The sequence below is a fragment of the Typopeltis vanoorti genome, chromosome 1 (genome assembly GCF_054136105.1).
Source record: "Typopeltis vanoorti isolate ZY-2024b chromosome 1, IOZ_Tvanoo_1.0, whole genome shotgun sequence".
Classification (NCBI taxonomy): domain Eukaryota; kingdom Metazoa; phylum Arthropoda; class Arachnida; order Uropygi; family Thelyphonidae; genus Typopeltis; species Typopeltis vanoorti.
Window position 1 is genome coordinate 36,125,910 of NC_143549.1, and position 121,896 is coordinate 36,247,805.

A 121,896-nucleotide genomic window follows, 5' to 3' on the forward strand; every position below is an offset into this window, starting at 1 on the left:
AGGTTTACTTGTCATGAGATGACAACAGCTAAGATAGCATGAATATTCTAATAAAACTCCTCCAGAATTAAAATATAAACAGTCCTAATGACTCAATTGCTTGAGATCTGTGTTCATGCATCAAAACACAGTACAGAAAAATCAACATATTGCCTTTCACCAGACATTTATGCTGATTTTTAGGTACATCAATGACCAATACAAGAGGCTGAATAATGAATTCAAATTCCCTTAAAAAATCCAAATTTTTGATTTTTTAAGCAACACCACCAGTGCCTGAAGCAACTTGAAAACGTTTGTGTTGGGTTTCTCAATTTCACATAAGGGCTTACTGATTAACCTAACCCTTAGCACTTGAGGTTTGGAACCCTTCATGGTTGGAATAAACAATGAAAAATCATAGAGTGTTTCTTTTTACCCATATGAATAAATCAACAAAATTAAGAAAGTCATTGAAAAGAAAGTATCACAAAAAGATCCACTCGAAGAATGAAAAAAGTGCAATAATTAACACATGTAACTAGCAATATCCAAAAGGATTTACACTCATTCTTTAAAAAAAAATCACACAAAAATGAAACAATGATGAAAGCAACTTGCATTAATGATCATCAATATTCATCTCACAATCAGGTTAATCAATCATATTTGATTGATTAACTTGAAGAATTTTGTGGAGAATGCCACTGCATTAGGATTCTTAGTACCAGATTGTTAATACCACTGTATTAACAGTCTGGCATATATTCAATGTCACAATATAGTCCCCCCCCCCTTTTATTTTTTAAGAATCTGGAAAATAAAGGAGCAATATGAACATTGTAGACAAATGATATAGGTTATTTGTTGATTAATTTTAATGGTATAGATGAGAACACAGACTGATAAGAAAATAACTATTTGTTAACTTATTGCTGATATTTTGTTGGTATTCTATCCAAAATTTTCAGAGCACAAAAACAGTTTGTCACAGTATTCGATATCCCATTGTTATACCAGATAACCACAATCTGGTATAACAATGGGACTAGTTTGACCAATTGTAATATACAACACAAAGACTAAAGTCCTAATTAGATGCCATCTATGTTGAGAAAAAAGAAAACAAAACCAGAGAGACATCAGGTATTAATTTAGTCTTAAGATGACTGTCTCCCAAATCTTTGGTAAATTTATACAGCCATACTTGTTGAGGTTTGGAGTATGTTTCAAGGCTTCTGTTGATTTCAGGAACAACTTCTCTGACTTATAAAAGCTACCGCGCAGCACATTTTTTTTTTTTTTTCAATTGATCCTGTGTGCAGGGGTATCTAAAGCACGGTCTGCTAGACCTGACTTGCATAGCGATAGTGTCAGATTTACTTTTTATGTTCGCTGATGAGGATGTCCACAGTTCTTCCTGTCTGTCCATAGTAAGTTCAATTACACGAACAGGGCACTTCATAGACTCCTTGATGTATAAAGGAGAGATTCTGTCTTTGGGTGAATGGATGAGAGTTTCAAATTTTACATATGGTTTAAATATGGTGCATAGTTGATGTTTATTAAACTCTAGATATCTTTTTTAGATGTGTGCCTTTAATGTATGGAATGGAATGGACAGTTTCATTGTAGTCTTCTGCAGTAGATGGTGGGAGGGAGATTTCTGGAGAGCATTTAGTATTTTGTCTATTTTATGGGAATTATAGGCAATGGCCAAGAAGGTGTGACATGAGGATACCATATTGAGATGGGTGATTGTGTAAATATTTATGTATAATGTTTTCTATAAACTGAGAATGAATTTAATAAACATTTCTTATGTCATTAAATTACATAGGTCTTCATGAATGACCTCCAAGGTCTCTCAGGATTATCTTAACAGGATTTTTCTATGGGAAATATTTTTTGGCAGACACCATGAATAATTAGTAATCTAACTGACAGACTGCCAGGCAGTGTTGGTGAATAAGCTACTCTAAATGTGTGCTCCCCATTTTATTGTTTTTGTGAGTGTTTCTCATCGAAATTAATCATCAAATGGAAACATTAACAACAGCAGGTAATGAGGAGCGAAATACTTCTGCACAACCTGTAAGTACTCATAGTGCATTAAACCAGCTATTTTTCCAATTCTAAATCTGCCACAAGCAAGCACTCACTATTGCTTACTATATGCAATAAAGATGGCAGCAACAAAAGAACAATGGTGAACGAGTACCCTGGGTCTTTCCAGCACAGTGCTGTCAATCGCTGCTCACAAACCTATTACGTGCTGCAGCTGCAAAACTGGTGTTATAGATAAAAGGTATATTCTGCAAGTTCTGTTGCCACTAGCTGCATGCGTCCTGCACCAAAATGGACGAATCTGCACAAAAGTTACTTATTAAACTTAACCAGCTGTTCTTCTGTTCGCTGTGCCTCCCTTCGGTAAAACAACTTCTAAATATAGGCAAATGCGTTGAAAACCTCAAACAGCACATAAATGCTTTAAATAAAATTTTTACCTCCAAAATATGTGCAGTGGAAGCTAAGCTCGAACAAATTGATGACCAGCGCAACGCAAGCTCAACTTTGCCTGCGAATGAACTCCGCGATCTAATTGCATCAATGGTGAACAACTTGATGGAGGCCAAAAACAGAAAATTCAATGCTGTCATTTTGAACTTTCTGATGGAAAATCATTAAAAGAGGACATCAACAAACTAGCTGAAGAATGCAACATCGATTCTAAGAATATCGTCAGGTGCCATTGTTTCAGGATTTAAATAAAAGAAAGGACGGAATGAACTTTACACGCAAGTGATTTGCGACATGCCAACAAGCACATCAAAACTAATAACAGTGATCGACAACAAGTTCAAAGACACTTGTCCCCAATCGTGCATGTGCTCGACAGATTTATCATTTGCACAAAGAGAACAAAGACGCCAGCTTCGAAGACAACTCAAAGAAAAATGTCAAAATGCTGACAATAGTTGGATCATCGACTACAGACAAGTTAAACTGGTGCAAAAACCAAGTGATGCCACTAGCAGCTGCCATGGAGCCTAGTATGCAGGCACTGCATAGGAAATGCGCAAGACCCCTGCAGTCAAACATATGACTCACAAAATCCTACACATCCACTTCACCAACATCTGCAACCTAAACTCCAACCTTAATAGTGTCCACTAAACCCCACCTACTCTTTCTGTTAGAAACTCAAATCTCACCCCCCCCCAGCATTATTTATCTCAACCTTCCAAACTACTCGCTCTTTAACAACTTTCATTCCAAGGGTGGTGTCTGCACATACATTTGCTCAGACATACTTTGCCAGAGAGCACCCAACCTAGAATCACCCAACTTTGACCTTCTTTGGCTGAAAATATCCCTTCCCAATCAGTCAAATTCATTTGCCGTCTCTATCTCTCCCCCAACACAACCAACCACTCTGAGCTGTTTAATTTACTCTCCTTAAAAACTGACTTTCTCCAATTCCACTTTCCCAACAGCAAAATTATCCTCCTAGGAGATTTTAATGTCAACAACACTAGCTAGCATTCATCCTCAAGTTGTACAGATCTTGCAGGCAGAGATGCTGAAACATTTGTCACCATTAACGACTTTACACAACTTGTTCAGATTCCAACAGAATACAAGATAACCCAAACCACTCCCCAAACACCCTAGATCTCTTCCTTACCAATGACCTCTTCAAATACACAGTGCAAGTAGTGAGCCCCCCCCCCCCCTTCCTGGGTAATTCCGACCACAATCTAGTGCTCATCTCCTCTCACCATGCAACAACGATTGCACAAACACTCCCATACAAGAGTAGTTTGGCATTATAACAGTGCAAAGTGGGATAGCCTATTTATTTTCCAAACAGTACTGAACTGCCATTCCCTAAATAAACCCTGGTTCTCCAAAAGATGTGCCAAGGCTGAACAGATGAAACACCAGACATACCATAAATGGCTGAAATCAAGATCCTCATCCTCCTTTAGACTTAAACCGAATACTTCCAAAACAGAGTTTGAAAGAGCAAAAAACAGGAAACTAGCAGCCTGTCCAAATGGCAGCTGAGCCTTTTGCTCTCTCACAAAGCAATTGGCTGTAACTTCAGCCCAAAACTATTCCCATCCTTATCATACCCAGATGGCACTATTGCATCAACACCCATAGAAAAAGCCAATCTCTGGATTCACACTTTGTTTCCAATGCATGCTGACAGTTTGCACACCACGAACTGACTCCTATCCTATGTTGCATATATATATATATACTCTCTTACTCCACTGGAATCATCCCACAAATTGGAAATTGGATTATATTCAGCCCATTCCCAAGAAGGGTGACAAGTCACTGCTGTCCAACTACCGCCCTACCTTGCTTACCTCAGCCCTGTCAAAAGTAATGAAAAAATCATCAATTCATAACTCCTACGCTACCTTGAAGAAACCCACCTAATAAACGACCACCAGTATGGATTCTGTTGCTGCTGATCAACAGAAGATCTGCTGCCACCCATCTCAGGACAAATGCCATGGAAAAGTTTTGCGAATCAAAAGTGGTTGCACTTCATATCTCCAAAGCCTCTGATCAGGTCTGGCACAAAGGCTTACTAAGCAAACTACCATCATTCGGTCATATCTAGGACTTTTGTAGTTGGATTGCCAGCTTTCTGTCTGGATGCACACTGTGTGTGATGGTGGATTGCTTCCTATCCTCTCGCCATTCAATTAATGCTGGGGTTCCACAAGGTTCTGTCCTCTCACCAACCCTCTTCCTGCTATATATCAACAACCTGCTTCAGTTGACCTCCAACCCAATACACAGTTTTGCAGACAACAGCATACTACTCTCCTCGCTGTCATTTGATAAACCTTACCCTACACAACTAACCTTAACCTAAAGAACATCAGCCGCCACCACCACCAATTCCGATCTCCATGCCACACTACAATGGGGTTCGGATAACCTCTTCAATGCTAATAAAACCCAGTTCTGTCCTATCTCCCATAAATAAAGGACCATTTTTTCCTAGTATCCTTTTTAATGATACCCAAATTTCCAGACAGTTTGAGATCTCACTTCTTGGAATTACCCTCAAATCAAATCTCTCCTGGTATAAACACATTACAACCATTCATTGCATCCTCAGCTTCAAAAAAACTAGAATTACTCTTTTGCTCAAGATGTTACTTCACCACTGAACAGCTGTCAACATTATACAAATCACAAATCTGCCTAGCTATTGAATACTATTCCCACATATGAGGTGGGGCCCCTAAAAGCTCTCTCAAAATGCTTAAGTCAATACAGAAGGGAGGAATTAGACTTATTAATGACCCATCTCTTACCAACTCCATCCCCCACTTTCGCACAGACATTTGGTTTCTGAGTATGTATATTCTACAAATATTTCCATGGGAAATGCTCATCTGAAATAACATCAATAATTCCTCGACTCAGTACTAAGATCGTTGGAACACATGCAGCTCCCTTCACAGTACACCTAGAAACAAACAGAACAAGTTTCTTTAACTTCTCCTTCATCCCTGCAACTACTGCACTATGGAACAGTCTCCCACCTGCTGTTTTCCCAAGGAATACAATTTACAGTCATTTAAATCAAATGTAAACAAGTTCTTCCTTTTCCAACCCACTACCCATACATGGTACTAATGTACTATAGGCTGATCAACCAACCTCTTGTGTATGGATATAACATAAAAAAAATAAAAAAAAATCTATAAAGATTTTGTAATTACAACTATCAATCATTCATGTTTGGTGTGAGACAATGCTGGCTGTCATCAACTTGCTGCTGCACATATTCATGTGTAGACTTAGTATACTTAGAATGAAAAATGTCATTTAGAAAATTTAACAGCTGGCTTCCAGAGTCAACATAAGAAGCCTGAATGGCAAGGAAATGGAGCTAGCTGAGGAATTAATAAATTTAGTTTAATCCATTATCCAAGTGTGAGCAAACAAAGTTTGCGCCTCAAAGTATCTTCAGGACTGGGGTAAGGTGGTGCAACACCAGGGAAACTCCTTGCAAAGGTGTCGCCTGGTGTTGAACCACCTTACACCAGTCCTGAAGATACTTTCAGGCACAAACTTTGTTTGCTCACACTTGGATAAAGGATTAAACTAAATTTATTATATTCTAACCAAATGAAAAATAAACTTTCAACAGCTGAGGAATTAGATAAGTACCAGATCAACATAATAGGGGTGACTGAAACTAAAAAAAGACAAAACTGGTGAGATCTTTCTGAGCAATAAATACAAAATGTTATATTCAGGCAATGACAATCAAGGAAAAGGAGTAGCCATAGTATTCAAATACTATAAATGGTATGAATTGAATGGTAGGCAGTCTCAAGCAGAGTGATGTGGGCAAATATCAGAATGGGGAACTGGACAATGAGACTTATTTGTACCTATGGTCTCAAAGAAGGTTCTACTAAGGTAGAAGTGGAGGAATATTTTTGAGGCTTTATAGAAAGCAGCTGACACAATGAAAAAGGAAAAAGTTGGTCCTTGTTTTAGATCTAAATAGCAGAGTAGGAAATGATTATCAGACATACAAAAATATTTTGGGAAAATTTGGAGAAAAGAGCAAAGCTAATAATAATGGCAAATACCTGTTGGATTTCTGCTTAGACATGGACTGGTTATTACCAACACAATATTCCAACAGAAAAATGTGCACAAATTCACATGGAGAGAAGAGGCAAGGAATAAGAAAAGTCACATTGACTATGTTATTGTTGATAGCGATGTTTTCTCACTGGTGTGCAGGACACCGAGTGTACAGAGGATTTGAAATTTGAAGTGATCATCATTTAGTCTTGAGCAAGATAAAATTAAATTTCAAAAGAAGAAGATATAGGAAAGTTTTAAAGTGAATAAAAGTTGAGCAGCTCTCAGATATGAACTGTAGACTAAAATACACAAACATTATTGAAGGAAAAATGAAAGTTTGAGAACAGGAACCAAACCTTGGAGATTCAGTGGCAAACTCTGAAGAAAACATTGATTCTGCCAGATAGGCATGTGGTGAGGTTGTCTGCAAGGATAGAAAAATCATTACTCCATGGTGGACACAGGAAGTTAAAGAGGCTGTGAAGGAAAAGAATGAAGCATATCAAAAGTTCCTGGCAAATAAGTCAGCTTGTGTTCTTAGAGAATACAGAGACAAATGTAAGAAAGCTAAACACTGTGTAAAACTAGCTAAACAAAAGGAATGGAAAGACTTTGGTAAGAACATAGAAAATAAATATCAAGAAGGTGGCAAGATATTCTGGAGATTATTGAAGCAGCTCAGAAATGGAGGAAAAAGTGCTGTAAAAGAAATTAGAGATGATAAATGTGACATGAAAACTGGAGAAAAAGATATCCTTGAAGTATGGAGTAATTACTTAGAAAAATTGCTAAATGAAGCAAGTAGTGATGACAGCACAGTCGTAAAAATCACTCAACAGATATGTAATCAGGAATACATATCCATATTTGAAGTAGAAAAAGCTATCAAAGGCCTGCAATGTGGAAAGGCAGCAGGAATAGATGATATTAGACCAGAAATGCTCAAATATGAAAGTATAAAAGTCTTACAGTGGTTACACTACATAGTTCGGAAGGCTTGGACAGAGGGATGAATTCCAGATGACTGGAGTAGAGCTCTCATAATTTCCATATATAAAAAAGGGAAATAAAACTGAATGTGAGAATTAGAGGTATTTCTCTACTGAGTGTTCCTGGTAAGATTTACACAAGTATACTTCAGAAATGGTTGAGAAGAATTGTGGAAGAAAAGCTTGGTGAAGAACAAGCTGGATTTAGGCCAAATTGAGGCTGTCAGGATCAGATCTTCACATTACGACAAAAGTTGAGAAATCATGGGAATATAACAAAGATCTGTATTTAAGTTTTGTATATCTAGAAAAAGAATATGACAAGGTGCCAAGAGAGAAGCTATTCAAAATGCTACAGTTATATGGTGTCAATGGGCATTATATCAAGCAATACTTAGTCTTTGAGTTGTAAGTCAGCAGTTAGAATTGAAGGAAGTACAGGAAGATGGTTTAATGTTAAATCTGGTGTCAGACAAGGATGCACATAATGAATGAAAGTGGTATTAAACCTGATATCAAAACTGGAGATGTTAGTGTCAGCTGATGATGAGAGTTTATTTTTCACTTGGTTAGACTATAATAAGTTTAGTTTAATCCTTTATCCAAGTGTGAGCAAACAAAGTTTGCTCCTGAAAGTATCTTCAGGACTGAGCTAAGGTGGTGCAACACTAAGGCAAATCGTGGCAAAGGTGGAGAAAGCTATCATCACTCCTATCTCAATATCTCCCATAATGCAAAGCACATCTCCTTGCAGATATGTGTAATCTCATGCATTAAGGCAACGGGCACTACCCATACTGGTCTCGACCTTTATTGAGGTCTTGTCAGCGGAAGCCAAGCCCAGTAGTGGAAACCTCTCATTGCTTCTGCCTTAGTGTCTCCGCTACTGGGCCTGGCTCCAACTGATGAAACCTCAATAAAGGTCGAAACCGGTATGGATAGTTGACCTTGCCTTAATGCATAGCATTACACATATCTGCAAGGAGATGTGCTTTGCATTATGGGAGATACTGAGATAGGAGTGATGATAACTTTCTCCACCTTTGCCACGAGTTGCACCACCTTAGCAAGATACTTTCATGCGCAAACTTTGTTTGCTCATACTTGGATAAAGGATTAAACTAAACTTATTATAGTCTAACCAAGTGAAAAATAAACTCTCAACAACTTTCTCTGAATCCAGAGTAATTTAATAATAAGGTTGTGCACCTTTTGGCAACTCCTATAGGTGGGGATGACCTCTCATTGCTTCTGCCTTGGTGTCTCCACTACTGGGTCTGGCTTCCACTGACGAGACCTCAATAAAGGTCGAAACTGGTATGGGTAGTGCCCTTTGCCTTAATACAGCGCATTACACATATCCACAAGGAGATGTGCTTTGCATTATGGGAGATACTGAGATAGGAGTGATGATAGTTTTCTGCACCTTTGCCACGAGTTGCACCACCTTAGCTCAGTCCTGAAGATACTTTCAGGCGCAAACTTTGTTTGCTCACACTTGGATAAAGGATTAAACTAAACTTATTATGTTAGTGTCAGTTCTTTGCTTTATGAGGATGATGTTATGCTTCTAAATAAATCCACTACAAGTCTGCAAGATTCTCTGACTAAATTGAATAACTGTTGTAATAGATATGGTATGAAGTTTAACAATGAAAATAGGTAGAACCATTGAAAATATCAACTGCATTGTGAATGAAGAACCTATAAATCAAGTTAAACATTTCAGCTATTTAAATAGGCACGATTTTTAGGGAAGATGGTAAATTGAATATCGAAATAGATAACAGAATCAAGAAAGCTGGTATGGTGGGAAGTCAACTGAATAAATCTATATTCAGTTGACTTCCCATAATAAGAGAGAAATTAGTCAAAACACTAAATTAGCTGTATACAAGAGGTATTCAAACCAATTTTAACTTATGGATCTGAGAGCTGGGTCAGAAGTAAAACGCTTGACCAAAGACTAGAATAGGGGGCATGAACAGATGGCATCAATGGCAATATCATATTAAAAACAACGATATTAGGAAAGAACTAAAGTGGTACGATCATTTAAACAGAATGGGCAAGGAAAGATTAGCAAAGCAAGTATTGCCATTGGCAGGAAAAAGACCCAGAGAGGAAGACCAAGCTATAGGTGGATTGATATGGTAAAAAGTGCCTTAGAAGATAGAAATATAAGATCTGATAATGTTGGAGTCTTGACAGGTAACAAACTGATTTGGAGGAAAATTGTAGATAGGAAGTTAGCAATGATGTAAGTTCTTCATGTAGTACTATCATATCCTGTACACCCCTTGAGGGTACATGTCAGTAATTTGATGATGGCTGGCTAAGGATTAAGATAATCCAGAAAGTCTGTTTCAAACAGCAAGTGTGATACTTTTCAGTGTACTTCAGGTTTCTAATAAGAAAAATGATAATCTCACACCAATCAATATAAATTATCTGTCCACCTTAAAAAAAAAAAAAGCATTCACAAACATCCACGTTGCAGTGAGATTTGGATCCAGAGTCTGCAGATATACTGCTATCAACTTGGCCAAGCAGACTGGCTTTTGGTTGGTTTTACATTCTTATTACTTTTATATATTTTTTTTTTTTTTGAAATTGTGTATATTTTTTTGGACTACTCTGTGCAAAATAAATGTAATAAAACTGTCCAGATTCAAATTAATTATAAATTATGGAACCAACCCATTAAATTTGTTTTTAGATGAATGTGCATAAATTTAATATGTATACAATTAGGAAAATAAAAATGATCTGAAGATTATACAAACATTTAATGAATAACTTTTAGGAAAATAAAGCAGCCACAGCTACTAATTATCTTGTTAACGTTTAATCTTTTTATATATTGGGACACAAGTTACGTTGCCCATTACAATATACTACAGGCATTACTAATCTTGCCAACCACTATTGGCAAGATTAATATCGAAAATTATACTGGACTTCGTCTAGTATAATTTTCGATAATGGATGCTAAGCACCATGTAACAATAAAAGAGCGGAATGCAAAGCAAATGTACTTTCTTTATAAAGTGAAATTAAGATCACTGAAAAAATATATATTTGATTTTATACATCTATTAGTTCATTATAAATTTTATATCAAAAACAAACTAAATCAATACTTCATATTACTGAAAACCATGATGCTCCTGAAATTATTACAAAATGAAAGAAAAAGCTAAGCTATTTTTGGAAATGGCGCAGACACTTTTTACTTTTATCTTCACATATTTTCTACACTTGTCATCTTGTACCCACCAGTTTAAATTGCATATAGTCTCGATTCCAATTAAGTCTTTAGTCGAGTTTTCACTATCCTCACTTTTAAGATATAGGTTCGTTAATTAATATCCTTTTGCAACCTTATTAAATTCAACTGTTTAAACCTAGTCATTAAAAAAAAGGGTTTGTGCCATTGCCAAACATAGCTTAGCTTTTTCTTTCATGTTTTAAACTAAATAGTTTTTTAATATCAATTGCTTAGCATTTTTTGATTTGATGAATGTCATTAAAATAATATTACACAATCATACTTTGTTTTTACTCAGTCCAGCTTTCTCATAGATAAAATTATAAAGTAATGACAGAATTTACAATGAAGGTTAAGCATGTGAAATTAATCGAACTGAATGCAAACATATAAAAATAAACTATTACAAATTTGTCTCTCAAAGACTGTTTTGGCTATAAATTGGTAATTTGGTACTATTAGAAGCAATGGAGTAATAAAAGTGGAATTAAAGAATTTATTAAATCTAATGCAAATAAAAATATACATAGTCTATAATAATATTATTGTCAGAATGGGTTTAATTACAAATGTACTTATATATATATATAAAACTTTTGATAAAAGCAGATAAATAGTTCCCAAATTTTGAGCATTTCATTAATATGGAATATTTATTTACTCATGATAACAATACTGTTTTTTCTTAACTACTTTTCTGTTGTAACCATTGGACATTGGGTTAAATTTTTAAAAGGGTATAATATTATGTCTTTTAGAGCTTTTAATACTGTAGGTTTAAATATAAGAGAAAAGATCAGCAGTAATGCTCCTTTCTCTTTAAAAGTTATAGTGATTATATATTTTCGTTTTATGTAACAACTACAGCAGTTATTAGATTTCTTCTGATATTAAAAAATGGAGTTAAGGCATACTAAAAATCTAATTAATATATAATTTTTTATTTTTTAAATGCACTGCTAGCATGAGTGAATATAAATTCCAGATTGATGCAATGTGCTTGTGGGTCAGAAAACATTTACTTGTTTCAACTTCAGAACACACATGCAATTTACAGACAAATAAATTAATTAAAAATAATGTTGGTGGGTGGTAGATGGTACTGATGGTAATCGTGTAGTAGGAAAATTAAGTAGAAGAGATGGTCAGATGTGTGTAGTGGGGTGGAGTGCCATCCTGTGATGAATCCTTGGGACTCCTTGGAGATGTCACATAATAACTTCTCAAAATTTGATTGGGATTTAAATAAGATGTTTACTCTAATTCATCTATAATCCTTATCATATTATGTAAATACTGATTAGCCAAAGTAACGTGCATAATGATATCGGCCTGAAGGTATTTCTAGCAAATGTTGCATTATTATTTCATATCTTTAATAATATGTTAATTGATTAAGTTATAATTGACAAACTGCAATCTATTTGTTTGAAAGTTGATAAAGCCATAGAATTAAAACACCATACGTTACATTGATTGCATTATGCTTAATCAAATGTGAAATCTAATTACAAAAAAAAAAAAAAAAAATTCCATATATGATTCATCCAATTCATTGTGCTAAATAATAAAGTGTATTGTAAGAGTATTACTGTTTTTCTTAACTTCTTTTCTTTTGTAACCATTGGACATTGGGTTAAATTTTTAAAATGGTATAATATTATGTCTCTTAAAGCTTTTAATACTGTAGGTTTAAATATAAGAGAAGAGATCAGCAGTAATTCTCCTTTCTCTTTAAAAGTTATAGTGATTATATATTTTCGTTTTATGTAACAACTACAGCAGTTATTAGATTTCAATAGCAAAAAGATAAAGAAAAATTTTTCATTTAATCATACTTTATTTTTAATATGAACTAAGCCTATTAAAATTAATTACACAGTCATAATACTCTGCTTATGCAAAAAATAAAAACTTATTAAAAAAAAGTCTTAAAGTCTTCACTTTGTTAAACGTTATCCCATTATAAGGGATTGATGCCATTTATAAATACAATATTTGTTTGAAAGTTTGTTGCTATGTGCTCTCAGAAGATTTCATGTAAAAGCATATATTTACATCTTATAGATATATTAAATTGCAACAAAGAAATGTAAATCACAGAACATTTAGTAAATATAATTTAACTATGAAATAGTGTCTGCAATTCATCCCATTGGTAATGAGATGAATTGCATCATTAAGTATACTGTTTATTATGCAACCAACAATCTAAATAAATAAAGCATGATTCATCAAATATCACTGAGAAGGATTATTTAGAGGGATCAGCCGGCAAATGGGCAAACATAATGTAATTCTATTAATGACAAACAATACAATGCGTCATATCTTTTTTTTTTCACTATATCATATTTCATGACTGTCATGTGTTTAAATTCAACATTACTTCAAAACAGATTTTATTTACAGCTTCAACATTTGAAATTATATAAAGAAGATTGGCTACCAAGAAATATACAAAGCAGTATTTATATATATATAAAACAATTCCCATAAACTAGTAAAATATCACTTATTTACATATATTTGATATTAACTGTAAGTACACTATGGCCTATCAAATATTAACTGTTTTCATTTGCTGGCATCATTACGTTAACATTTTGAATTCCTGAGATCATGTCTTCTGCTTCTTCTTGCAGGGCTTCTGCTTTTTCCAACAAAAGCATTTTTGCTGAAGACACAATTTGGCAAGCAACACGGTGAGGCATATGATCTATCTTCTTAACAAGTTCTTTAGGATCAGCTTGGCTAATATCTACTAAGGTTTTGAATCCTGAGTTATACAGTTGTTGAGCTCTACCTCTTTTTACTGCAGGAAGTTCCATGAGGGGAATCAGTTCCATTTTAACACAATATGACAGCTGTTTGGCAAAATTAGGAAGAAGTTCACGATATGCCCAGAATTCTTCTAATTCTTCACAAAAATGAGTGACACAAGCAGCAAAAGTTGCAGCATTAGTGAGCAAATTCTGAACAGCTCCTCGATGAAGACGAAATTTTTTGGCAACATCCCAAAATGAGTGTTGATTCCAAAGATCATACAATATTAAGGTCACATAAAAACGATGCAAGAGAATTGTGCTGTCATTCTGAATTCTTCTTCCACTTGCTAGACGCACAACAAGAGATTCTGTGATCCCAATATATTCAGCCACCATTTGTTCTGTTGGATCAAGAGCCATATAAATCTGGAAATACACATTTGGATCTATAGAAATATCTATACCACCATATGGAGTCACTAAATACAAAAGATGAAGGTGAGAACAAAGCACTAAATGATTCAATCCTGCTTCCAAATTTTTATGTAGTATTTTGGCATCATCTAAATCAATACAGGATTTGAAAACAGCTTTTCCAAACTTTGTTACTTTTAAATATCGCTTATGCAACTTCTGCACATAAAATATAAATTTTCTGTCTATGAGTGACTGAAGTACATCTTCAAGAATTTCAAGATAGTTTTTCTCTTCTTGTTTCAGCTGCAAGACAAAAAGAGTGTGACTAATAAAATTCTGTATGTCAGTTTCTGTAATGGCAATTTCCAGACCAATTAAACTAAGAATCAATTCACTGAGGCCTTTGTTTCCATTACAAAACAGACTACTTGTACAGGTATCCCATTCTGTATCTAAAATTTCTTTAACTTTCTGTTCTTCTCCAGGTTTGATAATCAGAATGCTCTCTCCAGAAGTATCTATGCCTGCTCGACCTGCCCTTCCCACCATCTGTTTGTATCTGCTGAAGGTTAAAAATTCTCTTCCTACATAGGGTGCTCTCAAGATAACTCTTTTAGCAGGAAGATTAACACCTGCAGCTAAAGTTGATGTACATGCAAGGCAGCACAGTGTGCTAGTAGCATAGGCCTCCTCAATTAATTTTCTTTCACCAGCTGTCAATCCACTATGATGGTAAGCAACACCAAATGGTAATGTTCTAGCTAACACCGGACACACTGAGCCGTTTGATTCTTGAGCAAGTGCATTGTATAATGATTTCTTTTCTTCCAATCTGTTTTCTATAATAGTTTTAGGCATCAGACGACATAAAAGATTAGCTAAATTTTCACAGTGTTTTTTAGTAGGGCAGAAAATTAAGCACGAGTTGAGAGGTACAACTTCCATTACAAAACCTAATAAGAAGTCTGGATCTTGACGAAGCATTTCCTGATTATAACCAAAATTTAGAAGACGTTTCAGGTGTATCTTATCTTCAGCATCATTCTTGGAGTTAACTTCAAACAGTTGATCACCAATCTTAAGATACTCTGTTAATTGTACAGGTCTGAAATTACCAGTATAAACTTCAGCACAAAGAAATTTTTGAAGATCACTGATGTTCCCTAGTGTAGCACTCATTCCAATTATCTGAATTTGTTTAGAAATAAACTTTATTTTAGCAAGCATACTCTCTAGAACTGCTCCACGACTTCCATCACCCAGCATGTGAAGTTCATCAACTACAACTATACCAATTTCATCAATCCTCTGCATTTCAATCAATGAATTTACAAGTGAATGACCTTTCTCTATTGTACAAATATAAATTGAGTTTCTTCTCCTTCGTCTTCTTGGAGGAAATGTTCCTTTACCTCCAGCATATTCTTCTACCAAAAAGTTTAACTCAACTGCAAAAGGAGCAAGCGCTCTTACTTTTTCTTGAACTATAGCAACATAAGGCAAAATCAGTATGGCATTTTGGTGTTTGCATAACAGTTCACGAAAAATAAGAATCTCAGCTACAAGAGTTTTTCCTCCACTTGTTGGAAGAGAATATATTAGGTTTTGCCTTTTTCTGATGGCTGGAAGGGTAAGGCATTCCTCTTGCCATGGATATAGGTTTTCAATTCCTCTATGCTGTTTTAAGAGTAGTTGAACTCTAGATGGAAGACCAAAAAATGGACCTAAAGCATAATCTTCCAATTTTAAATTAATTTCATGTACTTTTTCAAAAGCATCTACTATAGCAATATCTTTAACTATGATATCAGAAGATTTATGTGCAGAACTTTGTGCATTAGTTTTAAATGCTTTTATAATTTGGGTTGCTAATCCACAACCGTGTTTTCCAGTACCAGGCAAATATTCTTCTGAATTGTGTTCACCAGATGAAGTATAATAATTACTATCTCCAGAAGGAGTAAAATTTCTGCTAATATTTTCATTTAATGTTAACTGTTCTGAACTAGCATACTCTTCTGTTAAACTAATTTGTACTGAGTGATTTGCTTCATTAATGCAATGATTTCTATCTGGATGAGAAGTATTTTTTTCTGATTGTCTTTGAATATTTGATATGTCTTTCAACTGTTTATCTTTTAAAATAGTTGCTACTATGCTAGTTTTTTGTTGTCTACTTATGTGGCTGCTGCTACTGCCACTTTCATTGCTTAAGTGCTCATTTTCTAATCTCTCTAAATCATCTATAATTCCCTCCACAAAAGAATTATCTAAGAATTGAAAACTTTTGTCATGCTTTGTACTCTTATATGAATTGAAAATTTCCTCAGGAAGAGAAGTATTTGTTTTTGCTTTCTTTTTTCTTCTTGTAGCTTCTTTCATTTGACTGAACTCATCTCTAGCAGAAGTCTGGCTTACAGATGAAGAGAGAAAACTAGAACAAACAGATGGGTATGAACGATTTGTTCTCTCGTGAGATCTTTTCCGTGTTAACATGCTTCAAATGCTAAAGAATGGCGTAAAAAATTTTAAATAATTTCAAATATACAATGATTTAGAGCCATGGCATTTTTCTTTATACTCAGTTCAGAAAAAAAATCTGAAAATATTTTACATGAATGTGCTTAATTATACCATCCATTTGCAAATGTTATTGCTTCTTGAGTGCTGTTTCCAATCTTGCTAGGCTGCAGAATCAAGACTGAATCCTTTCCTCTTCAAATATGTCATACCTAACATTATTTCAGAAATCATGTTAAGAATATGATTAGATTGATGCTTTAAGTTATGACAATTAACTGCATATTTGGCTACTTTTTTTTTTTTTTGGATAACTTGAATAAATATACAGAAGCAAACTTAGCAGATTGTAAATAAGCTTCAATATGCTTTAAATACAATATATGATCAGTCATTAATTACTCCATAAGCTATAACATTCAAATTCTAGTTGCCAGTAAATTAGTTGAACTACAGAATGTCATCCATAATAATGCTTTATGATATAAATAACACCAAGACTTATTATTTTAAAAACCAATTAAGTTAAAATATGTTTATTTGTAGAATTTTTGCCTAAGTTTATATGCATGTAATTCTGTACTGAAGACAGCTATGAAATAGTCAAAAATTCTACAAAGTTTTAATATGAGTTTTCCTCAGTTTTTACGGTTTGTTATCGTGCCAAATCACAGTATTCCAATACTGAAACAGATCGATAGACTATGAAGAGCCACTTCTAAACAACTTACTAGATACAGCAGACTTTTAGTGAAGAAGGCAAAATTACATTAAGAGAATAATATTTCTAAACCATTGTAAGATGGCTCAGGTTATTCTTTCACGTTGTCAAATAAAATAAATTTATCAGTCTCTAAAAGACTATCAGATTTACATTAGGACTTTTAATTTATCAGCTTAATGAAGCTAAAAACTCTTTAGCCCTCTTCAATAAGAAAATCAATTCTATAAAGACTGCCATACAATATGTTTTAACAGCTGAATTTATTAATATTATTCTTCATATTTCATCAACTTCTAACCAGCATGTTTTTAATTCTACTTGTGAAATTTAAAGCACTAGTCTGATTCACTCAAGCCAAGTTATGACCAGTATTCATGATGGTCATGGATCGGATAAACTTGCCATTCACTAACAGAAGACTAGCTTTTTGTTTTATTAAATGACTTGGCCAGTCGCTCTTATGTATTTTTAGAGAGAGAGATCTTCAATCCATATCATAGTATGCATGGGATATAGTTAAGGGTCATATAGAGGAAGCAGTATCAAACTGTATACCTCGGGTAAGGAGTGTTAATCGGGTAGGAGTTAGATGGATGAGCAATATCATTAAGCATGAGCTGCAGAAGAAGAAAATGCCGTGGAAGGTATATAAAGAGAAAGGTGACTAGCAAAATCATATGAGGCTCAGGCAAGAAAGGTGACAAGCATGGCAAGGAAGGCAAAATCAGATTATGAGAAGAATTTAGCTGAGCAGGCCAAAAGAAATTCCAAAGGGCATTTTCATTATGTTGCAAGTAAGAGGAAGAATGACTGTGGAATATTAACCTTAATGAGTGATGATGATGGTCACGAGGAGACGGAAGCGAAGAAAATAGTTGAGTTACTGGGTGACCACTTTGCAAGCATATATCTTCCTAGTGAGATTACTGCTTTAACCTGTGTGACAGACACTAATGTGGAGACAGAAGTGGATGAATTGGAGGTCCTTGCGATATTGCAGAATCTCAGTGTAAATACGTTCTCGCAAAACTGCGTTTTTGCGAGAATGTGCAAGAGAACTGGCACTGCCTTGGACTAAGATGTTTACGTCAGCTCTGGTAGAGTTCTAAGGGAGTGGAAAGAAGGCAAAATTATTCCTTTGCATAAGAAAGGTTCTAAGACTACAGTAGCAAATTATAGAAGAATTGGTAAAAAAGAAAATTCAAGAATGGGTAGATAAAAATATGATACTGTATGAGGGTCAACACGGCTTTGTGAAGGATTGATCATGCCTTAGTAATTTACTAACTTTTTATAATAGAGTAACAGCTGAGTTGGATAAAGGAAATGGCTACATGATGATGTTGCTGGATTTTTCAAAGGGATTTGAAAAAATAATCAGAATACCACATGAAACACTGTTACACAAATTAGAACAAATGGGGATGGATATGACACTAGTTAAGTGGATAAGAGGATAGCTGCTGGACAGATATCAAAAAGTGATATATGGAAGGGCAGAATTGAGGCGAAAGCAGGTGACTAGTAGTGTGCCACAAGGTTAAGTGCTGGGGCCATTGCATTTAATTTATACAGAAATGATATAAGAAACAACCTGAAAGGAAATATTGAGTTTGCTGATGGTGCAAATTTAGGTAGATAATAGTTAATAGGCGATGTGGAGAGCTTGCAGGATGATTTAAATAGGCTGTCAGTATGGGCAAAAGAAAATGGGTATCAGTTTTACGTCGAGAAATGAAAAGTTATGCACTTTGGGATAAATAGATTACAAGTTATTTATCACACTGATGGCACTGTACTCTAGGAAATAGATGAAGCTAGATATTTACAGGTGGTGGTAGATAGAGCTAAAGTTCAGAGGACATTGCTAAGGTTGCTAAATTAGCCCATAAGATTATTTGGCTACTGAAGAACATATTAACAAGTAGAAATAAGGAAGTTGTAATTGCTTTTTATAAGGAGTTGATAAGCACACATCTGGATTACTGTGCTCAAGTCTGGTGCTCTGGGTTTTTTTCGAGATGAGGAAGCGGCGGAGAGAATTCAGAGGCGAGTGGCCTGTGGAATATTCCCTATGAGGATAAATTGAAGGTGTGTAGATTGCAGAAGCTGGTTGATAGGAGAAAAAGAGGGGATATGACAGAAACATTTAAGTTGCTTAAAGGATTTTATAAGATGCAGGGAAAATGTTTCAGAACTTAGCTAGAGGGACCAGAACAAGGGGTTATCCCTGGAAGTTGAATAAAGGTGTGGTCAATAGGGGTGTGAGGACTAGATTTTTTTTTGCTTAGAAAGTGGTGAATGAGTGGAAAGGGTTGCCAGAATTCAGCTGTGTGTACTTTTTCTGTTAATGGGTTCAAGGAGAGGTGTGATAGATTGTGTGGATAGATTGGGTCTCTCGCGATGAGTCTTTGGACTCCATGGAAGTGCCCATATTATAATAATGATTGTAATAATAATAATAATATCTATTATAACAGCTAACAAGATTTAGTTCATATGTGCAAAAATTCTCTTCGGTGCTAAGCCTCCTTGTTCCAATCTTCCTTTTCCTAAATTTTATTAAAGCGTTGAAGTTTTTGAAAGAATAACAACAATTTTATTATTACTGAAGCACACAAAGGAAAGGCTGTTGTTTAAGACAAAAAAGAATATGACAGAAAAATATCATGACTTCAAGACTATTGTACTTACAGGCCCTTCACATCTAATCCTACTGGTAGCTAGATAAATAGGATTAATTCTTTTATTGATAATGTTTCTATTCGAGATGAAGAACAAAAGAAAAAGGCTAACTTTCTATGTTCATCCACCAAGATTATATGATTTATGAACTCTGAGTTTGAACCGGTCTTCTATGTAATATCGATGTCTTCTTTCACTTAGTCCTGTGTTAAAGTGTATCCAGAGTCCGGTCTGCTAGTCCTGACTTGCTATACAGGTAATCTTGGATGCAATTTTTGTGTTCTTCAAGGTGGATGTTAACTGATTTATCAGTCTGTCCAAAGTAGGCTGAATTGTAGGCACTAGGAACTTTATACACTCCAGTGCAAGAGGGTGAAGTTAATCTTTAGGCTAACTGATAAACTCTCCCTCTTTTATTAAAAATTTCCTGCACTTTAAAACATCTTGACAGCTTCTGATATCATGGTCAGTTTTGACATTACTTCACTGTTAATTCGAATTGTGGCTCATTAAGCCACAGTTCCAATCTGATATAACTAAATTATGCAAATTCACCCTTTATTATAGTTAATTTTTATGGAAAAGAAACAGCTGGTTTCTTTTCCATAAAACAGTGATTTATATGGGTTCCCCTTTTCTTTCCCCCCTCCCCTACACTTCTACATGGAACATTTTTGAAAATCAAGCACCAACACAACTACCCTCAAATCATTTGCTTCGATATTGGAATACCATGAGTTGGCATATAATAACAAACTCTAAAAACAGTGGGGAAACTCACTTTGGAAACTTATTTATTTGTGGAATTGCTGCCTCAATTTTATAGGTATCTTCTGTTACTGTTTAATTTCTGTTCAGAGAACAGAAATCAAACAGTAACAGAAAGTTCTAAAAAATGCTACCTTAGTAGCTAATGTAAGATAACTAAAATAGTCAATTTTCTAACAAAGTATATATATATATATATATATATATATATATAACAGTTGATACTTTTTAAATCTGCTAATCTTTCCTATCTCCCATAGAAGTCATAGACCATCAGATCTGTTTAAGTTAGGAGAGTGAAGTAATGTTTCACACTTTTCTTTATAAAGATGTTCTATGAGGGAACAACTTTTAAGGAGGGTTTGTCTTGTTCTAGTGAATTGTATGTTGCAGATAGCATGCTCAGCAAGTCCAGAATATTCAGGCTCATGATATTAAATGTCATGAGCCTGAATATAAAACAATCTTCATCTAGAAGAACATAAGTCTTATGTTCTTCTAGGTGAATAAAAGCAGATCTTCCTGTTTTGTCCATAATAAGACAAGTCACAAGAGCAAGGAATCTAGTAGATACCTGGACAACCTAGAGATGGAAGCTTATCCTTAAGATGCAGCTAGAAAGGTGGGGATTTTTCTGATTTCAGAAAAGGCTCAAAATTTTTCACTGTTTTAAACTTTTTTTTGCTATTCATTCAGAAATGCCTTACACATAAGGGGATAGGAATGTTATTTATTCTGCATTAGAAGAGGCAGTGATTCTATAATTGTTTAAAATTTTTGATGAAGGAATCATTTGATAAGAAGGTGGATTTAATATGTTGTAATTCTTTTTTGTAAAAGTTTGTCAGAAAAACATAAAGAATGAGTATGATGTAATAAGATTTTAAAAGTCCCAGTGTTTTGATACTGAGACTTTTAGAGAAGCAGAGAAAAAATTAGAAGCTTTCGAAATTCGAAATGTGGACCATCAGAAGAATGTTGAAAATATTATGGGCAGAGAAAATGAAAAACAGATGTTTTAAAGAAAGCAAAAATGAAAATCATTAAAGAACGGAAACTTAAACATTTTGGACATCTAACTAGACAAGAAGGCATTTAGAAATTAATATTAGAAGGGAAACTGGATGGAAAAAGAGGGAGAGGTAAACTCAGGAGTTTGAGAGAGAGACAATTTTTAGGATTGGCATTCACTATGAAGCACTTCCCCATCCTTAACAGGTATGATTGCTTTAATTTGCCAAAAGATCTGGGAGACGGTGGGTTCGGAGACCAGATAGCCTGACTTTTTCAAAATTAACTTACGGTTATCTGTCCCACAAAGGGTACCATGCTAAGACATTTTTGCTTCCATTACAATCAGAATCATTTCCAAGTTGTAATGCTCTGCAGATGCTGGGTAGAAAACTAGTGAAATATTAGTAAATTCAATAATTTATGTTTTCCTCTCTTGGTGTTGCTTATACTGTGAAGCATTATTATGAAGAATCAATAACACCTAAACCTTTATATACATACACACCTATATATATACATACATACATATACAGAATATCATTTAAATCACTAAATTTACATTACTGATAACTGTGCTATATGACCTGGTCGACCAAGTGGTTAATATATTTACTCTCCAACCAATAGGCTGTGAGTTAAAATCCTACCATTATTATCTTCAGGTAGAAGATAAATTTTATCACCTGTTGTGAAACCATTGCAATGCTTACTGGACACCTGCAAAAAGTTCTGTGTTTGGTCTCTAGAGCAGGTTTTCATTACAAATACATAAAAATACAACAAAATATATAAGAAATAATTTTTAAAATATCCTTAATATTCACAATACTATAGGCTTACAACATTTTTTGTGAGTGGGAGTCATAATAATAAATAAAATAAATAATAATGAATAGATAAATAAAATGACTGAGAAACAAAATAGTTATAATTAAACAATTTTAGAAGCTTGTTAAAGATTCTGTGTAGATAAAGTGATTATCACAAAAAAAAAATTTTTTTTTTAAAGCACTTTATCCACACAGAATATTTAACATAATAAACCTCAAAAAAAAAGAACAATTTAATTGAAAGCACCTGATATGTGTAATATCGGCTGCAGAAGAATAACTCCATCTGCATTAATAGATAATCAAAATAAATTACAATAAATTGATTGTTAATTATTTTTAAATTATAAACAATAGTTATTTACAATTATGGAACATATGAATGGCGAGTATTGCTTAACATAATATCCCAAAACTGAAAGTTTAGGCAATTGTTTTTGTTTAGATTTAGGTTGTGAAGGTGTGCTTCACAGCTTTCTTTTTTCTAGAAGAAACTAAGTGTTTCTTTCTGGTATTAATATTTTAATATTTATTTTAGGGAGTATCAATGTTATAAATTTTACTATGAAAGAATGAATTTTAACTCCCTTCCCCCACCACTTGAAAAGAGAACTGTTAGATCTAAAATTCTTCAATGACTTTCAAATTTATCTGACAAACATTACAGCAGATACCACTTTTGTTATTTAATAAACTTGTGCTTGAGTGTGAAAAAGGGGGGGGGGGATTTTTTTTTTTTTTTTTTTTACTGTGCTAATGTATGTTGGGCATGAAATTAGTTAATTTTAACAATTGAGATTTAAGAGTTGATTCATGCATAATACACATGGATGCATATTTTCATTATATTTTTATAATCTCCATATTTCATTTTTTTTTTATTTGGTGTTAAAAAAAAGGTATGCCACTTTAGATAATACCAAAAACAATTGCATTTTTCAGTTTCTATAAACACATTCCTATTCACAAAAGAATCCAAGAAACTCAAATTTTCAAGCTAATACAAGTTCCATATTAACAATACAGTATACACATACAATACCATATAGTTTCTCACCGATAATTTGTATTATTTTCCATAATTTCATTCACTAGATCATGATCATATGTATCCAGAGACATACCTGACAACAGATACAGTGGTGAACTGCTTTACAAGGATGTGAAGATGATAAATCTGTACATTCATTTTGAGCAGGTAAATGGACATCATTCTTGGCAATATCCACAATATGTATGTGCATGAATGTTTAACATACTATATAATTATCTAAGCTGTGTGACAATTTTGTGCATGTAAATTCTTGTAATTTACTTTGGAAATCACGATGCAGTTTTTTTTTTAATTATGGAAGTACACTCGTGTAATGAAAATCACTTCCATATGATGCTAGCTATTGACTACACAACAAGCAGTCCCACACATTAAATGAATAAATTTTCCAAGTCACTGAAAACGTTTTAGCTGAGTGCTAAGTTTCAACCTATGTTTATCATCTGATATTCATTTCTAATAGAATTTGTGGTTAGTAAAAGTGAGCAGAATAGGTTCTTTGCTTGGAGAGTGGTGAATGAGTGGAATGGCTTGCCAGAAGTAGTAGTGAGTGCCCTAACATTGGGTGAATAAGTTTAAGAAGAGTATAATAAGTAATGTGTGAATAATAGTTAATGCAGGTCTCCAGTGATGTCTTCTGATCCCCCATGGAGACACCCATATAATAATAATTTGAACTCTCCTTTTCAATACTACAAATGCTTTCTCTACTGCATGTAATATCACACTGAAATTCAGGATTATGTGTAATTCCTGTTTGCTATGGTATGATATGTTAAAAAAAAAAAAGTGACTTTCATAAGTTAGGATCAATTGTGATACAGTAATTGATATGGTCTCTGATCTTTAAGTAGTAGATTCTTAGATCAAACAAGTATTTAAGGTTTGGAGCTGATGGAATAATTACAGTACAAAGAGAAATAATTAAACAGTGAGTTTAAATCCTCTCAATATTCATCTGTCACAGAGACTGTAATAACACATACAACAAACAATAAGTAGAAGAAATGAAAATTAGAATATATGAAGACTACAGTCTTATGAGGGGCACCCTCTATGGGTGCTGTTGGCTATCCTTAGATGTTGGGCAGGAGGCCTAAGAATTAGTTTCCCAAATCTTGGGAAATTTAATTTAAACATATTTATTAAGATTAGGCTGGTTTTTTTAATCTGTTAATGATTCTAAACGAATATGAACTAGATGAACAAAAAAAAATACGTCTGCCACCACAACTATGGTCAGTCAGATCTCAAAGAACAAGCCTTGGATACCTTGCACAGAATCAGATGGAAGAAAAATATTATGCTCCATAACAGTAAATAGAAACTTGAATGACTCTTTAGAATAAGTAGCAGGTTTAACAAACCAGCTTAATCTTAAAGTTTCACAAATCTTCCCAAGATCTGTGAAACTAATTCGTAGGCCTCCCACCTTAATTCCTAAGGCTTGCCATCAGCACCTATAGAGTGTTCATAAGATTTTAGTCTTCATATATGTTAATTTAATTTCTTTCGCTTATTGTTTCTTGTACACTATTACAATGAAGACGTCTCTGTGCCAGAGACGAAATATTGAAATAATTAAACCTGCTGTTTAATTTTTTCTTTGTCCTGTAATTATTTCACTAAATTGCATCATGAGGTTCTTACTTTATAAACCAGTTATTCTCTGCTACTTGTTATACTAATAAACTAGCAGCTGGTATCTATTCCACTGAGTGACCAGTTGTCTGCGATAAGTCTGTGGTATGAGCATAATGTTAAATATGCAACTGAGCAGCACAATGGATAGCATTAGTTGTTGTATTATGAACTAACAATAACAAACATTTACTGGCTGATCACATCTAGTCCTGCTTTGATATTCATTCATTTCATATGGTGATTCAACGGCCGTGAGCTCCTTTTATGGTGAGGTACAGCACCACTTCAATCCCCCTATTTTTATCCGGGCTCAGGACTGCATAAACAATTCAGACCTATGGTTGGAAGGATTGTCTTAAGTATTCCTGACTGTATCAGTGTGTGTTCGGGGGGGGGGGGGGTTGCTTGCTTGCTTGCAGGATGAAAAACCCCAGATAAACTGGGGGGGGGGGGGGAGATCCTGCTGTTCACGTCCAAGACTGGCTAACTTGGCTATGGCTAAGGAAGATCTTTAAGCTCCTAAGGTTGTCGACGGGAATCGAACCTAGGGGGACTCCTTCCCCAGGTATATGGTTGCGAAGCGCATAGCCACTAGGCTCACCATGCAGATTTGCTTTGATATCGCAAAAAAAAAGGTTAAAAATATATATTTTTGCTTGAAATTTGCTAATGCCTATAAAAATGAAACATAATTGCCATGTTTGTTTATATATGCAGAAAAGCTGATAAGCAAACATGTGCCCAATCAGTATATCAAAGCAAGAAGTGTTGCTATATGAACATCAACTAGTAACAATCAAATGTCATGACATACTTTTTGTTAAAGAAGTAACATAACTACATGTTATCTTTATTCTTATTTTTCTTTGCTTAGCTCAACAGCCAACTGCAGCTAAATAACACAACCTTATAAACTTTATTTAGGTTAGCACTTCTGCTTTGCAACCAATAGGCCACAAGTTCAAATCCTTCTATGGGCATGAATGTTTGCAATTGTCTCTAGATGGGAGATGAATCTCATCATTCAGTGTGAGACCACCACTCTCTTTACTGACAGTCTGAAGTGGTTAAAAAAAAAAAAAAAGCTCCATGGCTGGTCTCGAGAAGGATTTCTGAAATTATGTAAAAATAAAAAATCCTTAACACATTCAGTTACTATGTACTACAGGTTTACAGCTGTAGTATATAGTAACTGAATGTGTTAAGTTTACTCTTTCTTTCTTTACTTTCTCTCTCCTTTATTTTCTCTCTCTCTTCTTTTCTGAGAAAAAAATACTTTTTTTACTCTCAGAAAACCCTTTAAAAGGTTTTGTATCCTAAATGGGATGCACAACCTAGATCTTTCCAATCAAAATTCTGAGAGATTGTCCATTTGAAATTAGTACTCTTATTCAGGTATCTTCACAGAGTCCTGGGCCTCTAACTCAAACATAACAATCATATCTAAAATTTCATTTCTAACATGCAATTTAAGACATGCTGCTTGCAATTTTGAGTGCAACACAATTAAATCTTCTAATACCTTTTAATTTAATGGTAGGTACCAGTTTTCAGATTGTCCTAAACAACTAATTATTGTCTAAAATAATGAATTCTGGTTTATTTTTCTTGAGTTGTAAGATTAAAAGTTCAAGTTTATGAGATACAAAGAACTACCTGTGTATGCAAAAGAACAACTAACTTAGGAATCTGCTAAAACCTCTAGTTAATGACTAGAATTGAATCTATTTTGCTTATTGTGACCTTGCATTATGGACACAGAAAGGTTAAAACACAGGCACCAATAAAAAAAATCTTTTTTTTTTTTTTTTAAAATCAGTTATACAGTATCTTTCCAGGTAAAGACATAATATGAGGGTGGTCTGAAAAGTTCTCAGCCTAACAATGAACAAATGAAATTATAATTTCAAAATTATTTTTATTTTTCAACATAATCTCCCCTAAGACTAATACATCTATTCCAGCGATGCTCCGGCACCATTATCCCATCCCTGTGGTGGTTCTCACTAAGATCTGTAAAATACTCCTCTACAGCTGCAATTACCTCTTGATTCAAAAAAAACGCTGACTAGCAAGGAAGAGTTTTAGTTTGGGGAACAGATAGAAGTCAGAGAGAGTCAAATATGGGGAATAGGGTGGATGTTCCAACAATTCATAATGCAGATCCCTTAATTTTCCCATTGCCAAAACACCTTTGTGAGCAGGTGCATTGTACTGATGAAAGATGATTTTTTTCTTCTGCAAACTGGGTCTTTTCTCATGAATTTTTTTGTCTAGTCTGGTTAAAAGATCGGAATAACATTCCCCAGAACTACTTGATAGAATGACTTGCAATTTCACATGGATGCTTATGGCAGATGTACCAACTTAGAATAAAAACATCTTGCCAATAGTGTTGCCATCTATGGTTGAGGCCGAGAACTTTTCTGACCACCTTCATAGCTATTTTAAATTTACAGAGCAACATTTGAAACAAATTATTACAAAATTGTGCTTAAAAAAACTTCTTGATTGGAAAGCAGTTTCAAATAGAGTTATGTGAGCAAAGTTCAAAATGGGGAAATATTCACTTGATGACAAACAGTTCAGAAATTATGGGAATATGACAAGGATTTGTACTTAAGTTTTGTGGATGTGGATAAAGCATATGACAAGGTGCCTAGAGAAAAAAGCTCTTCAAAACACTACAGTTATATGAAGTAAATGGAACATCATACAGGAAGATGGTTTGATGTAAAATCAGGTAAGAAAAGGTTGCACATTATCTCCACACTTATTCATCGTCTATATGTATCATATTATTGAAAGAAAGTGGCATTAAACCTGATGTTAGAATTGGAGATATCAAATTAGTTCTTTGCTTTATGAAGGTGATGTACTCTTAAAAAAATTAAGTACAAGTCTCCAGGAGTCTCTAACTAAAGTGAATGACAGCTATAACAAATCTGGCATGAAAATCAGCAATAAAAAAATTCAAACTATGAAAACAGGCAGATACATAGAGACTGTTGTTGAATAAATTTATATGGAATAAGCGAGAAGTTAGCCAAAACACTAAACTAGAAGTATACAAGACAGTGTTCAAACCAACTTTAAGTTATTGATCTGAGAGTTGGGTTAGAAATAACATATCGTATACTGTTTAAGGAAATTAAACTTTTTTTTTTTTCGAATTTCCCTAAATGTTTGAAATGAACTTGCTACGGTGGAGTAGGTGGATTTTTTTTTCCAATAGAAAAAAGGTGCTCTGATATATGGATGTTGGCTGTCCTACCTGTTTGTCCATGATAAGAAAGGTTGCAGCTGCAGGGTACCTGATAAACTCCAGAGGTTGTATTTGGTCTTTGGGGCTGCTAGCTTTTTGTGTGGTTTATAGGTGGTTGCAAGATTGCGCTTTTTTTAATATCTTGGCAACCTTGGATATAAGGGATGGTGATGGATTTGTTGTAATCTATATTTGGGAAGGGAGGAAGGAACAGTGTGGGTACATGGTGCTAAAATTCTTTGTATTTGGTGGGAGGTGTAGCAGCCCATGGCCAATTTTTTTTTTTTTTTTTTTTTTTTTTTTTTTTTTTTTTTTTTTTATATGTGGGCAAGTTGTGTGTTGAGTGCATTGTTATTTGAGCAAATTAATTTTGCCTGGTGGACTAAGATTTTTATAGTCCCAAATTGTTAGGGGAGTGGATGATGTGATTATCGATGGATGTATCCACCTGTGTGTGTATTGGGGGGGGTCTGTAGACTGTGAAGATCAGGAATTCATTTGGTTGTCTTGTAACCAGGGTGTTTAGGAATGGCAGACTGTTGTTACTTTCTATATCTGTTGTGAATTGGATCCTTGGATGTTAACTGTTCAAATTGGAAAGGAACATGTGTAAGGTGTTTGGTCATGTGGCCAAATAGCAAACACATTGTCCACATAGCACAGCCAAACAGTGGGTTTAAGGGGGGGGGGGGTTAGGGCATTCAGGTTTGAGAGGCTTTTCTTCGAATCAGCTGCCTCTTACCAACTATCCCAACCTAAACAAATATGTTTGGCTGTATTAGACCCCCCCTCATATGGGAAACCCTCATCCACAGTCAGCCAGCCCAATGACCAAGACCCAACTGGTGTATAAAATATGGCTTAACTGGTGGTTTTCTACAGATGAATTTGGTGCTGCTTTCTTTTCACATGTAAGTGTATCAATATAACCAAGGTACTAAAAACCTTTTACTTCAAGGTCATTTAGCATAATATTTCCTTCTCTTCTGTTTTTAATACTGTTGAATGCCAACAAAATGAATGCTGCATTTTTACATATTGGAATGTTAGTCAATTACCACAACATCATCTGCAAAGCAAAGTCTGCTTATGTGAGTTTGTCAAGGGTAATGATATGATGATGAATCTCCCTGAAAAATTTCAGTGGAATAGGAAAGCTGTGTCATTTCCTGCTCCTATTAACCCTTACTCTTGTATAGCAATGATAAATATGCTTTCAGTTATTATTGTCATCATTAATTTCCTGATATGTATCCTCAAGGTGTAGCGTTCAGGCTGCTATGACAGCAGTACTTGATTTTAGTTTACATCATTAATAACTCCAATCAACAATTTTCCTCCAAATTTTAATCTATTGTCAGCACTCCAATACTTTCATGTCTAATATTTCGTTCTTCTAAGGCACTTCTGCCTGAATCATTTGACCTCAACACTAGTCTTTCTCTGGGTCTTTTTATTGCCATTTTGACATCCAATACCTGATATGGTTCTGCTATGAATTATTTTCAAGGTTATAAGTGAGTAATTTGAACATCCTTTTGTAATGAGTGAATTATAAGGCTTCTGAGAAATTATGAAATTTAAGAATAAAGGAAGATTTTTATCTCTTGCTTCATCTAAAGCAGTAGAGGTATTTCATAATACTTGTTTTTCAAAAAATAAGCTTGATTTCTGAGCAGAAGAGGTGTTACATATGGTTCAGTTTAGAAGTATTTTGTTACAAATGTTTTGGTGTGGTAGAAACCAGCATGATTCCTCTAATTCTCTGGGTTGTTCGGATTGCCTTTTTTGGGTATTGGTATCATTTTAGCCTTCTCTCCATTGCAATGAAGTGCTGCATGTAGTTGGAACTATACTGAAGATATTTAATAGTTTTTTTTTTTTTTTTCCTCCAGAGCTCCTTTTCACCAATTTGTTTAACAGCCTCTCTGCTATTAGACCATCTGAGTACAGGTGTTTTCTTATTCTTTTGGGTTTTTAACACAGTTTCAAATTCTTGCATTGTAAAATTGTTACACATAACAGGAATTTCTTTTGTATCATTATTTCTGGCAAAGAATCTATAGTGAAGATTAACAATGAATTATTTAACAGTTTTCCAAAGTAGTTCTTTCACTTTAAGAATTCTTTATTTTTGTCTTTTAAGTATCTTGCTCTTTTAATCTTTCATTCTTAGTTTTTTGCATTTCCTTTCTTTGGTGAATAAGGAATTATGTTAAAGATACATTTCTCTGGTTTTATGTCTGATACATTTCTAATTTCTGGTAATTTGGATGTAGTTTTTCATTGTCATTTTCAAAGGCCACATACTCAATCATTTAGTTCAGGCTGTTTATGCAGATAGTGTGTTTTATGATTCCTGTGTTGTTATTTAATGTCGCTATGTTTCTTTATTAGTTCTTTGGTAATTTGCGATTGGGAGATAAAGTTTAGAAATGCTCTCTGACACCTGTGTGCATTTTTCCATAAAGATTATTTTAAGCAGTTTGTCAAAATATGACTTAGTTTAAAATCTGAACAATTAATAAAATAACAAGATCAAATATTAAATAAATTAATTAGCTAACTTAAACACTACAATTAAAACAATGATAACCATACAGCAAAATAATAATTTTAATGCAAAGAAGTAAAGCGATGTATATTTTTTAATGAGATTCTCACATATGAAAAGTTGTAAATCTAGAGTACAATTAGCAGCATGGATGGACTTAGAATTTTTTCGTTTCTTTTTTTATTAATTTTAATATTTTATTTATTTTTTTACATAACCCCAAAACCCCACTTTAGAGACAAAACTTGTAACTTCAAACCACTGGAGCTTATCAAGCCTCTGGAAAAGCAGGGTAGCAGCATTACAATGGGCAAGGAAATTCACATCCCACCAAAAGACAACTGCAAATCATCCAAATCATGAAGGGATGAGGGCTGCCTGGAGAGAGAATATACTAAATGCTTGACCAACCAGGCTGACCATTTTTTTCCCCACCAAATCTAATAAATCATTTGATACTTATTTAGAAAAATAAAACTCGCATTTCATTCTTCTATCTTGCTAATATAAATTATGGTGACTAACTTTTCTGCAATGTTTGAACTAACTGCACCAATTTTTTTTTTTTACTGTTTTTTATACATTGGTGGCTTTGTATAACATCTGATTACATCTACTTTGTGATGGTAAATGTACGGGGGGGGGGGGACTAGAAAGTTCTGATAAACACCTAGAAAAAAATTATATTAATGCAACTGATATAACCACAAGAAAGAAAGAACACACTAGTCGCAGAGTTATGAAAATAACTTCTGTTCTTATATCCTTGTATGTTCTTTCTTGTAGTTATATCAGTTGCTTTAATATTATTTTTGTTCTAGGTGTTTATCAGAACTTTACAGATCCCCCCCCCCTCCTCTTGTAGTTTCAGGTAAATACAGAATACAATATGGTGAATAAGTCCTACTGTATTTATCAACCATGTATTAACAGAGTTCATTATAATAAAATGAGGAATGGATGGGTCCAATCACTATTCCAAATTCTTAATGAACAATGTGGAAATTTTTTCCAAATTATTCAGGTTAATTTCTAATTTTATTTGTAGTGTTATATAAAATAGCAAAATGTAAGAAAGTTTTAAGAATCAAGGTAAGGCACCTTTTACAAGTGAACTGCAGACTAAAATACACAAATATTATTAAAAAAAAAAAAAAAAAAAAAGAGTGAAAATAAGAATCAAATCCTTGCCTCTTAGTGGCAAACTCTGAAGAACATACTGATTCAGCTAGGGAGACATCTAGTGAAGTTATCTATAAGGAGAAAAAATAACACTATGGTGGGCATAAGAATTTAAAGAAGCAGTTCTTGAAAAGAAGAAAGAAGAAAAAAGAAGAATACCAAAGTTCCTACTAAAGAAGTCATCAGATTCCCTATTATAATACACAGAAAAAATGTACCAGGTTGGCAATGTATCAAAGTAATTAAACAAAAATCATGGGATGACTTTGATAAGAAATAGAAGATAAATATCAGAAAGGTGACAAAATATTCTTGAAGCTATTAAAAAAGTTCAGAAATGGAGGAAGGAGTACAAGGAATCAAATGTGATATGTATGACATGGAAACAAGACATGTCTAAGTTAATTACTTGGAAAGAAATAGGTAGTGACAGAACAGTAATAAACATTCAAGAGGAATGCAAATAGGAATACATATATCTTGAGGTAGAAAAAGGCAATCAAAGCATGAAATGTGAATGGCAGCTGCAGTAAATTATATTTCACCAGAAATGCTCATATATGAAGGTATAAAAGTTTTGCATTTTTTTCTACCAGTTCCCGTTGATCTCCGGCATGAGCAAGTGGTTTTTTTTTTCCTCCCAGAAACAAATTAAATAGTTTTTTCATCCTGAAAACTCAAGAAAATCGACTTTAGAACCCACACTATTTCTTAGACAATGAACACAATGTTAGGATTAGGGATCATGAGATGGAGGCGCCTGTCAGCTGCCTCTCTTCACCAGATGCCTTGTATAATTAGTGATAGCCTCAGGCTGGTTATCTGATTGATTACCAGCTCTCCCCCCCCTCCCCATCTCCAAAAGATTGGTCTTAGAGGCTAATTTCAGATGATTGGAATACAGCTTTCAAAGTTTCTATCTATAAAAAGGAATAAAACAATGAGAAAATTACAGATGAATTTATCAAAGTGTTCCCAGTAAGATTTACACAAGCATACTTGAGAAGAAGTTTAAAAAAATTTTGGAAGGGAAACTTTAAGAACAAGCTAGGATTAGTTAGAGGTTATTGAGATCATATTTTTATTTTACAAGTAGTTGAGAAATCATGGAATATAACAAATCTGTACTTAAGTTTTGTAGATCTGGAAAGGTGTGAACAAAGAAAAGCTTTTCAGAATGCTATAGTTATATGAAGTAAATAGAACATTATACAAAGCATTACATAGTCCACATTTAAGTTGTAAATCAGCAGTTAGAACGGAAGGAAATACAGGAAGATGGTATGATGTAACATCACATATATCAAAAAATTCACTTTACAATATTTCTTTCTCCATAATCTAATAATTTTATTTTCTCACTGAGATATGACAAATTATATTAATAGACAATTAAACTTCAAATAAAATATGGCTCAAGAATAGTCTTGTTGAAGACATGAATCAAACCTTCCAGACTTACCAGCAAACTCTGAAGAAACCACTGATTCAGCCATGGAAGAATGTGATGAAGTCTGTTTGCAAGGATAGAAAAATTGTGCAAGTCTGCAGGATTTCACAATTAAAATATATAACAACTGTAATAAATTCAGTATGAAAATTAGCAACAAAAAAGACAAAGAACTATGAAGTAAAGAGATAGGTAGAAACACAGAAAACATCAGTTGCATCCTGAATGAGAAAACTACAGAATAATAAAAAAATGCAAATTAAATATGGATATAGACAACAGAATAAATTTATATGGGAATAAGAGAAATAAGTCAGATGCTAACTAGCTGAAAAAAAGAGTGTTCAAACTAATCTTTAAATAGTACCTACCTGTGGCATGACAATAAACAACAAATGACATGATAACCAAAGTAATTAACTTTAATGAATGAAAGAAGTACAGATATTTCATACTGAGAAGCCTTTTACATTGGCCAAATCTGAATTGGAACGATTCTCTCTCTCTCCCTCAAAAGTTTGGGAGATTCAAATTTTATGTTACCATCAAAAATAGTTTCAATATTATTTATTAATATATTAATTTCTAGTATGTGGCAACCATTTTAATTGGGAAACTGATTGTTGTATACACCTTGTATTCCTATTTCTTTGATTTGCTTGTTTCTACACACTGATGATGTATGACACTAAACATAGTATCTGGTGGGATGAAGCTCGTCATCTCCATAGAAGCAGTTTTAAACATGAATGCCCTTTCAAAGAAAGTTGCAGAGCCCTTTTATTACATCAGACAAATCTGAATTGGAACGATTCTCTCTGCCTGTCCCCCCCCCCCACAAAAAAAAGTTTGGGAGATTCTCATTTTATGTAACATCAAAAATAGTTTTAATATTATTTATTATTATATTAATTTCTAGCACATGGCAACCGTTTTTAATTGGTAAGCTGATTGTTGTATGTACCTTGTATTCTTGTTTTTTGATTTTCTTATTTCTGCACAATGATGATGTGTTATTTTCAGTACAGAATATCTGTACTTTCATTTCATTAAAGTTAATTATTGTGGTTATCGTGTGATTTATTTTTAGCATTCAAACTAATTTTATTGAAAGTTTATTTTTCACTTGGTTAGAATATAATAAATTTACTTTAATTCTTTATCCAAATGTGAGCAAACAAAGTTTGCGCCTGAAAGTATCTTCAGGACTGGGGTAAGGTGGTACAACACCAGGTCGACTCCTTGCAAAGGTGGAGCAAGCTACCAACACTCCTATCTCAGTATCTCTCATAATGCAAAACACATCTCCTTGCTGATATGTCTAATGTTATGCAATAATGGAAGGGTCACTACCCAGAATAGTTTCGACCTTTATTGAGGTCTCTTTATCCAAGTGTGAGCTTTGTTTGCTCACACTTGGATAAAGGATTAAACTAAATTTATTATATTCTAACCAAGTGAAAAATAAACTTTCAACATCTTTCTTTAAATCCAGAGTAATTTATTAAAAAGGTGGCACACCAATTGGCAACTCCTATAGGTAGAGATGATCTGCTAATGCTTCTGGATTGCATCTCTACTTGGGCCTGGTTCCCACTGAAGAGACCACAATAAAGGTAGAAACTATTCTGGGTAGTGGCCCATCCCTTAATGCATAACATTAGACATATCCACAAGGAGATATGTTTTGCATTATGAGAGATACTGAGATAAGAGTGTTGGTAGCTTGCTCCACCTTTGCAAGGAGTCGTCCTAGTGTTGTACCACCTTACCCTAGTTCTGAAGATACTTTCAGGTGCAAACTTTGTTTGCTTACACTTGGATAAAGGATTAAACTAAATTTATTATATTCTAACCAAGTGAAAAATAAACTTTCAACAACATCATCATCAAATTCCTGCCATGTACAGGATATGACAGTACTACTACATGAACACTACATGAAAATATTACATCATTACTAACTTCCTATCTACAATTTTCCTCCAAATCAGTCTGTTATTTCTCAAGACTCCAAAATTATCAGATCTTATATTTCTATCATCTAAGGCACTTTGTACCGTATCAATCCACCAACATCTTGGTCTTCCTCTGGGTCGTTTTCCTGCCAACCTGGCAGAGAACACTTGTTTTGCTAATCTTTCCTCGCCAATTTGTTTAAGTGACCATACCACCTGAGATTAGCTCTGCTAACACATTCCTGGATGCTGACAATGTCAAGTTCTTTCCTAATATCCTCATTTTTAATATGATACTGCCATTGATGCCATCTGTTCATGCCTCTAATCTTTCTCAGGACTCTCATATCTGCAGTCTCTAGTCTTTGGTCAAGTGTTTTACTTCTGACCCAGCTCTCAGATCCATAAGTTAAAACTGGTTTGAACACTGTCTTGTATACAGCTAATTTAGTGTTACGACTAATTTCTTTCTTATTCCATATGAATTTATTCTATTGACTTCCCACCATACCAGCTTTGCTGATTTTGTTGGCTATTTCTGTCTTTAATTTACCATCTTCAGTAAAAATCGTGCCTAAGTAGCTGAAATGTTTTACTTGTTCCACAAGTTCTCCATTCACAACACAGTTGACATTTTCAATGATTCTGCCTATTTTCATTGTATTTGTCTTTTTATTGCTGACCTTCATACCATATCTATTACAACAGCTATTCAATTTAGTCAGAGAATCTTGCAGACTTGTAGCGGATTTATTTAGAAGTATAACATCATCTGCATAAAGCAAAGAGCTGACATTAACATCTCCAATTTTGATATCATGTTTAATACCACTTTTCTTCATAATGTGATCCATATAGATAATGAATAACAGAGGGGATAATGTACATCCTTGTCTCATACCAGATTTAACATTAAACCATCTTCCTGTACTTCCTTCAATTCTAACTGCTGACTTACAACTCAAAGAAAGACTAAGTATTGCTTGATATAATGCCCCATTCACACCATATAACAGCAGCGTATTGAATAGCTTCTCTCTTGGCACTTTGTCATATGCCTTTTCCAAATCGACAAAACTTAAATACAGATCTTTGTTATATTCCCATGCTTTCTCGACTATTTGTCGTAAAGTGAAGATCTGATCCTCACAGCCTCTATTTGGCCTGAATCCAGCTTGTTCTTCACCCAGCTTTTCTTCCACAATTCTTCTCAACCTTTCTCAAGTATACTTGCATAGATCTTGCCAGAAACACTCAGTAGGGAAATACCTCTGTAATTCTCACATTCAGTTTTATTTCTCTTTTTATATATGGGTACTATGAGAGCTCTACTCCAAACATCGGGAATTCGTCCCTCTGTCCAGGCTTTCTGAACTATGCAGTGCAGCCACTGTAAGACTTTTATACCACCATACTTCAGCATTTCTGGTTGAATATCACCTACTCCTGCTGTCTTTGCACATTTCAAACCTTTGATGGCTTTTTCTACTTCAAGTATGGATATGTATTCCTGACTGCATGCCTGGTCAGTGTTTTTTACCACTGTGCTGTCATCACTGCTTGTTTCATTTAGCAGTTTTTCAAAGTAATTACTCCATACTTCAAGGACACCTTTTTTCCTGTTTTCATGTCACCTTTATCATCTCTAACTCCTTTTACAGCACTCTTTCCTCCATTCCTAAGCTTCTTCAACACCCTCCAGAATATTTTGCCACCTTCTTGATATTTATTTTCTATATTCTTGCCAAAGTCCTCCCATGACTTTTGTTTAGCTAGTTTTACACACTGTTTAGCTTTCTTACATTTGTCTCTGTATTCTGTAAGAGTAAAAGCTGACTTATTTGCCAGGAACTTTTGATATGCTTTCTTCTTTTCCTTCACTGCCTCTTTAACTTCCTGTGTCCACCAGGGAGTTCTGATTTTTTTATCTTTGCACACAACCTCACCACATGCCTCTCTGGCAGAATCAATCAATGTTTCCTTCAGAGTTTGCCACTGAATCTCCAAGATTTGATTCCTGTTCTCAAACTCTTTCATTTTCTTTTCAATAATATTTCTGTATTTTAGTCTACAGTTTACATCTGAGAGCTGCTCAACTTTTATTCGCTTTAAAACTTTCTTACATGTTATTCTTTTCAATATGAAATTCAATTTTATTCTGCTCAAGACTAAATAGTGATCACTTCTAATTTCAAATCCTTTATACACTCTGGTGTCCTGCACCAGGGAGAAAACATCACTATCAACAATAACATAGTCAATGAGACTTTTCTTATTCCTAGCCTCTTCTCTCCATGTGAATTTGTGCACATTTTTATGTTGGAACATGGTGTTAGTAATAACCAGTCTATGTCCTGAGTAGAAATCCAACAGATATTTGCCATTATTATTAGCTTTGCTCTTTTCTCCAAATTTTCCCAAAATATTTTTGTATGTCTCACAATCATTTCCTACTCTGCTATTTAGATCCCCAACAAGGACAAACTTTTCCTTTTTCATTGTGTCAGTTGCTTTTTCTAAAGCCTCAAAAAATTCCTCCACTTCTACCTTAGTAGAACCTTCTGTAGGACCATAGGCACAAATAAGTCTCATTGTCCAGTTCCCCATTCTGATATTTGTCCACATTACTCTACTTGAGACTGACTGCCATTCAAGAAGATTAGCCTCGTATTTTGTGTTGAATACTATGGCTACTGCTTCTTTTCCTTGATTGTCATTGCCTGAATATAACATTTTGTATTTATTGCTCAGAAAGATCTCACCAGTTTTGGTCTTTTTTGTTTCAGTCACCCCTATTATGTCGATCTGGTACTAATCTAATTCCTCAGCTAGCTCCATTTCTTTGCCATTCAGGCTTCTTACGTTGATAGTACTGATCTTTAACTCTGGTAGAGTTGGGTTGGGGTTTGTTTTCAGATTTGTTCCAGTAGCTGACTTTTCGCTGTTCGCCCTGGTTACCCTGGCGAAAACAACAGGGGCCCTTGTTTAACCAGGCGACGCCCCAGGCGGCATGAAATTTTGTCATGTTTCAAACTTTCAACATCTTTCTCTAAATCCAGAGTAATTTATTAAAAAGGTGGCACACCAATTGGCAACTTCTATAGGTAGAGATGATCTGCTAATGCTTCTGGCTGGTATCTCCACTTGGGCTTGGCTCCCACTGAAGAGACCTCAATAAAGTTCGAAACTATTCTGGGTAGTGGCCCTTCCCTTAATGCATAACATTAGACATATCCGCAAGGAGATGTGTTTTGCATTATGAGAGATACTGAGAAAGGCGTGTTGGTAGCTTGCTCCACCTTTGCAAGAAGTCGTCCTGGTGTTGTACCACCTTACCCCAGTCCTGAAGATACTTTCAGGTGCAAACTTTGTTTGCTCACACTTGGATAAAGGATTAAACTAAATTTATTACAAACTAATTTTAACTTATGGATCTGAGAGCTGAGTTATTAAGATAAAAATTAGGAGGATGAATAGATATCAATTACAGAAACACATTAAAAATGAGGATATTATGGAGAACTTGCCATTGTTAGCATTTAGAAGTGCTAATCTACAGTGGTATTGGTCACTTAAAATGTATGAGGAAAGTTTACTAAAACAAGTTTTCTTCTAAAATGGTAGAAAAAGAAGATTCCTTACTGCATAAACCCAGGTATGTTGGTACAGTAAGAAGTGTCTTAGAAGACCAAAATATAAGATCTAATGATATTGAAGTACTAACATAACAGATTAATATGGAAAAAAATTGTTGACAAGAAGTTAATAATGATATTAACTTTTCAGGTGGTACTAACATAATATCCTGCATATCTTCTAAGGATATGCAGCAATTTCATGATCATGATAAAGTATGCTCACACTTAATAAAGGTTTGCTTTAAGACATGCAACCAAGAATTTCTGTAAAAAGAAAAAGCTGGCCTCGTTAGCATATCTACTTTACAACCAACAGTTGCAGGGTTCAAATCCTGAACCCTGCAACTGTTGAGTGTTTGAGATTGTTTTTAGGTGGGAGTCAAATTTCATCAACTAGTGTGAGACCACTGGCTTGCTTATTGGAGGCCTAAAGTGGCTTGAAAAAGTTCCATATTTAGTTTCTAGAACTGAGTTTCTAGGACCATGTAAAAAAAATTTAAAGATATATAAAATTAATAAAAAATAAAAATGTTTAGCCCATCCATTATACAAATTTACCAGATTTGCATATAACCTTTTGTGGGTGGGAGCCACATAAAAAAAAAAGTCTGTAATTACATATGAAATAATGTGAAATAGATGGATACACAACATTAATTATACCAGGAATACTATCTACAGTTAATAGACAACTGCAGATTAGTATATTCTTCTGTTTCTTTGGAATAAATTTTTACTGCATTAAAAATAAATAAAAATAAAATAAATAATAACAAAAATGTGATGTAGGTTGTAAATGCGTATTTACAGTAGATTAGTCTCATGAAGGTTAGATAAGATATCACTGATGTTATAATCCTCTAGAAAGTGTTTGGTTTCTATTCAAAAATATATAAGCCATTTCATACCTCCATTAGCAGGTTAGTCTTATCAGGTAATGAAATTTGAATTTATTACCTAAATTATCTTCATAAGCACCCATTCATGGGTACTGACTATTGTACTTGGCCAACCGACCAGCCATTAGCTTAGCTTATGGGATACACCTAAATGTTTAGATTTCACTTATACTAACACTATCAAAAACTATAACTTACCAGTAACTGTGATCTATTACACCGCAAAGCAGAAACATTCTGACATTTTAAAGATGACTGCATAATCTTTAATTGTTCTGCTTCTGCTGATGCACTCTCAACTGATTCTTGAAATAATGACCAAATGACTGCAAATAACATTATGAAACAATATACACTGATGTGAAAATAAAATGTAATAGATATTACAAATTGCATTCCTACATTTACAAATTATACAAAAAAAGAAGTAGAGTACTTCAGTATAAAAATCACTAAGGAAACTGCAATATTGTAAAGATATTTAAACATTTATGAGTTGAAATTTATTTGAATATCTTTACAATATGTTATATTAATATACACAGAATATTCTATAATCAGTAAACAAAAAAAAAAAAAAAGGTAAAAACATATCAAAAATAGAATATATAAAGCTTTCTAAGGTATGGCATTTTTTATGACGTAATATAGGAATATATACAACTCTTATACAGTGTATGGTTGACAGTTCTAATTTACTGATATAGTCGAAAATCATATGTGGATGAGTTTTAATAAAGCTCTAAATTTCATTAAACAGTTGAAAAGAGATAAAAAGAAATGACAGAAAGATATTCCTATGCTATTGTTAATATCACTTCACTAAAATGACACAATACAAGAAAATGTCAGTTTGCTGCAATTAAAATAGCATCTCTACAATAACATTATAAGTAGTGCTTCCAAATTCCTGACATTTTGGAACTTTTGGGAATCTAGAACGGGAAATCGTATTTCCCGAAATAATCTTTTTTATTTAATTTTCATTGATCATCTGTATTAATAGTGATAACAGTAAATGCTAATGAACAGAAAAGCCATAGAGAAGGTGGGGCAACCGGGGTTCGTGGCCCCAGTGAAGTCTTTCAGGGGTTTCGAGACACTCCTATATGTAAAAGGTCGACCCAGAATTTCATGACTAGTGCATCTCTTGTCCTGAGCGCTAAACAGGGGTCACTATGGTATCATTTTGGCTAGGTTTCTGTTATATTTCAGGTTTTCTCAAAATATAAACAATGTAATTAATGCAAACGTTATTTAACCAAACCTCATAGTATATAGTGAGTTTTTACATATATCACACAATGTATTAACATTCCCAATCTCATTTAAAAATTTTATTTATTAAATTAAACATTAATAGAAAACAAATGCAAATATTATTTGTTTGAAAATTAAAAAATACTTCAAATAGTTTTTATTTGTCATTTTTAAAAGGCAACTTTAAGAAACAGGGCATTAATTGCCCGATCAGATAATCGTGATCTTCGCTTTGTAACAAATATACTTGATGTGGAAAAATTTTTTTCATTTTCTGTAGATGTCGGTCGAATTGTTAAGAGTGTGTTTAAAAGCATCTTCAAGTTGGGAGTGAGAGAATGCATATAAGCTCATTTCCTTCCTTAGGGAAGCAAATATTTTGTATGCATGCAATAGGGCTAGGCTTTGATGTCGAAATTGATATTGCTTTAGTCAATTCACTCTTCAGATCAGATTCTGATTTAATGTCAGAACTCTCTGTAAGGACATCCTTTATTTCTTTTATTGGAACTTCTTCTGCTGTAAATGTTCCTTTAAAAAGTCTTTCCATTAATGACTTCGCCAATTATGCAATTTCATTCTTACTTGACAAGGCAAAAAAATTCATCCTCTTCCATCTCACATAAACAACTAACGTTGCTCAAGTACTTTGTGAAAGACACAAGATCTCCATTTCTACGTTTAACCAATTGAAATTTTATTTCCTTTAAAAGCATTTGGCTCATTGAAGAATTCTGATTTTCTAAATTACTGAACAGGAACTTACAAATTCCTTCACTTGTGAGAATATTAGCTTCTCTATTGCATAAGGCTTCAACTGCTAATTTTACAGGTTGTAAGCAATTCAACATACCTCTCAATATTTCATAATACTCTTCTTTCCATAAGTGATCGAGTTTCAGCTCTCGTAAAACAGTCTTAATCGGATTTACGATCTTTAAAAATCTCTCTATCATTCTCTCAGCGTGTTTTACAGTCCAAAATGACTTATAGTCACCTCTTTTCACTCTTGGTTATTTCTTGCTGCAAAAGAGAATTTTATACTGGAGAATATTCAAATATTTTCATAATTCTTCGTACTCTGCTAATTGCCGAAGATAAATCATCTCACAAATCATACTGATCAGCTCGTGCCACACCATCTAACTCAGAATCACTGTTATCATCTTTATCGTATTCAGAATCTGTACTGAATTCGCTATCACTGCTACAAGTCACAAATGCTTCACCTTTCAACTTTTTAACATAAAACACTTTTGTTACAGCTAAATGTAGCGCATGGTTGTAGCAGTACTGTCGAATAGTCGGTGATAATTTTCCCGAATTTTTCCATAACAACTGCATCATTTGTAATTGCAACAGCATCACTTTCAAGTTTTAACTGAAAGTTTTCTAATCTTTCCTGAAGCAAGGATAACACTTTTTGAACAGGACAGTTCCCATGTATTGGAACTTACAAATTCCAATATCACAAAACAAGGTTCATAGAGGTCTCATTGCAGTATACGTGAACATTCATGTATCTGCGATTCTTGCAACTGGTCCACTCATCTATTGAAATACTAAGTTTTTTATTATCACATTTGAATACTTCCAATTTCTGGATGTACAGTTGTTTCACTTTACTCTAATAATTATGTATTAGTGTCATAACTGAAGATGGCAACTGCATTCCTTTGTTTGTGAAACTTTCCGTAATAAACTCACTTTTTGTGATGGTGTTGACTGATATCCCATCCAAGGCTGTTAATTTGCTTACGATTTCTTCTAAATCCAGTCCCTTGACATAATGTAAAATTGTCATTTGTCTCTTAGAAGATGAAGGCATTGGCTCATCATTATTCAATTCAGACTGCTTTTTTTCCTTTTCATTCCATGAATGTATACTAGGTGCATATGTAGACTGCTGGTTGATGATGCTTTGCATTGCAAAGTTTTGGAGCATATCTGGCAACAAGCTGATTTGTTATCTTTATCTTTTCTAAAATATTCCCAACATTCTTTATACTCTTTACTCATTGTGACAGCAATCTAAAAAAAAATATTAAAATATAATTTATGATTTAATAAAAAATAATTTATTAAAAATTTTCCCGATTTCCTGACCAAATTTTCTCGGGATTAGGGAATAGGAAAACGAAAAAAATTCCCGAGAACAGACCCAGAAACCCTAATTATGAAATTAGGAAACCCTAATTATATTGTGAAAGTTATATAAAGGACTAGAGTTCAGAATGACAGTTATTAAATTATAAGACAAAAGGAAGTACAGCGGTGCCTTGGTTAAAGACGGTAATCCGTTCCAGGATTACCGTCATTAACCAAAACCGTCGTTATCCAAGGTGTGATTTTCCATAAGATTTAATTGAAAATCGATTAATTTGTTCCAGCTCCTCCCCACAACCATAGCACATAATAAAATGCAGATAAAACTCATTTCAAATGTCATAAAAATATGGTAAATATCATTTATTTATTATACAGTATATGTTTTTGCTACAAAAAAATTAACATTAATAAAATGAATTGTTCATGAAAACAGTTTTTAATTATCAATCTTCACCAGAAGGACAATTGAGCTCACGTCAGAGTTTTTTGACAAATGGACCTGTAAAAAACATGTCTAGGGTTGTTAGCTTCTGCCTCTTTTTTAAAATGTTTCTAAAAAACTGCATGGACTTTTCATTAAATAGATTTGCAGTTCTAATAACCTCAGATTTGTTTGGATTCCATTTCATAGCAACATTTTGAACTTCCTCCCACTTTGCCAAAACATTTTTGATTTCAGCAGTAATTTGTTCATCCTCTCTATCCTCTTCTTCAGATGAAATTTCCATTTCCTTTTCTTCACATTGCTGCTTGAAAAGTTCTTTAGCTTGTCAGTAGTCAGTCATGCATCTCCAATAATTCAACATCTTCTTCCTCTTCCAAGTTAAGATCATGGAGCAGTTGCCACAATATTCATCTGAAGTTTCTTCATTACCAAAGGAAGGACACAGTTTCCTCCATGCTGCTTTGAGACATTTCATTGTTACTTCTTGCCAAGCTTTTACAATTAGCCTAATTGCTATGACAATGCTGAATTCTTCTTTCCAAAATTTTCTTAGGGTTATGTTGGTAGCCTCACACATTTCAAAACACCTGGTAAAAAGTGCCCTTGTGTAAATTTTTTTAAAATTTGCAATTATCAACTGATCCATAGGTTGAATCAGAGATGTAGTCTTGGGAGGAAGAAAAATCACCTTGATAAAATCTAATTCCTCTGGTAGCTCTTCTCGTATGCTCGTTGGATGGCCAGGTGCATTATCCAAGGTTAAAATGGCTTTTAGAGGCAGATTGTTTTGCTCAAGATAGGCTTTGACAGTTGGTCCAAACACTTCACAAATCCAGTCTCTCAATTCTATTCTTGTGATCCAGGCTTTGCTGTTAGACTTCCACAAAACACCGAGATTGGATTTAGAGACATTGAACTTTTTAATGCTCGGGGATTCTCCGAGTGGTAGATTAACATTGGTTTTACCTTGCAGTCGCCACTTCGCATTTCTGCTAAAAGCAATGTTAACCTATCATTCATTGGTTTATGCCCAGGAAGTGTTTTTTCTTCTTTTGTGATAAATGTCCTGTTGGGCATTTTCTTACAAAATAACCCAATGTCATCACAATTGAAGACTTGTTGAGGTAGGTATTCTCCTTCTTCTATAATTCTTGTAAGGCTATTGACAAAAATTTATCTGCTGCTGCTTTCTCAGCACTAGCTGCCTCTCCGTGTCTGACCACACTATGAATTCCTGTTATTTTTTTGAAGTTGTCAAACCAACCTCTGCTACCATTAAAATCATCATCATCTACCTCAGAACTTGATCCCGAAGTCTTCTTTTTCAAATCTTGATAAATCTGTTTAGCTTTCTGACAGATTGCATTTTGAGATGTAGTATCGCCCACCATTTCTCTTTCTTTGATCCAAATTAGTAATAGATTTTCCATTTGCTCAAAAAGAAGCCCTCTGAATTCAATCTTGAAGTTCCCTTAGCAACCTTAGCTACCATAAGTTCTTCTTTTTTAGCCAAAATGATTGATATTGTACAATGACTGGTTTCATATATTCGAGCTAGCTGCATAACTTTCACACCTTCATGATGTTTTGCTATTATTTCTTTCTTCTGTTCAATAGAGAAAATTTTTCCGTTTTCTTTTCCTCACTAGCTTTCTTTTTGGGAGCCCATTTTTTCACACAGTAAAAAAATTCACTCTATAAAAAAAGATAAGCAAAATACAGTATTATTACAACACTAAGACAAGGGATACAAAGAACATATTGTCACCTGAAAATAAAAGTAAAAGTTCAAAAAAAAAAAAAAAACTTTTTGAAATAAAAGTTAACAGTTAAATTCGAAACCTGCAATTTTTGACTTAGTGCATTTTGCTTGTAAGGCGACGATATTAGATACAGCACTTACCGTAACATACACTGATCAGTAGCTTATAGATACAACGATTATTATACAGATGAGATTTGATTTTGCCTTTTGATGCCGAACGAACAGTGACATGCACCCGCCAATTTATTGTCTATATGAACCAACACAAAAAATAAATGCTTAAATACTCATTTTCATCATAAAACGCATTTATAACCACAAGTTTTAAAATAAAGCACAGTACACTACAAGAAAAGAAACAATAAACGGAAAACGTAAACAGCTGGCTATGATGGGTCAAACATATCTGAGCTTCACAGCTATGCTGCGTGGCTGTTCTCTATTCGACAATGTCTTCCCGTGCGTGGCTGAGTGCGATCGGAAAATTCTGGTTTTTTAGATCGGATAGAGGTTCACATAATCAAGACTCGTTAACCAACAGATTTTTTTCTTACAGCCACTTGTTGTTAACCAAGTACATCGTTATCTGAGGCCATTGTTAACCAAGGCACTGTACTTATAAAATAATGTACTTTATTTGAATTGTCACTTAATCCCATGAATATTTTCAGTATGATTTAAATGATGGAAATAATGGTACAGGTATAAGTGTTAAGATTAACAATGTGGAAATTTACCTATCCTGCAGATATGAAGGGTTTGGAGATTAAGATTACTGCACAAACAGCAAATGATGTGTAAACATGAAAGTCTAAAAGTGTAAAAGACGAAAACAGAAAATAATCGTGCCTTATAAAGGCTTTAATCCCATCTACCTTAGGAGAGATGGGAAAAATTGTGAGATCTGAAGATGTGTTTCATAGAATAAAAAAAAAAAAAAAAGATTTTCAATTGAGAATGAGAAGGGGGAGACTATAGTAATTTCTTAAGACTGCAAAGAATGTTCAATATCCAAGTTTATATTGTATTTGTCTAAATATTGAAAGAATAAGTCTAGAATCAGTAACCAAACTGACATTTTTCTGTCTGACATATCTAACAAGCAAGATGGTAGTCAATACTGAACAATAAAATCATACCAGCTGCTATAGAAAACGTCCATGACTATCAAAGACATGGTGAAAAAATCAACTAAAATGTTAGTGATATACAGAATAATTTATTTAGAGATTGCAAAGTTTCAATAGCTATGTTTTAGTTGCCTACTTAATTTATCTTTTTAAATTTTAAATAAAGACTAATTTTTTTTTTTTTTCACTCAAGTTCATAAGTGATTTTCTTACAACTACTGCAGCAGTTCTGTTTACTTGTTGAAAACTGTTATAACACACCATTATGATATAAAGCTAAATTAATTTGTCTAAATATGTCTCCTATAACATTTAATGTAAGATCCTAACTGGAATCAACCTTGAATTTATAGTAAATATGGCTAAGGTTTATTTTAAATGCACATCCATATTTACTGTTCATTTTCTGATCAGAGAGAGAGAGAGCACGTTGATAAAATAGACTAGCTTCTACTGTATTTTTATTATTATATCACACCTCCAGGGAGACCAAAGACTTGTCGGGGGAGGGCATCTACTCTACAACTCTGTCTCACTACTCCACCAACCTTTATCATCTAACACCAATGCCATCTACCACAGCCTATCACCACTAGTACTCTCACAGACAATCACAAACATCCATGCCCACGGCGGGATTCAAACCAGCAGCCTTTTGGCTGGAGAGCAGATACGCTAATCACATGGCCAACTAGGCCGGCAATTTTATCATTGTCCTCTCTCTCGTGCACACACTTCAAACGAGCAATTTTTTTTTTTACAAACATAAGCAACAAATACTGTAAGTCTGTCAGGTACATGGGACTGAAAAAAAAAATAATAAATAAAATAAATTAATAGTCTGAATTAAATAATTACGATTTTGTGATAATTTCGATTATCGCAGTTTATAATTTGATACCAAAATTCCAATTATTGCGTTCCAAATTTGAATTATCGCAGACGCGAGATGTAGCCCACTAAATATGAAACCAGTTTGAGTTGCCACTCGCCAGGTATTGATCTCTTGGAGTGCTTTGTTTTTATCTGACAACACCTGCTCAACACTCGCCAGTAACTGTCTGCCTTTGCCTGAAGTGCATGTGGATATTTATTTCTCTTCTTATTTACCCCTATAACGAATGCTAAAAGAAACAAGGATGATATCAAGTCTACAGTTATTGAGAAGAAACATAGAGTGATCAGCTTAGAAGATAAGATGATAAGTATGAAGCAGGCATAACCAAAGTCAAAATTGCAAGAGAGTATGGTCTAAATGAATCAACTGTTCGCCATATTTTAGATCACGCTGCAAACTATAAGCAACTAGGACAAAGTGCATCGACCTCCTCTGGATCCCAAACTACGAGAAACAGAAGCCATCTTATGATTGAAATGAAAACGCTATTGTCAGTGTGGATAGAAGATTGTAATCAAAAGAGAATTCCTCTTAGTCAAATGACTATAAAAAACAAAAGCATTGAGTTTGTTTGAAACTTTAAAAAGAAAACAATTAGAAAGCGAAAATGATTCGGCATCAGTAGTGGAAGAAACTTTCTCTGCAAGTTCAGGGTGGTTTGATCAGTTCAAAAAGCGATTAAGCATTCATAGTGTTCGTGTACAAGGTGAAATTGCAAGTGCCAATGAAAAAGCAGCAGCAGCAGCTAGTTTTCCTGGTGAATTGCAACAGATCATTGAAGAAGGAAATTATACCGATGATCAGATATTTAATGCTGATGAAACAGGCTTATTATGGAAAAAGTGTGCACTAAAACATTTTTAGCAAAAAATGAAAAATCACAGCCTGGCTACAAGGCTTCGAAGGAGTGTGTAACACTTTTACTATGTAGCAATGCTTCTGGAGATTACAAGATGAAGCCTCTCTTTATTTATCATTCACAAAATCCTCACCTGCTTAGAGGTTTAGATAAAAATTTTCTCCCTGTTCATTGGAGATTCAATAGAAAAGCTTGGATGACAAAAACTATTTTTGAGGATTGGTTTAAGAACTGTTTTTGTCATGAAGCTGAAAGGTACTGCAAGTCATTAAATCTTGATTTTAAAATCTTGTTGATATTAGATAATGCACCTAGTCATCCAACAGCAATGAGTGATTTGTGCAAAAATTTAAAAGTTATTCATTTATCACCTAATACCACTTCCATCATCCAGCCAATGGATCAAGTTGTAATTGCATCCTTTAAGGCATATTACCTACGAAAAACTTTTTCACAAGCAATAGAAAAGACTACAGGAGATGAAGCTATGACTTTGACAGAATTCTGGAACACATTCAATATCAAAAATTGCATTGAGAATGTCAAGTAAGCATGTAGTGAAGTATCGTCTAGCAACCTGAGAGTGGTGTGGCAAAAGATAATTCCTCATTGTGCAAATGATTTTAAAGGATTTGAAAATGAAGTAACCTGTTATCAATGACATAACGAAGCTTGGCTTCAATCTAGGACTAAAAGAAATTGAAAAAAGGTGATGTTCAGGACCTGCTTCAGTCACATGATAAGGAGCTAGATGATGAAGATCTAATTAACCTCAAGAGAGAATGGGCTTACGGTGCTCAAATCGATAATAATGACGAAGAAATTGACATGGCACCGAAGGAATTTACCCTCGAAGAAATGGACGAAATGTTTAGAATTGCTGAAAATTTTAAAGAAAAAAAATCTTGAATGGCAATCCTAATCTTGAGCGATCAATGAAAGTTCGTCAGGAAATTGAAAATTCCATCTGTTGCTACCAAGTTTTATACGAAGAAAGAAAAAATTCCACCAGAAAACTCTACATCAATTTTTATCCAAGAAAGAATAATCTTGTTTTTCTAAATGAACCTTCATTTTTTACTTAACACATTTCTTTTTTTACTTCATATATAAAATTTAATTAATAGATTTGAAAAATTCTTGGCAATGATCACCCATTTTACATGCATTATTTATTCCGATTATCTTGGATTCGATTATTGAGGTATTTTTCGTGGCAACAGTAACCGCGATAATCGAGATATTACTGTATACCATTTTGATCTATAATGCTCAGAGATTTCCTCATTAAAATAAACTGCAGTAGTCATATTACTTTTTGGCACAAGTGCTGCTTTATTAAAGGACCCTTAAAGAGTAAATCTGGTATTATATTACACCATATACACAAGCTACAACAACCAAACAGACACATCTGTTAACAGTAATATCAGGTGGGACCACTAATGGATAGGTGACACAACATACAGCCTCCCCTGTCAACCACTTTTTTTTTTTTTTTTTTGTGGTGTGGCCTCTTTCTACAAAAGCAGCTCTGATGTACCCAGCAATCATTTCCATTGCAAAAGGATATCTTCCTAGTTGGAGGAAATATGTACTAGATCCAATATGTCATAGCTCTACAGACTTACCCACTCACACATAAGCAGATTTTGCTAGTTAATAACTACAGACTGAACAACATAATTTTTAATTAATTAAAAAAAATTCTAAACAAAATCTTTTTAATTTTAAGAAGTTTTTTTTAAAAAGAACAATAAACAATGTCTCTATGATAACATCTTCGATGGATATAGTGTATCACTGTTACAGGTTTTTAATTTTTCAGGAAATGATAATTTATACTAGAATATTAATTGAAAACTTTAATCAATACCTTCCTATATTTGGGACTGTTACACTGCCATCTTCTGGGATCACAAAACAGTGATATGTACATGCAGGCACTAACACTGTGCAAATGAGGCTGAAGAAAGGCAACTGAAGTAGCTATGTATAACCAACTTATAAGTTTATTTACAAAAATTACCATTACCAGTGTGGAGTGTCATTGTCTAGCATGAGTAAACATAATTATATGTTTGAATATCCAACGAGAGGAGGGGGTGGAAAGAGGGGAAATTAGTTCCACTGCATAAATAAGGCTCCAAGACTCCAACAGTAGTCTTGGAGCCTTCATTACATAAAGAAGGCTCCAAGAATGCTGTTGCAAATTACTGACCAATCAGCATATCAGGAGTCATCAAGGTATTGAAGAAGTAGGTCAAGAGCAAAATACAGGAATGGATAGATGGAAATGGGAATACTGTATGAGGGATAGCTCATGCCTCAGTAACTTGCTCACATTTTATATTACAGTAATAGCTGAATTGGATACTGCTGGACTTTGCTAAGGCCTTTGACAGGATACCACATGGAATTCTATGGAATTCTAATCAGCAAACTGCAGCACATGGGGATGGATAGAGGGTTGATGGGATGGATGGGAGGATCGTTGATGGAGAGATATCAGAGAGTAATTTATTCAGGAGTAGAGTCCAAAAGAATGCCTGTGAATAGTGGTGAGCTGCAAAGTACTGTTCTTGGACCAATGCTATGTAATTTGTTCATTAGTGATATAGGAAAGGATCTGAGAGGAACTGTTCATTTATTTGCCAATGATGCAAAGTTGGGTAGAGCAATAGTGAATACACGATGTCAAAATTTTGTACAATGATTTTGAAAGATTGGCAGACTGGGCTAAGGAGAATGTCAGTTTAATGTGGAAAAGTGTAAGGCTATGCATTTTGGGGTGAAAAGATAAGCTGTAATATACTGATTGGTGGAACTGTACTCCAGGAAATTGATGAAGCCAGAGATTTGGGTGTGTTGGTGGATAGGGAGTCGAAGTTTAGGGGGCACATAGCAAAAAGTGGCTAAATCAACTCATCAGATCACTTGGTTACTGAAGAATACTTTGATGAGCAGAGACAAGTAGGTTATTATTTCTCTTTATCGAGCCTTGATAAGACCCCTTATTCACTACTGTGTGCAGATCTGGGCACCAGGGTTTCTTAGTGATGGGAGGAGGTAGAGAGGATCCAGAGGCGAGTGACCAAGAATGGTAGCTGGTCTATGGAATGAACTTTACAAGAACAGGTTGAAGATTTATGGGTTACAGAAATTGGTTGATAGGCAGAAAATGGGTGATATGATTGAGACATTTAAATTACTGAGGGGGTTTTACAAGATTAATTCATAGGAAATTTTTCAGAACAGGTCTGGTGGTGGGTGAACTAGGGGCCACCCATGGAAACTGAGCAAGGGTGTTAGAACTCGGTGTTTTACTTGGAGAGTGGTGAATGAGTGGAATAAGCTGCCAGAGTCTGCTGGGAGAAATTCTTAAGCAAATACATTTTCTGTTTGGCATAATTTGTCAAATCCTGCACTACTGATCCTACCACTAAGGTAGTAGATGATTTTCAACTGCATGGAAGCTTGAAGTGGCAAATACCAAATAGGTCTCCAGAGCAGGGGGTTCTAGTTTGCCTCTTTCTCTTATCCATACAGTAAATGAGGAATATCCTTCATGGGCATGTCCAAACATATTTAAAGATTCAGACCCTTCATTTCTAGAATACATCAATAAAAACGGTGGTACCACAGGCCATTTGCCAGACAGTACACAGACCCAAACCTATTGGTAATCAGTGGGTTCTAGTAAGTTTTGTTTACTATGCTTAATATGGCCCTTTTGTTGACATTAGGATTTGAGGAAGGTTTATTTCAACTCCAGTGTCATTTTCATTTATTGGGAATATCATTTTAAATTTAAAATTGAATGAAAAGCTAGTATATATATGGTGAGAGGAGATACTCTTAGACATGACACTCCCCTACATAAAGCAATTAGTCTCTTTTCCATGAGGCTTTGAAAGTGCCTTCTACATACCATTAATCTGTGTTTTACTGCAAGGACAAGAAAGGTCATAGTGCACATTACATAGGCTATAGCAATACATAAAGTAATAAAAGATAACGTAAGTAAATCGCATGCTATATACAAAAAAAGTTTAAAAAAAAAAACGAACAAAATCATTATCTACGCAAACTGAATTTACAATCTAATGCATTCTGTAATAAAAATAAAAAATGATGGTACAGCATGACAAAATTTCATGCCGGCTGGGGCGTCGCCCGGTTAAACAAGGCCCCCGTTGTTTTCGCCAGGGAACCAGGGCGAACAGCGAAAAGTCAGCTACTGGAACAAATCTGAAAACAAACCCCAACTCAACATTACCAGAGTTAAAGATCGGTACTATCAACGTAAGAAGCCTGAATGGCAAAGAAATGGAGCTAGCTGAGGAATTAGATAAGTACCAGATCGACATAATAGGGGTGACTGAAACAAAAAAGACCAAAACTGGTGAGATCTTTCTGAGCAATAAATACAAAATGTTATATTCAGGCAATAACAATCAAGGAAAAGAAGGAGTAGCCATAGTATTCAACACAAAATACGAGGCTAATCTTCTTGAATGGCAGTCAGTCTCAAGTAGAGTAATGTGGGCAAATATGAGAATGGGGAACTGGACAATGAGACTTATTTGTGCCTATGGTCCCACAGAAGGTTCTACTAAGGTAGAAGTGGAGGAATTTTTTGAGGCTTTAGAAAAAGCAACTGACACAATGAAAAAGGAAAAGTTGGTCCTTGTTGGGGATCTAAATAGTAGAGTAGGAAATGATTGTGAGACATACAAAAATATTTTGGGAAAATTTGGAGAAAAGAGCAAAGCTAATAATAATGGCAAATATCTGTTGGATTTCTGCTCAGGACATGGACTGGTTATTACTAACACCATGTTCCAACATAAAAATGTGCACAAATTCACATGGAGAGAAGAGGCTAGGAATAAGAAAAGTCTCATTGACTATGTTATTGTTGATAGTGATGTTTTCTCCCTGGTGCAGGACACCAGAGTGTACAGAGGATTTGAAATTGGAAGTGATCACTATTTAGTCTTGAGCAGGATAAAATTGAATTTCATATTGAAAAGAATAACATGTAAGAAAGTTTTAAAGCGAATAAAAGTTGAGCAGCTCTCAGATGTAAACTGTAGACTAAAATACAGAAATATTATTGAAAAGAAAATGAAAGAGTTTGAGAACAGGAATCAAACCTTGGAGATTCAGTGGCAAACTCTGAAGGAAACATTGATTGATTCTGCCAGAGAGGCATGTGGTGAGGTTGTGTGCAAAGATAAAAAAATCAGAACTCCCTGGTGGACACAGGAAGTTAAAGAGGCAGTGAAGGAAAAGAAGAAAGCATATCAAAAGTTCCTGGCAAATAAGTCAGCTTTTACTCTTACAGAATACAGAGACAAATGTAAGAAAGCTAAACAGTGTGTAAAACTAGCTAAACAAAAGTCATGGGAGGACTTTGGCAAGAATATAGAAAATAAATATCAAGAAGGTGGCAAAATATTCTGGAGGTTGTTGAAGAAGCTTAGGAATGGAGGAAAGAGTGCTGTAAAAGGAATTAGAGATGATAAAGGTGAAATGAAAACAGGAGAAAAAGATATCCTTGAAGTATGGAGTAATTACTTTGAAAAACTGCTAAATGAAACAAGCAGTGATGACAGCACAGTGATAAAAAACACTGACCAGGCATGCAGTCAGGAATACATATCCATACTTGAAGTAGAAAAAGCCATCAAAGGCTTGAAATGTGGAAAGGCAGCAGGAGTAGATGATATTCGACCAGAAATGCCGAAGTATGGTGGTATAAGAGTCTTACAGTGGCTGCACTGCATAGTTCAGAAAGCCTGGACAGAGGGACGAATTCCCGATGATTGGAGTAGAGCTCTCATAGTACCCATATATAAAAAGGGAAATAAAACTGAATGTGAGAATTACAGAGGTATTTCCCTACTGAGTGTTCCTGGCAAGATCTATGCAAGTATACTTGAGAAACGGTTGAGAAGAATTGTGGAAGAAAAGCTTGGTGAAGAACAAGCTGGATTCAGGCCAAATAGAGGCTGTCAGGATCAGATCTTCACTTTACGCCAAATAGTCGAGAAAGCATGGGAATATAACAAAGATCTGTATTTAAGTTTTGTCGATTTGGAAAAGGCATATGACAAGGTGCCAAGAGAGAAGCTATTCAATACGCTGCAGTTATATGGTGTCAATGGGGCATTATATCAAGCAATACTTAGTCTTTATTTGAGTTGTGAGTCAGCAGTTAGAATTGAAGGAAGTACAGGAAGATGGTTTAATGTTAAATCTGGTGTGAGACAAGGATGTACATTATCCCCTCTGTTATTCATTATCTATATGGATCACATTATGAAGGAATGTGGTATTAAACCTGATATCAAAATTGGAGTTGTTAATGTCAGCTCTTTGCTTTATGCAGATGATGTTATACTTCTAAATAAATCCGCTACAAGTCTGCAAGATTCTCTGACTAAATTGAATAGCTGTTGTAATAGATATGGTATGAAGGTCAGCAATAAAAAGACAAAGACAATGAAAATAGGCAGAATCATTGAAAATGTCAACTGTGTCGTGAATGGAGAACCGGTGGAAGAAGTAAAACATTTCAGCTACTTAGGCACAATTTTTACTGAAGATGGTAAACTAAATATAGAAATAGACAACAGAATCAGCAAAGCCGGTATCGTGGGAAGTCAATTGAATAAATTCATATGGAATAAGAAAGAAATTAGTCGGAACACTAAATTAGCTGTATACAAGACTGTGTTCAAACCAATTTTAACTTATGGATCTGAGAGCTGGGTCAGAAGTAAAACACTTGACCAAAGACTAGAGACCGCAGATATGAGAGTCCTGAGAAAGATTAGAGGCGTGAACAGATGGCATCAATGGCAATATCATATTAAAAATGAGGATATTAGGAAAGAACTTGACATTGTCAGCATCCAGGAATGCATTAGCAGAGCTAATCTCAGATGGTATGGTCACTTAAATAGAATGGGAGAGGAAAGATTAGCAAAACAAGTGTTCTCTGCCAGGTTGGCAGGAAAACGACCCAGAGGAAGACCAAGATATAGGTGGATTGATACGGTACAAAGTGCCTTAGACGATAGAAATATAAGATCTGATAATGTTGGAGTCTTGACAAGTAACAGACTTATTTGGATGAAAATTGTAGATAGGAAGTTAGTAATGATGTAATTTTTTCATGTAGTACTATCATATCCTGTACACCCCTTGAGGGTACATGGCAGGAATTTGATGATGATGATGATGATGATGCATTTTGTAAAAATTAATTCTTTGTAAAAAGTTAATATCATGCAGCCTGTCTGAGAAAGAACATAAAATAAGATGAGTATTACACTTTTCACAAATATATCAGTCTCTTGCCCTCAAATAAGAATGCACAAGATGACTATATGAAGTCTAGAAATTGAAACTTTCTTTTCTGCCTCTATATAGACTACTCTAGACTACCAGTACTCTGTTTTGAGATTACCTCATGTTGATGAAGAAAGTTTATTTTTTCACTTGGTTAGAGTATAATAAAATTAGTTTAATCCTTTATCCAAGTGTGAGCAAACAAAGTTTGCACCTGAAGTATCTTCAGGACTAGGGTAAAGTGATACAACACCAGGGCAACTCGTTGCAAAGGTGGAGAAAGCTACCAACACTCCTAACTCGGTATCTCCTATAATGCAAAACACATCTCCTTGCGGATATGTCTAATGCTATGCATTAAAGGAAGGGCCACTACCCAGACTAGTTTCGACCTTTATTGAGGTCTCTTCAGTGGGAGCCAGGCCCTAGTGGAAATACCAGGCAGAAGCATTAGCAGGTCATCTCTACCTATAGGAGTTGCCAAATGGTGTGCCACCCTTTTTTTAATAAATTACTCTGGATTTAGAGAAAGATGTTGAAAGTTTATTTTTTCACTTGGTTAGAGTATAATAAAATTAGTTTAATCCTTTATCCAAGTGTGAGCAAACAAAGTTTGCGCCTGAAGTATCTTCAGGACTAGGGTAAAGTGATACAACACCAGGGCAACTCGTTGCAAAGGTGGAGAAAGCTACCAACACTCCTAACTCAGTATCTCCTATAATGCAAAACACATCTCCTTGCGGATATGTCTAATGTTATGCATTAAAGGAAGGGCCACTACCCAGACTAGTTTCGACCTTTATTGAGGTCTCTTCAGTGGGAGCCAGGCCCTAGTGGAAATACCAGGCAGAAGCATTAGCAGGTCATAGTTTTGCATTATAGGAGATACTGAGTTAGGAGTGTTGGTAGCTTTCTCCACCTTTGCAACGAGTTGCCCTGGTGTTGTATCACTTTACCCTAGTCCTGAAGATACTTCAGGCGCAAACTTTGTTTGCTCACACTTGGATAAAGGATTAAACTAATTTTATTATACTCTAACCAAGTGAAAAAATAAACTTTCAACATCTTTCTCTAAATCCAGAGTAATTTATTAAAAAAAGGGTGGCACACCATTTGGCAACTCCTATAGGTAGAGATGACCTGCTAATGCTTCTGCCTGGTATTTCCACTAGGGCCTGGCTCCCACTGAAGAGACCTCAATAAAGGTCGAAACTAGTCTGGGTAGTGGCCCTTACTTTAATGCATAACATTAGACATATCCGCAAGGACATGTCTAACACATATCGTTGCAAAGGTGGAGAAAGCTACCAACACTCCTAACTCAGTATCTCCTATAATGCAAAACACATCTCCTTGCGGATATGTCTAATGTTATGCATTAAAGGAAGGGCCACTACCCAGACTAGTTTCGACCTTTATTGAGGTCTCTTCAGTGGGAGCCAGGCCCTAGTGGAAATACCAGGCAGAAGCATTAGCAGGTCATAGTTTTGCATTATAGGAGATACTGAGTTAGGAGTGTTGGTAGCTTTCTCCACCTTTGCAACGAGTTGCCCTGGTGTTGTATCACTTTACCCTAGTCCTGAAGATACTTCAGGCGCAAACTTTGTTTGCTCACACTTGGATAAAGGATTAAACTAATTTTATTATACTCTAACCAAGTGAAAAAATAAACTTTCAACATCTTTCTCTAAATCCAGAGTAATTTATTAAAAAAAGGGTGGCACACCATTTGGCAACTCCTATAGGTAGAGATGACCTGCTAATGCTTCTGCCTGGTATTTCCACTAGGGCCTGGCTCCCACTGAAGAGACCTCAATAAAGGTCGAAACTAGTCTGGGTAGTGGCCCTTACTTTAATGCATAACATTAGACATATCCGCAAGGAGATGTGTTTTGCATTACAGGAGATACTGAGTTAGGAGTGTTGGTAGCTTTCTCTTAAATTTAATAATTTTATTATTAACCTCATGTTGATGTTTCCTATCAGGAATGACACTGATTAATTAAATTTAATTGGCCTGTCTGTAGAGGAGACTGAAAAACATATGGAGAAAACAAGCTACTAGCAGAAACAGTCATTTTCACTTGATTCTAATTGTGGCTGGTATCTATAGTTTAACATTATGGATCTTGATTTGATACAATAATTAAAGCATCAGATTTGCACCGTACATAGATGGGCAACAAACTCAGCCTATATAATCATTCGTGCATTTTTGGTAGTGCTTTTTTTTTTTTTTTTGTATGCAATTGGCATGCAGCCGAACAGCATAATTACAGACATTCAAGTGGAATCTGACTGGAAACAAGGTGGGCAGGAAAAATGGCAGCACAACCAACAGAGATCTCATTTCTAACTATTCATATGGGCAGGTAAGAAATCAGTGTGCTCTTGTATTCATTCAAAGCTTCATTTCTCGAGACACTTGTGACATTAAATGAAGAATTATAAACACATTAACACAAGAATATTTTAATGTTTGCCAAATATTTCAGTCTGAAACTAACAGACTATCCTCAGTGGCTTGATAGGAACAGTTTTTACAAGGTGGAATACAAACAATTGATCATTCAAAAGTAGAACGAGACGCATGATATTACATTACTAAGCATTAAAGAGAGGTAAATGTCATATAATAATCTTAATTTATAAATTCAATTAAAGATAACATTAGACCAGTGGTTCCTAACCTTTTCGAAGTCACAGAACATTTTGATTATAAGAAAAATTTGGGGAACACCAAAAGCATTTGGGTCATCAAACTAACAATAAAAATATGGATGGGCTTGCCTTTTATAAAAATAAAACTTATTTTAATAAGTTTTATAAAAATAAAACTTAGACCCGATATCACATATTAGACCTGAGATATAGCTAACCTCAATTCTTTGTCTATATATATTAGTAAGTCTTTCACACTTTTTAGTTTTTATATTGGTTAATATTGAGAAACTGAGCTTATACAAATATGATGTTGAAACTATAACAAGATTTTCAGTGCCCTTGTGGAGAGAGCTGGGTATTCAGTTTGAAAAAAAATCTAAAATTCCTCATGAGTTATTTCAGAAAATTTCATTTTTAGAGTGCAATCCATTGACAAGGTAACTAATTGTTCTTCTTTTAACAAAAATTCACAATCCGATGTATTAACGGTGCCAAATGGATTTCGTATCCAAGTCATACTTGTGTGTATTTAAAGAAGGAAAGTAACTTGAAATCTTTTCTTCCAATATTGTTAAATGTTCTGTTATAACAGAAATAACTCTCTCGACATTTTTATTATGGAGTGAAGGAAGCATATCTATTGTATTTTTTTCTGATATAGGTTTTTCCAAAGAGATACTTTTTTTCTGAAGAGCTGACAATTTGTCAGTGGATGTCAAAATATTTTCATTTTTCCCTTGGATACTTGTATTAAGGCTATTGAAGTAATTAAAAATATCAGCTAAATATGCCATTTTAGCACACCAAATATCATTTTGAAGATATTTTTATAAAAGCATCAGTACCTTCATTTTGAAAAAACAGGCCAATTATCTTTCTTAAGTTCGAAAATTCTTACCAGCATTTTACCTCTGGATAACCATCTTATTTCAGTGTGCAAAAGCAAAGATTCGTACTTGGCTTTCATAGATTATGCAAAGTTTTTTTAAAAAAGGTGTGGTTTTAAAGGTCTTGACTTGATGTAATTTACCATATTCACAACTTGGTCTAGCACAGGTTTTAATGTTGCTGGTAATTTTGAAAGTAGGGATTCTCTGTGCAAAAAACAGTGCTTAGATATAATGTTTGGGTTTATTTTAAAAATTTATGGAATTTACAACTGTGTTAAAAAAAATTTTTTTATTATCCCGACGTTTCAATCTTTACACCAAGATCATCACCTGGAGAATACATCAATATACAAGACAAGCTGAGTTACATTATTGACTGTAAGCTAAAGAAACAATGATTTGATCACATGTTATTCTACTGGCATGATCTCTAGTGAAAAAAAATTAATAAAAAAAGTAAATATATAAAATACATGAAGCTAAATTCTATTTACGATGACAGGAATAAACATTCTTTCAGATGGTTTTCTTTCAATACAATTCACAATTGAAATTGAAAAACACAACATACTCTTCTGGATACACTTGTCACACGTCTTCCCTCTGGCAATCTTTCCTTCACTGTTTACCGGAAACCGACAGATACGGGACAATATATACACATAAACTTCTACCACCACCCAACACAAAAACTAGATGCCATCAACACGCTAAAAAACAGGGAGCAGATGATCTGTTCCAACGAACAGGCACTAAAAGACGATAAAATTATCTTTAATACTTTCCAAAAAAAAACAGATACAGCCAAAACACTATTAACAAAATTCTCTACAAAACATCAATAAAACACAAAGACAAACCAGACTACAGTAAAACTATAACCATTCCCTACATTAAAGGAACATCAGACAAAAAAAAACAGTACTACAAAAATACAACCTCAAAGCCACCTTTAAACCTCCTGCAAAATTAAAACGCTTACTCAACTCATCCAAAGACCCACTCCCCCCACTAGCCCACCCTGGAGTATACTGGATTTATTGTACTTGCAACATACCATATATAGGAGAAACAGGATGCATAATTACTATCAGACAAAAAGAACATAAACGGCACATTAAACATAATAATTATGGTGAAGCTGGCCTTTTTAATCATGCCGTGAATTCCTTACACAGAATTGACTGGTAAAGCACTAGCTGTCTACATCACACTAAAAAATGGTATGAACGGAAATTTAAGGAAGCATGTGAGATTATTATCAACCACCCCAATCTGAACGATAATGATGGTCTAAAAATCCCAAACATATGGAAGGTATGCATTTTTGAAAATTATGGAGACAACTACCGTGTTTGAATAAAAACTTTAGTTTAATATAACTAAAATCTACAATTCGACGTTTAGACCTTTATGTCAAGGTCATCTTCTGGAGTGTACAAATATACACAAGAAACAAGCTATACTACAATCAAACTGGTTCGTTAAAGACACTGACCAACTGCTACCACAATTGTTGGCCTGACTTCTGGTGGAAAAAAAAAAAAAAATACAAATTAAAAATAAAAATTATACATCAACGCTAGAGTCCTATTATTTGTGTTGTCTTCTATATACATATATTAGCATCATTCCAGCCAGTTGGAGTGGAATGGTTTCTAATACTAGCGGATTGGCTAGAGTCCTGACTTATGTTGAATCTTTCATATTAGGTTGGCTGAATGTGTGCCATCCAGATCCTTGGAATTTTCATACCATCTTTGTTATTGATATTTGGGTGGTTTATCAGGATTTCGCAGGATTCCTTAAATTTTCTTTCGTACCAGGTTTTTGTGCGGTGTAAGGAGCAGGTGCTTTTCCAGTTGATTTGGTGTAAGGTGTTAAGTGCTTGGTCTGAGAGGCCTGCTTCACCATAATGGTTATATTTGATGTGTCTAATGTGTTCTTTCTTGCATATAGGGATTGTCCGTCCTGTTTCTCCAATGTACGGTAAGTTACAGGTGCAGCGGATGCAATAGACTCCAGGATGTGCTAATGGGAGGAGAGGATCCTTAGAGGAGCTGAATATGGTTTCAAGTTTAGTGGGTGGTTTAAAGGTGGCATTGAGGTAATAATGTTGTAGGATTCTGTTGATTTTTTCCGATAGCCCTTTAATGTATGGGATGGCTATGGTTTTACTGTAATCTAGATTCGTTTTTGTTGTGTTTTTATAGAGTATTTTATTGACAGTATTTTTGTTATAGCCATTATTTATGAATGTGTCACTAATGATTTTTAGTTCTTGTTTCAGGGCTTGCTGGTTAGAGCAAATAGTTGTGGCTCTGTTTTTAAGGGTGTTAATGACTCCATATTTTTGTGCTGGGTGGTGGTATGAATTCTCATGTATGTATTGGCCTGTGTGTGTCGGTTTTCGGTAGACCATGAAGAATAGACTGCCTGAAGGAAAACGTGCAACTAGTGTGTCTAGGAACAGGAGCGAATTTTGGTTTTCGATTTCGATGGTAAATTGTATGCGTTCGTGTTGTTTGTTTAGGTGGCTGAGGAATGTGTTTAGCGTTTGTCGCCCGTGTGGCCAGATCACGAACACGTCGTCGACGTATCTGAGCCGGACTGTCGGTCGTAGCGTGGCAGAATCAAGAGCCCTTTGCTCAAAGGTTTCCATGTAGAAGTTAGCGATTGGGGGGGGGGATAATGGTGAGCCCATGGCTGTACCTTCCTTTTGTAGGTAGAATTTGTTTTGCCACACGAAGTAACCGGACTTTAGTACGTGGGCAAAGAGGGCCGTAATGTCGGGCGGAAATTTGTTCTGTAGTAGGAGAATTGTGTCATTGATGGGGACATTAGTGAAAACGGCAGAAACGTCAAAACTGACTAATAAGTAGTCTTTGTTGAGTGTTACGTTTTTGATTTTGTTTATAAAGTGTTGTGTGTTTTTTATTTAGGAGGGGGAATGACCTACCAACTCCTTGAGTGTTGCCGCTAATTTCTTGGCTAGGTGGTAATTGGGACTGTCTATTCCTTCCACGATTGGTCGAAGGGGCACATTTTGTTTGTGTATTTTCGGAACCCCACATATTCTGGGGGGTCGGGCGTAGTGGGGTTTGAGTTTTTTTAACCGTGTCTGGTGGCCAAGAAGTGATGGACTTTAGTAGTTTTTCTGTTTTACCCTTTATTCTTTTTGTTGGGTTATAATTTACCATTTTATATGTGTTGTTGTCGGCTACTAGTTGGTTCATTTGCAGTATGTATGTTGACCTGTCAAGGACAACAGTGGCACTGCCTTTATCCGCTTTCGTTATTATTATGTTTTGTTTGGCTTTTAATGATTTAATTGCTGCTAATTCTGTTTTAGTCAGGTTGTTCTGTTCAAATCTGCTCTCCAAGCAAGGTTTAACTAAAATCAATAACTGCTGTTACAAATTTGGCATGAAAATCAACAAAAGACTATGAAAATAGGGGCAGGAACATTGAAAACATCAGCTGCATCCTGATTAGAGAACCTATAGAACAAGTAAAACATTTCAGATATTAAAGCATAATTTTTACAGAAGGGAGAAAATTAAATATGGAAATAGACTACTTATCCAAGTTCATATCATATAGTGGGAAATCAGCTTAATAAATACAGAAATTATTCAAAAGACAAAACCAGTTATATACAAGACTGGGTTCCTTTGGATCTTCTTCTTGCATTCCAACAAGGGTTTCAGTTCTCATTCTTTTCAAGTGACAATACCACTTGAGATTAGAAATTTTATAAAACCCTTGTTTGATAAGCCTATACAAGACCCAGAGGAAGAGTTTGATTGATGTAGCCTTAGAACACAAATATAAAATCTGACATTATTTGAATCCTGACAGATAAAAATAATTTTTGCCAACAGTTTTCCTCCAAATTAAACTTTTCATTCTATACTTTATTATCCTGTACATCTCCCCTCGCATATACTAATTTTTTTTTTCCTGCAGACTTTCTCCTTATGATTTCTATTGCTTCATTTTGCTTCATATATAGATAAAATAAATTCAAACTTCTTAATATTTGCAGAAGAATATAAAAGCAAAGTATGATATATAACATTTATAATAAATGTATAGAGAAATATAAGTTGGGTACATACTTTCACATACTCATAGTTTAAACAAACAAAGATTTTGACCTTTTTTTGTATTATAGCAATAAGCTTAAATACAGAATATTTTCCATTTTCTGTTAATGTTAGACTCAGTGGCCCTCACGCTATAACTTGGTTTCTTTGAAATCTGATGGGGTGTTACTTTTATCTGCTGGCATGTTATTCTGTCAGTTGCATATCTTTTTTTCTAGCCAGTTTGTTGTATAAGGTGAAAAGCACACGTTATCAGGAGGAAAAACACTGCCACTTGTTTATGAGACCAGCTAATGCAGCTTTCAGTTGAAAAGTCTTGATAAAGGTTCTTTGCAACCAATTGGTATTGTGGCTAAAGAGGCTCTTCACACAATACATTTAGAAAGATCATCTTTTTGATAACAACTGCTAGTAGATTATTAGCTGAAGAGATTTAACAAATTAGCATCTTATTAATTGAGGTATAATTAAATAGCAAGGCATTTCAGGACCAGTTTCAATAATATCAGGTTCAGTAATTTCGCCTGCAGTTTTCTAGTGTTTTATCATTTGATGCCCACAATGGCAGGTCATGTAGAATGAAGTAAATATTTCATTTCCACTTTCCATATGACATAAAAGCTATTTACATACTACTGAGACCATGAACTGTTTCCTGAAGACAACACTTTTAAATGGTATCATCTTGAAGTACATTATATAAAATATATAAAGATTTTAAGGATTTTTATTTTAATTATTTAAAAAAACCTCAACCTGAAGCAAAGTTTTAAACCACTTTTTTTTTTAAATAATCAGTGACAGAAATTACACATTCTCTACAAATATATTACAGTGGAAAATTACACTTTTCTCTTTTTTAAGTAGCATCTCTGAAATACAAGTTATGCCCCCCCCCCCCATCCCCATTCTTTGCCAATGTTTTTGTCATGTCTTCCCTTATCCTTCTACTTTTAGGATCTGGTTGCAATGTTATTCCGCTGATTCTTCTAGCATATTCTATTTTCATCTTCTTTCTCAAATGATTTTATTTGGTTTCATCTATATTCTCTCAACCATCCTTTTGGGTTAGATATTTAGATGACATCTTTTCAGAGTGGCCTCACAGCAGAGATTCCTTACCTTCTTTTTTAGCCAAAATCAATTCCTTACATTCTCATATTAAGTTTATCATGGAGATTAAAAAAGACAACAAGTTATCCTTTTTAGACATCCTCCTGATCTGCTCACCTTCTGGTATTCTGACAACAACAGTTTACAGAAAACCCACTTTTACTATTACATTCTCAAACAATTCTCAGCCTTATCAAAAAACAGGAATCATAAAATGTTTAATTCGACGAGCTAGAACTAAGTGCTAAACTCCCCATGAATTACAGAAAGAACTTTCAACTATCAAACATCACATGAAATTAAATGGCTTCTCCGAAAAAACTACACAACATCTGTTCGATTCCTACAATCCAATCCAGAACAACAAAGAAACAATACGTAGAGCTCCAATTCCATATATTTCCAGGATTTCAGAACCAATTTCAAGAATTCTGAAGAAATATGATTTAACAGCCACTGATATCCCTATTAACAAATCCACCTATTTCTCCTCTTCTAAAGATAAATGCTCAACTATGTCTCTGCCTGGTGTATATATCAATTTCCCTGCAGTCGTCTCTCATACTTTGGACAAAGAGGACGTTCTATAGAAAAAAGAATACAAGAACATCAATCATACATTCTTCACAACAAATCCGATAGGTCTGGATTGGCACAGCACAGGATAAAGACAAGCCATAACATTCTCTGGTCCAAGACTTGCCTTCTACACAGATGTTGCTATAAATTCGAACATCTATTCAAAGAGAGTGCTGAGGCCTTACTTCAACGCCCTAACGTGAATCGAAATGACTGTATATCTTCGTCAAAAGTATCTAGGATAACTGCAGGTAACTTGCCTGTACTTGAAAAACATGTATACTGATTATTACTGGGTGCTTCTGTTTATAGCAATAAAAATTCTTACAAATAAGCAGTAACTTAATCTTAGGAACAGCATTAGGGTTGAAAACTTATGAAATTTATAATTAAATTTAAAGGTAAATAATGACAAAGAATAAAAATAGAGGAACAGTAATTGGTGTTAATACAGGAAATTGCAAGGAACTTTCTGAAGTTTTAAATTAAATATATAAATAATACTTACTAAATATATATATATGCACATTCATTTTCATCATCATCATAAGGTTGTATAAACAGTTAAATGTGTCAAGAGGATAACTGCATGATCACTGGTAAGAAGTAATTTATAGTTCTGAAAAAAATGCAAATTTAAATAAGGTGAAAAATATTTAATTTCAAATTTTGTGAATCTTTATTTGATGGAAATTTATCTCATAATGAATATAATCCTATATTTACAATTTAAAACACAGCATTATGTTAAATGGCCACTTTATCAGGAAAAGCATTTAATAACAAGTTAGCTCCTCTTTTGCCTTAAGAACAGCCTGTATTCTCTGTGGCATTGATTCAACTATGTGTCTAAAATATTCCTGTGGAATGTTTGTCCATGCTGTCACAAAGACATTGCCTAATTGTTGAAGACTGGATGCTGGCAATGTTGCTGCTGCAAACTACTCATTCCACTTCATCCCAGAGATGCTCTATTAAGTTGAGGTCTGGGGACCTGAGCTGCCCACTGAAATAAAGGAAATTCTCATGTTCTTCAAACCACTTCAATTTGCTTTGCACTTTATGGAGATGTTTGATAGAAATACCCATTTGACAATGGGTAAAAACAAGTGAACATGATCAGCAACAATGTTAAGATAGATTGTGGCATTCAGGCAGTATTCAACTAGTAATGGGAACCCTAACATCCATTAAACCCCTGCTGCCAGCATGAGCTACTTAGAAGGAAGAGTCTATATGGCCTCATATTGTTACTGCCATATTGTGGTTCTGCAACCGGTATGATAAAATACAAACTGAGACTTGTCAGACCATGACAATTTTTCAGATGTTAGCTGTTCACTGTTGGTGATCACATGCCCACTAAAGTTACATCTTCCATTTTTTAGCTGACAGCACTTGGACCTAGGATGGTTGTTTGCTGTTGTTCCATCAGTGTATAATGAACAGTGTGCTCCAAGATGATGTTCAGTTGTCACTACTGTTGTACTGAGCTGTGATTTGACTGGCTGTCCTGTCACATTTCACAATCACTGCCATTCTTCTCTGACCATTAATGCAGCAATGTGCCATTTCCATCCAGAGAACTGCCAATGGCTTGAAGATGTCTAGTTGCTTATTACACCATTCCTAGTTTAAATAATGTTTAAACATTATTATGCAAGAAAAGCCCAGAAGAATAGATGTTTGTGAAACACTGGCAACAGTATGTCATACCAACAATCACACCATGCTCAAAGTCACTTAAGTCATGCCTTTTACCCATTCTGGCACAAAAAAACAGAACCACCACATGCCTGATTTATATAATCAACTGGAGCCACAGGGACAGTCTAATTTCTAAACAGGGAAGTTCCTAATAAAGTGGTACTCAATATATATATATATATATATATATATATATATATATTGAGTGATGCAACCTCCAAATGTAAAAACCAACAAAAATTTTAAAAATTATTTTGAAGGAAGATGAAAAATCCTCCCTCAAAATAACGTTTTGTATATTTTAGTTTTTTAATTTAAGCATTAACGTGTATTTAGAAACTAAAATTTCTGAAAGTGAATATGACGATCCAAGAAAGATATCAAATACTGTACTATCTGAAAGAAAATTATGAAAAGGTCAAGTTTTATTTTGTTTTTTTAAGGTTTTTATTAAAGTGAGAGAGCACTGTTTTGAATTTGTTATCCTCCAAGATAAAGTAGAAACCCAGATTTCTACTTTATCTTGACAATAGTTCATGCCAAAGCAACATAAGTTTAAAAAAAAAAAGTTCTGTCAGTTCAGTGGAAGTGAAAAAAAGAGCACTAATAAAAGGTGAAAATATGGTCATCAGGATTCAAACAATAAATAACAAGGCAACTCATTCCAAAGATGATCATCACACAAATTCCTGATATGTATTATTATTATTTATACTCCATGGAATCAAAAGACTCACCACAGGACACCCACACTACCTATTAATACAATACCTATCATACATCTTAAATTTATTCAATGTTGGGGCACTCATAACTACCTCTGGCAATCCATTCCACTCATTTGCGACTCTCTCTAAGTAAAGAACCTAGTCCACGCATACCCTTACCACACCACACTCTTAGACAACTTCCAAGTGTGACTCCTTGTTTTCTCCCTATGTATTGAAACATTTCTTCTATGTCCATGTTATAGTATCCCTTTAGTAACTCATAAGTTTCTATTCAGCTAAACTCTGCAATCTACATACCTTTAATCTATCTGCACAGGGAACACATTCCACAGACCTGTCATGAGCTTAATCACTCATTTCTAAATCCTCTATCACCTCCGATTCCCTAGAAATGCATGTGACCAAATCTATGCACAGTAATCAACATGTGGCCAAATCATAGCCTTATAAAGAGGGATAATGACCTCCATATCAACGTGTGGGTACTTATCAACAAGTAGCTACTTTCCTTGTCAATGTGATCAACATCCAAGTAATCCTTTCAGCTATTTTGCAAACTCTCACAATATGTCCTCTGAATTTCAAATATCTATCCACTATCACCCCCCCCCCCACATCCCTAGTCTCATCAATCTCCTGTAATCTAGTTCCATCAATATGATACCAAGTATAACCCTTTCATGACGAAGTGCATTAGTTTGCATTTTACAATATTAAATTGAAACCATTGTCTTCTCTGCCTATACTGCCAATTTATTTAAGTTATCCTTCAAGATATCTATATCACTTTTGTCAATTAATGCTCTTCCTAGTTTTGCATCATTAGCAAACAACTAAATAATGTCTCTTCTCTCAAATCTTTTGCTAAATCATGAATGTACAAATTACAGTATCCTCAAAGGGTGTACAGAATAACCTAATCGCACTATATCATTAATATACATCAACAATTTTCCTCCAAATTAATTAACCAGCTATTTCTCAAGACTCCAATGTTGTCAGATCGTATCTCCGATATTTCATATATCTACCCAACCGGCTTCCCACCTTATTACTTTCATTGTGTTGTCTATTTCCATATTTATTTTTCTATCTTTACTAAAATTTGTGTCTAAATAGCAGAAATTGAAAAAAGAGCACTAATAAATTTTCATGGTTTTTCTTTTCATTGCTGATTTTCATACCAAATTTGTTACAGCAATCATTCAATTATTCAACTAATTCTAAAGTAATCCTGAATACAGTCTCTCCCCCCCCCCCCAGAAGCTAATGACTTCACATCAACTGACTTTACCAGACTGGTTTTGACCTTTATTGAGGCCTCATCAGTGACCTCAATAAAGGTATATATATTCCACATACACGTAATGAAAAGGTGTCACCCATTATTATTTGAATACCCTGGATTAGAGCAAATTATTATACACACCTGAAAGGATGTGTGCTTTGCATTATGGGAACTAAGGCAATTAACATGAAGTTCACTAGTTTCTGTATACAAGTAGCCTAGTTGTGAAAAAGCTTCACACACAACTTTGTTCGCTTTAAAGGATTAAACAAGAATATAATTTTTTTTTTGGCATTTTTAATTTAATTTATAACCAAGTAAAAAAACTCTGCAATACCTGATTTTACATCAAACCATCTTGCTGTATCTCCTTCAATTCTAATTGCTGACAACTTAAATATGAACTATGTACTGTTCTATATAACATTCCCTTTACCCCATATATCTGTATACCATTTTGAAAAGCTTTTCTTTCCAGATTCTGACAACTCCCTTGTTTGGCCTGAACTGGGCTTGTTTTTCTCCAAGTTTCTCTTTTACAATTTTTCTTAGTCTGTTCTTAATTATGTATATGCTTACATGAATCTTAAAACACTGAGTAGAGAAATCCCTCTATAATTATCATATTGTTCTGTTTTGCTTTACAGATACTATGAAAGCTCCACTCCAATCATCTGAAACTTGAACTTCTAATCATGCAAGCTACTGTGAAACAGGTATATCAACATGTGAGCATTTTTGGGTCAAATATTTTCTACCACTGTTCTGTATTGTTGTTGCTACTTGTTTCACTTAACAATGTTTTAAAATTATCACTCCCAACTTCCAGAATATACAAGTTCAGTTTTGATATCTTTTATCACCAAATTACTTTCATATTACCTTTTTCTCCATTTTCAAGATTATGCAACAACCTCCAGAACATTTTGCCACTTTGTGATCTGCTGCTGCTGTTGTTATTGCCGTGTGCCAATCCAGTTGTTTTTTGACTTTCGGTGATCCTGTGAACAAAGACTCTCCATTCCACTCAGCCTCTTGTCCTTTCTTTCAGCAATTGTAAGTTCAAGTTGGTAAGTTCTTTTATGTTGTCCATCCAACTCTTTTGTGGTCTTCCTCTTCTTTTCATTTCCTCAATCTTCCCCAACATAACTGCCTTCTCCAATGATTCATCAGCTTGCATAACATTAACAAAGTACATCAACTTCTGTTTAGTGATCATCGCTTCTAAGGAGCGTTCTGCCTTTATATTCTCTAAAACCTTTTTATTGGTCATTCTTGCAGTCCATGGAATTCTTAATAGTCTCCTCCACACCCATAATTCAAATGAATCAATTCAAGTTTTGTCTTTCTTCTTAATAATACTTCCACATCCATACATCTCCAATGGAAATACCATTTGATAATTCTAACTTTCATGGCTTTACTCACACCTCCATCTTTCATAACTTTTGTCAGGTTTAGCATATTTTTTTTTTTCCCATGACTACTCTTCTTTTAATTTCATCTTCATATTTACCATCATTTCTGATTCTGGACAGCAGTAAATCATAACTTTCAACAATTTTTATTTTATCATTTTATCTACCTCTATTATAAATTCATTTAAATTTCCATAAGCCATCACTTTTGTTTTGCTGATGTTGAAATCAAACCTGACTTTGTTACTTTCTGTCTTAGCCAATAGAATCACAATCTTCCTTAGTTTCTGCTATGAGGGTTGTATCATCTGCATATCTTAAATTATTTATTTTTTGCCACCAATGTTAATTCCAGCTGGATCTTTGTCTAAATCAGTCATTCTCATAATATATTCACTATGCAGCCTAGCCGCACTCTTTTTTCACTCGAACACTGTCTGCTTCTCCAAAGACTGTTTTTACTGAAGTTTCTTGGTTGTCATACAACTCTCTTATCAAGAGTGATATTCAGGTATTCCCATGGATCTCATTACAATCCACAGTTTATTGTGATCACACAATCAAAAGTTTTCTTGTAATCAATGAAACAGATAAATACTTCCTTCTGAAATTCTTTTGATCTTTCCATAATCCATCTCATATTTGCTATTTGGTCTCTGGTTCCTCTACTTCTCCTAAAGCCTGCCTGCTCTTGTGACATTTCTCTATTCACAACAGTTGTTGTGAATAGAGAATCCAGCTTTTGTTGGATCACTTTTAGCATAATTTTACTTGCATATGAAATTAAAGCGATGGTTCTGTAATTCTCACAATCTCTGGAATTTGGATTTTTTGGAATTGGAATGAATACTGCTGTTTTCCAATCTCTAGGTCAGTATATTTTCTTCCAAACCTGTTGACAAATTTCAGTCAATATATTCACTAGTTCATTCCCAGCTGCTCTCAATAATTCCACTGACACACCAACTCTATGAGCTTTTCATTTTGGCAGCTGTTCCATTGTTGATATCACTTCGCTTTCATTTATCATGGGTTCCTCAACAATTCTCCTTCAATATTATCATCTTTCTTGTATAAATCCTCAACATACTCTTTCCATCTTTTTTTTTTTTACTGCTTCTTCTGAATTACATTTACCTGAATTACGTTTTTACAACTCCTAATCTAGGGATAAACTTCCCTGTAACATCATTTATTTTTCTAAACGGATCTCTTGTTCTACCCATAATATTGCTTTCTTCAATTTCCTTGCACCCTTTGTTTAGATGTTTTTCCTTATCTTTCCTTTTCTGTCTTTGGAAATCTGCACTCAGTTGTCTAACCCTTTCTTGGTTTCTCTGAAGCTTCATTTTCTTTTTTTCTGTGCTATCTAAATGAAGCTTCTTCTGACAACCATTTACAATGTTTCTTTCTTGTGGCTTTATTTAGTTTTCTTAGCTGCTTCTACGACAGTACATGTTTTTTTCCCCATAGTTCTAATTCTCTTCCTATCTTCTCCTAACTTTTTAATTTCTTTCAGACTTTACTTTAAATGCTTCATTTATAGGATTTAAATCAAATCTGATACTATCCTTTGGTTTCTTCTTAGCCCTTAATTTCAATTTAACTTCAGCTATTAATAATTTATGATCTCTCCAACAGTCTACACCAGGTAGTGTTTTTGCTGCTTGAATAGCACTCCTCCACCATCTATTGGCAATGATATAATCTATCTGATTTCTGTATTCATTTCAACAGGGGGAGGAGTACTGTTGATGATAGCTGATGTGTTGCAGCCAAAGAAAGTAGTATATCAAGATGATAGACATGTGAATGAGAGGTCATTTCAGGTGGTCTGGTGCGAAATAGTGACCAATGCAACCAAATATACAGTTGGATGCTGCTATAGGCCAGGGAGTACAGGGGGAGATATTGAATTCATGCATCAGCAAATTAGTGCAACGAGTGCAGGCTTAGTGATTATTATGGGGGATTTTAATTACGGTGATATCAATTGGAAGGAGGAAATATCATGTAGCAAAAAGGAAATGGAATTCATACATCTTCTACGAGATAATTACTTGAAACAGCACATAACTGAAGGGATACGTGGTGTGAGAGTGTTGGACCTGGTTATTGGTTCAGAGGTTATATGCATAAGTAAGGTGTCCTCATTACCTCCAATTGGTGAAAGTGATCATGTGGTATTGACTTGGATTTTTCTGTTAAGAAGGGGTATATACGGAACTACAGGTAGGCAATTATAACAAGCTTCAGAGTGAGCTTGCAGCCATCCCATGGCAGAACATATTGCAGGGGAAAGATGTTAGCAGTGCATGGGATAAAATCAGCGGGTATCTGAGGAAAGCAATATCAGATTGTGTGTCCCCATGGTCAGGAGGTCAAACAAGGCAGGCGTTAGATGGATGAGTAGTATCAAGCTTGATCTGCAAAAAAAGAAAATGTTATGGAGAATTTACAAGGAGAAAGGCGATCAGTACACCCATGAGCAGTATAAGGCTCAAGCTAGGAAGGTTACCAGCATAGTAAGAAAAGCTAAATCAGATTATGAGAAGACCTTAGCCAAAGAAATATCAAGGGTAATCCCAAAGAGTTCTTCCACTATGTAGTGTTGAATTCCAAATATATAGAGATTGGAGTAATTATTATTTGCTTCAGAATCCAACATGATCTTCCATCACAAAGGCTAGACTTGTAAATATTATTTAATGCAAACAACTTATTTTACAAATTAATATTCATATAACTACTTTAATTTTGTCTAATATCTAATTATTTAATCAAAGATATATGTATTAAGAATGAAAAGACTGTATTAAATATTAAGCTATTTTAATTATTACTATGTTAATATTATAAGAACCTGTATTTGATAATTTAACTGTGCATTATTTGAAATGTAAATATTCTCTATTTATTCCTGTTTGTAAAGTTTAACATTATGTAATAGCTCAATTTTATTGTTTTGTTGTCATGGAAACGTATGTTAGATAGCTTGCACGTTTTTAAACACAACGTGAGGAGAAGGTTTATTGAAAAGAGTTTTTAGAAAGAAATCACGAGAAGAATTTAAGCGGGAAAAACGGATATATAAGCGATGAACGCTGGAAATTAAGATTTTTAAGGGAAGATTAGATTATTAAGAGAGAGAGAAAGGAGAGGATTGGCATTAGGTTGGAATCGGAGCATTCGGGAATAACAGTGCGATAATAGCGAGTCGGCAAGTCACTCAAGCAGCTAATAAAGCCTACTAGTCAAGAGGCGGTTAGCTAATAAATTGTAGAATAACAATTATAGCTACGGAAGACAGCTGAGTGACTACTAAATAGACTAGCGATATTTGAGTTGAGATTTAATTTCAGGGCTGACCTGTCAAGGACACACGGAATCTTGAAATAAAGCACGAAGTTACTAAAGAATAGTAGAGCTGTAAAGTTGAAGTATGCCGATAGCTGTGTTTAGAATTGTAGTGTCTAAGAATTAATTGAATGCAGGAAGGATGAACAGCTGTGCATATAAAACCTCAAGTTAAGGAATTATTGTGTATTGCCTTAATTCATAAGTGATCAGTAGTATTTCATGCAAGAACGTTTGTTTATGTGTATAATGATCGAAGATTAATTCAGTTATTGCTTAGAAGAATTATTTTAATGGGTGCCGTTTACTGTTTAAAGTGTTTATGGTTATAAAAAGTGTATATGTTTGTATAAGTAGATGAAGATAGAAGATTATCGGTAAGATTATTCCAACCATTAATAATTCTATACAGAGAAGTGTGCGAGTTTCATCCTAGAATTTCCTTATACTAACAGTAACTATTACGGAAGTTAGCTAAAGTGTAAACTTAAAAGTGTTTGTTTGTGAAGAGGTGTGTTACTGCAATTTTTATTGTATTTGGAATTTAAGGAAATGTAAGAAGACTGTATTAGAGATAACAGATTTACCATTGTCTGAGTTTGAATGATTGTACTTATCAGAGAAGCTAAAATGTTTGTGATATTTTAATTAGTGATTTGAAGTTAAGTGTAAAATTTGTGATTTTAAAATTAAATGTTTGTTTTTGTTAATCAAAAGTTGTATTTTGCCTGGATCTCTTTTACTGCACCATTCATAAAATATTCGAACCAAAGCAGGTAAATTAAGTAAGTTAACTATTCTCGGCCAGTATATATAATATTAACACCTAAAAGGAGAGATAGTTGTGAGTTGGTTTATCTTCAATTCTTGAGCTAATTCAGATATAAAGTGGTGCAGTCTTTAAATATAAATTTTTTTTATATTTGAATTAGAAATCAACTAGCAACTTCTATTTTGTTTAAGAACATCATAGTAAATAACATGTTGGATCCAAGGTATAGATTAAGATGAAACAGGATCCAACAGTAGCAAGTAAGAGGAAGAATGACTTCGGAAGGATAACTTTAGTGGGTGCTGATGGTATTGAGGTGACAAAATCAGATGTAATAGTCTAGTTACTGAGTGATCACTTTTCAAAAGTCTATCACCCAAGTGAGGATTTCTCTATACCTGTAGTAATAACTAATGTGAGAATTGAAGCTAAAGAATCAGAGGTATTTAATATATTGCAAAATTTAAATGCAAACACTGCTGTAGGCTTAGATGGAATATCAGCTCAGGTGTTGCGTGAATGTGCAAATGAAATGTCAACCCCCCCCCCCTCTTACTTGGATATTTAATTTAAGTTTGAACTCTGGTATGGTCCCTAGGGAGTGGAAGTTAGGCAAAGTGGTTCCTTTGCATAACGGTAGCTCTAAAACTACGGTAGTTAATTACAGACCAGTCACCATCTCAGGAGTAGTGGTAAAAGTATTGGAAAAGTTGGTTAAAGACAAAATTCAAGAATGGGTGGATCAGGATATGATACTCTATAGAGGCCAACATGGTTGTGTTAAAGGTAGATCCTGCCTTAGCAATCTATTAACTTTTCATAATAGAATGACATCTGAGTTAGACAAAGGAACTGGCTACACAGTGATACTTCTGGATTTTGCTAAGGCTTTTGACAGGATACCCCATAGAACACTGCTACGCAAATTGGAGCGGATGGGAATGGATACTAAATTGGTGATATGGATAGGAGAATGGCTCAGGGAGAGATACCATAAGGTAGTGTATGGAGGAGCCGAGTCCAGAATGAGGCAGGTGACCAGTGGCGTGCCTCAGGGCTCTGTGTCTGGGCCATTGTTGTTTAATTTGTATATAAATGATATAGGAAATGGCTTAAAGGGAGATATTCAGTTGTTTGCTGATGATGCAAAGTTGGGTAGCGCAATAAAAAATCAAGCTGATGTTGAAAGTTTGCAGGATGATTTAAATAAGCTGGTAAAATGGGCAAAAGATAATGGATGTCAGTTCAATATGGAAAAGTGTAAAGTCATGCATTTTGGGATTAAAAGATTACCAGCTGTGTACAATTGATGGAAAGGTACTCCAAGAGATTGATGAGGCTAGGGACTTAGGGGTGTTGGTAGATAGGGGAGATGAAGTTCAGAGGACACATTGCTAAGGTGTCCAAGATTGCACATAGGATTACTTGGTTGTTGAGGAACACACTGACATCCAGAGATAAAGAGGTTATTATTCCCCTTTATAAAGCGTTGATACTTCCACATTTGGATTACTGTGCTCAGGTCTGGTCACCTGAATTCCTTGGAGATGAGGAGGCTGTGGAGAGGATTCAGAGAAGAGTGACCAAGTTGGTGAGTGATGTAAAAAATGCTCCCTACATTGAAAGATTGAGAGCTTGTGGATTGCAGAGATTGGTTGATAGGCAAAGAAGAGGGGGATATGATAGAAACATTTAAATTACTGAAAGGTTTTTATAGGAATGATGCAGGGGAAATGTTTCAGCTGTGTGATGGATAGTGATGGAAGAACAAGAGGTCATCCCTGGAAATTAAAGAAGAGTGTGGTTAACAAAGGTGTCAGAACAAGGTTTTTTGCCTAGAAGGTGGTGAATGAGTGAAATTCATTGCCTGACTTAGTTGTGAGCTCTTCATCTGTAAATGAATTCAAGAAGAGATATGACAGATACTGTTTTGCTAGTTTGGGTCTCCCGCGATGAGTCTACTGACTCCATGGAGATACGCGTAATAATAATAATAATAATAATAATAATAATTCTCCATTAAGTAAAGTCCATATGTACAATCTTCTTTTATGTTGTTGGAAATAAGTGTTTGTGATAAAGCAACTGTTCTCAACACAAAACTCCAACATACTTTACTTAATGTATGATTCATTCCTCAGTCCTAAACAAAATTTTCCAGTGATGCCTTGTTCTTTCTCACTCTTTTGCATTCCAGTCACCTAATATCAAGAGAAAATCTGTTTTATCAATATTGTATACTACTTGTTGCAATCTGCTGTAAAATTCTTCTACCTCATCTTTACTTGAATCTGTAGTGGGTGCATACACCTATATGAGTATGCCTTAATCCTGATTAGAATTATTCTATCAGACACTGGGTTGTAACCTAAAATGCATTTCCTGTATTCTCTTCTAACTATGCATGCCATTCCATTTCTTCAACAGTTGTTATGTCCAGAGTAATACATCATGAAATCATCAGCATCAAAGTGACCCATTCCTATCCATCTCAGTTCAATGATTCCTAACATCTTAACCCGAGTTCTTTCTTCACCAGTTCCAGTTTTACATGCCACATGCTTCTTTCATTCCATGTTCCTATTTTATGTAAATCAGTAAAGCGGAGGCATCTTCTTCTGAGATTAATTTTATCAAAAGTTTGATCAAAAGGAGTACAGTTCCACCAATGTGGTATACTGTTGCTAATCTTTTCACCCCATTTTCCAGGACAATGACAATCAATCCAAATCATCCTACAAACTTTTGACATCATGTATATTCACTATTGCTCTGCCTAAGTTTGCATCATTGGCACCCAAATTTCTGGTTTCGTCAATTTCCTGGAGTACAGTTCCACCAATGCAGTATACTGCTGCTAATCTTTTCACCCCAAAATGCATAACCTTACTCTTTGCCACATTAAACTTACATTCTCCTTAGCCCAGTCTGCAATCAATCCAAATCATCCTACAAACTTTTGACATCATGTGTATTCACTATTGCTCTACCTAAGTTTGCATCATTGGCAAATAAATGAACAGTTCCTCTCAGATCCTTTCCTATATCATTAATGAACAAATAACATAGCAGTGGTCCAAGAACAGTACTTTGTGGCACACCACTATTCACAGGCATTCTTTTGGACTCTACTCCTGAATAAATTACTCTCTGATATCTCTCCATCAATGATCCTCCCATCCATCTCACCAATCCTATATCCATCCCGATGTGTTGCAGTTTACTAATTAGAATTCCATGTGGCATCCTGTCAAAGGCCTTAGCAAAGTCCAGCAGTATCCAATTAACCTTATCTAATTCAGCCGTCACTGTATTATAAAACACACGAAAGTTACTGAGGCATGATCTACCCTTCACAAAACCAAGCTGTCCTGCATACAGTATCCCATTTCCATCTGTCCATTCCTGTATTTTGCTCTTGACTAATTTCTCCAATACCTAGACAACGAATCCTGATATGCTGATTGATCGGTAATTGGCAAAAGCAGTCTTGGAGCCTCCTTTACGCAATGGAACTATTTTCCCTTCTTTCAACCCTCCCCTCAGGACTAACCCAGAGCTGAGACTTAAATTAAACAATATGGTCAAGGGCAATGACAATTCCTTTGCTGCTTCACGTAAAACACAAGCTAGTATACAACCCAATCCCACAGATGTATTCATATTAAGGTTCTGTAATATACTATTCACCTCTATTTCATTCGCCTCAATTCCTGTAAAAGCTATTGGTTCCCTCATTCCTGAAATATCACAACATGGATGATATCATCATCATCAAATTCCTGACATGTACCCTCAAGGGGTGTACAGGATATGATAGTACTACATGAAAAATTTACATCATTACTAACTTCCTATCTACAATTTTCCTCCAAATCAGTCTGTCACTTGTCAAGAGTCCAATATTATCATTATCAGATCTTATATTTCTATCGTCTAAGGCACATTGTACTGTATCAATCCACCTATACCTTGGTCTTCCTCTGGGTCGTTTTCTTCCCAACCTGACAGAGAACACTTGTTTTGCTAATCTTTCCACGCCCATTCTGTTTAAGTGACCATACCACCTGAGATTAGCTCTGCTAATGCATTCCTGGATGCCAACAATGTCAAGTTCTTTCCTAAATCCTCGTTTTTAATATGATATTGCCATTGATGCCATCTGTTCACACCTCTAATCTTTCTCAGGACTCTCATATCTGCAGTCTCTAGTCTTTGGTCAAGGGTTTTACTTCTGACCCAGCTCTCAGATCCATAAGTTAAAACTGGTTTGAACACTGTCTTGTATACAGCTAATTTAATGTTCCGACTAATTTCTCTCTTATTCCATATGAATTTATTCAACTGACTTCCTACCATACCAGCTTTGTTGATTCTGTTGTTTATTTCCATATTTAATTTACCATCTTCACTGAAAATCGTGCCTAAGAAGCTGAAATGTTTTACTTGTTCCATAGACTCCCTGTTCACAACACAGTTGATATTTTCAACAATTCTACCTATTTTCATTGTCTTTGTCTTTTTAATGGTCACCTTCATACCATATCTATTACAACAGTTATTCAATTTAGTCAGGGACTCTTGCAAACTTGTAGTGGATTTATTTAGAAGTATAACATCATCCGCATAAAGCAAAGAGCTGATGTTAACATCTCCAATTCTGATATTATGTTTACTACCACTTTCCTTCATAATGTGATCCATATAGATAATGAATAATAGAGGGCATAATGTACATCCTTGTCTCACACCAGATTTAACATTAAACCATCTTCCTGTACTTCCTTCAATTCTAACTGCTGACTTACAACTCACATAAAGACTAAATATTGCTTGATATTATGCTCCACTGACACCATATAACTGTAGCATATTGAATAGCTTCTCTCTTGGCACCTTGTCATATGCCATTTTCAGATCAACAAAACTTAAATATAAATCTTTGTTATATTCCCATTCTTTCTCAACTATTTGTCATAAAGTGAATATCTGATCCTGACCCTCTATTTGGCCTGAATCCAGCATGTTTTTCACCAAGCTTTTCTTCCACAATTCTTCTCAACCGTTTCTCAAGTATACTTGTATAAATCTTGCTAGGAACACTGAGTAAGGAAATACCTCTGTAATTCTCACATTCAGTTTTATTTCCCTTTTTATATACAGGTACTATGAGAGCTCTACACCAATCATTGGGAATTCGTCCCTCTGTCCAGGCTTTCTGAACTATGTAGTGCAGCCACTGTAAGACTTTTATACCACCATATTTCAGCATTTTTGGTCAAATATCATCTACTCCTGCTGCCTTTCCACATTTGAAGCCTTTGATGGCTTTTTCTACTTCAAGTTTGGATATGTATTCCTGACTGTATGCCAGTTGTGTGTTTTTTACAACTGTGCTATCACTGCTTGTTTCATTTAGCAATTTTTTTAAGTAATTACTCCATACTTCAAGGATATCTTTTTCTCCTGTTTTCATGTAACCTTTATCATCTCTAATTCCTTTTACAGCGCTCTTTCCTTCATTTCTAAGCTTCTTCAACAACCTTCAGAATATCTTACCACCTTCTCGATATTTATTTTCTATGTTCTTGCCAAAGTCCTCCCATGACTTTTGTTTGGCTACATGGATGATGCAATCTTGCAAAGTGTTTGCTTAGTAAGTCTACTATTTTGACTAATTCAGTTACCTTCCTACCATCAGCATTCCTAAAATCATTCTGCAGTATACATTTTTTCTTTTGCTTGCAGCATATCAAAAGAACTGTTTTCGATTCCCTTTAACTTGCATTGCTAATTTCCTTTCTTAATCTGCTTTTGCATTTCTTACCACACAAATTATTCTTCTGGCCTGTGCTTTGTACTGTTCACGTGCCTGAAGTTTACCATTCTCCTTAAATTCCCTCCACAATTGTTTTTTATTTTTGCAGCTCAAGCTTGACAGTGTTATTCATCCATTTAACTCCCACTTGATTTACTCTCTAGTCTATGCAGTCAGCTATTACCTCCCTCAAACACTCCTTTACTATTTCCCATACACTATCAACATCCAGCCCTTGCTGTTTTACATGCCATGGCACTGACCCAAGCAATCTCCTAAGCTTGTCATAGTTACCAACCCAGTAATTCTACATATTTGAAGTTTATTTTGCACTTGGTTAGACTATAACAAATTTAGTTTAATCCTTTATCCAAGTGTAAGCAAACAAATTCTGTGCCTGAAAATATCTTCAGGACTGAGGTAAGGTGGTACAACCTTTGGCAACTTGGAGCAAAGGTGGGTCAAGCTCTCATCACTCCTTGTCTCAGTATCTCCCACAATGCAAAGCACATCTCCTTGCGGACATGTATACTGCTGTGCATTAAAGGAGAGGTCACTATCCAGACCGGTTTTGACCTTTATTGAGGTCTCGTCAGTGGGAGGCAAATTTATTATATTAAATTCCATATATATCCTGTCTTAATTGAAAATTCCACTCATTTAGCCACCTCCGAGGTCAAAACCTTATGATCATTCTCACCAAATGGTGGCAACGTGGTCGTATTCATTATAGTCAAATTCTCTGATGCAATTACTAGATTGAGCACTCTCGAACCCCTAGTATACTTCATTACATGCTGTCTCAGGTAGTTATTCCTTAGTAACTGCATAAAATCCCCTTTTCTTCTTCCATGTATCCTCTCCTCCTTCCAATCAATGCTACCATCGAAATCTGCCATAATAATTACCTGTCCTCCACTCATTGAGTCTATTTGCCTATGCATACTATCTCCATCATATATTCCATCGCCTGATCTTGTATATTTTGTTTTGCTGGCCTCAACTCTCGCACCAGATAGCCTCAAATGTGCTATTTTCACTATCCTGCAGTTGAACTTCTATTCTCTTTGGCTGCAATTCATCAGCTAACATCAATAGCACTCCTGCCCCATTCTTTCTCTCTGTCTTTCCTGAACACACTATACCACCCCCCTCACATTCTATCCCACTAACTATATCATCTTCTGTTAGCCATGCCTCACTAATGCAAATAACCTGTGGTCAGGAAGAGCCAACCAAGACCAAAAATTCCTCCTCCTTGTTCCTAATACTCCTGGCATTAGTGTACATAAAGTGCAAAAGTCCCCTAGTCTCATCTTTATCTTGATGCCTTATATTAACTATCCCATTCTGATTTGTTATCCTTTGTACTTACTCAGGCATATTATACAAATTCTTACACTCGCCTGCCTCATTGATGCCTGCACATCCACTCAACAGCTCTCCCCCCCACCACCACCAAAGCTCTAGTTTCTCTGATTCTGCACATCCACTTTCACTTCATTCAGCAACAAATTTTCCAGTCTCTGAACACCAAATCCATTCAGAAGCAAACCATCCTTTTGCCCATCAAACTCAGTCTAAACATCCACAAGCTCCACACAACTCCTCCTGCATAACCTACTCATAGTCATTCACAATTATGGCTCTCCTTCCCAACTCTACTCTGTCATGTCATGGCAACAGGCTTACAATCTTAACTCTCTCTCTCATTCTTTTCTTTTGATACTTCTAATTCTTTCAAGTCCTCTCTCACAGCAAACTTTTCACCTTTTAAATCATTTGTTCCGGCCCCTACAATCACATCTTTCACCGTATGCTTCTGTGCTCTAATAGCCTCACTTACATCATTAATTTTCACACCAAGAAAGCATGATTTTGTCAGACTCTCATCTATTACGCCTTTTACTTGAATCACCGTATAACATTCCTTAATTTTTCTTTCACTCCTGATCATGTTCTCATTTTTCTTATCTCGCACTTGCTTCTTTTTGTTAGCTGATCCACTCAGTAGACATTTTTGTAACCGCTCCAGCTGCAGCTTCACCCCATGTATCACTCCACATAATTGAGCTATCTTCCTCATTGCAGCTAATTTTCTTATATTTTTGCAGCTTCATTTTTTTTTTATATCAGTCAAACAATTCTCTCGCTCTGTACTTTTACTCTCGCTTTTAAACTAGCCCTCAATGCTATCTGGCATTACATCACAATTTTCTATTGCATTCTGACTTTCACCCACTACGTCAATCTCCTGACCTGAGACACACTTGAGATCCTCACTTTCATGATACTTTGGGCACTTGCCCACCACTATTGCTCTCAAAACTCCAAACTTCAGCTGCTCTTGGTAAAGCATACATTCCACAGACCTTATGCTGGACGAACTCCCTTTGACTGAATTCTTTAAACAATGACAACAATTTGGATGCCATTGCTCTACTTTGCATTGGTGCCATGTGCTACGCTATGTATCTTACCATATCTTATCAAAAGACTATAACATAAATGAATTTAAAAAATATGGAAACTAAAAGAAAATATGCAGTAGAGAATAAAAAGAGAGAGATGACATTCGTACTCGTACCAAACAGAATGAACATAAAGAATTCAGAAGCAATGAAGTGTGGACAGATATTAAAAACATACCATGAAGCTGCTAAAGTACATAGAAAAAAAAAAAAAGAATGGATATCATCACATACAAAACTCAAAATTGAAAAAATAAAGAATAATACAAGATAAGAATAATATCAGATTACAAAAGAAATATAAGAAATAAATAAAGATATTTTTCTTAATTTTCTTACCATCAAGAAATGGTAAGCGTTTATAGAAACCTACTAAATGAGGCAAAAATTGCAGCTAATAGCAGTGACAGTAAAACATATTATGAGAATAATGACAGGCAAGAAAAGAAGAAAAATTGAGATACTGAGAGAACATGAAAACAAAATAAATAATAAATAAATTAAAAAATAAATAAATAAAACAAAAGAAACAAGAAAACAAAATAATTAATAATAATAATAAAAAAAAAGGTAGAATATTTCCAAGAGAATGAATAGAGAAAAACCTGAAAAAGAAATTCAAATATTGGAAAGAAAAGTTTATTCAATAGAGCTTGCTGCTACTTTCACATAGAAGGTAAAATTACACAAGTGTCTTGGATGAAGACTGGATTTGATTTATTCAGTGATCTGTGATTTTAAGATTTAAGAAGAATTTGTCTTATATTGCTGTCATTTAGAGAGCACTTTTATTTTGTGTTAGTTTTTCTCCTTTATGAACTCAAGAAGGAATAAAAGTTCTCTAGAAGGCAAGAGACTAAGTTTCCAGGAGTTTTGTCCACATAGGACAATATCTATTGGTTTGTGATTGTAAAGTTGTGTAGTTATAGTTTTTTTTGTTAAGAATTAAAGAAAATACACTGGTGCTTGTGTAGTAGTTAATTTGAAATTGTATATATTTGTGTTATTTGTAAATTAAAGATTTCTATTTTGTTTACAAAAATGCTTGAAGACTCAATCTCCTAACGAGTTTAATGAATCAACAGGTTAATTTAAGAGGTTAAGTTACATATGAGATATCCTGTGATATGAACCTGTGTGCAGAATAGATTTTAAGTTTAGTTTCAAATGCCATTCTTTTTCATTTGATATTTTAAGAGTTTAAACCACTCAGAGTGTGAAAGAAGTGAGTAAGCATATATACTCACTCCCACACCTCACAGTCCTTTTGGGCTAATTATTGCTAAAAAGTCAATTTCATAGAAACTAATTACCAGAGATTGTCTTCGTAAGAACCTTTCAAGTCCATAACACAAATTGGTTCTCCTTTTCCAACTTCACAGATCAAACTGGAAGGAAAACTGAATCATTTGTCATCAGGCATATCTATCACCAATAGTTACCCTACCAACCAGACAAGACTCATAAAATGGAAAATGTTCTTAATGTTGAATGTCCGGCCATGGAAATAGAAAAGAACGAAACAGATATTAATAAAGAACAAGCACACTTAAATATTATCCTTCATAGGATAAATCGCGAAATTGAAAAATTGCAGAAGTGGCAAGAGTTAAGCAGGGCTGAAAAAATAAAGAAGCAGGTGATCCAAAGGAATAATAAAGACTGACTGAACAAACAAGAAAAACAAGTTAAGGAGAAAATTATGTATGGAGACTCAATGATCAGGGGAAGTACTTAATAAAAGTATGAAACTGTGTTTCCCAGGTGCAAAATTTTATGATATTAGTCACACCATTCAGATGTAAAAAGTCAAGTCAAAGGAAATGATTGTCTTGGTTGGTAAACATGATTTGAGAGGTTGCAAAGGAGTTGCTAGAAGAGGCAAAATGAAGAGCGGGAAGGTGAAATTGTAACTCTCCTACTACACTATGATAGAGGCAAACTGGTAGCTAATGAGACTATACATAGATTGTTCAGAAGGAAAGATGTAGGATTTGTTGATCTGTGGTCTGTGTTTGATGGAAAGAAGGAATTGTACAATGCCGATGGACTGGATCTAAATGGTTTAGGTGTCTGGAGAGACTTTGTTCAGTGAGCATGACGAAGAGCAAATTTAAGAAGACATAAGCAATAAGGGTGGAAGCAAGTGAGTTTGTGTGAAGGCAACGATGAGGTGAGTGTGAGAATGACAAAGTGTGGAATATAGTCTCTCAAGCAAAAATATTGAATAGGGTAGTCAATTCAGAAAGTAAAGATGGGTTAGGGACTAAAGGGATGCTGCAGTTTCTATATACTAATGCCAGAAGTATCAGGAACAAGAGGGAGAAGTTTTTGACATTGGTTAGTGCAACCTCTCCAAAAGTTATAGGCATTAGTGAGATGTGGCTAATAGCAGATGATGTAGTTACAGTGTTAGATTGTGATAGTGGAAAATTAAGTATTCCTATCTTATCACAGTCTAACATGCTTTTCCAAACAAGAGAATGGGATAAATACAATAAATTGCCTCAAGTGTAGAATAAGTATTATGCATATATAAATCAAATGTGTTCTGTTATGAAAAGGTTAAATAAGTGTATAATTTGTACCATTCGCGAACGTGATTAATTTAGTGTTGAAAATGTAAAACATTATCAGAGCTTTAGAAATTAACCTGTGTAAAAGAATTATAAAATGTAAGCACAAATCCAACAGTTACAGTGTTAGATTGTGATAGTGGAAAATTAAGTATTCCTATCTTATCACAGTCTAACATGCTTTTCCAAACAAGAGAATGGGATAAATACAATAAATTGCCTCTAAGTGTAGAATAAGTATTATGCATATATAAATCAAATGTGTTCTGTTATGAAAAGGTTAAATAAGTGTATAATTTGTACTATTCGCGAACGTGATTAATTTAGTGTTGAAAATGTAAAACATTATCAGAGCTTTAGAAATTAACCTGTGTAAAAGAATTATAAAATGTAAGCACAAATCCAACAGTTGGGGGTGGGGGGAGTCAGGTCCAAAAGGTTACGGAGTCGTAACGCAAGGGAGGGATCGCTCCGAGTAAACAATGACGTCAGCGTACGTGCGATAGTGGGGGAGAGATATGGACGCTATGACGTAACAGCAAGAGTGAGTCGGCCAGTCATATCGAAAAGGGCAAGAATCGCCGAGAAGGATAGGGGAAATATAAGGGTCATGCGACCCTGAAACAAGACTTTTTTTCTTGGATCTCGGGTGTGTTCACCTCTCGTAGTGGCGTAGGTGCCGGTGCCCCGTACCGGAGGGAATCCGAAAAAAAGAGTCGCGGGTCTCGGGGCAGTATCTCCGCTGAAAAAGACAAGTCAGGCTGTCCACAGAAGGCCAGTATCCTGTGAACTTATGTCATAAAGAACCATAAAGGAAGATAAGTAGACTTTGTTTGCGTTTCACTATACATGAGTAAAAGATTTGTGCCATGTTAACATGTTGTAAAAGAGAACATTAATGATATAGAATAAGGTGATATTACTAGGACTTGAGAAGGATATTGAATTTATGTTTATTATATGTCATTGTGTTTAAGTTCGCCATTATATTGAATGAAATTAAGGATATGTTTAGAGTAAAGAATTGGCATAATATAAAGAGATTGTGAAAGATATGAATGTTATCTTGTGTAGTCTGACAAAGCTACGGAGTCTTAGATTGAATATGATAATAGTACGACTAATGTTTTAGCGGAGGTTAATATAATTCTTACTCTAGGAAGCTACTGTATAATGTTTTATAAGTGTAATAGTAGTGCTTGAATATTATATATCTTGTCTGAAGCTCCCTTAAGATGGGATTTAATTTAGTGTTATTATGTGTAACAATCTTTGAGTAAAATAAACCTTGCTTTTGATTCTAACAAAGACTTTCTGTGATTTCTGGAATCCGATGCACCGTTTATAAAGTATTAATATGAACCTATGCGGGATATTTGAAAAGAGTAAATTTTGGTCACGTCTGCAGAGTTAATTGGTATCACTAAGTACTGTCCTGAGATTACCTCTTGGTTGTTAATATTAATTAATCTAATAGCGCTAAGTGGCGCAGTGAAACAAATAAATTTCTTGGCGTTTTAAGAGGGGTAAATCTCAGACACTCTGATACTCTGGTACTGCCTCGATCTCGAGGAAGTTCCATTGTCCCTCAGAGGTACCACGTGTTACCTGATAGAGTGTATCAAGGAGATATAGTAAAAGGGTTAAAGTAGTTGTATTTGAGAAGAAACCATACAACAACAACAGGGATTGAATGTGAAGGTTTAGTATTTTCAGGGAAAGATAGGATGGGGGGGGGGTGCTGATTATAGCAAGTCAATAGGAGACAGGTGGGAGGGTGGCTGTTCATTTGAAGCAATTTGGTATGAGATTAAAACCAGTAAGACAAAATATACAATTGGTTGTTGCTATAGGACAAGGAGTTCCACATGTGATCTGGGAGACATACATTGCCAAATTAGTACAGGTAGAGCAGGGACTTCAACTATGGAGATGTAGAATGGAAGGAAGAGAGATCATACAGCAGGCAGGAAATAGAATTTATACATCTATAAGAGATAATTAATCCAGCATGTGATGAAGGAGACTAGGGGTGGGAGAGTATTAGACCTGGTCATAAGATCAGAAGAGCTATCCATAATCAAGATGACCACATCACTTCCAATTGGTGAAAGTGACCATATGGTATTGACTTGGGAGATTGTAAAACATTAGGAATATTCTGTCAAGAAGTGAGTATGTGTCGAACTACAAGGCAGGTAATTATGACAAGCCTATGAAGAAGCTTAAATCTGTGCCATGGCATAAAACACTGCAGGATTGGGATGTTAGTAGTGCATGGGATATAGTTAAGGGTCATCTAGAGGAAGAACTATTCAACTGCATACCTAGGGTAAGGAGGGTCAATCAGGTAGGAATTAGACAGATGAGCAACATCATTAAGCACAAGCTGCAGAAGAAGATAATGCTGTGGAATGTTTAAAGAGAAACATGACCAGCATGGCAAGAAATCCAAAATTAAATTATGATAAGAATCTAGCCAAGAAGGCCAAAGGAAATCCCAAAAGAGTTCTTACATTATGTGGCAAGTAAGAGGAAGAATGACTATGGAATATTAGCCTTAATGAGTGATGATGGTCACGAGGAGACAAGGGGATAAAATAGTTCAGTTACTGAGTGACCGCTTTGCAAGGGTATATCATCCCAGTGAAGTTACTGCTTTAACCTATGTGACAGACACTAATGTGGGAACAGAGATGGATGAATTGGACTTTGGATATTGCAGAATCTTAATGTAAATACAGCTGGGGAATTAGATGGGATATCAGCTCTGGTTTTGCAAGAATGTGCAAGGGAACTGGCAATGCCTTTGACTAGGCACTTTAAGTCTGCTCTGGTAGAGATCCAAGGGAGTGGAAAGAGGGCAAAATAATCCCCTTGCATAAGGGATGTTCTAAGACTGCAGTAGCAAATTATAGATCCATCAGTATCTCAGACATGGTGGAAAAGGTGCTAGAAAAATTGGTCAAAAAGAAAATTCAAGAATTAGTAGATAAAAATATGATATCATATTAGGTTCAACGTGCTTTGTGAAGGGTCGGTCATGCCTTAGTTATTTACTAACTTTTTAATAGAGTAACAGCTGAATTGGATAAAGGAAATAGCTACACAATGAGTTTTGGCAGAATACCACATGGAACTCTGCTATGCAAATTAGAAGAAAGATGAATATGACACTGGTTAAGTGGATAAGAGGATGGCTGCTGGACAGATATCAAAAAGTAGTATATGGAAGGGCAGAATCCTGGTTAAAACAGGTAACTATTGGTGTGCAGCAAGATTCAGTGCTGGGACCATTGCTGTTTAATTTGTACATAAAAGTACAAACTGAACAATACAAATGGAGATCTCTCAGAACGATTTAAATGTAGAGAAATGTAAAGTTATGCACTTTGGGATAAATAGATTACAAACTGTGTATCACATTGATGGCACTGTACTCCAGGAAACAGATGAAGTTAGAGATTTAGGGCTGGTGGTAGACAGAGAGTTAAAAGTTTCAAGGATACATTGCTAAGGTAGCCGATAACATTACTTGGCTATTGAAGAACACGTTAACAAATAAAGATAAGGAAGTTATTCCTCTTTATAAGGTGTTGATACGCCCACATCTGGATTGCTGTGCTCCAGTTTGGTCCCATGGGTTTCTGTGGAAAGTTCTCTATGACAACAGATTGAGGGTGTGTGTGGATTGCAGAAGTTGGTTGATAGGAGAAAAAGAGAAGATATGATGAGATGTGATAAGATGAGAATAGACATTTAAGTTGCTTAAAGGGTTTTATAGGATAGATGCAGCAAAAATGTTTCGGCACTTGGTTAGAGGGGACCAGAACAAGGGGTCATCTGCAGAAGTGAATAAAGATATGGTTAGTACTGTGAGGACTAGATTTTTTGCTTGGAGAGTTGTGAAATGAGTGGAATGGGTTGCAGAGTCAGTTGTGAGTGCTTTGTTAATGGGTTCAAGAAAAAGTATGACAGATTGTGTGAATAGATTATATCTCCTGTGATGAGTCTTCAGACTCCATGGAGGTGCCCGTATAATAATAATAATATTGTCCTGTATCAATGAAAATAGGCAGAATTATTGAAAATGTCAACTGTGTTGTGAATGGAGAACCTGTGGAACAAGTAAAACATTTCAGCTACTTAGGCACAATTTTTACTGAAGATGGTAAACTAAATATAGAAATAGACAACAGAATCAGCAAAGCTGGTATCGTGGGAAGTCAATTGAATAAATTCATATGGAATAAGAAAGAAATTAGTCGGAACACTAAATTAGCTGTATACAAGACTGTGTTCAAACCAATTTTAACTTATGGATCTGAGAGCTGGGTCAGAAGTAAAACACTTGACCAAAGACTAGAGACCGCAGATATGAGAGTCCTGAGAAAGATTAGAGGCGTGAACAGATGGCATCAATGGCAATATCATATTAAAAATGAGGATATTAGGAAAGAACTTGACATTGTCAGCATCCAGGAATGCGTTAGCAGAGCTAATCTCAGGTGGTATGGTCACTTGAATAGAATGGGAGAGGAAAGATTAGCAAAACAAGTGTTCTCTGCCAAGTTGGCAGGAAAACGACCCAGAGGAAGACCAAGATATAGGTGGATTGATACGGTACAAAGTGCCTTAGACGATAGAAATATAAGATCTGATAATGTTGAAGTCTTGACAAGTAACAGACTGATTTGGAGGAAAATTGTAGATAGGAAGTTAGTAATGATGTAATTTTTTCATGTAGTACTGTCATATCCTGTACACCCCTTGAGGGTACATGGCAGGAATTTGATGATGATGATGATGATGATGATTGTCCTGTATTCCATGCGGTTAGCCTAGTGGCTAACCATGTGCCTGGGGAAGGAGTGTCCAAGGTTTGATTCCCGTCAAGAATGAAGAGCTCAAGGATCTTCCTCAGCCATAGCCAAGTTAGCTGGTCTTGGGTGTGGACAGCAAGGTTTTTCTCCCCCCAGTTTATCTGGAGTTTTTCATCCTGCAAGCAGGCAAACTGGCCCCACGAACACAGATGGATTACAGTCATGAATATCACCCTTAGGGGATGCAGCAGAGGAGTGCCAAACTGGCTGCATTAATACACCAGAAACCCCTCATTAGAGGAGGACTTAACCAGTCCTAGATGGATGAGAAGGATAGGATAGGAGGATCCTTTAATTATTCACATGGTTTAAGGTGTTGAACTCTGTTTAGTATCCATCAGAGTTTCTTTGATTTTAGTGCACATTTCTAGGCAGGTGCATTATAAGATGTCAATGGTAATATAGCTCTGGTATATATATATATATATACAGGGTGTTCGGGATAAATTTGACATATTTATAATTAATTATATTTTTCCGTAAGTTACATGTATTAACACACACTTCTCTTCATTTAAAAGTTTGGACCCTTCTTCATTCACATACAAGATGTCAGAAAGGATGGATAGCTGGAACCCACCTGAATCATGGAAGAGAATAACTTGTATCATGATGATTCGTGCCCGCCATCAAAATAAGGATATTACGACTGCTGCCCAATGCTCCCTGAATACAGTAAAAACAATCAGGCATGAACTAGAGACTTGCAATGGTGACTACGAGGATGTAGCAAGAAGAAAGATCCCTAGCAGACGATCTGATTGCGTTCGTACAGCAGAATTCCTCGCAAATCTGCAGGAACAGGTGTTGAAGAACCCTGACATTGGAATTCGGGCTTTGTTCGTGGAGTTGCTAACTGTAGTCAAGCCCTGGATAACAAGGGTAGCCAATGGTAGGCCGTATGTATGGCAGCAGGATTCGGCCCCTTGCCACACCTCTGGGAAAAGTCAAAAATGGTTGTCTGAAAATTTCTACGACTTCACCAGTCCAAATGTTTGGCCTCCAAACTCCCCAGACCTTAACCCCATGGATTATTTTGTATGGGGCGCAGTTGAAAAAGACACCAATCGCACTTCCAGTAATACAAAAGCCCAGTTAATGGATAAAATTAAAACAGTTTTTGCGGCCCTTCCCAGGGAGACTGTAGCATCAGCTTGTTCGAGGTTCCGAAGCAGAATTGAAGCTGTGATCGATGCTAATGGTGGTTATTTTGAGTAAATCTTGTTGATAGTATTGTAATTAACTCTGCCTGTAATGTTTTTTTGTCAATTCATTAAATTTAATAGATACAAAGAAGATTTTCTTTTTCCTTACGAAACTGTCAAATTTATCCCGAACACCCTGTATATATATATATTGTTTTCAGCGCTCGTTGGCCCAATCCCTACTAATCCCAACTTAGCAAGAAGGTTTACCATTTGTAAGCTTTTTTCAGCAACATATGAGATGTACTTCTTGAAGGTAAATTTTTCATCTATTGTTACTCCTAGGTATTTTAGCTCACTGGCTACCTCGAGAACTTCCCTATTTAGGAAGATTGTTACAGATTGTTTTGATTTTTTTACATGAGATGTGGAGCACTTTAGACTTTATGCTATTGAAGGTAACATTCTTCTCACATGCCTACTCTGCAATTTTAAAGAGTTCTTCATTGGCCATTACTTCTAACTGTAAGCTGCTGCTGCTGAATTTTAACTGCTGCTTCCCTGAATCATTATCATTGCATCATCAGAGAAAGCTAAAACTTTTGTTTAAGTGAAAGGAAGCCCTAATAGCGAGTTGTACTGGAAGTTCGAGAAACCTGGTTCACAGCAGGAATCTTGCAGACAACTTTGTTTGATTTCTTTCATTAGAGCTGTTGTTTTTAATGTCATGGCTCTTCTGTCTGTAAAATAATTTTTGTAAGGTAAAGTATGTTTTCTAGACATTTGAAATCTCTTAATTGATTAATTATTACTGGCCAACATGCACCATAGAAGGCTCCTAGTATATTGAGTGAGATCAGTATGTCTTTTTTTGCTGTAGATGGTCTTCTGTGAACTCTTTAACCTCCATAATTGTATCTACTGTGCTTGATTGAGGTCTAAGAATATATTGCTTGCTGCTTAATAGGTCTCTTGAATTGACAAAATGCATTATTTGTTTATCAAAAATTTGTCTCGTACCTTAGCAGCAATATTTATGAGACTGATTGGCCTATATTTGCTAATTTCATCAAATGTTTCTTTTCCTGGTTTGATTATGGGTATAATTTTAAAGTGTTTCCAAGAAATTGCCCTCTTTTTAGGTATTCATTATAAACTGTTGTTATGAATTCAGGGAAGTCAACAAAAGGTCTTAGGAGTATATCACTGGTTATTCCATCCTCTACAGGAGTTTTTTCTTGCATCCATTGATCTTAATATTGATTCGATTTCAGTAGTTGTAAATAAATCATCATTAGGAGTGTTTATGTCTGTTTCCATTCTTCATAAATTTTGTGGATTTCTTCATCTGCTGATTCATCCTCATCAGTAATAAACTTGTTTACCATATTTGTCTATGTTAGCTTGTGCTGATGCTCAGATGGCTAGGTTCTTGTCTAAGCTGAACTGTTGTTTGCTGATCCCATCAAAGTCATGCTTTGAGATTAGGCAAGCAAATTCTCTTTTTAATGCTTTTACAAATATGTCTAGATTGATTTTGTTGGTGAAGTACTTGATGTTAATGTGATGGTTTGTCTTGTGTATTCCTTTTAAATTTTTGTTACTAATGATATAATGTTATAATGATAATGATAATAATGTTACAGAACAGCTTTCCCCTTCCTCATATCTGCATTTAGAAACCTGGGTTAAATAGTGTCATTTGTTATTATCAGATCAATGAAGCTATTTCCTCTTATATTTTCGAATGATGGGGTATTACCGTTGTCGTTTAATGTGTAGGGAAGTTGATGCTAAAATCTCTTCCAGATTTTTACCTGCTGTTTGTGCTCTTTTTAAACCACAAAATCAAATGGACACTAACATCCATTCCAAGAATTCCAAGAAATTATTGCTGTGCTGAGAAATTAATATTGCCTTGACTCAGTGGTGTAGCTAGAGCTTTTGCCGCCAGGAGCGGTCCCTGAGTTTGCCACCCCCTCTCAATACACACCAAAAATACTACAAAAAGTCAAAACGATGTATAGAGAAATAAATTAAAACACTATGTTTACTTTTGAAGTAAAACTTTAATTCCAACATTCTAAAATTTTATTTTTCTTGCTTTTCTGTTAACAAAATTGATGACATTGGCAAAGTCTCTTTCATAATAATGTAGGTAATTCTTAATCAAATTTTATTTAGAAAAACTCCTCTCACAACTAGCAACACTTACAGCAATTGTGAGGAAAATTCGCAGTAATATTACAATATTTGGGAATGAGTTCTCGAGACTGTATTTAAAATTAACTGCGAAAGTTCAAAAAGGTTCAAAGTGCTGCCTGGGGCAGACCGCCTCCTCTGTCCCTCCCTAACGTCTCTGCCTTGACTTCAGGGTTGACAACAAGTATTGTAGCTCACTTTCTTTCTGATCCTTTGGAAAATATTTTCTAATTAGTGGAAAGTCGCATATTTTGTTGTTGATGTACAGGAGTGTTCATACAGCATCCAGTGATGTCATGTGAATAACTATCTAATAGATTAAAGCTGATCAGTCATAAGTTGGATGTTCTACATACATTGTTTTTGCACACACTGGTATTCTTAGAAACAGTGTTCTATTTATATGGCACAGGGGTATAGGAAAAGGGCCTACAACATAGCCCACGGAGAAACAAGAAGTGGGAAGCAATTGCAAAACTGAGGCATGTCACGAAGTGTTATAAAAGCTTACTGTAATCGATTTATTTCCATCATTATTATTTAGTATATACATTATTAGTATATATATTTCCAATTTTTTAATCCATGAAATAAAAGAAATTTAGGTTACTAAAGGAAAGGATGTAGTGTTCTTCCTCAAAACTAAGTTTAAAAATTCTTTTAACATCTTCCAAATAATCTGAGGCATTATGCCTCCTTAAGCCTGAATTAAAGAAGAGTAGTAAATAAATATATTCTAAAATAAGACTAATTTAGAATAAACTTTTTTCATTACCTACAACTATAGCCATATACTTAACTATTTGACTATAGTGAAGACTGGATATATCAGTCATACATTATTTTACACACGAAGAGAGAGAGAGAGGGAAGGGGCATGTGAAAGCCATATAAGTATCTATAGTACATAATACTAATGTTTTATAGTACATTAGTATTATGGCCTGACCTGAAAACTTTTCAAGTCAGTAAGAGGCCTTTGGTAAACTGGGTAGTTGCCTAACATCAGGAAAAGAATCTACTACCTATAAACATTTACAAATATCAACGACCATGGTAGGATGTGCACCACAGCCTACTAGAAAGTGAATATGCTATCAACTTAACCATGGCATTTGTATGTAATGGTTTTTTTTAAACTCCAAACCTCATACTATTACAAAGTGCAGAGCTCATACTATTACAAACTAAATTTTTTTTTAAAAAAATGTAAGTATTAGGGTTAAGGACGAAAAGATGGTGGAAGTTGTCTGCATTCTCCAACCACATGTCTGCTGGAGGAGCTTATTTATAGACAGAAATTGATATTCTTTCTCTGCCCTGCTAAAAGCCTTGATAGATTGACCTCATCAAGGCTTTTAAGCAGAGCAGTCTGGCTCTCATCACTTTTCTTCAAAAAGTTAAGGGTAAAGGAGCTCAGCCTATTTCCTTAGAGCAGTGTTTCCCAAAGTGTGGTATGTGTACCTCCAGAGGTGTTAAGAAAAGTTTTTAGGAGATAAGGCACTTTTTTTTTCTTTTTTTTTTTACTTTTATATTTTTTATCATTGTATGTTGCAGGTAAGTGCAGGTGTATTCTATAAGTAATTTTTAAATAATTAAAAATACTAAAGGAAGTTTTAAGCAAAATATGTCTCTTGACATGTATTGAGACCTCCATTAGGATTCTGTCTGGCTAATAGCACAAGCATATTCTACCCATGGGTCAAACTGTTTGTATTAAAAGTTCTCTAACTGAAAAGATATTTAATAATTAAATGTTTCCCATGTTTGTAATTTATAGTAACACAAATGTTAAAAAATAAATAACTTTATAATTATTCATGTTCCCCTGCTGCCTTCACCAGAGATAAAGGGGGGGATGCAGTGTTACTAAGATTTTAAAAGGGTGTATGTAGATAGCGAAAGTTTAGGAAATACTGCTTTAGAGGAATAAAAGGGATTTATTTTTTAACGATTTTTTAAAAAGTTCTGTATCAAATTAACATCAAAATCAATTATTCTCCTAAACCACATATCTGCCTCACAGAATCTGTTGGAGAAAGGCAACTTCACAGAAAAAAAAAAAAAAACCTTAATTCAATAAATCTAGTGGTAGTACATGCATAAATGTTCTCTGATGATGGCAAATTGATTCTGATATATCAGTTATTACCTGTAAACTCCTTCATAAAAAATACTAATTTGTTTTATCTTATCTGCTGAAATGGAAATGAAATTACACTTTTTTTTTTTTTTGATGAAAATTCATTGATATTTAGAGTGAGAAATAAACTGATATACATAATCTTAAGGCTCACCAAACTTTGACTAGTATTTTGTAATATTTAAATGGGAAAGAGGAACTGGATGGGAAGGATATCAATGCTGCTTGGGCCCTACTCAAGAACTATTTGATGCAGGCAATATCAGATGTATTCCAAAGGTTAAGAGGGTAAATAGAGTAGGTGTAAAATGGATGAATCAAGAGATAAGGTATGCAATCGGGAAGAAGATATTACGGAACAAACACAAAATTAAGTATAATTTCTGGGAAATTCCCATGCTACTCCTCATAAACATTATTAATATAATTAACGGCTATATTAGCCTGTTTTTGTTTAGGAGTGTCCCTTATATTTAATACATTGGCTAACATAACTCAAAAGGGGTATATATATATTTTAGGGCATTATGGGCGAGTATAGAAGGCAATTATGGCAGAATAAAAAATGTGGAAAAATTATATACATACCTTGATTTTGGTTTAAAAGATGCCTTCTAAATCCAAGCTCTTGTTGAAGGGGGGGGGGGAAGAGAGGGAAAGAAAATGGGAATGTACTTGAGACACGGGAAATAAGTTTGGGAACCCGGGTTACTATTAATAATATATATATAAATATATATATTATTTTGTTATGGGGAGAGGGGGGGGAAGAAAGAAGGGGAAGGGTATCCTTATGTGGAAACTGGGGCAAGGGTTTACGGGGTGTGGACCGTTTCAGTCATCGTCTGACCATCGTCGGAACTTTGTGGGAATGACTGTAGGGCTATGTCAAGGCTGCAAGATGTGTCTGCCAAATTTGGGCATTTGTTGTCGCTAAATTTGTAAGTTTTGGAACGTCCAACATTCGGAAATTAGGTAGGGGTGGTGGACGTTGATAGAATTACCATCGCATTTTATGGCAATAGTTTCGGATATTCTAAGCATCGTTTCGTTTTCTTGTTTGTCAATGATTATGGCTTTGTCAATTTGGGGGATGTGTTTTAGTTCAAGGGCGTGAGCTGCAATTTGTCTTCCCTGTATTTTGTGGTTTGTTTTTCTTTTTGATGTTGCGATGTTTTTTCGTGTTCAGATATTCTGGAATGGGAATATTGCAATCCGTGAAGTGCTCTTGTAGTCTAGTCCATAACGACCTAATTGTAGAGCCTGTGTAGGTGACGTCACAGTCTTTTTGACAAGGAAATTTGTAGACTACGTTGTGGTGTTCGAATAATTCTTTATGAGTAAGAGATTTAGTAGGTTTTAGGAGAGTTGCTAATTTATGGTTTGTGGTGAATACTAGCTTGTAGTCCGTATTTTTGAAAATGTATTTGTAAGCCTTGTATGTGTTTTGGATGTATGGCAATTTGATGACCATACGTGTCGGGAAGTCTGCTTTTGTTGTATTATTGTTAAGACGGGATTTTGCTGTATAGTTCGCGTAATTTATTAGATGCGTGGGGTAGTTGCGATTTTTGAAAACCTGTGTTAAATACTTGAGTTCAGTGTTAAGAAAATTGCTGTTGGTGGAGAATTCGTAAGCATTGATAAATTGCAATAGGATGACAGATTTTTTAACGGAATATGGGTGGTATGAATTGAAATGGAGGTAGTTTCCGACACGTGTGGGTTTGTGAAATATCTTCGTGGCAATTCTGTTATGGCTTCTGATTAATGTAAGATTTAAGAAATTGATGGATTTGTTCTATTCTGTTTCCATGGTGAATTGTAGTCTGTTGCTAAAATCATTGAGGGATGTTTGTAAGGCGGAGATGTGTGAGGGTTTGCCAATGCATAGAATATCGTCTACGTATCTGCCATAGAAGGTGATGCTGGGGGGGAGTAGAAGTGATTCAATGTGTGCCAGGAATAACTCCGCTAGTTGTCCACTGATGTTTTGGCCCATTGGGAGACCGAAAATTTGAACATATAAGGAGTTGTTGATTTTAAAGAAACACAAAATGGTATTTATAAGAACCAGTTGCATGAGAAGTACAAAGAACAGGCGAGGAAGGTGACAAGCTTGATAAGGGTAGCAAAAATGCAGTATGAAGCAGCAATTAGCTAAAGTGGCCAAAAAAAAAATCCTAAGGAGTTTTTTCGATATGTGGCCAGTAGAAGAAAGAATTATGTTGGAAGTTTATTTTGCACTTGGTTAGACTATAATAAATTTAGTTTAATCCTTTATCCAAGTGTTAGCAAACAAAGTTTGCACCTGAAAATATCTTCAGGACTGAGATAAGGTGGTACATCTCTTAGCAACTCATAGCAAAGGTGGACCAAGCTCTCATCACTCCTTGTCTCAGTATCTCCCATAATGCAAAGCACATCTCCTTGCAGACATGTATACTGCTATGCATTAAGGGAAGGGTCACTACCTAGACCGGTTTCGACCTTTATTGAGGTCTCGTCAGTGGGAGGCAGACCCAGAGTGATACTCAGGCAGAAGCAATGGAGAGGTCATATTTACCTATAAGAGTTGCCAACCCCCTTCACCAGGAAGGAGCATTGGAAATACTACTGCATGAATTAGGCAACTACAGATGGGAAGTGACTGGACTATGCAAAACCAGATGGATTGGAAAAGGAGAATTTCACCATGGACAGTACAAAAAACTTCAGGCAAGAAGCACAACAAATACCAAGAGGGAGCAATGCTTATATTAAAACCAAAGGTTAAAACTATATTGTCTTACAATCCTATCTCACCTAGAATAATTAAAGCAAGATTTAAAACATCAACTGCATCACTGACTATTATTCAAGTATACTCACCAACTTCAACATCATCAGAAGAAGACATTGAGGAGTTCTATACAGATCTGCAAAAAGAAGCAGTACAGCAGACATCAAGTCAAGATCTACTAATTGTAATGGAAAAAACTTAAATGCAAAAGTAGGCAAAGATTGGGATACCTGGCCAAGAGTAATCAGACAGTTTGGGTATGGAGAAAGCAATGAACATGGCAAAAGTCTGCTAAACGTCTGCTCAAATAACAGACTAACAATAACCAATACTCTTTAAACGACCAAAACCCCAAAGAAAATGGACATGGATATCACCAGACAAACAAACCAAGAATATGATAAATTATACTATTGTAAACCAAAGATGAAAATCAAGTATTCTAAATTGCAGATCCTTTACTGTAGACTATGGATCAGGCCATAAGCTAGTACTAGCAATTCTGAGAATAAAGTTAAAATCTGAAAGGACTTTTAGTGTCAAAAAGAGACTGAATGTAAACTACAAGACAATAATATTCTATGAAAATATTAACTAGAACTAGATACTGAAGCAACTACCAAAACAGAATATAAGTATCAAAGAACATTAGCGAAAATTAAAGGAAATAATTAAAATCAGCAGAAAATACAATAGTTTACACAGAAAGAGAAAGTAAAAAGGATTAGATCTCGAATGAAATAAAAAGGTTAAGTGACCAAAGGAAAGCATGAAATTAAAACAGAAAATAATATAATAGATTAACCAAAGAAATTAGAAAACTAGTTAAGAGAGACAAGAATAACTGGTTAGAAGAAAAATGCAAAATGTCAGAGAAGCCTATCAAAAGAAAATAACCTCCATAGATTATATAAACAAATAGATCAAATTAGTAAGAGACAGACAACAAAAATGATAATGATCGAAAACAAAGAGGGACAACTAAATGAAAGTAAAACAAAAAAACTATGGCCAGATGGCAAGAATACTTTAGAGACATATAATAAAAACAGCTATCAGGATGTTATTATTCCAGTCACTGAAATGGAAGAGAAAACAAATATTTTATTATTTTTATTATTATTATTTATTATTACATGATACCTCCAGGGAGTCCAAGGACTCATCGTGGGAGGGCACACTACTCTTCGCTAACACATCTCATCCTCTCCACTACTAATTAATTCTCCAAACACTACTACCATCAATGCCATCTATCGCCCATCATCACCAACAACAGTATTTTTTGTCTGTAAATTGTGTGTATACTGAAAGCCAATTTGTCTGTACGTGGGATGAAAAACCCGAATTTCAGGAGAAAAAACCCTGCTACCACCATATGAGATCAGCTAACTCACCTTCAACTGAAAAAGCCCTTATAAGGATTCCCCTCATCACGAAGAGAATCGAACCCAGGTCTTTTCCAATCGAAGGGTGCAATGTACCGCTATTCTTCCAATTGCGGTATGGCGGCTTAATATCTTCACCAAAGAAACAATAGCACACAGCACAGATAAACTTAAAACTAGGAAGGCACCAGATATACGCAGAATCTTAAAAGCAGGAAAGGAACAACTTCTGGAACCATTAAAAACATTATTTGAAATTATCAACAAAAATGAAGCAATATCTACAGATTGGATCAAATCAGTTATAACTCCTATATACAAAAAAGGAGATAAAATAGAATGCAATTACAAAGGCATTAGCCTCCTCAGTATTCCAAGTAAGGTTTTCATGAAACCACTCCAAAAACAAATTAAGCCATACATAGAACTAGCATTAAAAGAAGAACAAGCAGGTTTCAGACCAGGACGAAGAACACTTGATTAATTATTCATCTTAAGATAGCTAATAGAAAAGACGCTCGAGTACAACCAAAGTTGCTATATAAATTTCATAGACTTTTGTCAGGCATTTGATTCAATCTTTAGAAGAGAACTATGAAAACCATGAAAGAATTTGGAATTCCCAACAAAACTATAAGAATAATAAAGAATCTATATGAGAAATCTGAAAGTGCATTACGAGTAGAGGATACCTTACCCAACTGGTTCCACACAGAGAGTAGAGTAAGACAAGAATGCAATCTGTCACTGGACTTGTTCAATCTTACACTGGAAGAAGCAACCAGTAAGGCTTTAAACAAAGACGACTCCGGAATCAAAATATATGGGAAAAATATAACAAACTTAAAATTTGCAGACAACATTGCAATGCTTGCAAGCACAGAAGATCTACAACGAATTTCTGATAAAATAAAGGAATAATGTATGAAATCTAAATATAGACAAAACAAAAATTATGCAAATAGGAAAAAGAAACACCAATCTGAAAATTGAAACTGATAGTAAGAATCTAGAGCAGGTAGAAAACTTTACCTACCTTGGAGGGATAATTGAGCATAACAGTGAAATTACAAAAGATATAAACAGTTGAATTAGCCAAGCATCCCAAACTTTTGGATGACTACATAAAACATGGAAGTCAAGAGACACCAAACAAGTAACAAAAGTAAGTATCTATGAGACAATGGTCCTCCCATTACTTCTCTATGGAAGTGAATGCTGGAATCTCAAAAAAGCTGAAGAGGAAAAAATTATTAACTACTGAAATGGGTTGACTAAGAAGATTACTTGGAGTATCTCTGCTGGATAGACTAAGAAACGAAGACATAAGGAAACGACTAAAACAGAAATAACAACAATAGACAAAATTCAAGAAAGAAGACTGCAATAGTTTGGCCATGTGAACAGAAAGTTACCAACTAAAGCCTTGTATACAACAAAGGAAGGTAAAAGATCCAATGGACGGCCCAGATGGATGGACAAAATAAAAGAGGACCTGAAAACCAATTCGCAACAAGTGACACTAAACTGAACAGAATTGTTTGGACACTTCCAGGGACAGATGGAAGTGGAATGAGTTCATTTGGCCTCATCATCTGCATATATGATGAAAGAGAAAAGGAGAAGAAGAGGCAGTTGATTTCATATCAACTTGCCTAGCAACTCACAAATGCAATAGATTTCTTTTTGGAAATGTATTGCATTTGCTCATTATCATACCACTTTTGACCTTTGAGGTTTTATCAACTGAGTTATACCCATGGAGATACTGAGAGTAAAATTATACTTTACAATAATTATATTTTTTGTCCTTTATCCAGGCATGAGCAAACAAAAGTGTGCATGTGAAGTATCTTCATAAATAGGCTATGTGTACAGAGATAGTCGACTTCACATTGCAGCTTTAGTTAGCCTATAATGCATAAAAGTCCCTTTCAGATGTGTATAGTACAAAAGATACTTCATAGTCATAAAGATACCTCAAGTGCAAGTTTGTTTGCTCCCATCTGGGTAAAACATGAAAACAAGAATATAATTTGTCAAGTATAGTTTACTTTCTCAGAATAAAAAAAAAAAATTTAAAAAAAACTTAGAGGAAAATTAAAACAATTACTTTCATGCTAAAATATTGGAATTCTGGTTCAAGGTTATACTGTGGTTGGTCGGCGAATTTAACGATCCTGTAATATCAGGTGATTTTTGTCTGTTTTTATTGGGTTTTCCTTTAGAAAATTAGTGTTTTGTAGTATACTAGTGTAGATTTTAGTGTAGTTGGTATTTTATCACATTTTTATTAAGATTGTTTCACCTTTATTAAGATATAGAGACAGATATAGAGCAATTAACAAAGAAATAAAAAGAAGAGCAAGAAATGATAAAATACATAGAGAATCTAGCACAAGAGGCAGAGGATGACTCTTGTGATAGATTCTAGTATCATATATAAATGACACTAGAAAGTTGTATGATATTACAAGGAAATTAAGTGGAAAAAGAAACAAATGGATAGTTCCTATATACAATAAAAAAGGAAAACTAGGAAAAAAAGGATAATTTTTATGCTACAACAATAAATAAAAAAGATATGTATAACTGTAGACGTTAATGTTAAGGTTGGAAATGATAATACTAACAAAGAAACTGTTACGGGAAAGTATGCAGAAGGAGAAATAATTGAAAATGGAGAGTTACTTATAGACTTTTTTTTTATATACTTACTTTATAGGCTTTGAAAAAGCATTTGACAAAGTTAAAAGAAACATATTATTTAACATATTAAAAGAAAGACAAATACCAAATAATATCCTAAAAGCTATCACAAGTATATATGAAAATAATCAAATACAAATAAGATTAAATCACGAGCCATCATATACGAGAGAGAGATAAACCAAGGGGTCCGACAGGGATGTCCCATCTCAGGAACTTTTTTTTAATATCTATTTAAATGAAATAATAATAAAATGGAATAAAAATTTACATCAAGGAATTAAACTTTCTCCTACAGTAAACTTAAACACTCTCCTCTTTGCCGATGACCAAATAATAATTACAAATTCTGAAGATAACTTACAGAAAGCTATTTTAGATCTAAATAAGATAGCTAAAGATTATGGTATGATAATATCAACAGAAAAATCAAAAACTATGGCCTTTAAAGGACAAGATCCAGCAAGAACTAAAATGGTAATAGATAACAACATCTTAGAACAGGTGAATTCATTTAACTACCTAGGATGCATGAACACATATGAAAATGAAAAAGATATAAACGTAAAAATTGCAAAATATTTAAAAATAACAGGTGTAATTCACTCTATATTTAAACCAAACCTAGTTCAAAAACAAACCAGACTAAAAGTATGCAATACATTAGCCCTACCAGTCCTAATGTATGGAAGCAAAATCTGGACAATAAAACAAAAAAGACAAACAAAAATTAACAACAGCAGAAATGAAGTTTATAAGAAAAACTGCAAAGTATACCCTATTTGATCACAAAAGAAATGAAGAAATTACGAAAGAATTAAATCAAGAACCAGTAATAGAAAAAATTAAAAAATATAAACAATAATGGATGGAACACATTCAAAGAATGAAAACAGAAAGATTACCAAAACAAACCTTACAGTACAAGCCATTATATATTATTATTATGACCCAAGAACTCATGGAGTCAAGGACTCATCTGGGAGAGGTCCTTTTATCACATGCATATCTCATCATACTGTGTCTTAAACACACTCAAACTCCTTGCAGACACCACACTCTCAGGCAAGCCATTCCAATCATTCACAACTCTGCACGAAAAAACCTGCCTCTCACTCCCCTACTCACACCCTCTTTATACCATTTCCAGGGATGACCTCTGGTTCTCCCCTGATCTCCCACTATTCTCTGTAGAACTTTACCATTGATCTTATAATCTCTCCACCAGACTCTGCAAATTATATCTTCTCAATCTTTCCTCATACTCAACATTCCAGAGGTCAGAAACTACCTTAGTCAGTCGCCTTTGGACCCTTTCCAACATCTCTTCATCCTTCTGAAAACCCGGTGACCAAATCTGGGCACAATAGTCCATGTGTGGCCTAATCAAAGCCTTATACAATGGAACAAGAATCTCTCTACTTCTACACGTCAGTGTCCTACGCATCATTCCCAGAAGTCTTTGTGTTGTCTTCACAATTTTGGCGATGTGTTCTCTAAATTTTAGATCCTTATCCACTATCATCCCAGATCTCTTATTTCCTCTACCTCCAACAATATATTCTCACCAAGCATAAATTCTGCATCCCATCTTTGTTTTCCAAATTTTAAAACCTTACATTTTGCAACATTGAACTCACATCCCCATTTGCTTGCCCAATCACTCAATTTATTCAAGTCTTCTTGCAAGGCCACAACATCTTCACTACTCTTTATGGTTCATCCCAACTTTGCATCATCTGCAAACAACTGAATATCTCCATCCAAATCTTCGCCAATATCATTAATATACAAGTTAATAGTAATGGCTCTAAAACAGACCCTGAGGCACTGACTTTCCTTTTCCTGGATATCATAATCACCCCCCCCCTTGTAGTTCCACATATACCCTTTTTTCACAGGGGTCCTTGCACTGTTAGCAACCACCCAGGTAATCACCTCATGGTCACTTTTACCAATTGATGGATGATTTGACACCTCATTTCCTGGATATACACAACTTGTTGATACCTACCAGATAGCCAGTCTCCAATCCAATGCACTAATCTAATATCCAATCCCATCTGGTCTAGTTTGACTGTCAACTTATCATGAGGTACTCTATGAAAAGCCTTTGCAAAATCCAAGTATATTACTGTGTATCCTTCTCCTCTGTCCAAGGAAGCAGTCACTTAATTGTAATAAGTAAGTAGATTACTAAAACATGACCTCCATTTAGCAAATCCATGATGTCTATCAAAGATCATACCATTGTTGTCAACCCAACTCTGGATCCTAGTTCTCACAAGCTTCTCCAACAACTTAACCACAACACCTGACGCACAGATAGGCCTATAGTTTGATGCTTGAGTTCGATCACCTCCTTTATGAAGTGGCACAATCTTGCCCTCCTTCCACTCTTTAGGAACTTGACGAAGTGCAAGACCCGTATTAAAAAAATATGTCAAGGCAGGTGTCAACTCTCTGGCACATTCCTTCCGAATATGCAGTGATATATTATCAAGTCCCACAGCCTTATTTACATCTAGTTTACTCAACTCCCCAAACACTTCTTGCTCACTTACAGTCAGTCTCTCCTCCCCATCATCAACTGCTCTCAATCTCTCCATGAAGTCACATTCACAATATTGAAAGATCTTTATGAACTGCTCATTAAGTATCTCCACCACACATTCTGCAACAGCTGTCTTTATACCATTTCCTCCAATCAATGTCATCCTTCCATAATCATTCTTTCTTTTGCTGGCTACATATCAAAAGAACTCCCTAGGATTCTTTTTGGCTTCATTAGCTAACTGCTGTTCATACCTCTCTTTAGCTACTCTCACCAACCAAGTCATCCTCCTTGCCTGGTCTTTGTAGATCTCATGAAATTGGTTACTTCCACTTCTCTTATGCTGCCTCCACAATGCCCTTTTTCTCTGTATCGCATGCTTAATCTCATTATTCATCCATCTCACACCTACCTTATTTAACCTTCTCGCCCTTGGAATACATTTAGACATTGCATCTACTAAATAGTTTTTGAAAATCCACCAAGCTGCATTGATATCTTTTCCAGCTAACTCCTCATTCCATGCTACACCCACAAGCTGTCTCCTGAGCTCTTCATATACCCCCCCCCTTGTAGTTCCACATATACACTTTTTTCACAGGGGTCCTTGCACTGCTGGCAACCACCCAGGTAATCACCTCATGGTCACTTTTACCAATTGATGGATGATTTGACACCTCATTTATAATTACATCCTCTGATGAGATGACCAAATCCAAGATCCTTAATCCTCGTGTGCCCTCTGTTACATACTGTCTGAGGTAGTTATCCCTCAAAAACTCAAGAAACTCATTTTCTTTACTTCCAGTTGCTATCTCATCATTCCAGTCTATATTGCCATAATTAAAATCACCCTTTTCTTATTTGCTTGGCTTATTTGCCACCATCCACGTTACCAGGTCTATAACAACATCCCACCAAGTATTTGATTCCATTCACCTCTATCTCGCACCATACTGCCTCAAAACCACTGGCCCTCTTTCCCTCTTGCATCTCTACCTTGTATGGACATAACTCTTCTCTATCATCAATAGCACCCCCCCTCCCTTTTTACCCCTTCTATCCACAGGAAACATATCATACCCTTCCATCTCTATTCCTGTCAGGATGTCTTCCTCATCTAACCATGTCTCACTTATTCCGACAATCTTTGGGTGAACAGATGCAATCAGTGCAACCATTTCATCCACCTTGTTTCTTATACTTCTAGCATTGGTATACAAACGCAACAGCTCATTTCTGGATCTACAGCTAGTTCCACTGATACCACTCACTCGATGTGATCTCTCCATGCTGGACTGGGGCCATTTCCCTTTCTGCTTCTTCATTTTAGAACCTTTTTCAATTCCATCTGTTTCCTCTTGATCCCTGGTCATCCCATTTCTTTCCTGCCTACACATGCTCTCACCTCCTCTTGGAGCATCCAGCTTTCTCACGCTGTGTACCCCTGTCCACCCTGAGCCTCCCCGTTTCCCTGCTCCTCTTGCACATCCATTCTCTCATTTTCTATACTAATACCACTCATTTCCCCATTCATATCCACTTTTTCAATCTCTCCTGCTCTTCCACATCACTCTCCTCTCGATCTGATTCATTCTCTCTATTCACTTCTCTACCTTCCAGCAGCAGTCTCTCCAAGCGACTCACACCATAACCACTCAAATGCAATCCATCGCTCCCATACAGCTCACTTCGTCCCTCAAACTCATTCCACACATTAACAAACTGTACTCCCATCTTCTCACGCATTTCAGCCAGAATATCATTCATAATCCTTGCTCTCTGCCTCATTTCACCACAATCATACCTAGGCAAAACACTGACTACCCTTCCTGTCACACTATTCTCTTTTATCTTTCCAAGCAGCCTCCTGATATTCATTTTGACATGCTCTTTGTTCTCTCTCAAATCATTTGTACCAATTAATACTATTAACTCTTTTGCTCGCTCCTGCCTCATATCCAATGCCTCAATCACTCTACTCATTTTACCGCCTGGAAAACATAACTTGTGCATTTTATCCTCTAGCACATCTTTAATAATGGAGTCGCCATACAAGCCATTAGGAAAAAGAAAACCAGGATGTCCTCTTAAACGATTCAACGATGACTTCTAAGGCAAGAACAGGCCATGCTAGGCCTAAATCCTTGATATGCATGATGATGATGACGACGACTTATAGACTTTTGTATGTTCGATCAGCTTGTAATAGGAGGGAGTCTCTTCCGCATAAAAAAATACACAAGTGGACAGGGATAGCACCAGATAGAAAGACAAAGAACGAAATAGACTATGTACTTATATCAAGGAATTGGAGGAAATCACTCCTGGATGTCAGAGTTAAAAGAGGAACCAAGGGATATTCAGATCACTTTCTCCTAACAGCTACCATGAAAGTAAAAATATTTAAAAATAAACAAACAGTGCACAATAGGAAGAGGTTTAGAATTGAAAAACTCAAAAACAAAGAGATTAGAAATAAATTTATAACAACTCTACAGGATAAATGGGATAAACTCAAAAAAAAAGAAGGAGATAACAGAGGGGAAATGGACTAAGATTAAAGACATACTAATAAGAACATCAGAAAAGATATTGGGATTTCGAACTAATACAGACAAGGAATGGATATCAGAAAACCAAATTAAAAATAGAGGAGTGAGATAGAATAAAAGAGAAACTGTTACAGATTGGTGAAAATGTTGAACAAGAACAAGCAGAAAGATATAGAGCAATTAACAAAGAAATAAAAAGAAGTGCAAAAAATGATAAAAGAAAATATATAGAGAATCTAGCACAAGAGGCAGAAGATGCTGCATATATAAATGATACTAGAAAGTTGTATGATATTACAAGGAAATTAAGTGGAAAAAGAAACAAATGGATAGTTCCTATATACAATAAAGAAGGAAAACTATTATTAAATGAAAAAGAAAAGATAAATAAATGGGTGGAATTCTTCTCAGAGAAATTTCAAGAAATGACTGATGGTGACCAGAGCCTAGAATTAAATGAACAAAATGCATCATTAGATATAAAATTGAACGAAATAACAAAAATAGAAATTACAAAAGCAATAACTCAGATCAAAGCAGGTAAAGCACTAGGAGCAGACAACATACCAGGCGATATACTAAAAGCAAATAATCCAAAACTTATAACAGAGATATTATATCCCTTACTAAATGAGATATGGCAGAAAGAAGAGTGGTCTAAGGAATGGAATACTGGATTACTGGTTAAATTACCCAAAAAAAAGGGAACATATCTGAATGCAAAAATTGGAGAGGTATAACATTGCTGAGTGTTATAAGTAAAATACTAGCAAGGATAATACTAGAAAGAATCAAAATAGAAATAGAAAATAACTAAGACAGGCAGGATTTAGAGCCAATAGATCATGCACTGACCACATTGCTACTTTATGAATTATTATAGAACAATCATTGGAATGGCAGGCAAGCTTATATTTAAATTTTATCGATTTTGAATAAGCTTTTGACAGTATAAACAGATCTTCCCTATGGAAATTACTTAGAAATTATGGACTCCCAGAAAAAAAAAAAAAAAATTAAAAAAGTATGAAGATTTTGAAATTAAAGTAATACATGGAAATATCCTCTCAGAACATTTAAAACAAAGACAGGAGTAAGGCAAAGTTGTATACTCTCCCCTGCTATGTTTTTAATTGTTGTAGACTGGGTGATGAGAAAAGTATCTCATGGAAATACAGGATTACAATGGTTACTTTAAAACCAACTCCATGATCTAGATTTTGCAGATAATATCTGCTTACTTTCACAGAAACATCAACATATAGAACAAAAAACAACAACACTTGTAGAAACAGTCAAAAAAGTTGGTCTTAGGATAAATAAAAATAAAACAATGTTGATGAAAATAAATGAAAAACAAAATAAACAAATAACAATAGAAGAAATAATGCTTAATGAAGTAGAACAATTCATATACCTTGGTTCAATAGTATCAATAAAAGGAACTACTGAAGATATAAATCGAAGGAAACAGCTAGCTTATTCAACTCTCAACCAACTTAGAAATATTTGGAAAAACAAGAATTTGTCTACAAAAACTAAAATGAGAATATTTAACTCAAATGTAAAGGCAATACTAATGTATGGATCAGAAACTTGGATGTTAAACAAAAAGATAATTAACAGTGCCCAGGTCTTCCTAAACAAGTGTTTAAAAATGATACTGGGAATATATTGGCCAAAACAAATATCAAACGAAGAATTATGGTAGAGAACAAACCAAAAACCCATGTTGCAACAGATATGTGAAATGAAATGGAGATGGTTGGGGCATGTGCAAGGATAATACAAAGAGGAAAGAAGATAAAATAATAGTAAAACAGGCTCTAGATTGGAACCTACAGGGTAAAAGAAAACGAGGAAGGCCAAGAGAAACATGGAAAAGAACAATACCGAAAGAAATAGCAAATATTAATAAAAACTGGAACCAAATAAAAGCAGAAGCAAAAAATAGAGTTTGGTGGAAAATGGTGGTGGAAGACTGGAGTGAAGAGGGTTAAGTAAATAGGTAATATTAGGTGATTTTTGTCTGTTTTTATTGGGTTTTCCCTTAGAAAATTAGTGTTTTGTAGTATACTACAAAACACTAAAATCTACACTAACAAAAACTGTAGTTATTGTTAGTGTAGATTTTAGTGTAGTTAGTATTTTATCACATATTTTTATTAAGATATTTCAATATTTAGTATACATTTATAATGGCACCAAAAAAAGGGCAAAAAATGTAATGCTAAAAAAAGCACTGCAGGCAAGAACAAGAAGGTTAGACATGTTAACGAGGTTATTAGAGACATGGAGGAGGTTAATGAAAATGAATTAACCTCCAAAATAGTAAAGGTGAAGCAGATCATCACAGAGATGATGCAGGAATTGCAAAAAGTCAAGAGGCGTTTAAATGAACGGGCATTAGAGAAAAAGAAAAATAAGAAACAACAAAGCAAGGAAATAATGGAAATCAGGTAAGTGATATTGTTAGTAAAAAGAAAAGTTATTTGGTATGGTGACTCTATAATAAAACATGCCATAGATCAGCGACTTATAACATTTAGTTTTACTGGAGCAAAAATTAAGAATATAATAGAAGCAATTCAAAAACAGAAAAAAAAGTTTTGTAAAAAAAGAAATCGCAGTTGCAGTAGGTACTAATGACTTAATTGGCAATAAGTTCAGCATGAGAGAGGACATGAAAGGGTTGTTGGAAAAGGCGAGAGTGAAGAGTGAGAAAGCGAAAACCATCAATATTTTACCTTGCTATAATAAAAATGAATTAAGAAGAAGGGGTATGATGGCAAACGATTCGATGCATAGGGTGGGTAGAAGGAATGGATGCAAGTTTTTGGATATGTGGAGTGAGTCTAAGGGAAGATTGGATTTGTATAAGAGGGGCGGCCTACACCTGAATGCGTTTGGTATCAGGAGTCTAGAAAAACTAATAACTAGTATGAGATCTAACATAGAAAGTCAGGGAAACTAAATTATAAAGTGAGGAATGTTATATAACTGCATTAATGACAGAAATGGGCTTTGCCATGGAAACGTCGACGAGGAGAAAATGATTTTGGGTTTGTGTCCGTCCGGTTCGGACCCATCAAATATGTGCAAAAGATGCCTTACTTGTGTAAGACAGACTGCGGACAAGAAAATACAAAAGAAAAAACAGGGAGATTATTATGTCTATACAAGAATGCTAGGAGTATCAGAAACAAACGGATAGAGTTTGTTGCCTTAGTCAATATGTTGTGACCTCAGATTATAGATATTAGTGCGACCTGGCTATCAGAATCAAACCTATTAACTGGTATTGAGTGTAAAGGGTACTGTTTTTTTAGGAAAGATAAAGATAGGAGAGGAGGGGGGCATGCTGCTAATGATATCAGATGACTTGAATCCAGTTAGAGTTGAGACCTATGACTGTAGTACTACCACTACTAACAATATTTCATGTGACAGTTAGTTTGAAGCCATCTGGTATGAGGTGGAATCTAACAAGACAAATTACATAGTGTGGGGTGTTGTTACAGAATTGGTGGACTGGTTACTAGTGTGAAGAAATGCATCACCAAATAGAAAAGATGAGTGCAAAATGAGTAATCATAATAGGAGACTTTAATTTTCCAAATATTGATTGGGTAGCAGTGAAATCTCATGAGAAGAATGAAAATACTGTTGCGGGTCAACTTCCTGTGCGGGTCAAGCAGCATGTGACAGAAGGAACTCAAGGGCAAAGAGTGTTAGATTTGATTATAGTGTTAGAGGACATTTCAATTAAAGACAAATATTCTGCCTCAGGATGGTGACAGTGATCATGAGGTACTCACTTGGGAAATGGCTAAGTTATGAATGTTCCATTCAGAAAAGGTTAAATGCTGAACTACAAAGCAGGAAATTATGACAAACTGAGGAGTATATTGAGTTCAGTGGATTGGGATCGGTTGCTGGATGGAAAGAATATCAACAGTGTGTGGGAAGCATTTAAACAATACTTAAAATGATGTGATATCAGAATGTGTCCCAAGAGTTCAAAAAACAAATAGAGTAGGAGTCAAATGGATGTGTAATCTTATTAAGAAAGAGATTCGTAATAAAAGGACGATGTGGAAGGAATACTGTGTGCATAAGGATGATGCCCATTATGAACGTTATATGCCACAGGCTAGAATAGCCACAACTGTTGTACGGAAAGCAAAGTTGGAGTATGAAAAGAAACTGGCTCTGTGTGCTAAAGACAACCCACAAGAATTCTATTGATATGCTGCAAGTAAAAGAAAGAATGAATATGAAAGAATAACTCTTCTAAATCCTGATGGCATGAGGGTTACAGATGCAGAAGAGGTTGTTCAGTTAACGGACGGTGTACACAACATTGAGCTCACTGTTACCTCTTCACCAGATGAAGAAATGCAGATGTATGAGGACGAGGTATTAGAGCTGTTGCATAAATTGAATAAGAATTCAGTAATAGGAACTGATGGGATATCAGCACATGTGCTAAAAGCATGTTCAGCCAATTCAGCTATTCCTTTGACCAGGCTGTTTAATATGAATCTCAGAATAGGGAAGATTTCTGCAGGAATGGAAAGAATGTATGGTAATTCCATTGCACAAAGGTGGTGCAAAGACCAATATATCCAACTATCAACCAATTAGTATCTCAGGAGTGGTGGTGAAGATCTTGGAAAAACTGGTTAGGGCTTGCATTCAGAAATGGGTTGACAGTGAATCTCTACTTTGCAATGAACAACGTGTTTAGGGAAGGTCATGTTTTAGCAACTTGTTCACATTTTATAACAATGTTACCATTGAACTAGACAAGGGAAATGAATACACTATGATACTTTTGGATAAGGCTTTTGACAGAATACTTATCCATGCTAATAATCTATAACCCAAACCCATGGTAGACATGGGTTTGGGTTATAGAATATTAGCATGGATAAGAGGATGGCTGACTGACAGATATCAAAAAGTGGTATACAGGGGATGTGAGTCTGCAAGATTTAAACATCATCCTCCCTGATCTGCAGGGAAGCCTTTCTTAGCACTATCATTCAAGAGGACTACAGACATGCCAAAGGCTGGTCCCAATATCAGGGCACCCAGATTGAAACTGCATCAGCAGAGCATAAGAGATGGACATTGTTACTTCATGGCTTTGTAGATGGTGCTTGCTTCAAGGAATAACATCTGGTGCCTCCCCAGCATCAGTGGGTACAGGATGGTGCCAGATTACTCCCGGGTTATGAATACATTGATTTTAATTAGAACAAGAATAAATGCCCTGCCCTCTAGGGCCCATACATGAGGTAGAGATAACATTAGCTATAGAGCTGGCTGCCACTACAGTGAGACTGTCTCGTATATCTCAATGTTGCTTTCACACTCAGTGTTCAAATGCAGAGGCATGATGTCATGGTCTCCATACTAAAAATTGTTTTAAGAACAAAGGTTGAGAGACCATAGTTGAACCTCATTACAGAACCAATACTGGCATTAGGAAGCCAGATATTATAATGAGAAAAGATGGTGACATTTGGGTAATTGATGCTCAGATAGTGGGTACTGGGTGCTCACTTATCTACTGTCATTAAAACAAGGTCCAATTCTATGAGCGGAATTCAGACAAGAGAGGAGCTTGGGGCTGCTCCCCACTTTACCAGTGCCACCATCTCTCTATGCGGCGTATGTATTGCCACTAGTTACAAACATTAAATTTATATCTATTAGGCTTATCCAAGAAAGGCTTTCAAGTGATTTCCCTAAGGGCCCTGCAAAGCACACTGGTGGTGTGGCGTTACCACCAACGTATGACTAATATGATAACACAAACTGGTGTCGGGTAATACTCTTGAAAATTCTTTTGTACAGGCTTCGGCCTTCTTCAGAGTCCTTTTTAGGACTAATGTAAGAGTAGTACTGCTCACTCAGTACGAAGTTAAATAATTAAAATAACCAGTGGTGGGATCAGTGCTTGGTCCACTGTTATTCAATCTGTACATTAATAATATTGGGAAGGATTTGACAAGTGACATACAGCTATTTGCTGATGATGCAAAGATAGTAATATAATTAGGAATGCTGAGGATATGCAGTACTTGCAGAATGATTTGAATAGGATGGAATTGTGGGCATGGGATAATGGGTGTCAGTTCAATGTCAGTAAATGTGAAGTCATTCAGTTCAGCATGATTAGATATCCAATGTCGTATTATATTGATGGGATGAGGTTAGGGATCTTGGAGTGTTAATAGATAGGAAATTGAAGTTAGGGACCATATGGCAAAGATTGCAAGTACAACTCAAAAGATAATTGCAATGCTGAAATGACATTCACATGTAAAGATAAGGATGTTATTTTTCCTGTTTACAAGGCCTTGATAAGACCTCACTTGGACTATTGTGCACAGGTCTGGTCTCCTGGTTTCTGTTGTGATTCTGATATACTGGAGAGAGTACAAAGGAGATGTGTTAAAAATGATATCAGGATTGTGGAATACTGCTTATGACGACAGACTGAGAATTTGTAGACTGCAGACACTAGCAAACAGGAGAGAGAGAGAGAGGGGTGATATGATTGAGACTTACAAACTTCTGAAAGGGTCATACAGGATTGAATTTTTCAATTTATGGGGGGGAAAGGACGAGAGGGCATCCTTGGAGGTTGAGAATGAATACTGCTAAGAAGAGGACGAGGACTAAATTTTTCTCTCATAGGGTGGTGCATGATTGGAATGGATTGCCATTGGATGTTGTGAGTGCAAGCAGTGTGAATGAATTCAAGAATAAGTATGATAGCTGATGTTTGTAGTATGTGGCCTCCCTCGAGCAGTCTCTGATTCCCTGGAGGAGTATCTTATTATTATTAATGTTCTCTTATAGATCATAAATATTGAATTTTTTTTCCAAAATATGGACATGCTGGATGACAAAATCAGAAAATTGAAGAATTTTTGTTATGTTCATTTATATTCTCTTTAACATTCTCCCCGAAGCTTTCTATGGTCAGAAAAATTGTTAAAAACTTATACGTTTGGTGGCAGTAGGAGAGGGAATTACTATTAAGGTTGGGTGTAGTGATAAATTTTAAATAAAAATTAATGGCATGAGATTCAGATCATCATACATGAACATCAGACCTTGAAGACTCCTTCAAGGTCTGATGTTAATTCGAATATTTTATTATTATCGTTTTAATAATGTACAACATGATTTAATTTGATGCCAACTGGGTGCACCACTGAGTTAAATAAGGTCCCTGCTGTTTGTGTTAGGGAACCAGGGCAAACAGCAAAATGTCAGTTATAAACTCCAACTCAACATCAACAGGGATCAAGATTAGCACCATCATCATAAGAATCAATGGAAAAGAAACAGATTAAGCAAAAGAAATGTGTAAGTAACAAATCAACATAATATACTGCTATAATATTTATTTATGTATAAAGTACTCAATAGTCATAATTATTTGCAGAAATTTATAATTATCCAACAGAAACTAAAATATCCCCAAATTGTTTTGAGCAGTGTAGATGTTACTTAAACAAAGAAACAAAAACATATGAGATTTCTAAACAACGATTATTATCATTATGATATAGAAAATCTACATTAAGTTGAAAGACTCGCCTGAAGTATCTTCAGGACTGAGGCAACTCATAGTAAAGGTGGAGCTCTTATCACTCCTTGTCTCAGTATCTCCCATAATGCAAAGAACATCTCCTTGCAGACATGTATAATGCTATGCATTAAGGGAAGGGAAGGACCACTACCCAGACTGGTTTCGACCTTTATATGGGTCTTGTCAGTGGGAGCCAGACCCAGAAGTGGGGATACTAAGGCAGAAACAATGGAGAGGTCATATTTACTTGTACGAGTTGCCAAAAGGCATACCACCTTATTATTAAATTACTTTGGATTTAGAGAAAGATGTTGGAAGTTTATTTTCCACTTGGTTAGACTAGAATAAATTTAGTTTAATCCTTTATCCTTTTGGCAACACGTATAAGTAAATATGTATACACCACTTCTAGGTCTGGCTCCCACTGACGAGACCTCAATAAAGGTCAAAACCAATCTGGGTAGTGGCCCTTCCCTTAATGTATAGCATTATACATGTCTGTAAGGAGATGTGTTTTGTTTGCATTATGGGAGATACTGAGACAAGGAGTGATGAGAGCTTGGTCCACCTTTACTACGAGTTGCCTCAGTCCTGAAGATACTTCAGGTGCAAACCTTGTTTGCTTAAACTTTGATAAATGATTAAACTAAATTTATTATAGTCTAACCAAATGGAAAATAAACTTCCATCATCTTTCTCTAAATCGAAAGACTCATCATGGGCAATCCATAATCCACTGCCAATGTATAAAATCAACCTGCAGGATAATGCATTTACATCACTTTATTAACTACTGCTCTCTCTCCACAGCTTTACGTTGTCAGCAAACAACTGTATATTCCCCCCCCTTCTTTATAATTATAAAAATACTTTGTATATTAACAATACTATGGTATCATTAATATACAAAGTGAAGAGTGTGTATATTAATGACTTAGCTAAAATTTGGCTATTTGGTAAGTAGGTGAATCTATGCAGTCAACAATTAGACAAATAGGAATGTCTCTCTTGTGTATCTTGGGTAAACCATAAAACCTAGGTGTTCTAGCAAAACAGATGCTTCATTCAACAACAGCAATTAGCTCACCATCCATCACAGAAGAGTAGTATTATAAAAATTTTATTGTGGTGTGCTCATACTATTTCAGCTATTATAGCAAGAACTCAAACATCAAATGATATATGAAACTAATGGCTTCTTAGGAAAGACTATATAACAGCTTTTTAATTCCTATAATCCTAGCTCAAATAACAAAGAAACAGTACACCCACTTCTAATTCCTTACATTTTGGGCATCTCAGAACACATTTCCAGAATTCTTAAGTACAATTCAGTGGCTATTTTTCTTCCTATGAACAAATTATCAACATGGTTTCCATCATCAAAAGAAAAATGTCTCCTCAAGCTCTCCCTAGTGTCTACTAATTCCTTGTGACTGCGATCGTTCTTACTTTGAGCAAACTGGATGCTATGTGGAAAAGAGAATACAAGAATGCCTACTTATCTGAAAAATCTGGCTTGAAACAGCATAGAATAGATACAGACCACAATATCCTATGGTCTGAAACAAGCTGACTTCACCAGTGTTGGTATGAATTTGAATGCTTGCTCAAAGAAAGCACTGAGGCTTTACTTCGCCATCCTATTTGTCCTGGAAACTAGTTTCTCATCCTGCAAGACAGATAAACTTGCCAGAACAGCACATGATACATAATTAATACTATGGTATCAAGTATGTTTTAATGAAGCAAAGTTACTTGCCCTGTGAATTCAACATGTTATGCCAATGAGCCTAACATGTTGAAGATTAGATAATGACTATGGGTATGTGCTAATGAAGAGCATTACTTCTATATGAAACAGTTTAACTGCAAGAAAGATACTGTAGTTGAACAAGGATGCTATTGATTTGGAAAACTTTTGTTTTGCCAAAGGCTTTCAGAAAGTCCAGACATTTTTTGCAGAAAGAAAAATTGCCAAAAGTTTTTTTTGCTCATTTTTTTTCCCCAGAAAATACCAATCTCTAAAAGATTAAAAAACTGCAGTGGACAAAATAATTCAAGTCTTCTGAGATATTAATTTATGAGGCTCTGCTGAAAAAGGCAAGATGGAAATCAACTACATATTGCTTTCCACCAGTAAATCATAATGAGCATTGTTATACAAGTACATTACTTTTAGTGAAATACAATGAAAAACATTTATTAGCTGCTAAATTTGGGTGCTGTAGCATATATATTAATACTTTACAGCAATGCTGAATATACTAGTTGTTAAGCAGACATAACATCAAATGATAATACTCTCTTCATTTTTCTCTACAGATCATTAAAACACAAATGCTATTTGATAAGCCTAATTGACTAGCAGGTCAGAAATCCAAAAACATGTAAGAAATGATGCATATGAGATATCAAGTCTTTCTCTGATATCCCCTAACTTACAACTGAAACATAATTCATGTGCTTTGTTGAGAACAAGAATGACATTTCACCTTTAAGATTTTAAAGCTACATCTCCACACAAATTTTGAATGGTGGCATACTATACAGTATTTGATTAAAAAATAATAATAAAAAAATAAATAAATAAAATTCATGTACCTACATAGGAGAGATGAAGCATATTCATGAGAAAGGAACAAGTATTTTAAGTGTATATTAAGCCATTGATTGAAAATTTTTTCATTTTTGATAACAGTTTCCAGAATTTTGTCCTTTTCAGGTGAAATTGATATCAGCAGATATCAATTTAAACAACAATCATAAAAACTTCAGGAAAATTTCATTCACTAAGTGTTGATGTTGAAGACAGGTTTATCAGAAATGATTGTTAACACCATTTTCAGATATTCTGTTCCTACTTCTTTATGAATTATATATAGTCTTATAGTCTTTATACAAGTTAAAAATAAGAGACATCTTAGCTGCTTAGAAAACATTACATTTTTTATATATATTCATGTTATTTTTCTATATTTGATAACCAGCTTATACAGGCTGACATACATATAAAACAAGACAAGAACATTTATTCACAATAACTATTCAAGATTAGGTTTGGAATTATAGCTGAGAAATTAAGACAAGGTTAATGCACTGTCTATTAAATGAGTGTTTTCTACAGACAATTTAACAGTAGCATGAAAAACCAACTTAGAGAGAGAGAATGAAATCAGTATGAAACCAGCTAACTTACCTCTGATGACCTAAATACCCCAAGAAGTCAGGTACCCAAAATAGATGCTGGAATTATATTTGAAACAAAATTATTATTTACACTTAATCCTTAAATACTTTAATGCATAAAGTATTAAACGATTAATATTATTTGTAAAGTATAATATACTTTCTAACCAAACATGTTTTATGTCAAAATGTTTTGGCATAAAACAGGTCACTGCTAACTACTTTGTTGCTATGTACCATCCAATCGTTTTCGACTCTTGGTGATCATGTAAGCAATGGCTCTCCATCTCGTCTCTTCTCCTTTCTTTTAGCAATTGTAAGTTCAAGTTGGTAATTTCTTTTATGTTGTCCATCCAACTCTTTTGTGGTCTTCCTTTTCTTTCCCCCAATGTTCCTCAACATAAATGCCTTTTCCAATGATTCATTAGCTCTAATAATATGTCCAAAGTACAACTTCTGCTTAGCGATCATCATTGCCTCCAAGGAGCATTCTGTCTTTATACCATCTAAAACTTTTTTAAACCTAGTTGTTAAGCAGAAATAACATCAAATGATAATACTCTCTTTATTTTTCTCTACAGATCATTAAAACACAAACGCTACTTGACTGCATTCTTGCAGTCCATGGGATTCTTAAGTCTCCTCCACACCCTTAATTCAAATAAATCTAACAAGTTTAACAATCACAAAATTTTATCAAAAATGATAGTAGAGAATTTTATTGTTACTTATAAATTAATACATTTATAAAAAAAGAAAAAACATGCTTTTAATTAAACTTATGAGAAACTGTTTCTACTGATGAAAATCATTACATTTTCACCTTCTTTTTCCTAACATGGATTTAGGCTAGGTGGCCTGTTCCGATCTCATGCCATCTCTTTCTTGGTCTTCCGATTCTTCTTTTTCCACTTATTTCATATCTATATAATATTTTTGGTAGTCTGCTATTGTCCATTCGATTTAAATGGTCTATCCATTTTGTTTATACAGTCTTATGTAGTAATTAAATGATTTTATATTTAGGGATTGAAAAATTTCTTCATTTGTTTTATGGTCCCACTTGGTATATCCAGCTGTGTTTTTTTTTTGGAAAAATTTTAATTTCTGCTGTTTGAAGTTGTTTTTCATCTTTCCTTTTTATGGTCCATGTTTCACTTCCATATAGTAAAGTTGGTTTTGACAAGACATTATATAGTCTGATTCTAGAGTGTTTTTATACTAGGAATGGCTTAAATATATTATTTATTATGCCATTTACTTTGACAAAGTTTGATATTTTAATGCATGGCTTTTTCTTCTTCATATGATAAATCACATTCCAAGTATTTGAAAGTATTTACTTGTTTTAATATTTTATTATCTATCACTATTTCACTTCTTATTGGGTATTCTCCTTGGAATGCCATTATTTTTGTTTTTCTTTAAATATTATCATATTATATTGTTTTGAGATATCATTTAATGATTTTAATGATCTTTGTAAATCATCTTCTCATGTAGCTAATACTATTTGACCATCTGCAAAGAGCAGTGTATCTATCCTCATTTGTGGGATAATTTGTATATCAAATGGATTATACTGTTTCCAGATTGTTATAATTATATATATATATATATATATATATATATATGTGTGTGTGTGTGTGTATATATATATATATACACACACACAGTATATTGAAAAGCACAGGTGAGAGGGCACATCCTTCTCGTACTCTTCTTGATACATCTTTCCATTTGAAGGTGTTCTAATTTAACTGCTATTTTATTTCCTGTATATATTTCTTGAATAAATCGTAAAAGTTGGTTTGGTGTATTTAAATCGGTTAATATTTTAAACAATTTTTGTCAACTAATTTTGCCCAAGGCTTTTTCATCTACATGTGTTTCTTTTTGAAATTATTTGGGATTCTTAATAGTCGCCTCCACACCTTTAATTCAAATAAATTTAACAAGTTTAACTAACATTAACAAAATTTTAACAAAAATGGTAGTAAAGAATTTTATTGTCAACTTATAAATGAATACATTCATAAAATAAATTTCCATGTTTTTCAAATAAAAAAAAAACATGATTTTCATTAAACTTATTACGAGAAATTGTTCCAACTGATCAAAATCATTACATTTTCATCCTACCTCAAATTAACCTGAGAGACTAGAAGATGATAAAAACGATAGCCAACATTAACTTACGTAGCTAACAATCTCAAATAAGAACTATATACTCCATCTTTAAAATATTTAACTAAATCTTTAACATAGCAAAATTCTCAACCGTCGCTTTCAATCCTCCAACTCTCTCACTTTTCTACTAATAGTAGAACATCATAACAATGCAGCGCCGCCTTCAAAGAAAAAATAAACAGAATCAAGAAAAACTGAAAATACTCGCTTCAAAAATTACGCAATTTTCTTGCTATCATGGCATTAAAGAAGAGGAGTTTTCTTGTTACTATTATTATTATAAAAAGTTTAGAAATTAAATTAAATTAAATCGACAAGCCAGGTGTCGATTTGATATAAATTAAATTTATAAATTGCGTCTCTTGGATACTGAAACACAACTATGAAACCACACCAGAGAGAGAGACTGAGACAGTAACGTAGCTAGGGCTTTTGACCCCCCCCCCCCCACATCCCCCGGGTTGGTTCCCGAGTCTATTACATCTGATTCAATGCATAATAACGACAGGTCACTTGTTTTATTTTGGTGCAAGTTGCACCATGAGCGTTCAGCACTTGCATTTGAAATAGGCATCCTCAAAAATATTTTTAGAATTGTTTCTACGTTCGGAAAAGTAGACCGTATCCCATCGTTTATAAATTTCTACATATTTTAATTGAAAAATTTTCTTCCTTTATCATTATTAAAAATTGCTTAACTTCACCAATAAATTTTACCGAATCATTATCAGCCCCATAAGATTGTAAACTTTTGTTAATACTAGTCTTTTTCAGCTATATCTTTCTTCAAAAAAATGCCAAACATATCTATCTAAATAGCTTTTTGCTCTTTCATTAATTTCCAAAATTAGCTTATCGCAAAGACAAAAATATTAACAATGAAATTTTCTTTCTCATGTAATATATGACTACTCTCATCATTAGATTGTGAAATTTCGTGAGACTTTTTTTTTTTTCGTTTTTTCACTC

The 121,896-nt window shown here is 34.9% G+C and overlaps 1 protein-coding gene across 2 annotated transcripts; it reads right to left on the reverse strand.

Moving 5' to 3' along the window:
- Positions 1–12,776: 12,776 nt before the first annotated feature.
- mus301 (mutagen-sensitive 301) lies at positions 12,777–121,036 on the reverse strand. Of its 2 annotated transcripts, none has more exons than XM_090415674.1 (5): positions 120,937–121,036; positions 118,748–118,794; positions 65,943–66,053; positions 40,450–40,577; positions 12,777–16,798 (listed from the first exon to the last, which is right to left on the reverse strand). In XM_090415674.1, the coding sequence occupies exon 5, from the start codon at positions 16,560–16,562 to the stop codon at positions 13,449–13,451; it is 3,114 nt and encodes a 1,037-aa protein (XP_090271800.1). In that variant the 5' UTR covers positions 16,563–16,798; positions 40,450–40,577; positions 65,943–66,053; positions 118,748–118,794; positions 120,937–121,036; the 3' UTR covers positions 12,777–13,448. The 2 variants fall into 2 exon arrangements, with proteins under 2 accessions (XP_090271800.1, XP_090271791.1); XM_090415665.1 differs by having other exon boundaries at positions 120,880–121,033.
- Between the last annotated feature and the right edge of the window lie 860 nt (positions 121,037–121,896).

Excerpts from the sequence above, each read along its gene's own strand:
- mus301 (XM_090415674.1), bottom strand. The coding sequence starts at position 16,562 with ATGTTAACACGGAAAAGATCTCACGAGAGAACAAATCGTTCATACCCA.